The 144,179-nt window shown below is 41.3% G+C and overlaps 2 protein-coding genes across 2 annotated transcripts in view; one reads left to right on the forward strand and one right to left on the reverse strand.

Moving 5' to 3' along the window:
• The first annotated feature begins 13,223 nt into the window (after positions 1–13,223).
• Positions 13,224–86,166, forward strand: LOC126484558 (GTP-binding protein Rheb homolog). The gene is made up of 5 exons (XM_050108122.1): positions 13,224–13,465; positions 13,542–13,613; positions 18,472–18,679; positions 81,582–81,711; positions 85,627–86,166. Exons 1-5 carry the CDS (start codon positions 13,417–13,419, stop codon positions 85,714–85,716), a joined length of 549 nt encoding a protein of 182 aa, XP_049964079.1. The 5' UTR covers positions 13,224–13,416; the 3' UTR covers positions 85,717–86,166.
• A 56,276-nt stretch (positions 86,167–142,442) lies between these two features.
• LOC126484568 (uncharacterized) overlaps positions 142,443–144,179 on the reverse strand; it is a 246,590-nt gene continuing 244,853 nt past the window's right edge. Inside the window, exon 12 of the mRNA XM_050108132.1 lies at positions 142,443–142,708. Within this exon, the coding sequence (XP_049964089.1) occupies positions 142,539–142,708 (170 nt within the window). The 3' untranslated portion in view covers positions 142,443–142,538. The remainder of the gene's footprint in view (positions 142,709–144,179) is intronic.

Consider the following 144,179-nt stretch of genomic DNA (forward strand, 5'->3'; position numbering starts at 1 on the left):
TTGCAACTCTAAATTTATTGTCTTGTATAGCCATGGCTAGCCCAGTCTCTGAAGTTTCAGTGAGGCATAGTGAGAACTCGGAGGCCGTGTCGTACGGCGCGCACATCACTATCGTCAATAGAGGCCAGCAACGAGACATCTCAGCGTAACAGGAATTATGTAAGAGTATTGTATAAGGTAAAAAAAAGGTAGAGTACCATATACTAGGATAAGTTAAACTTTAGGATTTAACAATAACTAGATCCTTAATATTGTGGGGGTCTTCTACCACAAGTGTTGTTTGGCGCGCGCCTGTTGGGATGCTATTTTTCAGGTCACCAAACCACAGACCCGAGATGGAGGAACGACGGGCGAGTGAAAGTAGAATAGTTGCATGTTCTTTATAGCTCAGTAATTTATTCAAAAGACATAGAATGTAGATCCTTGGCAAATGGTAGTTAATTCTTGAGCATGTCTACTATCGATCTATATAAGTAATAGTAATATTAGTGCGGGCCCGCACATTTAGTTGTTCATCCAACACATAGCATCAGTTGTCACACACCATGTACAGTAGTGAGATCGGTCTCTACACAAATATCAAGATAAATTATTTCCATGTCTAGATTAGATACACCAAGATATTGTTATAATTATAAAATTAAAATTAGAGTGTCTGAAATGACAGACCATCAATGTATCGTTATGTAAATTTATTATAATATAGAAGGTCATGGGGAAAAGTTAGGCATAAGTTTTTTGTAAGAATTGTGCAGATGACAGGGATCGTGGCAATGCAGAGGCCAGCCGAAGCAAAAACAAGAGGTCATCGGCTACCTGCAAGAAGGGGAGCGTCAGCGCGCCATCTGACGAGAAGGACGCGAGAGCGTCCAGTCCTACAAGCTGACAGCCAGCGGGCCGCATACCTGAGGGATTAGGCGGGGGCCACTGTCGCCGGGCCACAAGTGAAAGTGAGGCTGGCCGTTGACACTGACACGCGACCAGCACGCAACAGCCAGATAGCTCTCCGGACGCGGCAGCCGTTTGGAGGGATTCCCTGCAGCAGACCGCGTTGTCGTGAGCACAGGTGTCAGAACCTGCACCTCATGTGCCTCAGGACAGAAAGGGACGCTATATAATCATCTCTTTGAGTTTTTACAATTGACAATTGAATTGTACAGCGAAAATTCCGAAATGCCACCAAAAATCGGAATTCCCACTGAAATTCGGAATTCCCGCCAATGTCATGGGTTGCGGAGAGGGAGTGGTAGCAGTGGGGTGGGGAAGAGAGGGAACTGGGACCCACTTGCAGGCTGATGAAAACACATCCTGGGGTGGGAGTGGGGGTGGTGGGGGGAATTAATTGATCAATTTAGTTGATTTGCATATCCATTTGATGTCAATTTGATTTTGAAAGTGGGATCATGCCCCGCTACCCTGTTACTTATGTAACTTCAAATGTCTAATGCAAAGGGCTGACAGAGTCTTAGAATTTTTCAGCCTTTCTTTGACATCTACATTTATTATTGGCAATAATACCAATAAAGAACCGAAAACATCAAAAAATGCTTTTTTAAGCAGTTTTAACATTCATATTAATCTGGAGCCCAAAAAAAATCTGTAGCCTAAAACCAGTTGTTTGAGCTGTATTCGCTGTCCGTATTATGAGTTGATACAAAGAAACAATTACTGTAGTGGTAAGACACGCCTAGTGATTTGTAGGAATAACTCCGGAGTAAAGAGAGGTATTTTAACTCAACTTGGCACACAAATAACTTAACAAGCAGGCCATTATTGTATAGATACGACACATCTAACATCAAACAATAGAATCTCCAGGTTGTAATACCACCAATATACGGAGTAAGAGTGATTGCTACTCGCAGTAAAGACACATCGAGTCGTAGACAGGCACAACGAAAATACTTGTCACACATTTAGCTTTCAGCCAAAGACCTCTTCAGAAAAGGATACACATATACATTCATTCATACAAGTAAGAACACCTCACCCACACCCTCACCCTCCCCAGCAGCTTAGACCGGAGCTGTCAAAAATGGAAGCAATATGTGCTTGAGGTGTACATGATTGTGTGTCAACTTTTCAAATAAGGGCTTTCGCTGAAAGCTAAATGTGTAACGATCTGCATCTCAATGTGTCGTCTTTATGGAGAGTAATAGCCATCCAACGTCCCTATTTCTGAGGAATGTGAATGTGCTCTAACTATGTAGGGTGTTTACATTTTGCGGCGTGCAATGCAGCTGTAATAACGCTAGTACTGGCAAACTTATTTGTGCACTGTTATACAGTTATTAAATTTAATAGTTTTCAGCGGCGTTTCGTGCTGTTTGTGGCGAAATAACGACTTAATAAACTTTTGTAAACGTTCGCTCGCAGTGTTTTTTAGAGTTTTCTGTGCTTGAAGTCGTTTAGTAAATTTCATTCACTGTTTTAACTTCGTTGAGTGTTCCAGTGCCTTTGAATTTTTTGTTTTAGCTAGTAATTTTGTGAAGTTTTGTTGGTATTGGTATTAGCTGTAGTGTAGTAGTATTAATACAAGTAGTTGCTTTCTTAGTTGACAGAGAATTTCGAGACCACTGTTGTTATTTGTATAAATAGTTCTGCTGGTGTAAGTGAAATTTCGTAACATAGATGCATAATTTTTTCGGTAATTGTAAAATTTTACCATGAGTGAGAAGTGGTGTCTCTGTCATAGGTTTCTGAGTAGTTGGTTACAGTGTGGGATTTGTTCAAAGTATTTTCATGGGGGGGGGAATGCAGTGGGGAAGCCAGTGGGCATTCTAGCGAGATCCTCTCTTGGGAATGCAGAATCTGTAGTAGAAATAAGTTGATAGAGGGGCAGTAACAACGCGCAAAGGAGAAACTAGCTAGGTCGAAGAGGGTGAAGGGTGGTGGGGAATGGGAACCGGCAGTTGGCAAGAGGGCACCTAGTAAGAGGAGGTATTCAGACAGTAGTACTTTGCGTATCTACAACAAATTTGACAAACTGTCAGAGTTAAGTGGAGAGGAGCCTCGTGTAGCTGTAGATGTAGGGAACATGCAGCAATCCTTAGCAGGTAGGAGGCCTAAGTCAGTTTCAAAGCCTAACAGAAAGAAGAAGGTTCTGCTGCTAGGTAGCTTACATGGTAGAGGTGTGGGCCAGCAGTTGCAGAAAGTGTTGGGGAGTGAATACCAGGTCACAAGCGTTGCAAAACCTAGTGCGGGGTTGGTTCAAGTGTCTGACAGTATAGGGGAGTTATGTAGGAATTTTATGAATGAGGATCAGGTAATGATAGTGGATGGAGCAGGGAACAATCTTTGAGTGAAGCAGGGAATATGATGTAGGTGGTGATATGGTAAAGATAGCTATTCAAACTAGTGGCACTAATGTGCATTTAGTGCAACTGTTTTGGCGTCATGATCTGCCTCATATTAATGTGGCTGTTAGGCGCATTAACGTAGGGCTGGGGAGGGCGCTGATGGCACAGGGCATGGGTCACATCTCGGTGGTGCCAGTTGAGTCTATCAGTAAATCGGATATCACTAGACATGGCCTGCACCTCAATAGGTATGGAAAGGGGAGGCTGGCGAAACTTGTAGGTGACAGTGTAGTGGGTGGTGGTGGTGGGATCACTCATGGAAAAAATCCTGTAGAAGTTGGTGTTAGAGCTGCACCTTTTTTGGGTTGAAGTCAGCTGATAGGTATACATGCTTAAAGGAAGTCCCTCTAAGGGCTCACCTTCAGAGGATGTAATGTTTCCAAGCAGAGAAGGAATTAGCATATTTCATCAAAATATAAGAGCTATTAGAGATAAAGTTAGTGAACTGCTTATAGATGTTGACTCTGAAATTACTGTTATATCAGTGCACCACTTAAATAATTTGACTACTCAGAGGCTTCCTTTACTAGGATACAGGTTAGCTGGCTGTTTTTCAAGGAGTTCCTTGCAGGGTGAGGGAGTGGCTGTGTACATAAAAAACAGTATTCCATTTGAGTCCATAGACATATTACAGCACTGCACTGAACAGATATTTGAATGTTGTGCAGGGGCAGTTGAATTTAGTGAAACTAAACTTCTAATTGTTGTTGTTTATAGGTCCCCTAACTCGGACTTCAGAGCATTGCTGTTCAAGCTAGAGAGTGTTCTTGATTCACTTTGTAGGAAGTACCAGAAATTAGTTATATGTGGTGACTTCAAAATAAATTTTGTGTATGATGTTGTAAGAAAAGGGATTTTGGTAGAACTCATAAATTCATATGATCTGATGCAGACAGTGTTTTTTCCAGCTAGGGTGCAGGGGAACAGTAGCACAGCCATAGACAATATTTTTATTCATTCTTTATTACTAGATGGGTACTCTTTTAGTAAAAGGGTGAATGGCCTTTCAGACCATGATGCACAAATTTTAACACTAAAAGGTTTTTGTGCTCAAAAAAATGTCACATTTCATTATAAACTATGTAGGAAAGGTAATCCAACAGCAATAGAGAGTTTTGTAAGCCTGTTAAGGAACAAGAGTGGCATGATGTTTATAGCGCCGATAACATAGATGATAAATATAATGCTTTCCTTAGTCCGCAGCTCGTGGTCGTGCGGTAGCGTTCTCGCTTCCCACGCCCGGGTTCCCGGGTTTGATTCCCGGTGGGGTCAGGGATTTTCTATGCCTCATGATGACTGGGTGTTGTGTGCTGTCCTTAGGTTACTTAGGTTTAAGTAGTTCTAAGTTCTAGGGGACTGATGACCATAGATGTTAAGTCCCATAGTGCTCAGAGCCATTTTTTTTATAATGCTTTCCTTAACACATTTCTCATGCTCTTTGAGAGTTTCTTTCCATTAGAACATTCTAAATGAGGTACTAGCAGTAATAGACAGCCCGAGTGGGTGACTAGTTGGATAAGGATATCATGTAGAACAAAGCAAAACTTATATCAAAATGTTAGAAGTAGTCACACTCAAGCTACAGTAGCCCATTGCAAACAGTATTGTAAGGTGCTTAAAAATGTTATTAGGAAGGCAAAGAGTATGTGGTATGCAAATAGAACAGCTAATTCACAGGGCAGAATTAAAACCATATGGTCAGTTGTGAAGGAAGTTTCTGGTCAGCAGCACAAGGTCGACGTTTTGAAGTCAGTTCATAGTAAAAATATTTCTGTTACTGATACATCAGATATATAACAATCATTTTCTGAGCATTGCTGGTGAATTAAATAAAAATTTAGTCTTTACAGGGAATCATGTTACTTCCTTGGCAAATGCCTTTCCGAAATTGGGCTGAAATACTCCTCTGTGGTAGAGACAAGGGGGATACTGAGTCAATAATTAAATCACTGAAGACTAAGGACTCTCATGGTTGCAATGGAGAGCCTAACAGAATATTAAAGCACGGTGCTGCACATGTTAGCCATGTATTTAGCCACATCTGTAATTTTTGCTTTTGGAATGGTCAGTTTCCTGAGCGATTAAAGTAGTCAGTCGTAAAGCCAGTTTATAAAAATGGAGAAAGGGACAATGTACATAATTTTAGACCTATTTCTATATCAACAGTGTTTACTAAAGTTATTGAAAAGGCTGTGTATGTAAGGATAATTGATCATTTTATATCACACAATTTGCTATCAAATTTACAATTTGGTTTCAGAAGTCGTTCAACAACTGAAAATGCTATATTCTCTTTTCTCTGTGAGGTACTGGATGGGTTAAACAAAAGGTTTCGAATGCTTAGCATATTTTTTTAAATTTAACTAAGGGATTTGATTGTGTTCATCACAAAACATTGCTCCAGAAGTTGGGCCATTACGGAATATGGGGAGTAGCTCACAATTGATTCACCTCTTACTTTAGCAACAAGCAGCAAAAGGTCATTATTCACAATGTTGATAATGGCTGTGACGTGGGGTCTGAGTGTGGTATGGTCAAGTGGGGGGTGCCCCAGGGATCAGTGTTGGGGCCATTCTGTTCTTTATTTTTATAAATGATATGCCCTCTAGTATTATGGGTAACTCTAAAATATTTCTGTTTGCTGATGACACTAGCTTGACATTAAAGGATGTTGTGTGCAACACTGGCTCGGTCTCAAATAGTGCAGTACATGACCTAAGTTCATGGCTTGTAGAAAATGAACTAGCACTAAATCACAGCAAGACTCAGTTTTTACAGTTTCTAACACACAATTTAACAAAACCTGGCGTTTTATTTCACAGAATGGGCGTATGATTAGTGAAACTGAACAGTTGAAATTTCTAGGTGTTCAGATAGATAATAAGCTGTCTTGGAAAGCCCATGTTCAGGATCTTGTTCAAAGATTTAATACTGCTATATTTACTATTCGAATGGTATCTGAAGTGAGTGATCATTCAACATTTTCATTCGCTTATGTCGTATGGTATTATATTTTTTGGTAACTCTTCCCATTCTAAAAGGACATTTTTGGCTCATAAACGGGCGATTCGGGCAATAATTTGTGTAAGGTCACAAACCTCTTGTCGACCCATGTTCACGAGTCCAGGTATTTTAACATTGGCTTCTCAATGTATGTATTCCTTACTGTCATTTTTGTTAACAATATTATCTTATTACTCAGTTAATACTCGGCAGAAATCAAACCTGCATTTCGATCAGATTTCCTTAGCTCTTGTGCAGAAAGGTGTGCAGTATACTACTGCATCCATTTTCGATAAGCTACCACTCGAATTCAAAATCTTAACAGTAATCCACGCATTTTAAAATCGAAACTGAAGAGTTTCCTCATGGGTCACTCCTTCTATTCTGTCGAGGAGTTCCTTGAAAAATTAAGTTGATTCTTGCTGTATTGTTGATTAAACTGACTTTTTCAGGTTCATAAACATTTATTTTTATCTGCTATTGCTTTTATGTTGTAATTTCATGTACTGACACTTTCCATGCCCTTGGATGTTTACTCCTCAATTGGATCTTGACGTGTAAATAAAAAAATGGAAATTCTGGAGCAATTGCAACTAAATGTGGTATATTTATGTCTTACTAACTGAAAAAGATGCTGACTTTTTTCAGGTTCATAAACATTTATTTTTATCTGTTATTGCTTTTGTGTTGTAATTTCCTTTACTGACACATTCCATGACCTTGGATATTTGCTCCTCAATTGGTCCTACGGAATTTGATATGTAAATAAAGAAAGTGGAAATTCTAGAGCAATTGCAACTAAATGTGGTATATTTATGTCTTACTAACTGAAAAAAATGCCGTTGGGATGAGGGACCCTTATCACGCTTGGGGCCAAGATGATTAGCTATAGTGCACAAAGTCTTCAAAGATAGTTCTGTGTGTGCAGAGTGTGATAGGGAAATGTGGAAGGTGTGAGGCGCCAGAGAGGAGTCAAACATCTTCAAGCCTTAAAAAGTGTTGTTTCAGACAAGCAAAGCAAAGCTCCATGTTCTGGCCTAGATGGACCAGTCGAGACCGACAGACTGCCATGTCATCCTCGGCCTGTGGGGCCATTCTGATGTGGCACAGATGGGTATGGGGTCAGCACACTGCTCTTCCAGCTGTTGTCGACTTTCTTTGACCTTGGAGTTACTACTTCTCACTCAAGAAGCTCCTCAGCTGACATCCCAAGGATGAATGTACCCCATTTCAGTCCTCTGGCCAAAGAAAAATCCTTGGCAGTGATAGGAATCGAACCAAGGTCTTCCACTTAGCAGCCAGACACGCTGATCATTGAGTTATGGAATCTGGCAGAGAGAAGTTTTCATCATACAGAGCTGTTCACGGAAAGAGATCAAGAGGAAATCTAAATCTAAATGGCTGCTGGATGTTAGCAGAGGGGAATGCGTAAAACAGTTCAAAACTGTGTTGCCTTCCAACATGATGCACTCAGTATGTATGTAGTCATTCAGTCACTCTATTCAAGACACTGCTCAGCGCTGTGCTTAAGTGCATCTGTGTGCTATGGCGTAATGCAGGTACCACCAACAAGCAGAAACTGCAGAGGGACCAAAACCTAACGCTTGAACTGGCACTGTGTGTCACAACAGTTTCTCTTCTGTAATCGCAGACTAAATGGCTGGCATTGCACACATGTGGGAACGCTTATTATGAGCCCACGTGACACTTACATACCAAGAATGCAACTGTAACAACACAGACATGCAGGTGCTTGCCAGCTTGCGAGCATTTACTGGACAACCTCAACTGTAAATGACTGGGGCATTTAACACAGCATATATTGCACACATGATCACCTAGAAGACATCCACATGAGTAGTAGAAGAAAGAAGACAACAAAATGAAAGGAGAAGGACATCGCAAGATGTATGAGGCCCAGACTTCTTTTTGATTTATAACAGTTCAGGAGTAGCGCAGCTATAGAAGTTTCGGCACAGGCTGCATTGTAGCCAGATTTCCAATTATGTGATTGATGATGTCAACATGCACTGTTCTTGGATTTCTCCTCTTATACCTCTGACATCACAGATCAATTGCTCTATGTATAAAACCGAGAGAAATTCAAAAAATGATGGGAAATTCATACAGCCTAGGATGGTGAACCTAGTCCAATTGTCCTAAGTATAAAAGCAAGGTATCAGGCGTGAGCACAACTTCTATGACAGCAGAATATACAATGACAAACTTGGTGGATACTAGCACATACTGTGCTGTTCTCAGGGTTTCCTGGGTTTTTGACATCATAATCAAAGGCTATTGATCCGAGCACAGCCTGTATGGTGCCTAATCGCTTGTGTTAACTGTAGAATTCAATATGGCGGACCTTATCTCAGCCTCCTTAGTTGTCAGATTTTTTAGACTTCCCCAACCCTATGACAAAACTCAAGATGGCAGACTCCATGGATACTGGCACAGAAGATGATTGTTGCTAGCACAATTTGCACTGCAGGCAATCCAAGATGACAGGCCTCAGCATAGCTCTCTGACATCACAGGCCATATTTCTTAAGTACAAAATCGATGAGCTCAGTTTAAAGTGATAACAGCCTAGTTGACCTAAGTTACACAGTCTGCTCCCACCCCTCTGATGTTACAGTTCATGGACATAGCTTGCATGCTTAAACAGTTTTCCCTCACCCCACATGCCACTGGTGAGAGTCCACTTGCAAGTAGCAGTTGTTTTCACTTGATTCTAGTACATGATCTGTTAAGTGAGAGGTGTAGTGTATGAACGTTCTGAAACAATATAAAGATTAACACAAGGCAAACTGTGTGCTGGTTTAAATTATTTAATATCATTGGCTTTTCACATTGATCTCTGAGATTTCTGCAGTGAAGAAATTAATATTCTGCACCCCAATTAACATTGAACTGGTGGAGAAAAGTCGTCGAAACCTATAAGGTAAGTACACACTCCAGGCATGTCATTGAACTTAACACATACTCGAAATCTACAAGTATGTTAAATGAACATTTTTAGTTAGAACCTAGTAAAAAGAGTGTGTTAGAAAGTGTGAAGGAACTGGGATTATTGGAATGTGTTGGGACATGTTGTTAATGTTAGTATGTTACAGGTACCAAAGAGGAAGTATTTTACATCAGAAAACGAGAACTGAATGTCACAGTGTGGTCAAAGGATGAGTGGACAATAACAATTAAAACAGTTTGGATCTCAGATGAAAGATAACACCAAAAGAAATTATAAAAGGACGTTTTTGGACTGGATTGGACTGGACTGTGGGCGCCGACAGCTGCCAGATAAGTAGTCCATTTTCTTTCATTTTATTATCAGTGACAGTGATTTGATGTTTTTGTAAATTGCTTGACACTGATACGCCAGTACCAGGGTCAAGTGTAATCATGAGTAGTTCACAAGCAGAATCAGGTGGAAACAAGCTCGCTATGTTGGAGGAAATGTTTGTCGAAATACACTCCAAAATCGCAAACTCACAGTTACAGTTAGGATAACAAGTGAATACCAGAACTGGAAACTTACAATCCGAATTAGGACAGAAAGTTAATACCAAAATAAAAAGTTTACAATCCCAATAAGGAAAGAAAATAGGATCACAGCTGAAAACAAAATAAGATGGCATAAAAAAGGACCTGAAAGAGGACTTTGGAAAAATAGTAAAAGGCCTTAAAAGTTAAGGGTCAGCAAACAGTGGCGGCTGTTGTGTTACAGCGCAAGAGCATATGAACACCCTAACTTTCGACACCATCCAGATTTATTGGTTATTTTTCTTTGAATGCTGTTAAACATAATGTAGATGTGGCAGTTTGAAATACATGGTACTAAGTATACTGTGCTGTGCAAAATTGCTCCTCTAGATCCAGTGAAAGTTGGCATCAGGGTCGTGAGCACACCTTTACTTGTGCATGTTTTAAGGAGCTTCTGCATATGTGAAAGTGGCGTGACATAATTGCCTTACAGGTCAAATACATATAGATTTTATAAACAATGTGCATGGTTTGTGGTGTGCACTGTTAGCCCTTATCATTTGACTACATATTTATGTCAATGCAAACAAATGGTATCTCACTGCAGCAGACTTTTATCCACATTCACTTGGAATAAATCTCACTAGGTAGTAGCACTCTCCACAGATATGCCAGTTCAAACACAATATAGTAAAATTACATCAGTTGTCAGTGTATTCTGAATTAGATATAATAGATTAAGTTTTGGATTTTATCATATAGTAATCAGTTTGAGACACTGAGAACATAAAGCACATCATCGTCGATTGTGAGACTGTAGCATTTATTCACACTTCTGATAGCTGTTGTGGGTCAGATTTGTCTGTACTGTAGGCCCACATATCTGAACATTCATGAAAGGCTGTCCCATTGGTTTCTCTGATATTCACTTAAATATGGGGGGGGCAGACGGTGTGCTTTTGATCCTTATGGCTCTCAGAGTCTTATTTGTATTCTGGTCAAGTGTCGTTATTGGTAGACTTGAATTTAATAATTTCCGCAAATGGCAGTTTGTGTTTGGAGTTGGTTGTTTACTGTGCAGGAATCGGCTTCCTGTGAAGCGTCAAAATGAACTCTGTTGAATCTGTAGTATATGCTAACAGAAAATCAAATTACCACGAAAAATTAGCTGCAAAGAAAGTAGGGCCTCCCAGACCATATCCATTGCCTGAGAAAGTGACAAAATCAAATAAATGTGACTACAAGCAAACATTTAACAAAGAAGTGTATAATAAGTGTAAGTCATTTTGTGGGTGCAACATAAGAATGCCTGATTTTCAGCCCAGTAGTTAATTCGTTAAGTAATATATGAATTAGGGACCTTGTACATTTGTCTGCAAAAATAAAAAAAGGTCAAAAAGCTCCCACTTATTCAAAAATACGAAATGGAGAGTAGCAAAAGCTTAAATATTATTTCATCCTTGCCATAAACTGTACTTAATTATGTACAAAACAACAAAATTCCACAAAAGCAATTCTTCCTTTTTTGAGACAAGTTATGAATATTACTACTATGACTACAACTACTACTACTATTATTATTATTGACAGCAGCTGAAGTTGTATAAATATATTGATAAGCATAACTGCTACATAGCGGATGCTATTGATTTCGCACTCTGATATTTATCTGAGTTTAAAACTTTGTGAACACCCAGAATATATACCTATGAGTTGCGAGTATCAGCAAACATTATGCAGATCATAGAAATGAGACAGGAATTCCACACGTTCAAAACCATGGTTGACTCTGGGCCAAAGCAGCTTGGTATTCATGTGGAAATTGCAGAAAATCGTAAAGGGAATGTAGAATCTGAAGTGAAATAACCACTTTCCAAAAATGATGAGGACTTAGAAAACATAGACTCGTTTGTTGTAAACGAAATTTCTAACTCATCCCCCTGCTTACAACAAAGGACAGCTTTCTTTCATAGAGACTTCTTGTTGAGATGTGCATGCAGTTCACTATAGAAAATTATAATCTACATTAAATAAGTACTGCCAATTTATTCTCATTTGTCTTGTCTTTTTATTTCCGGTTTTATATCACTTATGGAAAAATTTGGGCCAATTCATTAAATATTTGTAATTGTTATTAACAGCATAGCTGATCATCAGTTTTCCCTTATCAATGTTAATTACTTCAGCAGAAATCTGACTGTAAAGACATAACTGCACTTGAAAATATATAATGTTTTTGTAACATGTCACAAATCCTACACCTGAACAATACATTCGCAACATGCATCCTTGATTCCCTGGTGTAACAACCCAAAAATAAAACAGCATTCTATGTCAGGCTCAGTGTCGTGCATGTTGTCCTACCAGAGTCACTAGATGCATTTACTTTTCCTTGAGAGCTTTAATTCCAATAGTGGCACATATATCCGATATTTTGATTGCAATTGGTGTATGTAATATCTTGAGTCATAAAGAAAATATTTTGTTACACATATTCATAGCACACTAGATATGCCTGTCACAGTACAATAATGTTTTGAAGCTCTCTCAAAACGGCATGTAAAAATTCGGTAGAAGTTGAGAAACCAATCATGACCTGCAATATTGATTAAAACGGCTTATAAAAGTCACAGCTACATTAAATTGATTTATGAAATGAAAATCTAACCTTATTTTGGTGTGATTCATGCATGGAACCTTAGGGACGTTCACCTATATTCCGTTAATACACTGTTATTAGATAATCCATCCAGAGGAATATTAAGAGAATGTAACTATTTATAAAATAATCCGCCAAGCTTTTAGTGCATAGGTAAATGCCTCTATACTTCTATGTTGATTAATATGTCGAAGATAGGTAATTTTTTAGTATTGCATGTAGCCTATTATTGTTGAAGGTTTATCATAGACAATTGGTCTATAACAGCCGCTTCTTTGTATTAATTTAGCCCATGAAGCGGGAGAGACCCCGCAGGAGAGGAAAATAAGGTTGATTTTGCTTTACAACATGCCCCACGGTTAATACTAGTACTTAGCACGGAATCTTTTGAAACAATTTTCCAAAAAAAAAAAAAAAAATAATTCACTTCGTCTTTTTCTGTGTGTTCATAAGTATGTATGAGTAAATACCTTTCTAAATGTACTAACGAACTAGTTTGTTGATTATATACGCGTTCAGGCTTTTTCAACTTATGTTTTGTCCAATTAACATTAATATTATAGATTCTGAAAGCGTAGCAAACAAATGAAAATATAGACACAGAGAGCTATCTGAACTCTTTGTTTCGTAGCTTGTATGCTCCTTCTTCACTCGTTGATTTTTGTTACACTCTATGATACACTCTGATGGAGTGGCCTCGAACAATGAAGTCTAACCTCCTTGGTCTCGAATGACGCAAGTGATGTAAAGGTGATCTGTGGTGTTTGAATGATTGCTGGTACTGATGCCAGTGTCGTATTGTGTGACAGGAAGTTAAGTGCAGGTTAAACGTTTATTTCTTGGCTATATGTGTGTAAGTTTCTGTACCACACAAGTGAATGACTGTGTTTTTAACTGATATTGTGAAATAACAATGCCACCCAAGCAGAGAAAGATAGCGATTATGGGGTACAGGTCTGTTGGTGAGTAACGTTGTTGCATTGTAAAATTTGTATTTACATGCAGTGAAGTGGAGTGACATCTGCGTTTTTTCCACAGGGAAATCTTCCCTAAGCATACAGTTCGTGGAAGGGCAGTTTGTCGATTCATACGACCCTACAATTGAAAATAGTAAGTATTATTCATTATCAGCTTTTTGTACACTTAATTCATCACTCATCCGGTAAAATGAAGGCTGTTCGTAGTATCTTCGGAACTGACACCGATAGTTGTCTGCTATGCTGCCGTTCACACATTAGATTGCGACGCCTAGCTGAGCTAGTTATTGCCAGCCAGTGGAAAATGAGTTCACTACGTAGCTGTTTTTGCCCACAACACATCTGTTTTTCTGTTGCTCATTTGGGCACGTTTTTCAGAAACAACTAGAAAACGAAGGCAATTTTATGCCTAAGACGCATCATATCAGCCTTCCATTTATTTAATTTTTTCGTACTGAATTGGCATTACATGTTACAGCTAAAATTGTTGCTGTAGGATTTTCCATAATAAAATTTGTCTTATCCTGAGTGTTTTTAAGTACAGTGAACTTATGTTATCGTGGGAAAGACTGAGCTTAATATTTGTAAACTTTCAGGTGGCAGTAAATGTCAGGTGGCTTCTATTATTTTGCTGTTGCTATATTTCATATTAACTCAAGACAGACTGACTTCTTAATTTGCTAGTATTGCATGGTGTTTCTTGTTGTGGATTTGTAATTCAATATTTTCATATGAACTTGTCACAATATTGTTGCATATCCACGAAGTAGATGCAGTGCTACAGACATTTTTAAACAGATCTGTTGATGAAACATGTTTTGTTGTAGTGTTATGATTGTGCTGGATAAAGATGACAGTGAGACATGTTGACACATACACTGTGATATGAGATTTTCAAGGCTGTAAATTTTGACTAGAAGTCCAATGAAGATCTGAACTTTTTCTGGCTCCTATCACGTGCACTAGTGTGTTATGGTTCATCTGCTTGTAAGCACCCATAATGCACTTGTTTATGTAACCAGAGCTTTAATTTTATGTAGCACATGCATACCATAAGGAGGAATACTCTGTAAATATCCTGCAAAGGTACCTCGAGTAAGTTTAAATTCATTCTCAAGATGTAGGCTAGTTATGATAGTTTTTGTAGTGTTTAATGTATGATGGAGGTGCTGGTTCTGGTGTTTTATAGAAACTGCTATAGTAACCATCACATAAATAGTGACTGTTCCTCGGACTTTGGGAGGTAGATTTTAGCTGAACAAGGAAAGCTGCCTTGGAGATAGATTTGAGTAATGTGCAAACTCAAAAATTCTTGCAAAGTAGTGTTAGTGTATCAGTTGATTAATTCAGATGCTGTTGATTGACATTAGTACTACAACTGGCCATTTGAGATTGTGCTTGGAGAGATTGATTTTGAAATGCTCTTACTTCTGGTGAGGCATGGCTTCATTTAATCGGAGTACGTGAACTTGCAAAACAAACAGTGGTGTTTTCAAAATTGTTGTCAGTAACATGAAGAGTATCTCCATACTGTGAAGTGTGCTATGCATTACTGTAACACTAATTACCAGACCAATCTTTTTTCATAACTTTTGACAGCTAAGTGAACAAAATGCGGTAACTTCTGCCCCCTCCCCCTGAGAAAAGGCTTAAAATTATTTCATGAAGGACAGTGCAAGACTGCATATATTGTGTAGACACCATTATTCTGAGGGCATGTCCTATCATCAAAAACATCTCTTTTTCAGAACTCCAATATTGACTGCAAGAAAAATTTGTGTAGGTTACTGGCTACAACTGTGAGCAGCTGATGGCAAAAAAAATCTTTTCTGTAAAATAAGAGTACCTGTACCCAATGCCTGCAGCCATGCTTAATCAGAAAAAAGGAGTATTTCAGGATAGGATTCTCCATTAGGCCCTGGATACAAAAACCATTTGAAGGACTCATACCAAGTGACTGTAAGTGAATTTTGGTCAGTCGATCCACTGCCATTACTTTTTAATGCCTCATTTTGACTGATCACAGCATCTGTAAGCAGATGCTACTGAACATCAATGTAAACTGCTAAATGGAACAACAGTTTTGTCATAGTCCTTTTCTAGGCCATTCCTAACTCATTTAGTTAATCTAAAACCATTGTGCCACCTGCCAAAGTCCAGGCAGTAGGTCGTAGCATACACAGTGATTGGAACCTGCCTCCCAGTATTGGTTCACACACAATCCCAGAAACAGTACTTTTGTTGTACCCTGTACTTCAACTTATATGAAAAGCTCTCTACAAATGACAAATGGATAATATAAATATTGGAAACTCCTAATTCTAAGTTTTCATTACATTCATTTCCAAAAATTTTCCTTGAAGTGATGCTATGGCATAGTGAAGGTCTTTGTCTTTTTTACAGTGATAGAACTCGGAATTTGAAATGATACAGGATCATTACCCACTGTATTGGAATTAAGATACATTTTAAATTGTACTGTCAGATTAGAAGAATCTAGAAGCTACTATGTAATGCAAAATTGACCACAAGATGTCATGGGAGGCAGACCTGCCAGCATAAAATGAGGTGGAGGTAATGTGTAGCCAGTAGAAAAGCAGCAACAGTCAATGGGTCAGTAATTCAGGAGAGCTTATTGACTGCGAATGTGGACCAGTCATTGAATGTCACCTGAGTGATGAATCCATCAGGGACATTTCAACCCACCTAAAGCTGCCCAAGTCAACTGTTGCTGATGGGATAGTGAAGTGGAAACATGAAGGTATAGCCGCAGCTAAACCAATACCACGCAGACCTCATGTACTGATCAAATTCGACTGGGACCATCGAGTGTTGCAGAGAGTGGGTGCAAAAAATTGCTTTAAATCATCTGAAGAAGTCAGCTGGGAGTATCAAAGTGATGCCAGCAGTCCAGCTAGCACTGTGACTGTGTGTAGCGAGTTAAAAAGAATAGGGTACAGTGTTCTCACAAGCGATACGTTTTTGTAGTCGATGCCAACTGGCGTTTAGGAGGTGTAAAGTGATACCACTAGAGAGTGGATTACTGGAAATGAGTGATTTGGAGCGATGAATCGTTCTAGATCCTGTGGCAATCTGATGGAAGAATTTGGTTTTGGCAAATGTGTGTGTAGTTCGAACAGTGAAGTACAGAGGAGGGGGTATTACAGTATGGTAGTTTTTTTATGGTTGGGGTCTGATACCCCTATTACACTTCAGAAAACATTAAATGCAGGAGGAGATGAACACATTTTACAGCATTATGTACTGCCTACAGTATTATTGAATAAGCATGACAATGCATTGTACTGTAAAGAGTCTCTGAGGCAATGGTTTGAGGACAATAACATTCCTGAAATGGCCTCGTCTGCCTAGAAATTCGACCTGAACCCAGTGGAACTCCTTAGGTAAGAGTTACATTGTCACCTTTGCCCCAAATCCCAACATCCAACATCACTCCCGTCTCTGGTTTTATAACGGGCATTAAAAAAGAAATGAACTGGAGGCATAATTACAGAAACCAGTACCTGTATGTTAGAAGTATTGACTCTGGCTGTTGACACACTTGTTCCAGTGTGACACAAGGCAGTGAATGGCTGTCTCATAAAATTCCGGGGCTGCGATGTTAACCAGTTCCACACATACAGCTGGGTGTCGTTGTCCGAATCGTTTGCCCCTCAGAGAGCCTTTTTAAGGGGACCAAAAGTGGTATAATCATAGGGGGAGAGGACCAGACTGTGTGTAGCATGGCCGAGAACCTCCCATTTGAATTTCTGCAGGGGTGCCGTGACTGTTGGCTGTATGTGGCTTTGCATTGTTGTGGAGCAGAATGACCCCATGGGTGAGATTGCCTGGTCGTTTTGATTTGATTGCTTGGCGAAGGGTGGTCAAGGTTTGCGAGTAATGCTGGGCATTCATTGTTGTCCCATGCTGCAGGAAGTGGATCAGAAGGGTCCCCCTTAAAAAGGCTCTGAAGGGCAAATGGCTCACCTCGGACGACAATGTACAGCTGTACGTGCAGAAATGGTTAACATTGCAGCCCCAGGAATTTTATGAGACAACCATTTACTCACGGCCTTGTCACTGTGGGAAAAGTGCTTCAATAGCCAGGGTCAATACTTCTAACATACAGGTACTGGTTTCTGTAAGTATGCCTCCAGCTCATTTCTTTTTGAATGCCCCTTATAGCCCCTTGAGGAAGAATACACTGCAATTCTTCCAGGCATTCAGACACCTCATTGAAAGTGTCCTCAACAAAGTTCAAGCCACTATAAAGGAAAGGGGTGGACACAACCCATATCAATGTTTGCTGATAGCAGCCCAGATACTTTTGATCAAATAGTGTATTTAACATTTTAATGTTTGTTTACAGTTCCTTCATAGTGGCTACTGCTTGACATGTATATTCAAGAGACTTAAATATAGATTATTCTGAATTTAAAATACAAGTCTGTTTTTACTGAGGTGGAAATATTGTTACTTTGGTCTATTTAATTTTTAAAATCTTTATTAAAGATAAAGTAATTAACTATATTTGTTGATACCTGGTGTAGCTAATAGTCAGTTGACAACGAATTCAAGAAGCAGTGAGCAATAAACAGAATTTTGATGCAGTTGTGAAAGGGTGAAGTCAGTGGGTCAGTAAAAGTATGTAACAGCCAGACTATGTAACATGCGACAAGATGTCTTCTGCTGCCATCCTTGCCCCCCCCCCCCCCCCCCTCCCCCACCCCCTCATTTCTTTTCCTACGTTATTCTGTTCAGTGATTTGCCTGTGTATCTAATTTTTAATGAAGGTATTGTTAGTTTTGGAAAATCCAGGACAGAATGCAACAATATTATTGTTAGTTTTAAGTTTTTATACAATTATGAAATATTTGGTGTTTTAATTATATAATCCACATGTATAGTTTTCCATAGGTAATAATTAGTATTTGGTCTTCAGTGTTTACATTTTTAAGTGGACTACTTTAATTTTTCTTTCTTTTTTTCAGCTTTTACAAAATCGACTCGTGTCAACAGTCAAGAATATGAACTTAAACTAGTGGATACTGCTGGTCAAGATGAATATTCTATATTTCCAGCACAATATTCAATGGATATTCATGGTTATGTACTTGTGTATTCAATTGACTCTGCAAAATCATTTGAAGTTGTACAAATAATATATGACAAACTACTTGATATGACAGGAAAAGTCCAGTTAGTATTGCTGCACAATTGTGTGGAGAACCTTTTTACTTAATATTGTTGAAATAACTTCTAAAAAAAATGTGGCTTGTTAATTTAGAAATGTGTTTAGTATAGAGAACTTAAAACTTTAACTTATTCTAATTTCTCTTCAGATCTAATTCAGAATAGATGTTTTTGTATGGTATGTTAGGAACTAAAACATAACATTGTTCACTTTTTTACTCACATTGTAGTATATAAATATTAGCTATCATCTTGACATTCATCAGGATGACTGACAAAGGCATCTCACTTTTAGCAAGTATGGCAACAATGATGTCACAGATTCGACAGTGTGAAGTGATCAAAGACAATTACACAGTACAAAATTTATTTGTGGTAATTAAAATAAGAGCCAACAGTCTTGCTGCCGTGGTAACACTGGTTACCATCATATTACCAGGCTGGGCTAGCACTTGGAATTATCACTGTGCGGTTCTGCCAGGAGCTGTTGGCGAGTGAGGTGCACTTGGCCCTTGTGGAGCCAGTCAAGGAACTACTTGATGGAGAAGTAGTGGCACTGATAATGACTAGTCGAGCAGTGTGCTGATTACCTGCCCTTCCCTATCCCCATTCGCTGATGGCTAAGGCCTGAGGATAACACGGCAGGTGGGGTTTAGGCAGGAGCAGACAAAATAAATGACTTTCTTTTCCTACACACACACACACACACACACACACACACACACACACACACACACACACACACACACACACACACACAGAGAGAGAGAGAGAGAGAGAGAGAGAGAGAGAGAGAGAGAGAGTGTGTGTTAGGGCTAATACGTCACATGACTAAGTCCACAATACCGCCAAACCATCAGTAAACAATATTAACTATCAGACATCTGAAATGTGCAAATTCATACTTGATGTGAATTTATGTTGTTGTGGTGGTCTTCAGTCCTGAGACTGGTTTGACGCAGCTCTCCATGCTGCTCTATCCTGTGCAAGCTCCTTCATCTACCAGTACGTACTGCAGCCTACATCCTTCTGAATCTGCTTAGTGTATTCATCTCTTCGTATCCCTCTACGATTTTTACCCTCCACGCTGCCCTCCAATACTAAATTGGTGATCCCTTGATGCCTGAGAACATGTCCTACCAACCGATCCCTTCTTCTAGTCAAGTTGTGCCACAAACTCCTCTTCTCCCCAATTCTATTCAATACCTCCTCATTAGTTATGTGATCTACCCATCTAATCTTCAGCATTCTTCTGTAGCACCTCATTTTGAAAGCTTCTATTCCCTTCTTGCCTAAACTATTTATCGTCCATGCTTCACTTCCATACATGGTTACACTCCATACACACTTTCAGAAATGACTTCCTGACATTTAAATCTATACTCAATGTTAACAAATTTCTCTTCTTCAGAAACGCTTTCCTTGCCATTACCAGTCTACATTTTATATCCTCTCTATTTCGACCATCATCAGTTATTTTGCTCCCCAAATAGCAAAACTCCTTTACTACTTTTAGGTGTCTCATTTCCTAATCTAATTCCCTCAGCATCACCCGATCTAATTTGACTACATTCCATTATCCACGTTTTGCTTTTGTTGAAGTTCATCTTATATGCTCCTTTCAAGGCACTGTCAATTCCATTCAACTGCTCTTCCAAGTCCTGTCAGAGACCGCAAAGAATTACAATGTCATCGGCAAACCTCAAAGTTTTTATTTCTTCTCCATGGATTTTAATGCCTACTCTGAATTTTTCTTTTCTTTCCTTTACTGCTTGCTCAATATACAGATTGAATAACACCGGGGAGAGGCTACAACCCTGTCTCACTCCCTTCCCAACCACTGCTTCCCTTTCATGTCCCTCGACTCTTATAACTGCCATCTGGTTTCTGTACAAATTGTAAATAGCCTTTTGCTCCCTGTATTTGACCCCTGCCACCTTCCGAATTTGAAAGAGAGTATTCCAGTCAACATTGTCAAAAGCTTTCTCTAAGTCTACAAGTGCTAGAAAGGTAGGTTTGCCTTTCCTTAATCTAACTTCTAAGATAAGCCATAGGGTCAGTATTGCCTCATGTGTTCCATTTCTACGGAATCCAAAGTGGTCTTCCCCGAGGTTGGCTTTTACCAGTTTTTCCATTCGTCTGTAAAGAATTTGCGTTAGTATTTTGCAGCTGTGACGTATTAAACTGATAGTTTGGTAATTTTCACATCTGTCAACACCTGCTTTCTTTGGGATTGGAATTATTATATTCTTCTTGAAGTCTGAGGGTATTTCGCCTGTCTCATAAGTTTTGTTCACCAGATGGTAGAGCTTTGTCAGGAATGGCTCTCCCAAGGCTGTCAGTAGTTCTAATGGAATGTTGTCTACTCCCGGGGCCTTGTTTCGACTTGGGTCTTTCAGTGCTCTGTCAAACTCTTCACACAGTATCGTATCTCCCATTTCATCTTCCTCTACTTCCTCTCCCATTTCCATAATATTGCCCTCAAGTACATCGCCCTTGTATAGACCCTCTATATACTCCTTCCACCTTTCTGCTTTCCCTTCTTTGCTTAGAACTGGGTTTCCATCTGAGCTCTTGATATTCATACAAGTGGCTCTCTTTTCTGCAAAGGTATCTTTAACTTTCCTGTAGGCAGTATCTATCTTACCCCTAGTGAGATAAGCCTCTACATCCTTACATTTGTCCTCTAGCCATGCCTGCTTAGCCATTTTGCATCTCCGGTCGATCTCATTTTTGAGACGTTTGTATTCCTTTTGGCCTGCTTCATTTACTGCATTTTTATGTTTCCTCCTTTCATCAATTAAATTCAATATTTCTTCTGTTACCCAAGGATTTCTACTAGCCCTCGTCTTTTTACCTGCTTGATCCTCTCCTGCCTTCACTACTTCATCCCTCAAAGCTACCCATTCTTCTTCTACTGTATGTCTTTCCCCCATTCTTGTCAGTTGTTCCCTTATGCTCTCCCTGAAACTCTGTACAACCTCTGGTTTAGTCAGTTTACCCAGGTCCCATTTCCTTAAATTCCCACCTTTTTGCAGTTTCTTCAGTTTTAAGCTACAGTTCATAACCAATAGATTGTGGTCAGAGTCCACATCTGCCCCGGGAGATGTCCTACAATTTAAAACCTGGTTTCTAAATCTCTGTCTTACCATTATATAATCTATCTGAAACCTGTCAGTATCTCCAGGCTTCTTCCATGCATACAACCTTCTTTTCCCCCCTGCGGGTTCGGGGGTTAGAATATGCCCGCGGTATTCCTGCCTGTTGTAAGAGGCGACTAAAAGGAGTCTCAAATGTTTCGGCCTTATGTGATGGTCCCCTCTCGGGTTTGACCTCCATCTTTCTAAATTGTTCCTAAGAGCGAGCCAATTGGGGAAGGGCGCCTTACATGGTGCACTGTATCTGTCGTGCATTGAGACCTTTAGCTGGCTTTCTCGTCGTTGCAATGGTGTCCAGCTTGTTTTCCATCTCTTGGGCGAGGATACGTCCATGGGTGCGATTTCCACGCTGCACTGTGCAGTGTTGCTTTCGCTGCGACGACAACCTCATACATTTTTGCACCTAAGATCCAGCACAGTAGCCAGTCCGTTGTCGTGGGGCCGCCTTGTACCCTGTTGGTTGTAGCCCCCTGACAACACAGGGATCGCTCTACTGATGCCTGCGCCGTTTACTCCCCATGTATGCCAAGGAGTAGATGCCCATCTCCCTGGGGCATCAGGACTCCCGGCAATGGCCATCCTGCCAGGTGGCCCTTGCTGTGGCTGGGTGGCGCCCATGGGGAGGTCCCTTGGTTGGAGTAGGTGGCATCAGGGTGGATGACACGCAATGAAGCGTGGCACATCATCTGTTGCTGGTGGCCAGCCACCAGCAGTCTCTAAGTGTTCGAGGGCTCATTTGAAAGGTAACGTTTATGACCCCAAATCGTTCCCATCCCTGGCCACACCATGGGAGGAACGAAGGGCAATGAATGACAGTGACACGTATTCGCCCCGGTATCTCGTCTGTACCAGAGCTGATGGGGAATCCTTTGTATCCGTGAAGTCTCAGTTCTTTGTAGAGCATTTAGAGGACAAGTTTAGGGAGGTGGAGGGCTTGTCCAAAATGCGCTCTGGGTCAGTTTTGATAAAAACGGCATCCTCCGCCCAGTCACGCAGGTTACTTGCTTGTGACAAGTTGGGGGATGTTAACGTTACCATCACACCACATAAGAGTTTAAATATGGTCCAGGGTGTTATTTTCCATAGGGACCTACTTTTGCAGTCTGATGACGAGCTGCGCGCCAACTTAGAGTGTAGAGGTGTTCATTTTGTCCGGCGCATTCATCGGGGTCCGAGGGACAGTCAGGTTGCTACCGGTGCCTTCATCTTGGCCTTCGAGGATGATACATTACCGGAGAAGGTCAAGGTGATGTTCTACCGTTGTGACGTCAAGCCCTATATCCCTCCCCCGATGCGGTGCTTTAAGTGCTGGAAGTTCGGCCATATGTCTTCCCGCTGCACTTCCAGCCTCACATGTCGAGATTGCGGACGCCCATCTCATCCCGATACTCCATGTGCTCCGCCTCCCATCTGTGTCAACTGTGGAGAGCCTCATTCACCTTGCTCGCCAGACTGCAGGATCTTACAGAAAGAACGCAAAATCATGGAATGTAAGACCCTGGACCGACTGACTTACACTGGGGTTAAGCGGAAATTTGAACGGCTACATCCCGTGCGCATGATGGCATCTTATGCCTCAACTGTCACTCCTGCTCCAGCTCCTTTAGCTGCAACACAAACAGTCAGCTCTCAGAGTCAGAGGACCTCACCTGCCCCCTTGACGACGGGGGCCCCTTCTCTCGCTGTTGCTCCCACACCATCTACCTCGTGAGCAGCACCCACTAAACCACCGGGGACACCAGTCCCCACTTCTAAGCCGGAGAAGCGTAAGTCTTCTTTTTTTCTCTCGCTTGGAAGGGATCCCTTGGGTCACTCCCTTCCCAGGTTCCTACCAGCGGCACAGCAGACACCAACCAGTGGCTGAAGAAGCCACAGGTCGCTGGTTGTTGAGCTTCGCGATCATCTTCGGTCCCGGAGACTGACTCCAATAAGCCCTCTCAACAATGACAACCAAAGGAACAGCGACAGAAAACGACATTGAAGACCCGTAAGACCAAGGCACCTGCGGTGGCACCTACTCCACCGCTACCTACAAGCTCTGCGTCTGAGGATGCGGTGGAGATTCTTGCGTCGCTGAGGACCTCGATCTCGCCGGTCCCTCAGACGCAATGGATAGCACTTGCACGGGTGCTCCATCGGAGGCAGCAGGTGACCCAGAGGCGTAATCTGCCTTCCCAGTCCCGTCACGCCTTTCTCAGCCATGGACAATACCATCCTCCAGTGGAACTGCAGCGGTTTCTTCCACCATCTAGCTGAGCTCCGACAACTTATCAGCCTTCACCCTTTATTCTGCATTGCTCTTCAGGAAACTTGGTTTCCAGCAATGCAAACTCCCGCCCTCCGTGGCTATCGGGGTTATTATAAGAACCGAGCAGCTTATGAAAGGGTGTCTGGTGGTGTCTGCATATATGTCCTTAACTCTCTTCACAGCGAGTCTATCCCTCTACAAACAGCTTTAGAGGCTGTCGCTGTTTGGGTGTGGACGCCATAGGCTGTTACCGTCTGCAGTCTTTACCTTCCACTGGACGGTGATGTCGCGCAGCATGTCCTGGCTGCGCTGATAGCCCAATTGCCTCTACCTTTCTTATTACTGGGCGACTTCAACGCCCATAACCCTCTGTGGGGTGGGTCAGTGGCGACAGGTCGAGGCGCCACCATTGAGCATTTATTAGCACAGCTCGATCTTTCGCTGTTAAATGATGGTTCCTTCACACACTTCAGTGTGGTGCATGGCACGTACTCCGCCATTGACCTTTCGATCTGCAGCCCTAGCCTCTTACCATCTGTCCAGTGGAGAGTGCATGACAACCTGTGTGGTAGTGACCACTTTCCGATCTTTCTGTCACTGCCACAGCGCCAGTCTTCTGGGCACCCTTGCCGGTGGGCAATGAATAAGGCTGACTGGGACTTGTTTTCCTCCATTGCCACTATTGAGCCTCTCTCTAATGATGGCATTGATGCGGTGGTTCAATCGGTCACCACCAGCATTGTTACTGCCGCCGAATCTTCCATTCCCAGTTCTTCTGGGTCCCCTCGGCGGCGGACTGTGCCTTGGTGGTCGCCTGATATCGCTGAAGCGATTAAAGATCGCCGGCGGGCACTCCAGTGTCACAAGAGACATCCCTGCATTGAACACCTCATTACCTTCAAACGTCTGCGTGCGCGGGCCCGCTGCCTTATCCGCCAAAGCAAGCAGGAGTGCTGGGATCGGTATGTGTCCACCATTGGCCTTCATGTCTCTCCATCGCAGGTCTGGGCCAAGATCCGACGCCTCTATGGCTATCGGACCCCTGTCAGCGTCCCTGCGCTCTCACTGAATGGAGTAGTTTGTACAGACTCCGACGAAATTGCCAACCGCTTGGCAGAGCATTTTGCTCTGAGTTCCGCTTCTTCCAATTACCCCCTGGCCTTCCGCTCCATTAAAGAGCGGATGGAACGTCGGAGCCTTTCTTTTCGCATCCACCATTCTGAATCTTACAATGCTCCATTCAGTGAGTGGGAATTTCACAGTGCCCTTGCTGCTTGCCCTGATACCGCTCCTGGGCCAGATCGCATCCACTGTCAGATGCTGAAACACCTTTCAGTGGACTGCAAGCGACGCCTCCTCGACCTTTACAATCGTCTCTGGGTCGAGGGTGAGTTTCCGTCACAATGGCGGGAAAGCATTGTCATCCCCGTTTTGAAACCGGGCAAGAGCCCTTTGGAGGTGGACAGCTACTGCCCCATTAGCCTCACCAACGTTTTTGCAAGCTTCTCGAACGGATGGTGAGCCGGCGCTTGAATTGGGTACTGGAGTCTCGGGGCCTTCTGGCTCCGTCTCAAGGTGGGTTCCGTAAAGGCCGCTCCGCCACCGACAATCTGGTGAGTCTGGAGTCGGCCATCCGTACTGCCTTTGCCCGCCGTCAGCACCTGGTCGCTGTCTTTTTAGACATGCGGAAGGCGTACGATACGACATGGCGTCATCACATACTTTCTACACTTCATGGATGGGGTCTTTGGGGCCCTCTGCCGATCTTTATCCGAAATTTTCTGTCGTATCGTACCTTCCGTGTGCAAGTCGCGGCCTCCCATAGTTCCTCCCGAGTCCAAGAGAACGGGGTACCACAAGGATCTGTCCTCAGTGTCTGCCGGTTTTTAATCGCAATAAACGGGCTCGCTGCGGCGGTGGGATATTGTCTCCGCTTCCCTGTATGCTGACGACTTCTGCCTTTACTACCGCTCTACTGGCATTGCAGCTGTTGAACGTCAGCTACAGGGCACTATCCGCAAGGCGCAGTCTTGGGCTGTAGCACATGGTTTTCAGTTTTCGGCTGCCAAGACCCGCGTTATGCATTTCTGCTGGCGCCGAACAGTCCATCCTGAGCCACGGCATTATCTTGCCGACGAACTCCTTGCTGTGGTGGAGACCCACAGGTTTTTGGGTGTAGTTTTTGATGCCCGGCTGACTTGGCGGCACCTAAATGCTCTGAGATGCTTGAGCCACACCCGCTGGGGTGCCGACCGATCTACCCTGTTACGGCTCTACCAGGCGTTAATCCAGTCTCGTCTGGATTATGGGACCCTGGCTTGTGGCTCAGCATCCCCATCTGCGCTGCAGGTACTGGACCCAATCCTACACAGCGGAATACGCCTTGCCACTAGTGCTTTCCGGACCAGCCCAGTAGACAACATACTTGCGGAGGCAGGTGTCCCTCCATTGCGGTTCAGGCACCAAAATTTACTGGCCGCTTATGCTGCCCATGTTTTTAGCTTGCCCGGGCATCCAAACTATCGTCTCCTGTTCCCGCAATCGGTCGTCCATCTGCCAGAACGCCGGCCCCGGTCAGGTTGTACGATCGCGGTCCGCGTCAAAGAGCTTCTCTCCGGGCTTAGGGTTTTCACTGTTCCACCTCCTTTTCGGGCCACTTTGCGTACACCCCCATGGTGTGTTCCTCGCCCTTGCCTTCGGCTCGAATTGGCACAGGGCCTGAAGGACTCAGTCCCTCCAGAGGCCTTACGCCGCTGCTTTTATTCCATCCTGGCCACGTATCAGGGCTCTGATGTTGTTTACACTGACGGTTCGATGGTTACTGGTCGTGTCGGTTATGCGCTAACTCTAGGGGACCATTCCGAACAACGTTCCTTGCCGGCTGGCTGCAGCGTTCGCACTGCTGAGCTGGTCGCCATCTTTCGAGCCCTAGAGTATATCCACTCCTGCTCAGGTGAGTCCTTCATGATCTGTAGCGATTCTCTGAGTGGTTTACGAGCTCTTGACCAGTATTTCCCTCGTTCTCGTCTGGTGATGGCTATCCAGGAGTCCCTGCATACTCTTGCCCGTTGTGGCCACTCTGTGGTCTTTGTGTGGACCCCCGGTCATGTCGGTATCCTGGGCAATGAACATGTTGACCGCCTGGCGAAAGAGGCCACCAGGCAACCATCTCTGGATGTTGGCCTCCCAGAGACTGATTTGCGAGCCGTCCTCCACCGAAAAGTTTTTGCGATTAAGGAGACGACGACTGTGTGGCGGTCATCCATGCGAGCCAACCGCAGGGACTCAGTCATCCTTTGTCGGCTCCGCATTGGCCACTCCCGGCTGACACACAGTTACTTACTGCGTCGGGAGGACCCTCCTCTGTGTCGCTGTGGGGCAGCTTTGACAGTGGCCCACATTTTGTTGGCCTGCCCCCTTTTAGCTGTGGTCAGGCGGACATTTGCGCTGCCTGATACGCTCCCTGCCCTTTTAACTGATGACCCTGCTATGGCTGGCTTAGTTTTACGTTTTATTCGGGCAGGGGGTTTTTATCATTTAATATGAGTGTTTATGTTTTATTTATTGTTTTGTGTTGATTCTGGCCTTTGGCATATGGTTTTAAATTGAGTTTTTAATGTGTTCTCGGTGGTTGGCTTTTCTTTTTTTTATTCTATGGTCGGCCAACCACTGCCACACTCCGTGTGATTTTAATTTGTTATGTCTGTTCTTTGAGTTTTTCTTGTCCTGTGTTGTCTGTTTTCTCTATTATCCGATTTTTTACTCTGTGTGGTAGTTTTTAAGTTTTGGAACAAGGGACCGATGACCGTTGCAATCTGGTCCCTTTAACCCACAAACCAACCAACCAACCTTCTTTTATGATTCTTGAACCATGTGCTAGTTATGATTGGGTTATGCTCTGTGCAAAATTCTACCAGGTGGCTTCCTCTTTCATTTCTTACCCCCAATCAATATTCACCTACTACATTTCCTTCTCTTCCTTTTCCTACTATCGAATTCCAGTCACCCCTGACTATTAAATTTTCGTCTCCCTTCATTATCTGAATAATTTCTTTTATCTCCATCATACATTTCTTCGATTTCTTCGTCATCTGCAGAGTTAGTTGGCATATAAACTTGTACTACTGTGGTAATACCCACTGTATCTAACTTTAACCTATCCATTCCCTTTTTAAATTTTCTAACCTACCTACCCAATTAAGGGATCTGACGTTCCACGCTCCGATCCATAGAACGCCAGTTTTCTTTCTCCTGATAACGACGTCCTCTTGATTAGTCCCTGCCCGGAGATCCAAATGGGGGACTATTTTACCTCCAGAATATTTTACCCAAGAGGACGCCATCATCATTTAACCATACAGGAAAGCTGCATGCCCTCGGGAAAAATTACAGCTGTAGTTTCCCCTTGCTTTCAGCCGTTCGCAGTACCAGCACAGCAAGGCCGTTTTGGTTAGTGTTACAAGGCCAGATCAGTCAATCATCCAGACTGTTGCTCCTGCAACTACTGAAAAGGCAGCTGCCCCTCTTCAGGAACCACACGTTTGTCTGGCCTCTCAGTAGATACTCCTCTGTTGTGGTTGTATCTGTATCGGTGAGGCACACACGCCTCCCCACCAACGGCAAGGTCTATGGTTCATGGGGGTGTGTGAATTTCTATGTATAATTAAATATGATCCACAGAACCAAGTACACACATATAACTTAGTTCTTTAAACAAATAAATATTATAAACATATGAGGGCAAATAAGTATGAGAGCAAATTATAAAGTTTTTGCCCCTATTGTTTTTATCTAAAGTAAGGTACTTACAGCTAATGACATATGTTATACTTGCTATTCTATGTTCCTTAAACTATTTTTCCCCATAGTTCCCACATCATTTCACACATTTGTCCCATCACAGCACTAAATTTGAGATCCCGATGCTGTAGAATTTGTCTGGCTATGGAATTACCATCAGACTGCTGCCTTGGCTTCATCATTACTTGTTAATTGCTTCCTGTCAGGACCTTGTTCAGTGGTCTGAAAACATGGAAGTCACTAGGGGCGAAGTGTGGACTGTATGATGGGTGGTTCACAATCTCCCAGTGAAATACCCGGAGATTTTTGGCAGTTTTGATTGCTATATGCCGTCATTGTCCACGTAACGAATCCCAGGGCGCCTGCTCCTGGTGGCAGCCCTCAGATGTAACAGTGTGGAAATATAACTTGTTGGCATTGATGGTTGCACTATATGGCATGAAATCCAGCAGGAGCAGTCCATAGCTATCCCAGGAGGCTGTTAACATAACTTTCCCAACAGACTGTGCTGAATGGAACTGTGTCACAGGCAAACCTAGATGTTTCCACATCATGCTCTGCTGCTTGGATTCTGGCATGAAAAGTCCATGTTTCATCACCAGCAACAATGTGGCCCAGGAAACCTCCACCCTCCTTGGAGTACCTTTCCAGATGGTTCAGTGAGGACATCATTCACTTGCCTTTCATCATGTCATCCAGCTGCTTAGGCACCCACCGACATGAAACTTTCCTGTATCCTAAGGGCCCGTGAAAAATGTTATGCCAAGCTCCCAACTCCTGGGCAATGGCCACGATGTGCACACATCTATCTGCTTTCACCATTGCATCCATGTGGGAAATGTGGTTGTCGGTCAGTGATGAATGCCGCTGCCGCCCCCCCCCCCCTCCCCCTGACAGCTCATTGTCATGCTAGACTTCATGGCATTTGTCACACTACCAGCACCTCAATTCATCCCTTGCTCCGTAGAAAATGAATCGCACTTCGTTGCTCTAATGCCGTGGCCGTGTGTTGCACAACCTCCATCTTTAACAACTGACAGCAGAGCCATGTGGCGGAGCTACCAGCAGGTAGGGCTGGCACAAACCAAGAAAGGTCCAACGCTGGGAATGGATATGTTGACATGGCACCTACAGCCGTGATTTGGCTTAAAAAAAAATGTAAGGGCAAAGACTTTCTGATGTACCCTTGCACTTGTCAACCAAAATCCGCCTTCACACAAACCTATATTGGTGGAACACAGAAAAAAAGAAGCCATCATTCACTAACAAACAAAACTTGTAGAAAGAAATAAATCACCCATTATTTGCCACCCATCACCCTCCCAGACCTCAATCCCATCTGCCACTCAACTAGTACCTGTTCCCAACACTAAGTTTAAATGTAATATTACCATAAAGTAAATGTTAAACTACTTCAAAAAGAAAAAATGAAACCAAAAATACTCCCCCCACCACCACCACCACCACCACCACCACCACTTTCCTGCTCCCCACAGAAACAAACAAAACCTGTGTAACTACCTTAATACTCAAACTGAATTAAACAACCTAGTCCCAGTTAAACTCTGCCCTTACCCATCCACACCCATCACTAACTCAACTTGTAACTTTTGTCCTAAACATTTTGCCTGTAGCATTCAGCATATACTGAAACAGCTAAAATTATTGCTTAGACATCTTACTTTTAAATGAGACAGCAAGGTGAAAGAGCACCTCTTACTCTTCCCTAACACAGATTAAATGAGCCCCCAGTATCCCTTTATTTATTACACACACACACACACACACACACACACACACACACACACACACACAAATCACCTAAGAAGGCAGCTGCATGAGAGAGAGAGAGAGAGAGAGAGAGAGAGAATAATAGACATTGTTGACTGTTTACTTTCTGTCTCTCTCCCACGCATAACATTCCAGGTGTTGACTACCCTGCTCACTGGGGTGAGCACTACACTGAGCCACTATTTCTGCTTCTGACTCTTCATAGGCCAGTTTATACACTTGGGAAACTATCTGGCACTTCTCAACGCAATGCTTGTCATTTTTTCTTTGGAAGCATTAGTGGTGAGAGTGCAAACTGAGCTACCACTATTTGAACAATTATTTATCACCAGGCAGGGCACTTACGTCCCTTCAGATAAGTCTTAAACGAACAACACTCCTCACCACCCCCTACCCCTCTCCCTCCACTCTCCCAGTTTCATGGGGAAGTAACATTTTGTCTGGTAGGGGTCTTCTGATAGTGCCACCTCAGTGACGGTACTCCTACACGTTTCAGTGCCACACATGGCACCTTTTTGGCTGTCAACCTTATGATGTGTTGTCCCTACCTTTTGGCTTTGCTACATTAGTCATTCCTGCATTAGAGAGGTAGCCAGGTAAGAATAGGATATTGGAACTGCCACAATGTGGATTGCAAAATGTTTAGCACTTTGTGGTGGTCACTTCCTTGTCACCGCTTGATGGTCCAGTTACCTCTTCAAAGAGAAAACTGGCAGTTATACATGGGAGCTGATCAACAAAGACAAGCTGATTTCTTTTCACAGGTGTTTATTACTCCATTTCAATGTTTGCATGATCTTTTTCAAAGTACTCCTTTCCTGCTTGAATGCTGTTTTTACAGCATCTCTGCCAGTTCTATTGACACACAGTGAAGGCCATTCTTTTTGAGGTCCTTCAAAATTGCGTCGCATTTCTTGACCACTACTTCAGACTTCTCATATTGAATGCTGCAAAGCTTTGCCTTTAGTGATGGAAATAGGGGGGGGGGGGGGGGATATTACAGGCAGCAACATTGGGGCTATAAGGCAGATGCGCTGCATGGGTAATGTTGATGGGGCTGGAAATTGCTTGACTTGATTTACAAGATAAAGTCGTGCATTGTTGTGATTAAGTCGCCACCCTGTCCAAGAAGTCGTCCTTTGAAGTCCTTGACGAACCATCTAAACGCTGTTGCATGAGGCGGTGCACCTTCACCTTATGCTTTCTGCAGCTATTCGTTAGTTTTGGTTGCTGTATAGTTTAAATGAACACAGAATTTTATTTCGCCATACTACTACTATCACGTCACCTCCGTTGTTTATTATGCAAAGAGTGTCTACAAAATAGAGCATTACTAGCAATCTACCGCTACAGGTGTGTTGCCGCCTATGGAATTATACATAAAAGCCCGCTCTTTTCAAACATTCATGGTACATGTGGGAAACTATTATGGAAGGTACAGGAAAAAGTCATTCTGTCCCTGTTGATCAGCCCTCGTCTCTCTGCCGTCACCTTCACCATACACAATCACCTCTGCTGCTGGAACTGCTATTATTAATTCTGCTGGCAAGTTTCACTGCAAGTCAGTCCAAAGGTGGTCCAAAAACATTGCAACAGTTGTTCAGGAAAGTCTTAGGGCCCTACAACATCATAGGCCACAGTCCTAACTTTTAAGTTGATCTGCACTAAAGCTCGCTCTGTAATGAAGCACAGTAAGAAGGAATACTGGGAGCATTACATCCCATTTTTGGGAATGTATGTCACTTCTTCCCAAGTGTGGACCAAGCTCTGTTGTCTTTTGGGCCACCGAAGGTCAACAGCTGTTCCTTCTGGGTGTTCTTTGTACCAATGCGTCCAGTCTTGCTAAATATCTTGTAACTCACATTGTGGCAGCTTCAGTGTCCTGTTCTTACCAGATTACCTCTCTAACACAGGAATGATACGTTGAAGATGTCGTCCTATGTTTCAGCCACAAGCCAAATTATACACAGAACCTTTCTCTGACTAGGAACTGCTTCAAGCTCTTTCCTCATCTCACAGTATGACCCCAAGCTATGATTAAATTGATAATCAGATGATCCAACATCTGAATGTACTCATAGCCTACATCTACTCAGGGTCATCAACTGTATGTGGCTCAAAGGTGTCTACCCTTTACAAAGGCTGCCTCGTGTCACGTGATTCTTTTGCAAACACAGACCCTCAAGCTACTGCAGCACCTACTTCCTTTCATATGCTGCATTCTCTCTCTCTCTCTCTCTCTCTCTCTCTCTCTCTCTCTCTCTCTCTCTCTCTGTGGTGACAGCCTTGTCAATCTGGCTGTTCCCTAGGCTCTGCTTTCCTTTCTTGTAATATTCTTTCATTCTTCACCTTCTTGGCTGAAGTAATTTGTGGTACCCTTTTCAATTTGGCCTTCATTTTCCAAATTTTTTTGCAGTACAGACCAACTGGAGAAAAACATCTTAAATAGTGCCTACTGCTTGCAGTGTTAAAGATCTGTGCACAATATGTGCTTAAGCTCTTATTTGTGCTTCAAAGCCAATGCGGTAGCCAATACAACATGTGGGGATGTTAAGTACCCTTTCGGTTTAACCCCCCTGACAACACAGGTACCACACTTTCTGATGTTTGAGTTACTAGTTCACCACACAAACCAAGGAGTAGATTCCTGTGTTCCTGGGGCATCAGAGCTTCTGGCAATAGCCTACATTCCAGATGGCCATTGCTGCGGCTGGGGCTCCTATGGGGTGAGCCCTTGATTAGAATAGATGGCATCAGGGTGGTCATTTGATGCATGAAACACTAAACACATGAAATCAGTAGCCATTTTAATCCAGGCATGTCAGGTATAGAAACTTCAGTGCAAATAGCTATATTCCTACTACTTTCCCTACACTGGCTATTCCATGGGAAAAGGGACAAGCTAGACGTCTAGGAGCGAAACAATTTAACAGTTATTAGTAAGTAATCAAACTGATGGAGACATTTTTATTGCGACAAAGCTGTTATCTTTTGTGAAGCGTATTGAAGATAAATTTGTAGAAGTTGAGTTTTGACAAAAATGCGAAATGGATCACAATTTATTAAAACCACCTCTGCTCCACAATCACAGCTCTTCAGGCATATGCACATCTGAGTGACATACCAATGACCATTGCCCAAGGGACTGATAACCCAGCAGTTTAGATCCTTTACTCCCCAAACCAACCAGTCAATCATTGCCTCACCCAAGACTTCACTCAAGAAGTCATCTTCCACCACGCCTTTGGCTTCAAAAAGACGAGATATGGGCTAATCTTGAGCAGGGGTCTGGGTGTGGTGTACATTTTGTTGGACACATCCAAAAAGATAACAAGGATAATGAAATATATACAAGAATCTTTATCTTAGCCTTAGAAGGGAATGTCCTCTCAGAAAAAGTTAGTCATTGTATACAGGTGCGATGTGAAATCTCATGTCTCACTGTCCGCGAGGTGCTTCCAGTGCTTGTGCTTGGATAAGATGTCATCCTGCTGCATGGCAGATCCAAACTGTAATAACTGTGCGTGGTCAGTCCATGAAGATAGTTCTTGTGTGAAGAACTGACTTTGCATGTCACTTGCAAGAAACAGTGTCGTCCACCTTCACTGGTTGACCCAATCTTCTGGGAAGAAAAGAAAATACAGGAATGTAAATCTATTGACCACCTGTCTTAGGTATACTGAAGTGCATAAAAAATCTGAACTATGTACTGTTGATATAACATCCCCATTATGTGAAAGTCACAGCTATCACTCTCGCTGTCTCAGTTGTCTTTAAACCATTTCTCCCACTGCCATTTGCTCTTGTGGTTCTCCTGGCACATCTTCAGGAACCACTTCCCACACTTGGCCGGAGGAGCAGCTTCCTCCTCTGGTGTGTACCAGTAACAGAATTCCCTCTCAGGAGCTCTCTCCCTGGAAACCCACATGTCAGAGGCCCAAATCCAGACAGTGGCTGAAGGAACCGCAACCTGGTAATCCCAGGGCAGTCTGTTCTTCATCCACCCACACGTGTGTTGAGGATAGGACCTCACAAGAATCCCGGCAACCAGTGGCTGCAAAGAAGAACCAGAAGAAGAGTCATAACAAGGCTACTCCAGTGCCCCTGTAGGCACCCATGCTGTATGACTGTGAACCAATGCTCATTGGTGTGGTTCCAACTGCATCAGTGACAGGCAGTGATCCTGGGGTGTGACCAATCCTGATCCCTTCACGGCTACTAGGGACACTTGTAACATGGCCATTCAGAGAAACTTTAATGGATATTATTATTACCTGCTGGAATTAAGACACCTTATTTTCTCCTTTGCAGTTTGTATTGATCTATGAGAAATACATGTCACTGATGACCATTCACCAGTGCTCCATGGTTATTGTGCATTTTGTTGGAAGTGGCCCTGAGAGAGCAATGGAGGGGTCTGCACATTGTTTCACATAGATCTGATCAGTGAGTGGATTCCCCTTCATGTTACCATCTTTGCAACATTTTCCTGCAGGAAGGTTACTTACTTACCCAGTGTTGACCATCTGTGGGCGAGTAACTCTCCGTCTGGTAGGGGCCTTCTACTTATTCAGCTTTTTACTGGCTATGATCTCTCTCCCCCTCAATGGTGGTACTTGTACCCACTTCAAGGTCACCCGTGGCACCTTTTCAGCTATCAGTCTCTCTCTTCTCCCTCGCGACCACTTTCTGGTGATCCTGTGACTTGCTGCCACCAGGTGGACTGACTATCACATTGGGTGCTCAAAGAGCCAACTGGTGGTTGTATGCCTCTGCTTCTACCTCCGCCCTCTCTCGTCAGATTGCATCAACAAGATGTCTCTGATGCGATCATCCACACCACTAGAACCACTACTCCCCTTTCTAAAAGACCTCAGGCTGGCACCATGGTGACTCAAAGCATTGCAGCAGCTGTGCATGGTTTCCAAAGAGCCCTGCAATGTTCCAAGCAACATCCTTTGCAAACCAGCGTATCACTTAGTGCTAAGGCTCAGTAGCTAATTAAATTCAATAAGAAGGAGTACTGGAATCATTACATCTACTCCCCAAGAACAAATACCCCTCCTTTCCAGGTATGGGCCAAGCTTTTCTAGTCTTCTGGGCCACCAATGATAAACGACTTTTTGGGTCTTGGCCTTCAGGGTTTCTTTCTACTGATGTGCCAGTTCTTGTTAAATGCTTTGCAACAGTATCAGCATCCTTATCCAGCTACCTTTCTGCTGCTCCCCACAAGGGCCTTGCATCGCTTTTTGTTAGTATGTGCTTGGCCAGCATGGAGCTCTGGCCCTTGCAGCACTACTACCTTTTCTGTGATGCAAGTATGTCCTTCCATTATTCTTTTCCCTCTGCAGGTCCGGGCATTAGAATAGGCCCGAGGTATTCCTGTCTGTTGTAAGAGGTGACTAAAAGGAGTCTCTCACTTTTTGGACCTCTGAGTACGGGTCCCATTCTATAGTTTGTCCTTTCAAAATTCTACAGAAATGCGGGCCTTATGAAGAAGGATGCCTTGCATGGTGCACAAGTGCCCTTATGTTATATCTTCTGAATCTCTTGTCATGGCTTTGTGTCTCCACCTACGATTCAACTATTTGGGCGAGGACATTTTCCGGGGTGTGTCATCTTCTTCCGTTGTCTCCTGTCCCTTTCGCCCCCGTGGCAATATTGGATTTCTCTGCACCTAATATCCAGCACGGTGGCCAGTATATTGTGGTGGGGTCGTCATGTACTCATTTAGTGGTAGCCCCCTGGCAACACAAGGATCGCACTGCTGATGCCTGAGTGTAAACTCCCCACATATGCTAAGGGGTAGATGCCTGACATCCTGTGGCATCAGGACTCCCGGCATCGGCCATCATGCCAGGTGGCCTTTGCTGTGGCTGGGTGGCGCCCGTGGGGAGAGCCCCTGATTGGAGTGGGTGGCATCAGGGCGGATGACCCGCAATGAAGCAGACTAAGTCATCTCTTGCTGGTGACCTTACGGCACCAGCAGTCTCTAAGAAGGGCAAGATAGAATTTAATGCCAACAGGTACGACCCTAAATAGTTTCCCTCCATCGGTACACCATGGGAGGAACATAAAGCTACAGAACGGAGAGAACCATATTCGCCTTGGTTTTTAGTCTGTAGCAGAACTAATGGGGACTCTTTTCTACCGATGAAGCCTCAATTTTTCTTTGAACACCTTGAGGATAAGTTTGGAGAAGTGACAGCGCTCTCCAAGATGCAAAATGCCACAGTCTTGATTCAGACAGCATCCCCGGCCCAATCCCGAGCATTACTCGCCAGTGACAAGCTGGGTGATATTCCTGTTTCCATCACTCCCCATAAAAGCCTCAACATGGTCCAGGGGTTATTTTCCATTGTGACGTCCTCTTACAGTCTGACAACAAGCTCCGTGCCAATTTAGGATGGCGGGGAGTTCATTTCATCCAGCGCGTTTGTAGGGAACCCAAAGACAACAGGGTTGCTACCAGTGCCTTCATTTTGACCTTTGAGGGTGATTCATTGCCTGAAATGGTCAAGGTGGTGGTTTACTACTGTGACATTAAACCATGTGGTGTGCTGGAAGTTCGGGCACATGTTTTCCCGCTGCACTTCACCAGTTTCACATGTCGAGACTGTGGATGTCCAATGCACCCAGATACTCCATGTGCGCCACCTCCCACTTGCATCAACTGTCTAGAGCACCACTCCCCCTGCTCGCCAGACTGCCCAGTACTCCAAAAGGAGTGGAAAATTATGAAGTGCAAGACCCTGGACCAGTTGACTTACACAGCAGCTAAACGTAAATTCGAAAGATTACACCGCTTTCGGTTGACGTCAACATACACTACAGCTACATCACCATCGCTGTCCCAAGTGCCAGTGGTTCCTCACTCCATGCCACGAACAGTGGGCCCTCCAGGCTACCAGAATGCATCTGCCCCTTGGTGGTAGGGGGCAAATCTTCCTCCATTGCTCCCAAAGCACCTACTTCAATAGCAAAGTCCCCCAAACACAGGGGACATGAGTCCCCTCCTCCCTGCCAAAGAAGCAACAGCCTCCTCCAGCGCCTCTCGTGTGGAAGGGGTCCCTTGGGGCCCTCTCTTCCAAGGTTTCCACTAATGCCATGGCAGACACTCGTCAGTGGCTCAAGGAGCCAAAAGCTGCTGGACGAAGAGCTTCACGGTCTTCCTCTGTGCCTGAAGCTGCTTTGGAGAAATCTTCCCAGCAAGCTCCTAAAGAGAAGCGAGAGAGCAAGCAAACTAAAAAGAAGTCTGCTAAGAAACAGGACCCTCTGGTGGCCCCAACACCACCATTCCCTATCAATTCTGCAGATGCAGTGGGGATCTTAGCATCCCCTGCTGACCTGGATCTCACTGATGCCTCATCCTCCACAGAAATGGCTACAAATACTCAGTCACAGGCAGCACGTAACCATGAGGCATAACCTGCCTCCATATGTGCTTCGTGCCTTCCCAGCCTCACGATAACATCATCCTCCAGTGGAATTGTGGAGGTTTTTTCCACCACCTGGCTGAGCTACAGCAACAGTTAAGCTTTACACCTGCTTTCTGCATTACCATCCAGGAAACCTGGTTCCCACCATTGCGGACCCCTGCCCTCTGTGGCTATAAGGAATATTGCAGGAACTGTAGCAACTATAATAAGGTGTCAGGTGGACTTTACATCTATGTCCTGAATTCAATATGCAGTGAACCTGTGCCCCTCCAAACCCCTCTTGAAGCTGTGGCTGCGAGGATAAGGATGACACAGGAAATAACTGTCTGAAACGTATATCTTCCTCCAGATGGTGCAGTACCACTGAACGCATTGGCTGCACTGATTGATCAACTCCCTAAACCTTTCCTGCTTTTGAGATGTTAACACCCATAACCCCTTGGGCGGCACAGTGCTTACTGGCCGAGGCGGAAATGTCAAAAATTTACTGTCACAACTCTACCTCTGACTTAAATACAGGTGCCCCCACACATTTCAGTGTGGCACATGGCACATATTCGGCCATTGATTTCTCGGTTTGCAGATGTACAGCAGCACCCTCCTCTGAGGCACCTCATAGCCTTTAAGCAGCTGTGTGTCCATGTTCACCTGCTTATAAAACGACGGAACCAGAAGTGTTGGGAGAGACAAGTCTTAACCATTGGGTGCCATACGTCACCTTCCCAAGTTTGGGCAAAGAAACGAGAGTTTTTGGGTACCAGATCCCAACAGGTTTTCCTGGTATTAACATAAATGGTGTTATCTACCGACGCAAACGCAATTGCCAAGCACTTTGCTGAGCACTATGCTCGAGCATCTGCATCAGAGAGAATTACCCCCCCAGCCTTCTACACTCTCACACGGCGGCTGGAAGGGAAAGTCCTCTCGTTCACTTCACGCCACAGTGAATCCTATAATTCCCCATTTACGGAGTGGGAGGTCCTCAGTGCCCTTGCACATTGCCCCGACACAGCTCCTGGGCCTGATCGGGTCCACAGCTCGATGATTAAACATCTCTCATCTGACTACAAGCGACATCTCCTTGTGATCTTCCACTGGATCTGGTGCGATGGTGTCTTTCCATCGCACTGGTGGGAGAGCACCATCATACAGTGCTCAAGCCTGGCAAAAACCCTCTTGATGTGGATAGCTATCAGCCTCACCAACGTTCTTTGTAAGCTGGTGCGTATGGTTTGTTGGCGGTTGGGTTGGGTCCTGGAGTCACGTGGCCTACTGGCTCCGTGCCAGGGTGGTTTCTGCCGGGGTTTTCAGCCTGGGTTGCTCTACCACTGATAACCTTGTGTCCCTCGAGTCTGCCTTCCAAACAGCCTTTTCCAGACTCCAACATCTGGTTGCCGTCTTTTTTGATTTACGAAAAGCGTATTGCACAACCTGGCGACATCCTATCATTGTCACATTATATGAGTGGGGTCTCAGAGACCCACTCCAGATTTATATCCAGAATTTCCTGTCGCTTCGTACTTTCCGTGTCAAGTTGGTGCCTCCCATAGTTCCCCCTAAATCCAGTAGAATGGGGTCCTGCAGGGCTCTGTGTTGAGTGTATCTCTATTTTTAGTGGTCATTAGCGGTCTAGCAGCAGCTGTAGGGCCGTCTGTCTCACCCTCTCTGTATGCAGACGACTTCTGCATTTCGTACTGCTCCACCAGTACTGGTGGTGCTGAGTGGCGCCTACAGGGAGCCATCCACAAGGTGCAGTCATGGGCTCTAGCACACGGCTTCCAGTTTTCAGCTGCAAAGTCATGTGTTATGCACTTCTGTCAATGTTGTTTCGTTCATCCAGAACCAAAACTTTAGCTTACTGACGATCCCCTCACTTTAGTGGAGACACGTTTATTTTTAGGGTTGGTTTTTGATGCCCGATTAACTTGGCTTCCTCACCTTCGTCAGCTTAAGCGGAAGTGCTGGCAGCACGTCAATGCCCTCCGCTGCCTGAGCAACACCAACAGGGGTTCAGATTGCTCTACGCTGCTGCAGCTATACAGAGCCCTTGTTCAATCCCTCCTTGACTATGGGAGTGTGGTTTATGGTTCGGTGGCACCCTCAGTGTTGCGTTTAATCGACCCAGTGTTCACATAGTGGAGGGAGCTTTTAGGATGAGTCCTGTGACCAGCGTCCTGGTGGAGGCTGGAGTCCCTCCATTGCAGGTCAGGCATGCACAACTGCTCGCCAGTTATGTTGCACATGTTCCTAGTTCTCCTGCGCATCCGAATTACCGTCTTCTTCTCCCACCCACGGCAGTTCATCCTCCGCATCGGTGGCCCAGGTCAGGGCCTACAATTGCAGTTCACGTCCAATCCCTTCTATCTCAACTGAAGTCCTTGCCTTTACCACCTATCCTTGAGGTCCATTTGCGTACACCTCCATGGTGTACACCTAGGCCGCGTCTTCGCCTGGACTTTTCACATGGCCCAAAGGACTCAGTTCACCCCGCAGCTCTCTGCTCTCACTTCCTCTCTATTCTTGACATGTTCAGAAGTGGTTTACACTGACGGCTCGATGGCTGATGGTCACTTCGGCTTCGCGTATGTCCATGGAGGACATATTGAACAGCATTCCTTGCCCAATGGCTTCAGTGTTTTCACTTCAGAGCTGGTAGCTGTACCTCATGCTCTTGAGCACATCTGTTCAGGCCCAGGGGAGTCGTTTCTTCTGTGTACTGACTCCTTGAGCAGCCTACAAGCTATCGACTAGTGCTACCCTCATCATCCTTTGGTAGTGACCATCCAGGAGTCCATCTATGTCCTGGAATGGTCCAGCCGTTCAGTGATGTTTGTGTGGACCCCAGCACACGTCGGAATCCCAGGCAATGCCCCCTTATGTGCCCTTCTATCTTTGCACCCTTCCTTTTTGGCAAAAATAGTACACCCAATACCCAATGTGGTAGCTATCCCGTTGAGTGTGGGGGGGGAGGGGGGGAGGAGGCTATTAAATGTGTGTGTGTGTGTATGGGGGGGGGGGGGGGGGCAGACTAACAAGTACACACACAGTGATAGCCACCTGACCACTCAGGGATTGCACTATTGGGGCCTGAGCTGGAAATGCCCTGTGCGTACCAAGGAGTATGTGCCCATCATGGCTGGGGCATGGGGTATCCAGGGCAGTGGTTAACCGGCCAGATTTCTGTTGCTGTGGCTGATGGTCTTGAGAGGAGAGCCCCTATTTGGAGTGGGTGGTACAAAGGCAGATGACTTGCAGATGAAGCAGCTCAAACTGTCTTCTGCTGGTGGCCGCACGGCCCCAGCCATCTCTTCCGAAAGAGAGGTTTAATACAATGCAGGGAGATATGACCGCACTATGTTTTCTTCCCAGACTACTCTGTGGGAGGAATGTAGGGCTAAGAGACAAGGGGAGAAACACTCCCCACAATACTTAGTTTGCTGTAGGACAGACAGGTATTCCTTTTCATCAAAAAATCATAAGTATTTGTTGAACACTTTGAGGGCATGTTTGGAGAAGTGGCAGCAATTTTGAAAGTGAAAAGTGGTTCAGTTCTGATTAAAATGGCATCACCTGCTCAGTAGCAGGTGCTGCTCTCTTGATACAAGCTGGGTGGCTCTCCTGTAACTGTGACCCACCCCCCCCATAATGGTCTCAATATAATACAAGGTATCATCCACCACAGCCTGCTTTTACAGATGAGTGACGAGTTATATGCCAGTTTGGAGTGATGGGGTGTGTATTTCATCTGTCATGTCCAGCAGGCGTTAGAAAACAGTAGGGTTGATATTGGGGCCTTCATCTTGGTCTTTGGAGGTGACTCTGTGCCTGAAAAGGTCTAGGTGGTGGTGTATCAATGTGATGTGAAACTGTATGCTCCCCTCCCATGCAGTGTTTCAAATGCATGACATTTGGGCACATGTCTTTGTGTTGTAACACTAGTCCGTCTGTATGGACTGTGGGTGTCAGTTGCATGCGAAAACTTCTTGTGCCCCTCTGCCATCTGTCGCAGCTGCGGGGAGCACCATTCCCACTGTTCAGCAGACTGCACTGTCTTCCAAAGGGAAAAGAAAATCCAAGAATAGAAGACCCTTGACCGGCTCACTTACCAGGAGCCCAAGAACAATGTGATCGTTTGCATCATGTATGAATGACAATGACCTTAGCTACAGTTAAGGTGAAGTCATCTTCTCTAATGACAGCACCCTGCCCTTTGTGCCTTTTACGCCAGACCCTCGTTGCTACCTGACTACTTGCGTTCCCTGTGTGGTTATGGTCCCCCCTTATGCAGTTTCCGCCACACCCACTTAAGGAGCATTGGCTCCTCACCCACCGGTAAGATTGATCCCCATCTCAGCCAGAGAAGCAACACCCTCCTACGGCATGCCTTGCCATGTAGGAGGTTCCTCAGTATGCTCCCCTCAGGATTCTGCTTATCTGCAACTAGCTACCAGCCAGTGGCTGAAGGTACGGATTGCTGGTCATAGGGCTTCGCATTCCCGCTCTGTCCATCAAACTAGGGCAAATAGGCCCTCGCAGACATCAAAATCGTCCGAAGAAAAGGGAACTAAAAGAGGACCTTCAAGACGGAGGAGGTTCTTATTATCCCCATGCTATAGGACACCACCTTTTCCAGCTCTGTAACTGACGCAGAGTTCCTGGTGACCCCTGTTGCACCAGATCCACCCACACAACCCGCTTCATAACCAATGTGTATTGATGCCATTATTCTGCAACTGTTAGTAGCTGGCGACCCTGGAGCATGACCTGCCACCTTGATCCCTTCACGCCTACACAGGTTACCTATAATGGGATTCTCCAGTGGGACTGTAGCAGTTTTTTACATCACCTGGCTGATTTCCAATGTCTCTTATGAGTTTCCCCTACTTTCTGCAGTGCCCTCCAGGAAACTCAGTTCCCAGCTTTGCAAACCCGTATTCTCTGCAGTCATCAGGGCTATTTGAAGAATTGACCTGACTGTGACAGTGTCAGCTGGAATCTGGATGCACGTTCTGAACTCTGTGTACAGCAAACATGTGCCATTCAAAAAGACTTTAGAGGCTTTGGCTGTTTGTGTGAGGATCTCTCTGCCTTTTACTGTCTATAATGTTTATCTCCTTCTCAACAATGATGTGTATCAGACCGTGTTATCTGCACTGATTTCTCAGCTTCCCCCACCCTTCCTCTGGCTGGGTAACTTCAATGCCCACAATCCTTTGTGGAGTGGAACTATGACCATTGGCCTCAGTAACCATCAAAACGTTTCTTACAGAGCTTGATCTTTGACTCCAGAATACTGATGCCCCTACACACTTACTGTGGCATATGGCTCTTATTCATCCATTGATCTTTCCTTTTGCAACCCTGCTCTTCTTTCCTCCATTCATCGAAGAGTCCATGATGACTTATGTGGCAGTGATTGTTTTCTGATTGTCCTGTTGCTCACTGAGTGTCATCTGTCTGGGTGTCCATCCAGATGGGCCCTCCACAGTGTTGTTCGGGATGCGTTTGCCTCTGCTGTCACCCTGAACACCCTGCCACATGGAGGTATTTATGTGGGTGTCCACAGCACAACCGTAGCCATTCTATCAGCAGCAGACTTACTTATCCTCAGGATCCACCCATTGGGAACAGTACTTTTGTGCACTTCAAAAATCGCCATGGTGGTTAGAGATCACAGACGGGTGCTCTAATTCCATAAATGTCATCCATTGATTGAGCACCTCATTGCCTTTAAACAGATGCATCCACCACCTAATAAAACAACAGAAACAAGAATGGTGGGAACAGTATATTACTAACTATTGGGCCACATACCTCACTTTCACAGGTTTGAGCAAAGGTTCAAATGGCTCTGAGCACTATGGGACTTAACATATGAGGTCATCAGTCCCCTAAAACTTAGAACTACTTAAACCTAACTAACCTAAGGACATCGCACACATCCATGCCCAAGGCAGGATTTGAACCTGTGACCGTAGTGGTCGCGCGGATCCAGACTGAAACGCCTAGAACCGCTCGGCCACACCGGCCGGCAGCAAAGGTTCGACACATGTATGGACACCAGTCCCCCACAAGTGTACCTGATGTCTCCCAGAATGGTAGTGGCCATAATGACCCAGATGCTGTTGCAGAACACTTGGCTCAAGCCTCTGTGTCCGAGAATTGTCAGCCTGCATTTTGTGCCCTCAAACAGTGGGTGGAGCAAATTCACTTAACTTTTACTATACGTCTCTTAGAGCTATATGACACTTCATTCAGTGAGTGAAAATTCTTCAATTCTGCTGACCAAAGTGGCCGAACAGTTCTAGGCGCTACAGTCTGGAAGCGTGCGACCGCTACAATTGCAGGTTTGAATCCTGCCTTGGGCATGGATGTGTGTGCTGTCCTTAGGTTAGTTAGGTTTAAGTAGTTCTAAGTTCTAGGGGACTGACGACCTCAGCAGTTAAGTCCCATGGTGCTCAGAGACATTTTCTTCAATTCTGTACTGTACCTCTTTGCTGTGACATAGCTCTAGGGACAGAGCGCATCCACAGCTAAAAGCTCCAACACCAATCAGTGGATTCCTGTCATGTTCTTGCCATTTCCAATCATATCTGGAGTGAGGGTTAGTTCCCATCTCAGTGGTGAGAAAACATTATCATCCTGGAACAGTGAAACTGGATGAACACCCCACAAATGAAAAGTTATCATTGAAATAGTCTCACTCGTATCCTCTGCAAGTTGTTAAGAGTGTATGGTGAGCCGGTGGCTGTTGGTACCTTGAATGTCAGGGTCTTTTTGGCTCCGTTCCAAGGCAGTTTTGCCAACTCCATCCTACTGCTGACAGTTTGGAAGTCTGCTATCCAGTCAGCTTTTGCTCGGTATCAACATGTTATCACTGTGTTCTTTGACTTGGAAAGGACATATGACACCACAAGGCATCATCACATCCTCACTACTCTACATGAGTGGGGTCTCTAGAGCCTGCTCCCGATATTTCTCTGGAACTTTGACGTGCCATGCTTTCTGGGTTCAGGTTAGTGCTTCCCACAGTTATTCCATGCGTATACAAGAGAAAAGTGTCACCCATGACTGTATTGTGTGTGTCTCTTTGTCTAGTCACTGTCAATGGACTAGCTGGACAGTCACCCTGCCTGTATCCTGAAGATTTTTGCACTTGCTTATGCTTCTCTATTGTGTGCATTGCTGACTGCCAACTGCAAGTGTCATACGAAATGTGCAGTCGTGCTCTCACCTATGGCTTCAGATTTTCAGCCACCAAGACACACATCATGTACTTCTGTCACCATCGTACTGTCCATCCAGTCACAACTCTACATCAACTACCAATTCTCAGTGTGCTAGAGTCTTATTGCTTTCTGGGTCTGGCCTTCAATGCCCATTTGTGTGGCTTCCTCATCCTTGCGAACTTAAGCAAACATGCCGGTCACACCTTAATGTTCTTTGCTGCCTCTGTACCACCAGCTAGGGTGCAGAATTTTCTACAGTTTCACGGCTTTATAAAGCACGGATCCTGCTCCATCTTCATTACGGGAGTCTGGCATATGGCTCAGCATTGGGGATGCTGGAGCTGATACACCATTGTGGGGTTTGACTTGCAGCAGGTGCCTTTCAGACCAGCTCTCTAAACAGCTTAATTACAGAGGCTGGGGTCCATCCCTACAGCCCAGGTGCCAACAACTGCTGCTCAACTATGCAGTATACATTCTCTGCTCCACTAAGCATCTGCACTACCATGTCCTTTTTCCTTTTAGGAAGATGTATGCTCCACAAGAGTCCTATGACTGGGGTTAAGATTGCAGTTCATTGTGTCCCTGCTCTGAACTCTGATCTCACGTACTGTCACCTCTTGTCAGGTAGCAGTCTTGTATGCCCCCATGGGGTGCACCCTGTCATTGGATCTGTCTTGATCTATCCTTTGGACCAAAAGACTCTGTTGACCCCATCGTTTTTTGCTAGCATGTTTCTGATGATCCTTGATGCATTTATAGGTTTGAAAGTAGTGACACTGATGGCTCTGTGGTTGACTGATGAACCAGTTTTACCTTCACACATGCAAGGTGCAGTGAACTAAGCTCCCTGCCAAATGGGTGCAGTGTATTCACTGCAGAATTGGTGGCTAGCATTCATTCTTGCACTGGTGATACATTCTTAATCAGCAGTGACACCCATTGGTTGTGGCTATCCAGGATCTCCTCTGTGACCTCCAAGCTGGATGGTTGGTTGTCTTTGGAACCTAGGTCATGTTAGTATCCCAGCCAATGAACATGCTGATGAGTTGGCCAACTTCACTATCAGGATGCCAACTTTGAAGATGGAAATATTGGAACCAGACCTTCAGCTGTTTGTAGGGATCAATTGTTAGAGGCTTAGAATATGGCTTCATGTGCCCTGGTTTATCCAAACTGCGAGCAGTAAAGTGGCCGACCACCATGTGGCAGTCTTTGTGCTTCTTGTAGGAAATCTTCCATGCTGTTGGCTACAGTTGGCTGACACTTGACCAAATCCTGTGACATGAGGATCTGCTGTCTGTGTGGTGCCTGTCTGATGCTCCCCACAGGAGGTTCACCACACTTTGGTGAGTTCGTAGATGGATACCACATGGCCTCAGCCTTTGCCTCATCTTTGCCATTCTGTGATGCATGTCTCTCATCCTGCTATTCTTTTTCCCTCCCTTGGGGAACATGTCTAGGATATTTTTAGTAATGTGTTCTTAATTTTCAGTAATCTGACATCAGAACAGTACATCCACTGTTTTTTCTTTCTTCATTCTCCATCTCCTATCCTTTCTCCGCTTTGGCATTTTAGGTTCCTCTTTGCTTATTCTTCCTCCCTGTGTTTTTCTGAAGGCCAGCCCGTGTGTCTGGCGCGTAACAGGTGACTAAATAACATGTAATTCCCAGTCCCATGTCGATAGGCGGGGTTCACACATGCCCCCTGGTAGAGACCAAGCCTAGGGAGGAGTGATTGCCTGAGCTGTTGCCTTCCCAATAGTCAATTGATCCCTCTGTCAGGAGTTCTGGAAGTGTGTGTGTGTGAACAGTCATCAAAGGCGGGTGAGCCCCACCCCTGAGAGGGGCACTCCAGTTGGAAGAAATGCATCATCAGAGGCATTGGCTCCTCCCTGCCGTGTCAATTGCAATGGTGACCATGCATCCTCGTTTCAAGAATATCCCTTGTATTTCGATGAGTGGCCCTTCTAGAAGATCTGGGTGAAGGAAAAGTGCCTTACCCTGTCACCCACAAGTTGTTCGCTAGTGGAAAGCCCTGTGTTTTACTCTCTGGCACTTGCAGCACTGTTCTTGTTGCACCTCACTCCACGAAGACGGGGGCAGTCAGACTCGTGACCTCAAATTCAGCACCCAATGTCATGATAGCATCCCTGTCTCCTCCTTCCTCCCCCTCCTTCCTCCCCCTCCTTCCTCCCCCTCCTTCCTCCCCCTCCTTCCTCCCCCTCCTTCCTCCCCCTCCTTCCTCCCCCTCCTTCCTCCCCCTCCTTCCTCCCCCTCCTTCCTCCCCCTCCTTCCTCCCCCTCCTCCCTCCCCCTCCTCCTCCAGCTGTGCAAAATCTCCCAAATTTTTGTCTCTGGCAGCAAAATCACCTGCTAGACAACCGGCTGGCTGGAAAGAACAGAAGGAATACCCCTATGAAGACATTTTACGTCCATCCAGACAACAAACATCTAAGTCTTCATCTGTGAACCGCAAAGGCTCCAAGAAATCAAACAAAGGCAAATGGTCTTATCCTTCGCCAACTCTGGGATCCTCTTCAACAGTGTCACCGCGTGATACCCTCACCCAGCTAACCTCCATTTCACTCGTTGCACACCCCGAACTGTTTTTCTGCCCTAGAATCTGCAGGCCGACCCAGTGAGAATGCTGACGCTTCTTTAGATCTTGTGGAGCAAAATCCTCCAGCCTCTTGAGCCCAGTATTAGTGAGTCTTTGAAGGCTGGCACTTGACAGCCACCAAGGTGACAACACTTCATTTTTTCCCTCCTCCCCTTTCCCCATCATGACTCTCCTCCAATGGAATTGTTAGACCCAACAAGAAATAATTGCAGGGTCCACTTGTTTCCTGCCTCCAGGAAACATAAGTGCACCCTCGCAACTGCAGTGACCTCTCACATTTCTTTCCAGTCCATTTTGACCTTCCTCCCAAGGATGGCATTTCATCTCAAGGGGGAATTGTGCCGCTTATCTGCGATGACTTTCATAGTCATATTGTCCCACTGAATACTCAGCTGCAAGCACTCAGTCCGCATATACACATAATCCCCTTTGGGGCTCTTCCAGAACCTGTCAGAGAGGTGCCACCTTGGTTGACCTTCTCAGTCAATTCAGCCTCATCTGCCTTAACACTGGAGCACCCAAATCCCTTTTGTACTCCACACGTGCACGCACGGTCACACACACACACACACACACACACACACACACACACACACACACACACACACACACACACAACCCTCAGGGGCTCAGCATTCATTTGCTGAGTAGGGGCGTGGCGACCCAGTGGTTCCTGAGCTGGGGACTGGTAAGTGCCAGGAGTCTCTTGTCACCGTAAGCTCTGGCATGCTTCAACAACCACTGTATGGTGAGGCAGTGAAACGTTTTGTGTCACAGGGAATGGAGATCTAGGCTTGACTGTACAATTATGAAGATGGTAAAAACCTCTATAAAAAAACTCCTCAATGTCAAGATGTTCTGTGCGCTGATGAGATGCTTGGCTGTTGAGGCGGAACAGTCATTAGCAGGCAACATCTGGGGATCCTGCTGCACCTCAGTTGTATACAGCTTACTCAGGCATGTAGGACTCTGGCTGAGTGGACCCTTGTTTTCCTAGCTGCTTGTGGGATCAATGTGGAGCCCTTGAAAACATCTTCCCCTCCCAGTGGGGAGGGTGTACAGCCTGGGAGTATTCACGCCCAGTTCTCCGAACGAATGAGGGAGGCTAGCCCTAGAGGTAAGCTGCATCAGTTGAATTATAGTAACAGGGCTCAAGGAGTCATAAATCAAAATGTGTTTTCAGTCATTAAGAGGAAGACGGGACGTCTTGAAAAGTGTCCTCCTCCTATATATATTAAGGCTTGGAAGGACTTGCAGGGAACTTGGAGCCTATTAAGCAGCTGCAGAATGGTTCCCTAATGGTTGAGACTAATAGGGCAAAGCAGGTGGAACTACTTACGAAGGCTGAAAAATTCGGTGAATATTATGTAACTGTTGAATTGCATAACTCACTTAACTCTAACAAGGGTGTGGTCACATGCCATGACATTATGGATATCGACATAGCCCAACTTAAACAGGAATGTGCATTACAGGGGATAGTGGATGTAGAGGAAAGGATGTGTAGGAATAATGAAGAAATTGAGAAGACCGCCACCTTCATTGTGGCCTTTAATTCTCTAATTTTACCTGACCACATCAAGGTAGGTTTCCTCCGACTTAGGGTTAGGTCTTATGTACTTAACCCTATTTGGTGCTACAGATGCCAGCATTTTGGTCACACAACACTTGATTTGCAGGGGTGAAGCAATGTGGAAAGGTGGCCCATGAAGCTGGGACTGACTGCCCATATCCAGCATTCTGTGTTAACTGCTCTGGGAGCCACCCAGTTTGGAGCCAAGAATGCCCTGCTTTTGCAGAGGAACGAAAAATTCAAGAAATAAGTCACCAAGCAGATTCCCTATGCTGAAGCCAAAAAGGAATATAAGGTGCCGAAACCTCCCGCCTTTACCATTTCTTATGCTTCCATGGCACAGAAACCTGTTCCTAACGTCGCCGTCTTGACACGATGTCATCCAGCGCACAACCATCCACCACTAGCACCTTTACTTGCATATGTGTATGCCAAGGCAAAATGAGAAGGAAAAGCAGTCCAAGCAACCGCCACAGAAAAGATCAGCAACAGTTCCGTAGTAAGAGTCAAGAAGGCACACAACAAGCGAGAGTGCCTCTCGGCACCCCCCCCCCCCCTTCCCCCCCCCTCATCCTCGAAGGAACAAGGTGCAGGGAAAGGTTCACGACGTTTGGGTCAAAAGCTGTCCCGAGTGCCGTCATACGTCATTCTTTCATGCATGACTGATGAGGAGGACATCATGGAGTTAGATGCCTTGGATCCAGGCAGCACCTCCACTCGATGATGATGATGATGATGATGATGATGATTGTTTTGTGGGGCACTCAACTGTTCGGTCATCAGCGCCCGCCCTTCCACTCCCCGGAGGATCTAAAAGTGTTTCACCTCCATGGTGCAAAGATAGGGTTAAATTAAAACCACATTGCTGAAATGGCTCCCATCCTATAGGGGAACTAGCAGGGTTTCTGGACGCATGTGGAGGAACTCCAGCTCTTATCTCAGGATAGACTACTGTGTCTGTGTCTCAAGGAGATTAGTTTCCATCAGTCATACACCATACACCCCTGAGCTACAAGGCTATGTACTCTACAAAAAGGACACCCTGAGTGGAGAGAGAGAGAGAGAGACAGAGACAGAGACAGAGACAGGCATAGGTATTTTCATCAATACCAACTACCCCTCCTTGCCTCTCTCACTTACGATGACTTAACGAGCAGTTGCTGTATCAGTGCACATGCATCATCCATGTATGATATGTTCCCTTTACGTGCCCCCACATGATGCACTTGATGAAGAGGCCCTATCACACAGATCCCCTGCCCCCTTCATCCTCTATGGTGATTTTAATGCACCCAATTTGCTTTGCACAGCAACTCAGTTGTTGGTTTCCATTGATCTCTTGCTTTGCGCTCGAGCCGTTGCTCACACTGCTCAGTGGGTAGTGGTCTCTGACTTGCATGGATTCACCTGCCAGATGGGGTGGAACCCAAAAGGAAACCACCGTGATGGGTGCTCGTAGAGCCGATTGGACAATTTATAGCCAGTTGGCCCAGCTCGAACATCATGCAAATGTTGAGGCGTGGGTGGATCATATAATCAAAATGATCCACCACGCTGCTGCAGCACCCATTCCACAGTCCATGGGACAACAGAAGAGACAACCTGTCCCTTGGTGAAGTGCCGAATTCCGCTCTGCAATCAGGACTAGGGGTGCAGCTCTGCGTACATTAAAGTGTCGGCCAACTGCAAAGAATCTTGCAGCCTTTCGGGTGGTGAGGGCAAAGTGTTGCCAAATTATTCAAGATAGCAAGAAAAGGTCGTGGCAACAGTTCCTGAGCACCATTATTTATTCCACCAAAAGTTCCATTGAATGGGAGACCATCAGGAGAATTTTTGGGAGAGGAGGCAGGTGCCCATGGTTGCGGTAATGGGGAACGGCACTCTCCAAACCAATCAGTCAGGCGTTGCCCAGACTGTGGCGACGTATTTTTCCACAGTTACTGCAACAGCCAGTCAGGATCCAGGTTTCCAGTTGCGGTTGCTGAGCAGGAGAACAGTGTCCCTCAAATGTGACTGTCTTTGAAATAGCTGTTAATAGCACTACGTCCATGGTGAAAAGTCCTGTCTAGTGTTCTTTGTTTGTGGATGACTTCTCTGTGTTTTGCTCTTCTTCAAGCCTCACAGCGATAACACATCAGTTGCAACTAACTCTTCAATGTTTGGATGAATGGACACAGAAGAGTGGTTTTAAATTTTCCATTGAGAAGTCTATTTGCATGTTCTTTTTAACCATTCTCGTTTGATTTTAAATTTTCCTGAGTTGAGGATTAGGGGGACTGTCCGTACAAGACACAGTGAGGTTTCTGGGCCTCATATTTGACTCTGAGCTTATGTGGTTACCACCTGTTAAGGACCTGAAAAAACAGTTACTTAAGGCTTTAAGTATTTTAAAATGTCTTAGCCACATTACATGGGGAGCAGACAGGTCTTGACTGCTCTGGTTTTACATGGCATTTGTGCAATCTCGGCTCGATTATGTGTGCACAGTGTTTGGGTCTGCGGGACCCTCTTATTTAAAGATGTTGGATGTGGTGCACCATGAAGGGATTTGGTTGGACACTGGGGCATTCAGAACAAGCCCCATACCAAGCCTCTGAGCCGAGGCCACTTCACGTCAGAAGAAGGCTACTTACGTGCACCAAAACACTGTCCTCACCATACACACCTACCTACCATACCATTGCTCAGCCTCCACTGGAAAGGCTTTTTCGTAATTGGCAACAGGCAACCAGGCCCTATGGGATTCGTGCACAGGATAGCCTTGTAGAGGGGGGGTGTGGCCGGTCTTCATATTTTACATCGCGGTGGGAGCAGATTTCCACCTTGGATTCTCTAGAGACACAGTCTTATTTTAGATTTGATGAATTTTAAGAAAGATCGTATGTCAGATTTTACATTTCAATTTGTTTTTTAATATTTTAGATATACATCTCGGTTTCACAGTAGTACACACTGATAGCTCCAAACAAGGGAATTCCCTTAGCTGCTGTGTTGTGTTCCCTGACCATGTCACCAGGATTTGCCTTCCTGATGAGTATAGAGTTTTCTCAGCGGAGCTCCACACAATCCTGAAGGCACTGGAGCAAATGTGTCATATTCGAGGCAAACGGTTTCTCATTTCCTCTGATTCCCTTAGTGCCTTACAATAGTTACAGAACCTGTACCCAGCTGAGGAGCTGGTCCGGCTGATATACGTGACCTACTGTACTTGCTCTAACAGCAGGGTAGGCAGCTGTCGTTCTGCTGGGTGTCAGGTTGTGTAGGGATATGGGGAAATGAACAGGCTGATCGGGCTGTCAAGGAGGCCTACAGAGAACAGGAATCAGCACAGTGCCCTATTCCCTTGCAGGCTGTCATTTCTGCACTACACAGGAAGTGGATGCTGTTGTTGGACAAGGAATGGCTGGTAATGATGGCCAATAAGCTGCGGTTGGTGAAGTCAAAAACCCGGCCATGGCATTCCTCCTGCCAGGTTTCTCAGGCAGGATGAAATGACCCTCATGCGTCTTAGAATTGGGCACTGCCCTCTCACAAATAGCTTTTTACTACAGTGAGAGGATCCCCCATTTTGTGATGCTTGTGGTGTGCACATGTCTGTCCGCCATATTTTAAGAGGGGGCATTTTATACCGTGATGCAAGGGCAGAAGCAAATCTGCCCTCTATTTTAGCTGATGATGATGTGAGTGTGACTAAGGTTGTAAAGTTTTGTGATATGTCAGGACTCTGGCCTAAACTTTTAGGCTGGAGGTTTTAGTGTGTTGCACAGTGGCTGGCTTCTCTTTTTTTACTCTTGTGGTCAGTCAGCCGTGTCCATCTGGTGTATTGTTTTAGCTCGTTATACTACTTTCTTCCCGTGTCATTAATGTTTTTCACCTATTTCCATTTGGACCTCTTGGTCTGCAATTCCCAGCTTGCCTGTCATCTCAAGTGGTCCATTCTCTCTGAACAAACTTGACAAACCATTTCCAGTGTGCTACCTGTTTGCTAACTCCTACCCCAATGTGTAAACCCAGTTGGATGTTTGCTAAGGCCGACTGGAGGCTTTACTCCTCCCTGGTGACCTTCGGTGAACGTTTCCCAAATTGTGATGACCAGATAGAATACCTAACAAACGTTATTCTTACCACTGCAGAAAATTCCATTCCTCGCACTTCCTTTTACGTCATGTCCTTGTCCTTTGGTAAACTAAGGCGTGCTGTGGCACAATTCACTCTGCATTTTTAACAGTCATTCTATGATGGTGAACTGCATTTGTTATAAACAGTTGCGTGCACAGTGTTGTCACATTATTTGGGTTAGCAAGAAAGCTTGCTGGATTTCATTTACTAGTTTTTTCAACAGTTGCAGTGGCTTTTCCGCCGTGTGGACCAACTTCCGATGGTTCTCTGGGACCAAGGTCTAGTTTCCAATTTGTGGCCTGACCATAACAAATGATCTCATTGTGGATCCCATTGCTACATCTAACACCTTGGGCTGCTATTTTACGGAGATTTTGAGCTCCACCCATTATCACTCTACCTTCCACCATCGGAAACAAGTGGAGGATGCTTGGGTGATATCCATTTCTTCTCAGAATCGTGAACACTGCATGCAGGAGCCAGATCATTCTCTTACTTCATCCCGATCTCCTGCCCCAGGGCCAGACGATGTTCACATTCAGATTTTGGTGCACCTTTCTTTTGCAGGCAAGCACTTTCTTCTTTATACATACAATCGTGTCTGGGCGGATGGCACGTTTTGCAGATGCAAGAGTGAAGCCACTATCATACCCATAACTAAGCTTTGTAAGGACAAACACTTTCCTGCTAGCTACTGCCCTATTTCTCTCACAATCTGTGTTTTCAAGGTGATAGCACGTATGATTCTTGCTTGGCTGGTATGGTGGCTTGTCTCGCAATTTACTAACAACTGCACAATGTGGATTTCATGCAAGCCATTCTGCAGATAGCAGTCTTGTCAGTTTTTCAACTCGTGTCCTGAATGGTTTTCTGTGAAAGCACCAGATTGTGGCCATGTATTTTCTTTTGGAGAAAGCCTAAGACATATGTGTGAGTTTAGCCTTCTAGGGCAACTTTATCCAGGAAAATGGGGTGGCTCAAGGCACTGTCCTGAGCATCATCCTCTTTACTATCACCATTAACCCTATTATGGCCTGTCTCTTGCCTGGCATCTCTGCTCCCTTTTTGTTGATGATTTTGCAATCTATTGCAGTTCTCCATAGACTTGTCTTCTCGAGCAGCGTATTCAGTGATGTCTCAATCATCTTTGCTCTTGGAGAATCAACAATGGTTTTCGCTTTTCCACTTACAAAGCAATTTGTATGAATTTCTGGTAGCACAATGGGTTTCTTCCACTGTTTTTGCATTTCAGGCCTGTTGCTCTTCCATTCCCTGAAACTATGAAATTCCTGGAGCTCATATTTGATAGGAAACTTTCTTGGTCCTACCATGTGTCTTACCTGGCTGCCCGTTGTACCCAGTCCCTCAATGTCTTAAATGTCCTAAGTGGATTGGACCACCTTCCTCAATTTGTAGCTGTCCCTTATCCATTTGTAACTAGACTATGGGTGTTTCGTTTATGCATCTGCAAGTCTGTCCATCTTACGCTGTCTAAATATACTCCATTATTCTGGAATCTGTTTGGCCACTGGCACCTTTTTCACTAGGATGGTTGTGAGTCTTTAAGCAGAAGCTGCCAAACTGCTGCTGTTATACTGACATAGTGTTCCACCCATCGGATATGCCCAGCCATGCATCCTTTGCCTCCTCCTTCGAAGACTCCAGTGACTGCCAGTATGGAGAGTATTCCTCTTCTCTGATACCTCCTGGAGTTCACTTTTGGCTATTGCTCCAGCAGCTTAACTTTGCACTACCTGCCACTTTCCCGATGGGTGTGAACCCTTCACCATCTTGCCTTAGTGTGGTGGCCCATGTTCGCCTCGAACTTCATTCGCCTCCTAAGGACACTACTCCAGATTTGATCTATCCCTGTAAGTTTCACGACCTTCACATGGAACTTATTGGTAGTATCTTTGTATACACTGATGACTCTTGGACTAACCATGGTGTCGGATGTGTCTTCATCATTGGCACAAACCATTTTCAGTATCGGCTTCCAGAGCACTGCTCAGTATTTACAGCAAAGCTCTTTGGCCTACATCAGGTGACACAGTACATCTGGTGACACGGGCTCTTCAATTCTGTCATTTGCTCAGATTCTCTCTGTGCCTTGCAGAGACTTTGTGTGCTGCACACAGCCCGCCTCTTAGTGCGATGGATCCAAGAAAGCTTCCACTTGCTCACTCTTGAGGGAGCCACTGTGATATTTACGTGGATCCCTTGTCACGCTGGTCTGACAAAGTGAAGTTCTGCCAAGCCTGCAGTCCTCCTACCTCAGCCCAAAGTTTCTTCTATTCCTTCCGATGATCTCCGTGTTACTATCTGCCAGCAGGTGGTATCACTTTGGTATCACAACTGATCTTCCCATCATGGGAACAAGCTCTCGGAAATTAAACCTGTCGTGGCTGCTTGGCCAACCTCCTCTCAGCCCACACTCAGAGAGTTCATTTTAGCTAGGTTGCTTATTGGGCACTGTCGTTTTAGCCATTGCCATTTAATTGGAGATCCCCCAACCAGTTTGTGCTCATTGTCATCAATCTTTGGCAGTTCGCCATTTCCTGTCTGAATGCCCTTTTTTTTAACCACTTACTTTTGCTGTCTGAGTTAATGGCCTTTTTAGTGAACGCCACATGGGTTGTTGACTGCATTCTACTTTTTATCCCTCGTAGCAGTATGGAGGAGGACATTTAATCTTTAGTTTGGGATCTCCTTTGTCTCTATGGTGTATTTTGTGGCCCTTTCTCCAAGAGCAAATCCTTGTTCTTAGCTCCCTTTCCTTCTTTCAGTTGGGCTTAATGCGTAGGCACTTTTAACTCCTGTTTTTATTAATGTTCTAAGATTCTGACATGGGTGCATATGACCTTAGTTGTTTTTGCACCCTAAAACAAAACAAAACTGGCCTGATGTGGTGGTCCACATTCTACTGGGCTGCTCTAATTTAGCTAAGAGTACATTGGCCTCATCAGCCATTGAGGGATTGGAGGGATACCTCGCTGCTGCCCCATCCCAGGGGGCCCATTTGCTGCCCTTGCTTGGTGGTCTGGCCTGGCCCATGCCCTTCTCACCTTTTTAACTCATATTCTTTTACATCTGTTGGTTTACTGTCTTGTCACCATTGTTCTCTTTTATGAGATTTTATTAACTTGTGTGCATTGATAGTTTTCTTTTGGTAAAGGAGGATGGGGAAACACAGGTCGGTTACAGAGAAAGCATCTCTCATTGTACAGCAGGTCATGAGGGGCCTCCAGCTATTTTCTGGGCAGAGTTTACCACTCTCTCTTCTACTTACTGTTATCGGTTGGTTTTATAGTGGAGGAAATCGATATAAAGCAGGGTTCCTATGAAATAATTAAATGTCTGAAGCAACATGTGTTGAATTTACTATGAAAGTAGTAGATACATATAAGACATAGACAATCATGATGGGCTTACATAGATTCTTTCGTAACATGGGTAACAAAATAAGGTGTTTGCATTTCCTGGCTGGAAATTTGTATAAAGGCACTCAATCTAATGTTGTATTATTCCATTCAGTACTTTTCCAACCCCTGTTCTTCTGATTACCTCAGAAATTCTCTTCGCCATTGATTTTGTTAGGGTTTGTAATTCATGCGGTGAAGTTATTGCCCACTCTTCTCGTATTGCTCTTTTCAGCTCGCATACAGTCTCAAATTGCCTTCATTGTAACAAACACGCAGTGGAGTATTCCCCAAAGGTTTTCCACGGGGTTCAAATCCGGGCTATGTGCAGACCAGGGCACTGCAGCGATCTCTTTATCTTCAAATCAGTTTTTGATATAGCAGACACATCCACAGATGCATTATCTTGTTGAAACATTAGGATTTTGTCCCGTAAGTCCTCATACATTCTAATCAGTTTTGTCTCTAGCATCTCAGGATACATGTTGGAGCTCATTCTAGTGTTCAGCAAAGCAATGTGTAATTTGCTGTTAGTGCAGAAGCCTGCTCAAATCTATCCCTTCCACCACAAAATTTTCTGCTCAGCTTACCTCCTACTCTGTTCTCAGATCATGCAAATTAAATTGAGATCCATTCAGCCCATCTAAATTAAACTTCTTCTCATCACTGAAGATCATTTCATCCCATTTTGAAGTCCATAACATACATTTTTCATCAAACTTCAATCTAGTCTGTTTATGTATGGATGTTAGAGCAAGTTTCTGCTGTCATTTCTTGAATGCTAGGTAGCTGTCATATGACAATTTGTCGCACATGTCTGGCATTTACAGGCAACTGAAGATTGGCAACAAGTTTGTGGCCCTTGCTTTGTCCAAAAGTAACTGTTTCCACGTGTCAGATAATTTTCTACTGTGCCCATATTTTCCTTTTTGTCCATATTGTGTGCCCAGTCTAATGAAATTATCAATCACTGTACTTGAATAGTTCAACTTCTTGGTGATTTGATGATCAGTGTGTTCCATTTCATTGTATGTACTGGTTTTTGCTTTTTCATCATATGACAAGTGTTCCTTGCATGGCATTGTCACAGTCCTGGTTTATGTACACAATACACACTGTCATCAATAGTGTCCATATCCTATCTGCAGTAAAGGCGCGCACACACACACACACACACACACACACACACACACACACACACACACACACACACACACACACACTAACACTGCACATTGCTGAGTGTCTTTGTATACCGAGTTCCACTATCTACCACCTGTCCATAATGGACCAACAGAGGCTGAATCATTTATGTCTTGTTATATACTGTATTACCAGCATCAAATGTGATGTCATTTGACTGCATTTGTCAGTATACCGGATCTCATACTATTGCACATTCACTCTACCCAAGTATTCCAATCAATAAAGTTAATTTTCCTTCAAGTGCCCATGCCTTTATATTTATTTCTTCTACTGTATTGATTCTTGGTTACTATCAGATTTACCAGGATTGCCTTCTGTGTCCTCTTTCTGGCTAAGCATATAGGTTATTCCAGCTGAGCATATAGGTTAGAGGGAATGATGACCACGTACTTTGGTCTCTTTAAGTCTATCAGTCCAATCAGATCCTTTCTACTGCAGAAATGACAAGTTGAAGATGTCTGCCTGTGATTCACCTCTGCCAAGCCGGATCATATGATGAATCATACAGACTGCAGACTGCTTCAGACACTTTCCTTATTTCACAAGTTGGTCCCAGGCCCTGATTCAGTTCATAATCAGATGATCAAACACCTGGATGTTACTCAAATGCTGTGTCTGCTCTGGGTCTTCAACTGTATTTGGCTCAAAGGTGTCTTCCCTTTGCAATGGCAAGACAGTATCATCATCCCCATCCTTGAGGCAGGCAAAAAGCTCATGTCTCATGACAGCTAACCCCCCCTTGGGCTCACAATTGGGCTCTGCAGACTGCTTGAGGGTGGTTGCCCACAGATTTTGCTTGGTTCTTGAGTCTCAAAGCTTTTATCCACCTACTGGTATGGTTTCTTGGAGGGATGATCAACAACTGACCATCTGGTCCAGAAACAGCTATTTTCAGGCATTTTTCTAAATGTCGACACCTCAGTGCAGTCTGTTTTGACCTACATATTGCATATGACACTGCTTGACGCCATCACATTTTACTTACTCTACAGTACTGGGGTTTCAAGGCTCCCTGCCAATATTAATTTATATGTCTTTATCCCAGATATTGTTGTGGGAGTGAATTGGTATTTCATTCAGCTCTCCATGTATCCAAGAGATCGGCATCGTACAGGGTTCTGTCCTGAGTGTGACACTCTTCCTTATTGCAATCAATGGATTAGTGACATCTGTTGGGCTGCTGGTCACCTTTGCACTACATGCTGATGACCTTTACGTTTGATACAGCTCACATTCCACAGTCCCAGGTGAATACCAGCTCCTCGGTACCCAGAACTCTCTGTGGGTACAGAGGATTTGGAAGTATTTTCACAGACCCATTTTTTGAGCCTCTTTTTTTATAAGGAGCTGAGTTGGCTGCCCCATATTTGTCAAAGATTAGTTGCATGTGAACACTTAAGACTCTTTTTCTTGCCCGTTCCTTTTGTGGTGTAGATTGTGCTACTGTTCTCTGTACTTACAGGGCCCTGGTCTCATCCCGACTGGATGATGGTTGCCAGGCTGCATGGAGTTCTTTTGGCCCCTGACACATTCTGGACTAGTTCTATAGAGTGTCTCCTTGCTGAAGTTTGGATCTTGCCTCTTCAGTTCCAACAGTACCGACTCTTGGTCTCCTGTGCCATCACTGGTCAACAATTCCCTGATCATCCAATGTATCCCATTCTTTTTGGACATCTGCCGTTAGGTTAGATTACCAATTGCAGTGTGCATTGCAACCCTCTGCCAGGATCTCCACCTCTCCTCCAAGGAATGTGCAGCCCATGTTTTGTCACACACCCCTCCTTGGTTGGTGCCCAAGCCATGAATTAGGACCAGTCTGTTTCAACGTCCTAAGGTCTGCTGTCTCCTTGGTGTACTTAGCGTCTGTTACATTCAGTTCTTCAGGAGTTTCGGGGTGCTATCATCTTTTACAGTGACAGCTCTAAAACTGTGGGTAAGACAGGATATGCTTTTACATCCCCTGCCAGTGAGAAACATCATTCGTTGCCAGGAACATGTAGTGTTTTTACAGCTGAGCTGATAACCGTTAATAGGGCCCTCCATTTTCTTAAATATGCTCACTTGATCACATTGTAATGTGTAGTGACTCAATGAGCAGTCTTCAGATCATTGGCCGATGTTACTTGTCACCCAATGATTTCTGTTATTCATGACCTCGCTGAACTTAGTCATATGATTGCTCAGTTATCTTTCTTTGGTTCCGAAGTCTTTTGGTTGTGAGTATCCCAGAGAATGATCTGGCCAGCAGGTTGGCTAGATGAGTGATTTTTGCCCCCCTATTCACTTTGCCAATTACAGGTGCTGATATGTGGGTGCAAATAAGATCTCTGCTCACTCAGAGATGGAATGACATCTGATTGGCTACTAAGTCCTCTAATAAACCCCATACCATCAAGGAGTCTGTTGCTGCATGGCACTGTTCTTTCCATTCCTTCCAGAGGGAATGCACCGTTCTGTGTTGCCTCCACATTGGTAATACCAGGCTACAACAGTTTTATTTCACACAATAAACCACCATCACGTAGTAGTTGTGGAGCCTTACTTGTACAAACAATAGCTCATAGTGTTGTGGAAGGCCTCCTTGTTCTGGCCCTCCATGCTGAGCATGGCCCTCGAAAATTCTGTGCCTCAAATTTTGGCAGATGAATCACATACAGTTGAACTAGGTCTCTTTTCTCTGTGAAAGTGGCTTTTATTTTCAGATACAAGGTTTTGAGCTACCTTGAGGGCAAGGGCAAAAGTGGCTATGGTTGGAACATGCTGGTTCTGGGTAGGCCCTGATCCTTGTGTCTTGACCAACTCACTCTTTCATCCACCTTTTACTCTGTTTTAATTGCTTAGAGATGTTATTTGGCTCCTTTTCAGCTGCACCCCATTTTCTGTTTTATAGGCAGCACTCCGTTAAATACTGGGAGCTCTTTAACACTTTCACTACACAGGAGCAACCAAACAACCCTTTGCAATGACGAGATAGTATCATTGTCCCCATTCTTAAGCCAGGCAAAAACCCAACGTCTACAAAAAGCTACTAAAAAATTAGCCTCGTGAGTGTACCCTGGTTACTGCTGGGAAGGATGATTGCACACAAATTACTCTGGGTTCTTGAAACTTGGGGTGTTTTGTTCCCTTATCAGTGTGATTTCCCAGAGAGACAATCTACAACTGACCATGTGGTTATGTTGGAAATAGCAACTGAAATGTTTTTTTCTAAATGTTGATACCTTGTTGCAGTCTCCTTCGATCTACAAAAGGCATATAACAATGTTTGGCAATCACACTTTAGTTATCCTCTATGATAGGGACTTTCTAGTTCCCTACAAATGTGTATTTGTTTTTATCTCACTAGTTCCCCCCAGTGGGCTCGCCACACTTTGGCAGGTTCGTGCTTGGCTACCACAGGGCCCGAACCTTTGCAGCATTTTTTGCCTTCCGTGGTGCATGTCTCTTGTTCTCCTTTTTCCCCTCCCTTGGGGAACATGTCTGGGGTGTTTTTTGGAATGTTCCTCATTGTCTGTAGCTGACAAAAAGACAGTCTCACTACTGTTTTTCGTTCCCTTTTCCTTTTTTTGTTCTCTTTCTCCTGTCCTTCCTCAACTTCGGCATTTGAGGCTTTTTTCTTCTTCCTTCCTGTGCGCTCCTGAAGGCCGGGCCATGTGACTGACACATAACAGGTGACTCGGCAACGCATAATTCCCAGCCCTAGGTCGACAGGTAGGGTTCACACGTACTTCCTAGTACAGGCCAGGCCCAGGGAGGGGTGATTGCCGGAGCTGCCACCTTCCCAAATTGCCAATTGGTCCTTCTGTCAGGTGTTTGGGAGGTGTGAACAATCACCTAAAGAAGCAGGTGCGTCCCCTTGTGAAGAGGGCCCCCCTCCTCGTTGGAAGGAGTGCACCTTCGGAGACGCTGACGATTGTGGGAGATTTTCTTGCAGTGAGCCAATCGTCATCTTCACAGTCAATTTCTACTAAAGGTAAACGGAATGAAGCTAACGATTCAAAGACCCTACCAGCTACACCACCTCATGATTTCATGTACTGAAGACTGTAAGTCCTTTGCTACGATAAACCCGTTTATTATCCAGGAAGGTGTTGGCCCTGTGAAATCCTGCTCTCATTTACACAATGGCATTTTACTTTTGGAGACTGCTTCTGATTCTCAAGCACAACAACAGCTTGGAGCTTTGCTCCTCCACAGCTATTCTGTTCGTGTCGACACCCATCAAACACTGTATTCTTCCCGTAGTGCTATTTACACTAGGTGTTCGATGGTCTGACCGAGGCAGAAATTCAAACATACCTCTCTGATCAAGGTGTCATTGCCGTCCATCAGGTGATGCCCCCTTAGTGCCCTCACGCACTCTTTTTCTCATCTTTGACAGAGTGGTTCTTCTGTCCAAGATCAAAGCAAACTATGAAGTTATCCCAGTCCGACCATACATTCCTAACCAAATGCGCTGCTACCAGTGTCATCGTTTCAACCACTCTCGAATGTCTTGTTGATACCCAGCCAAATGTGTAACCTGTGGTATGGGTGCGCAGAAGGGCGATTGTCCCCGCCTCCTTCTCTCACGTTGTATCAACTGCAATGGCGATCATGCCGCCTTCTCTCAAGATTTTCCTTGTATCTTGATGAGCAGATTGTCCAGGAGATCAGGGTAAAGCAAAACGTTCCTCACCCGGTCACTCACAAGTTATTGGCAAGTCGCAAACCCTGCTTTCTACCGTCTGGCTCTTATAGTACTGTTCTTGCTACATCTCGCTCCATGAAGAACATGGCCTCGCAGACATGTGACCTCAAACTCAGCTCTGAGGCTTAGTGTCATGGTAGCATTGCCACCGCCCCCCCTCCCCAAAGATCCGCTTCGACAGTGTTGCCATGTGATACCTTTGCCCTGCGCTGGGCTTCACAGGCTGACAGCACAAAACAGCCTATGCTTCTGTGGACATCATGGAGCAGGATCCTTCTGTCTCTGTGCCCTGTAGCAGTGAGTCTTCATAACCTGGCTGTCAGCAGCTGCCTTCTCCACATCCCTGTTTTCAGCTGTCTTCTCTTACATCAATTGGGATTGATGTATAATCATTTTTAAACTCCTCTCTGTCTTCGTGTTTAGTTTTAACATGGGCACCTATGACCTCAGTTTTTGGGCTTGTAGCCCCTGTCAGGCCACAATCACTTATGTGCTGTAGGTTGATAATTTTTTAGTTGTAAGGGTGTCTGCTTTTCCCTTTCACATGGTTTCCAATTATCTTCAGTAAAAATGCGCACCGTGCGTTTCTGTTGTTATACTGTGGTCCATAGTGATCCAAAACTCTGCTTGGATATCCAGCGTTTGGACATTGATACAGTCCTGTTTTTTCAGCTGCCTCTTTGATAAAAAGCTGAGTTAGCCTCTGCATATTTGTCAACTACAGACCAGTTGCGTGCGCAGCCATAATGCTCTACACTTCCTTGCCCACACCTCTTGGGCTGTGGATCATGCTACTCTTCTGTGTTTACTGGGTACTGGTCTTGTCCCAGTTGGACTGTTATTGGCGGGTTTATGGCTTGGCAACACCTTCAGCTTTTAAATTGTTTGACCCAGTCCATCATTGTGACATTTGACTGGACTATTCCCAGTAGCATTCTCCTTGCTGAAGCAGGAATCTTCATCTTCTGTTCCACTGGTACCAACTGTTGCTCACTTAAACGATTACCACCTGACAGTTTACTCGTCATTCAACATACCATATTCTTTTTGCTTATGAGGGGCATCGACCCCAACACCCACCCTTGAGTGGGATTACTATTTTGGAAAGTACCTAGCAGCCCTGTGCCAGGACTCCCATTAACCTCCAGAGAATGTACTCCCCATTTTTTATGCGCACACCCTCCCCGCCTCTGCCCCCTCCCCGCCTCTGCCCCCTCCCCGCCTCTGCCCCCTCCCCGCCTCTGCCCCCTCCCCGCCTCTGCCCCCTCCCCGCCTCTGCCCCCTCCCCGCCTCTGCCCCCTCCCCGCCTCTGCCCCCTCCCCGCCTCTGCCCCCTCCCCGCCTCTGCCCCCTCCCCGCCTCTGCCCCCTCCCCGCCTCTGCCCCCTCCCCGCCTCTGCCCCCTCCCCGCCTCTGCCCCCTCCCCGCCTCTGCCCCCTCCCCGCCTCTGCCCCCTCCCCGCCTCTGCCCCCTCCCCGCCTCTGCCCCCTCCCCGCCTCTGCCCCCTCCCCGCCTCTGCCCCCTCCCCGCCTCTGCCCCCTCCCCGCCTCTGCCCCCTCCCCGCCTCTGCCCCCTCCCCGCCTCTGCCCCCTCCCCGCCTCTGCCCCCTCCCCGCCTCTGCCCCCTCCCCGCCTCTGCCCCCTCCCCGCCTCTGCCCCCTCCCCGCCTCTGCCCCCTCCCCGCCTCTGCCCCCTCCCCGCCTCTGCCCCCTCCCCGCCTCTGCCCCCTCCCCGCCTCTGCCCCCTCCCCGCCTCTGCCCCCTCCCCGCCTCTGCCCCCTCCCCGCCTCTGCCCCCTCCCCGCCTCTGCCCCCTCCCCGCCTCTGCCCCCTCCCCGCCTCTGCCCCCTCCCCGCCTCTGCCCCCTCCCCGCCTCTGCCCCCTCCCCGCCTCTGCCCCCTCCCCGCCTCTGCCCCCTCCCCGCCTCTGCCCCCTCCCCGCCTCTGCCCCCTCCCCGCCTCTGCCCCCTCCCCGCCTCTGCCCCCTCCCCGCCTCTGCCCCCTCCCCGCCTCTGCCCCCTCCCCGCCTCTGCCCCCTCCCCGCCTCTGCCCCCTCCCCGCCTCTGCCCCCTCCCCGCCTCTGCCCCCTCCCCGCCTCACCTCACGACCTCCACCACCTTTGTCTTCACCCCCTCCCCTCCCCTCCCCTCCTCTACTTCCTCCCCCTCCCCTCCCATCCACTCACTCTTGCCTTCACTCCCTCCCCTCCCCTCCCCTCCTCTACTTCCTCCCCCTCCCCTCCCATCCACTCACTCTTGCCTTCACTTGGTATCCAGGCAGGAATTAGGAACAATCTGTCCTATGGTACTCAACTTTGTCATCCTCGTGACCTTTTAGCATCTGTTCCTTTCACTTCTCCAAGAGTATCAGGGTGCTGCTATCATCTACTGGTGGGTCTAAACTACGGATATGAAAGGATACGCTTTACATCTCGCACCAGTTAGGAGTGAGATTTCTTGCTGGGAACACCTTATGTTTTCCAGTGGAACTTATACCGTTTAAACCCTTTAACATGTTGATTTTTTTCAAATCATGTTCCAAAAAATTATTTTTTTATCAATGAAAAACCTCCTATTTTGAATGTAGATGTATAAAGATAGCTTTTGAAGCCCAAAATAAGTGTTACAAAATCTTGAAGACCAGCAGTAAAAAAATCCTGAGTATATTCGTGCACTGGACTTGGACTAAAATATCCTGAAACTTGAAGTCAATTTTTAGTTTCTGTGTAGCCATAAAGTCTAACCATGCCCATCACAATAGTTTGGAGGGGCTGGCTGGAGTGCAGAGGATGTATTTATTTCATACTTCTGGCAAGTGCTTGTCACTCAGCTAACGAACTGTCATCGGTTTGTGTCTAATGAAGTAACATCCATCTTCCTCACTTTCTAAGCAGCTAATTTCAGGATCACTATGGCCATCCTTTTTCTGAAAACATTGCCTAAATAGCAATACAGGAGAGAGGCTGAAAGCACACATTTTGTTGTAGAGTATCCAATGTAGACAGTGTGGGTGATATCTAGTGCCAACCATCTCAACCAAAACACAACAGCCAGCCTACAAATGTAGTACCAGATGCCACCCTAGCAGCCCAACACTTAACTATTTGTGCTGAAACAGATATAAGTGTGGTTAAAATTTTTTTAAAAAAAAAAGGTGTCTTCATAAGTTGCCTGTGTATACTCAGGATTTTAAGTTTCTGTCAATAATAATAAAAATGATAACTCGGAGTTTTTATGTTAAGGAATTAAAAGAACCCTTTATTTTGTTAAACTGGCCTCGTGTGAATGTGTTATAACTTGAAGTTAGTCAGTGAGCAGTTCATCTTGCAATGCTCTGTCACATGTGTGACCTGGTGCCAGAGGCAAACTTCTGTCTTTTTTGTAGTCAGATCTGCCTTAATAGACAGCATCCCATGACTTGAAGGCAATGTCAATTCAATTATGGAAACCAGGCAAGGATTGTACTGATCCTAACAGTTACTGCAGTGTAGCCCTGAACAGTTGTATGGATAACACTCTAAGAGTGTGTGGTCATTCATTGCTTTGTCTGGCTCCTGGAGATGGCAACACAGGGCTCCTTATGCTGAAACCATTTGGTTGATGTGTTTCTTCACCTCAAAAAAAGCATACACACAAGTACAAAATCCTTACGATAGTGTGTTGGTGATGCCTTGTCTGATTGCTGTATTCAGGAGATGGGGTTCCCCGATGCAATCACTATCAATAGCATCTCCTCCACAGTCAGGAGTCCTGTTAAATGTAAGTTTTGGGATGACTCTGCAGCCTCATACTGTTTCTCTGATCGTTCATGGGCAGTGAAGCAACTACAGGTGACCATCAGGAGGCTGGAAGCTTGGGCCAGTAAAACTGGTTTTAAGTTCTCACTAGAGAAGACTGTACATTAGTTTTAACCACGCTAATTGAAGTTTTAACCAACCAGAGCTCACAATGAGGGACAGTATTTTACATTTTAAGGACACTGCATATTTTGTGCCTGCAGTTTGACTCGAAATTAACCTTGGATTCTACACCTGAAGGAACTACAAACAAAGAGCTTCAAATCATTGAATATTTTGAAATGCCTTGGCAAAAAAGTGTGTGGAGCTGACAGGTCGTGCCTCCTGCAGTTTCATATGGCATTTGTCGCATCACTGTTAGATTATGATACCATAGGTTATGCATCAGCCCGTATTTCGTGCTTCAAGGTGTTAGGTACTGTCTATCATGAGCGCATTCGGATATTGACTGGAGCCTTTTGGACCAGCCCACTTCAAAGTCTGTACACAGATGCAGGTGAACCATGACTCCAGATTTGGAAGCGCCTCCTTCTGGCTCAACAGACCATAAAAATCTTAGCACTGCCCCAGTCATTGGCATTTAGTGTGGCGGTCCTTCCAACTTTCAAGCATCTGTTCAGGAATCAGCCCCATGTGACCAAGCCATTAGGGATATGCGCCACTGACTGTTTCAAGACTATAGGGTTATATCAGACTTCCGAATACACAGCCAGGGTGGAAGCCTTGGTCTCTTCAAATCTGCAAAATGATTTTAAGTTTGACTCACTATAAGAAAACTTTACACCAGATTACATTCTTATAACACTGTTTTCCTCAAATTTAATTACGTACCACAGTTTTATCATCATCAAGTAAATAAAAAAAATTAAATTTGCAGCTTTGGCATTTCCTGGTGCGTGCTAGGTCTGGGGAACCCTCCATCGTAACTCCTTCACCAGCTGTCTCTTCCCATCCATTTTAATTGTTTTTAGATGTGTTTTGACTCTCTCTGCTGCACCTTATATCCATTTTAAGGGTAGCACTCTGTTTAATGCTCTTTAATGTCTTGACTGTAATGGCTCAGGTGTGGGATAACTGTGGATGGGACGGTTTCCGTCACTTGCAGAGGCCCAGTGGCACATGCGTGCTGCCTTAACCTATTTCTCTGATTTTGTTTTTATTATTGGCAGTTCAACTTGTGTCCATTATGTTTTTAGTCTTATCGCTATTACTATTGTGAATCTCCCAATTAGGAGGCATCATTTGCTCTGTAACTGTCTTCGCCTGTAATTGAGTTGCCGGAGGTTGGATGCAGGTGGAATTTCTATTGCGCTTAGTGAGCCCTGGGAGACCCTGAGTCTGCTCTGATCTACAGATGTTAAAAAATATTGAAACACAGTGCGAAATGTGTGTTTGAACATACACGGAAGTACTAGCAAAACCTGCAGGTTGCGCTGTTGTATTTGACCATGAGCGACACCTATGCAATATCCTCAATACATTACAAGTGTCAGCCATAGTCAGAACATTGTTCTGTGTGGTTGTGAATGCATTACGTCAGAGCTAAGCGAATTTGAACATGGGCGAATTCTTGATGCTTCTATGGTTTGTTCTTCCGTGACCGAGGGAGCTGAAGTGTGTGGTGTTTTAAAGAAGAGGATTGTGACGAAAGAAAAGATAATGAAAACTGCAAAAGTCACTAGACAACTGAAGGTCCCATGGTCAAACACTATCAGCATCAGAACAGCACGAAGGGAGTTCCACTAGCAGAGAATGGCAGGGCAAACTGGAATTCCAAAACTATTCATCAGTGATGATGCAAATGCCCATAACAGGAAAATGTGCTGCTGAAGCCATGAAACCTGGACTATGGAGAAATGGAACAGTCATTTGATCAGATGAGTCTTGCTTCATGCTGTTTCCAACTTACGACTGACTTTACTCACCAACAGTAAACCAAGCCAGAGGTTCAATTAATTCTTGGGCAGCCATATCGTGGTATTCAATGAACCGTTCAGGTCCATCCCATGGTACAACATTTGTTCCCCAATGGTGACGCCGTGTTCCAAGAGAAGGGTCTCTGTTCATACAGCTCACATCATCCAGGGCTGTTTTTGCATGAGGATGAACTGTCCCGTCTCCCTTAGTCACCACTCATTGTCCATGCCCTGTATGTACCAGGCCAATCCATATAATTCTCCAGGAACTGCTTCTCAGTCCTGACATCACTATTGCCTTCAGTGCCTTGATTTTACCACTCATACATATTTTTGTCATCAGAACATGTTTCAGGCAGACATCACTGACTCCAAAGAACTACCTCTGAACCGAGGGACTCAGTAACACCTTTATTTTGGTCCTCAACACACCAAACAGTCAACCTAAAATCAATCCCACCCTCCCCTATCTTATCAGTCTCCAGTACATGATAAATTCTCAGCAAACTTCATTACATAAATAAAATTATTTTGGTGTGGTAAAGTCATTAATATCCATTCTGTCTCTCATGAGCACAAAACCTGACAGACTAGTGATGACAAAAATAAGAAGTCAGGAAACAAATATCTCAGATCACCGTACTAGATTTCTCGAACCAGGTACCGCAACGAATATGCTGCCAAAAGGCGTTTTCACTATGTCGTTTCGTATATTCGTCTCTGTTTCTAAAAGTGGCAGGTATCATTAATTTCATATATGTGGCACTAATTAGGCCATACTGTTATAAAAACTTAATGGTGTTACCCATGTAACACACCGAGCGAGGTGGCGCAGTGGTTAGACACTAGACTCGCATTTGGGAGGACGATGGTTCAATCCCACGTCCGGCCATCCTGATTTAGGTTTTCCGTGCTTTCCCTAAATCGCTCCAAGCAAATGCCGGGATGGTTCCTTTGAAAGGGCACGGCCGACTTCCTTCCCCGTCCTTCTCTAATCCGATGACCTCGCTGTCTGGTCTCCTTCCCCAAACAACAACAACAACAACAACCCACGTAACAGTAAAAAATGTCGTTCAACAAGTAATGATTAAATTTGTTATATCCATGTTGGCAACTACTGATAATCATAATCCAAAAACTAAATGGTCTCACTACTATCTATCTTCAGGTACTCACTAATAATAGTATAATAAATTACAAGAACTCTATATTAAACTTTATAGAGCCCCATCACAGGCTACCAAATGGCCACTTCATACACACGAATCATTTCAAATACACCGTCCGTGCACGACATCAAATAACACAACATTGTTAGGGGGGGGACATTGATGAAAAACACACACTATTTCAAAAATGCACCAAATCCACAGTTTTGGAGATATGGCAATGAAATTTTGTACCACACTTTACATGAAAGTAACACATTTACATATAAAATCCTTTGATTATATATATTCAACTTTTTTTTAATGAAATTTGAAGTTTTATTTTCAAAAAATAATGTATGTTCCTTTTTTCAGAAAGTATTCAAGAAATTTCTACAAAAATTTCTCTGTTTCATCTCTCTATATGTTGTGAGCTTCTCTCGTGAGGTTTTTGAAATAGGTCAAATAGGAGAATTTTCATAATTTTTTAATTATAATTCCACAAGTACAATTTTAAATTCATGCAAAATTCCAAGCACATTGCCCCATATCTCAGCTTGCAATCAGAATTTCAAAATTTTCTCTTGAGACAACGTTTATAGGTTTACAGAAACGTGTATAAAATTTTATAATTCTAGAATTCATAGACTCTGAGGAAAAGGTACATAATCTTTTCAGGAAATGCAATTTAAAGTTCAACCTAAATTTTTTCCTTATGTCACTTCTTCAGAAGGCATCTTTGTACTCTGGGTTGTCTTTCCCTTCAAGGCTTCTCGTCTGTTTCTTGTTGTCTGTCTTCTTACCTTTACCAGATCTTAAACTGAATTTTCAGCTGCAGAGACGCGCTGTAAATCTATTTCTCTCAGGATTTCTTGAGTAAAATTTTCTATCTTGAAGCCCATTCTTTCTAATACCTTCATCCTCCCGACGTTCCCATCACTAAATACAGTAACTGCATCATAAGCTGCACTTCTGACAACTGCAGCAGATGCAAATTTGTTTTTAGGGCATCGTTTCCATGTGAGTGAATTTAGAGTGTCATTTGGATTTAGCCATGAACACACTTTTTGAGAAGTGCAGGATCAGCCAAAGATGATCAATAAAACCAAAGAGTGTGTATCACGGCTTTCTAGATGTATCCCGCACATGTTGGGTTGAAAGTAATACACAGAATCGTTGTTCACTGAGCTGGTATTGAAGTGCTGCTTCAAAATGTGGGCTTGGCAGGTAGGGCGCGTCACACTTTTAATTAATTTTCAGGCACTTCGGATGCAATTTCAACATTGAAACTTTGTTGTCCATGAGTTGTACTAACAAATAAAAAATAAATCAAAAATGGACATTTTTGGTCAATTTCATCAACGTCCCCCCTTAAGTCAAGAAAAAACTGAAGCCTGGTACTACACAGTTCGGTTGGCCCTGCACCCATAAATCATTTGAATTAGTGGAGGAGAAAACATAGGGAGAACAGTATGCAAACCAATCAGTTTAGAGTTAGCATAAGTGTAAATATATTTTGTTAGTTATTTTAGTTGATATCTTAACTGTGAACTTAGTGAGAAGTGTTACCAATTAATTAGTAACTTGGAAAATGTCAGTGCCCTTAAAAATAAACTCCTAAAAGCGACCCATACTTGCCATCAACAGTATTAAGACATGCTGGTGAGCCAAAACATTATGACCACTTGCTTCATAGCAAGATGGTCCACCTTCAGAATGCAATACAACACTGGTTCTGCATGGCTTTGACAAGTCCTTGGTAGGTTTACAGAGGTATGTGATACCAGAGGTCTATGCAAAGATCACACAATCCCAGTAAATTACAAGCCACTAATTAGACAGAGTGGATCTGATAGAATTCTAGATATGTTCTATCAACTTCAGGTCAGGCAAATTTGGTAACCAAGACATCGATTTAAGTTAACTATCATGTTCCTCAAATAACAGTTGCACGATTCTGGCGTTGTGACATGGACAGTTACCCTGCTGGAAGATGCAGTCACGGTTGGGCAAGACCTCTAGCATGAAGGGGTGCAGTTAGTACTCTATAATCTTCATGTAGTCAACAGCTGTTGTGTTGCCTTGTCTTAAAATAACAAGTCCCATGGGAGCCCATGTGAATGTCCCTCATAGCATAATACTATCTCCACCAACCAGGGTCTGTGGTGCAATGTGTGTTTTGAGCAGCCATTCACATGGATAATGTTGTATCTGGACACAACCATTAACTTGATGTAACAAGAAACATGATTCATCTGTGCGGGTGATAAATTTCCATTGATCCGTGGTCCAGTCTTGATGATCCTGTGCCCACTGCAGTTGTAATTTGGCATGTTGTTGCGTTAATGTATGAACATGTGGGAGTCATCCGCTTTGGATCCCCTTGTTCAACAGTGTACCCTAAATTGTTTGATCTGAAACTCATGTACTTGCAAAGTTGTATTCGTTGTGGGATCACACTTCCGAATAATTTTTTAAATGACCCTATATTCACCATTGACTGTATTATTTATTGTAATATCGACTACTGCAATTTCAACCTTCGGTCATTTTCCAAGTGGTAACAGGCAATTGAAAAGTACTGCTTTGTTTTCAGCACCCGTAACCACTGGCATTCCATGGATCGGAGCGTGGAATGTCAGATCCCTTAATCGGGCAGGTAGGTTAGAAAATTTAAAAAGGGAAATGTATAGGTTAAAGTTAGATATAGTGGGAATTTGTGAAGTTCGGTCGCAGGAGGAACAAGACTTCTGGTCAGGTGAATACAGGGTTATAAATACAAAATCAAATAGGGCTAATGCAGGAGTAGGTTTAATAATGAATAAAAAAATAGGAGTGCAGGTAAGCTACTACAAACAGCATAGTAAACATATTATAGTGGCCAAGATAGACACAGAGCCCATGCCTACTACAGTAGTACAAGTTTATATGCCAACTAGATCTGCAGATGATGAAGAAATTGAAGGAATGTATGATGAGATAAAAGAAATTATTCGTGTAGTGAAGGGAGATGAAAATTTAATCATCATGCGTGACTGGAATTCGACAGTGGGAAAAGGCAGAGAAGGAAAAGTAGTAGGTGAGTATGGATTGGGGCTAAGAAATGAAAGAGGAAGCCGCCTGGTAGAATTTTGCACAGAGCATAACTTAATCATAGCTAACACTTGGTTCAAGAATCATAAAAGAAGGTTGTATACATGGAAGAATCCTGGAGATACTAAAAGGTATCAGATAGATTATATAATGGTAAGACAGATTTAGAAACCAGGTTTTAAATTGTAGGACATCTCCCGGGGCAGATGTGGACTCTGACCACAATCTATTGGTTATGAACTGTAGATTAAAACTGAAGAAATTGCAAAAAGGTGGGAATTTAAGGAGATGGGACTTGGATAAACTGACTAAACCAGAGGTTGTACAGAGTTTCAGGGACAGCATAAGGGAACAATTGACAGGAATGGGGGAAAGAAATACAGTAGAAGAAGAATGGGTAGCTCTGAGGGATGAAGTAGTGAAGGCAGCAGAGGATCAAGTAGGTAAAAAGACGAGGGCTAGTAGAAACCCTTGGGTAACAGAAGAAATATTGAATTTAATTGATGAAAGGAGAAAATATAAAAACGCAGTAAATGAAGCAGGCAAAAAGGAATACAAGCGTCTCAAAAATGAGATCGACAGGAAGTGCAAAATGGCTAAGCAGGCATGGCTAGAGGACAAATGTAAGGATGTAGAGGCTTATCTCACTAGGGGTAAGATAGATACTGCCTACAGGAAAGTTAAAGATACCTTTGCAGAAAAGAGAGCCACTTGTATGAATATCAAGAGCTCAGATGGAAACCCAGTTCTAAGCAAAGAAGGGAAAGCAGAAAGGTGGAAGGAGTATGTAGAGGGTCTATACAAGGGCGATGTACTTGAGGACAATATTATGGAAATGGAAGAGGATGAAGATGAAATGGGAGATACGATACTGCGTGAAGAGTTTGACAGAGCACTGAATGACCTGAGCCGAAACAAGGCCCCGGGAGTAGACAACATTCCATTAGAACTACTGACGACCTTGGGATAGCCAGCCCTGACAAAACTCTACCATCTGTTGACCAAGATGTCTGAGACTTGTTAAATACTCTCAGACTTCAAGAATAATATAATAATACCAATCCCAAAGAAAACAGGTGTTGACAGGTGTGAAAATTACCGAACGATTAGCTTAATAAGTCACGGCTGCAAAACACTAACATGAATTCTTTGCAGACGAATGGAAAAACTGGTAGAAGCCGACCTTGGGGAAGATCTGTTCGGATTCCACAGAAATGTTGGAAGACTTGGGGCAAGACTGACCCTACGAATTATCTTAGAAGAAAGATTAAGGAAAGGCAAACCTACGTTTCTAGCATTTGTAGACTTAGAGAAAGCTTTTGACAATGTTGACTGGAATACTCTCTTTCAAATTCTAAAGGTGGCAGTGGTAAAATACAGGGAGCGAAAGGCTATTTACAATTTGTACAGAAACCAGATGGCAGTTATAAGAGCCGAGGGGCATGGAAGGGAAGCAGCGGTTGGGAAGGGAGTGAGACAGGGTTGTAGCCTGTCCCCGATGTTATTCAATCTGTATATTGAGCAATCAGTAAAGGAAACAAAAGAAAAATTTGGAGTAGGTATTAAAATTCATGGAGAAGAAATAAAAACTTTGAGGTTCGCCGATGACATTGTAATTCTGTCAGAAACAGCAAAGGACTTGGAAGAGCAGTTGAACGGAATGGACAGTGTCTTGAAAGGAGGATATAATATGAACATCAACAAAAGCAAAACAAGGATAATGGAATGTAGTCAAATTAGATCGGGTGATGCTCAGGGAATTAGATTAGGAAATGAGACACTTAAAGTAAAGGAGTTTTGCTATTTGGGGAGCAAAATAACTGATGATGGTCGAAGTAGAGAGGATATAAAATGTGGACTGGCAATGGCATGGAAACTGTTTCTGAAGAAGAGAAATTTGTTAACATCGAGTATAGATTTAAGTGTCAGGAAGTCGTTTCTGAAAGTATTTATATGGAGTGTAGCCATGTACGGAAGTGAAACATGGACAATAAATAGTTTGGACAAGAAGAGAATAGAAGCTTTCGAAATGTGATGCTACAGAAGAATGTTGAAGATTAGGTGCGTACATCACATAACTAATGACGATGTATTGAATAGGATTGGGGAGAAGAGAAGTTTGTGGCACAACTTGACTAGAAGAAGGGATTGGTTGGTAGGACATGTCCTTAGGCATCAAGGGATCACAAATTTAGCATTGGAGGGCAGTGTGGAGGGTAAAAATCGTAAAGGGACACCAAGAGATGAATACACTAAGCAGTTTCGGAAGGATGTAGGTTTCAGTAGGTACTGGATAGGCACAGGATAGATTAACATGGAGAGCTGCATCAAACCAGTCTCAGGACTGAAGACCACAACAACAATCACCATTGGAAATTGCAGTAGTTGATATTGTAGTAAACAGCACAGTTGATGATCAATATGAAGTCATTTAAAAAAGTTGTGCGTGCACCAACATTGTACTCCGTCATCCGATCTGCCTCAAATTGTGCATATCCTGCTTTAGTGGGGAAATCTTTGAGCTTCTCATTTTATGATGAGATATGGATGCCCATGTACTTGTCACCCTCTAATGCTTTTACTGTCCTTCAGCCACTTCCTATAGATATTGAAGACAGTAGTATGTGAACAGCTGAACAGCTTCGCTGTTTTTGCGATGCTCATTCCCAGGCACTGGGCTATAACAATCTACCCTTTGTCACTTGAGTGAGTGCATTATTCTACGAGGGCAGTTCAATAAGTAATGCAACACATTTTTTTTCTCGGCCAGTTTTGGTTGAAAAAACCGGAAATTTCTTGTGGAATATTTTCGAACATTCCCGCTTCGTCTCGTATAGTTTCATTGACTTCCGACAGGTGGCAGCGCTGTACGGAGCTGTTAAAATGGCGTCTGTAATGAATGTGCGTTGCAAACAACGGGCAGTGATCGAATTTCTTTTGGCGGAAAACCAGGGCATCTGATATTCATAGGCGCTTACAGAATGTCTACGGTGATCTGGCAGTGGACAAAAGCACGGTGAGTCGTTGGGCAAAGCGTGTGTCATCATCGCCGCAAGGTCAAGCAAGACTGTCTGATCTCCCGCGTGCGGGCCGGCCGTGCACAGCTGTGACTCCTGCAATGGCGGAGCGTGCGAATACACTCATTCGAGATGATCGACGGATCACCATCAAACAACTCGGTGCTCAACTTGACACCACTGTTGGTAGTGCTGTCACAATTGTTCACCAGTTGGGATATTCAAAGGTTTGTTCCCGCTGGGTCCCTCGTTGTCTAACCGAACACCATAAAGAGCAAAGGAGAACCATCTGTGCGGAATTGCTTGCTCGTCATGTGGCTGAGGGTGACAATTTCTTGTCAAAGATTGTTACAGGCGATGAAACATGGGTTCATCACTTCGAACCTGAAACAAAACGGCAATCAATGGAGTGGCGCCACACCCACTCCCCTACCAAGAAAAAGTTTAAAGCCATACCCTCAGCCGGTAAAGTCATGGTTACAGTCTTCTGGGACGCTGAAGGGGTTATTCTGTTCGATGTCCTTCCCCATGGTCAAACGATCAACTCTGAAGTGTATTGTGCTACTCTTCAGAAATTGAAGAAACGACTTCAGCGTGTTCGTAGGCACAAAAATCTGAACGAACTTCTCCTTCTTCATGACAACGCAAGACCTAACACAAGTCTTCGCACCCGAGAGGAGCTCACAAAACTTCAGTGGACTGTTCTTCCTCATGCACCCTACAGACCCGATCTCGCACCGTCGGATTTCCATATGTTTGGCCCAATGAAGGACGCAATCCGTGGGAGGCACTACGCAGATTATGAAGAAGTTATTGATGCAGTACGACGTTGGCTCCGACATCGACCAGTGGAATGGTACCTTGCAGGCATACAGGCCCTCATTTCAAGGTGGCGTAAGGCCGTAGCATTGAATGGAGAATACGTTGAAAAATGGTGTTGTGTAGCTAAAAGATTGGGGAATAACCTGGTGTATTTCAATGCTGAATAAAACAACCCCTGTTTCAGAAAAAAAAAAATGTGTTGCATTACTTATTGAACTGCCCTCGTATTTGCAGCCCATATCACTCAAGTGATTCCCCATTTGTCTCTGCTCTGTTTGCAGTGGGCAGTGGAATAATGTTTCGGCTCATCAGTGTATATTATCTAAAGCTTTTTGGCCTTATTTTCGTAAAAACTATTATTTATATTTCTCTTCCAAATCGTGAATTGAATTCAGTAGTTACCTGTTGCAGCATTGGTGGGCAATATTTCTGGGTAGTTGCTGTTTCACTAGTATCTCTATTGCTCTGGGGATTTTTGGAATCTCTCTCTCTCTCTCTCTCTCTCTCTCTCTCTCTCTCTCTCTCTCTCTCTCTCTCACTCACACACACACACACACACACACACACACACACACACACACACACACACACAAAATTGCTATTGGTATATTGCTATTGTATCCGTAACAAGAATCTTAGTTTTCTGTGTTTTAGGAGATTGTGTCTTAAGAAGCATAAGTGCCATTTTCTTTGTTAGAAAATGGGAAGGATTTCAGATGTGCAAAAACACTCTTGATAGTGCTTTTCTTAGGTGTGTTTGCACACCTTGTCATACATCTTGTAGGTCAGTTTGTTTTCTATCAGTGTTTCCTGTAGCATTAAATTCTGTTTGTGCCTTGTGTTGGATTTATGGTGTAATCTTAGGTTTGGAAATATGTTGCTAGACATGGATTCAAAACAGATATTACTTTTTGATCATCATATTTCAGTGGTATTGCCTGATCCTTGAATCTGGTTCTTCAGGTTTATGTATGAAGAGCATTCAGTAAGTAATGCAACACTTTTTTGCTCGGCCGATTTCAGTTGAAAAATCGCAGAATTTGTTGCGTGATATCGTGGAATATTCCTGCTTCAGCTCCTATAGTTTCATGAACTTCTGATGGGTGATAGTGCTGTTCATGGTCTCCAAAAAGGCATCTGTAATGGAGATGTGTTCCAAGAAGAGAGCTGTCAATGAGTTTCTTTTGGCAGAAAATCGGAGCTTTGCAAATATTCACAGATGCTTTCAGAATGCGTGGGGAGACCCATTAGTGAACAAAAGTATGGTGAGTCATTGGGCGAGGTGTCTGTCATTGCAACAAGGTTGTGCAAACCTGTCCGATCTCCCATGTTCTGACCCACTGCACGCAGCTGTGACCCTGCAGTGTTCGAACATGTGGACACTCATTAGAGTCATTCGAGGTGACTGACGGATCACAATCAAACATCTCGTTGCACAACTGTATGTCTCTGTTAGTGGTACTTACACACTTGTCCACCAGTTGGGTCACTCAGAGGTGTGTGCCTGCTCCTTTCCTTGCAGCCTATTATAAGACAATAAAGAGCAAAGAGGGACCATCTGTGTGAAATTGCTTGCGGATTACGAGGCTGATCGTGACAAGTTTTTGTCAATCATCATCCTATGCTATGAAACGTGAGTTCATCAATTCATACTCGAAACAAAACAGCAATCCACCTCTCCTTTGTAGAAAAGTTCAAAGCAGCATCCTCAGCTGGTTAAGTCATGGCGACAGCTTCTTGTACTCTGAAGGGGTTATTGTGTTTGATGTCCTCCCTCATGGTGCAATTATCAACTGTTGATTGTATTGTGCTACCATCATGAAACTGAATAGATTAAATTCAGCTTTCATTCCATAGATCTAAAAAATGAGATGATTCTTGTGGGTGTGTAACTTGTCAGAAAGTATAACATAAAAAATACGAATATAATACTTACTACCCTGATCATTTGTCAGGGATTGTCAAATAGGTGAATACAGTGCAGTAAACTGGAACAGCTAATATTTACAGAATGAAACACTGACATGCACTATTGAAGAAACAACTACAGTGTGGTTGTTGCAACAAAAATGAAAATGAACTTATCCTTTTCCGTGACAATGCAAGGCCTCACACAGGTCTGTCCACCCAAGAGCAGCTCACATAAAGGTGGGGAATAATATGTTGTATTGGAATCTTGAATAAAACCAAACCACTTTCAGAAAAAAATGTGTTGCATTAGTTGCTGAACTTCCCTCATATATTCTCCATAACTTTTATCTTTTATATGGTGGCTCTTTATATAGCACATGGACTACTGTCATTTTTGAGTAATACTATGAGACAGTCATCTCAAATTGCTGCCAACTGAACCTTAATCAACCAACAAAAAAATACGAGGTGTAAGTGAGACTTTTTCAGTGTGTCTTAGGATAACTCGTGAATTTTTTTCCACATTCTTACTCATCAGTGTGTTCCCCCTTAGTGGCATGGATAATGTCTAGTTGTAATTCCGTTTCTCACCACATACAATTCAAGATCTCTACAGGGACACGTTCAAATGCATTGTGAATGCGTGCTTTCAAGTCCTGTAGGTCTCTGTGATTTGGTACATCGGATCCTTTACAAAACCCCACGGGAAGAAGTCTATGGTGTAAGATCAGGGGATTGTGGCAGCCATCAAATTGGACCATCTTGGCCAATCCACCTATCTGGAAACTTCTCATCTAGAAATTGGCAGACATCTAGGGACCAGTGGGGTGGTCCTCCATCCTGCAGGAATATGACATCAGGTTCCGGGTGTTCCAGTTGTGGCACAGCAACCTCTTGTAACATGTCCAGGTAAACATTACTGTTGATGACAGACTTGATGGAAAAGAATGGATCAATAATGCAACTGTGCATTAGTCCGCACCAAACATTGACCATGGGACACTTTCCATTCATGCATAACACAAAGATGCTGTGAACTCCATATATGAAGGTTATGATGATTTAATTTCCTAGATACATGAAATGTTACCTCATCGGAAAACAAATCTTTTCCAACAAGCTTAGCATATCCACTGCAAACCATTCAGGTTGAGGTTTGTTCGTAAGCTTTAATGCCCCAAGCAGCTGCACCTTTTAGGGATATAGCCGTAACCTCTCGTGCAAGACATTGTGCACTGTTGATCATCTCATTTCAACTCTCTGTTCCCCAGCCACTGTATGCACTGATTTTGTTGGACTCCTTGAAAACATCTGTTGTACCTAGTCCATGTTGGTGTGTGAAATAGATGGGTGATCCATGTCTTGTTTATGGGGAACACTACCTGCCTCCTTAAATGAAATACGACATGCCAAGTCCAAGTAGTTGCCATCCATAGTGTTCGAAAGTTTCATTGCATTTGGGTATTGGATGTTGCCTGTATGAACCAGACCACGCACTGAGCTTTCTCCTGTAGCATCCACATTTTATCAGGTTTTGAAGTTCAATTTTGCATAAAAATTGTGTTACCTGGAAGGTAAAAAACTCTATCACATGTGCAAACCATTTGTTAATATCTAGTATAGTCTGAAAGTTATTAAAGTCTTAAATTGTAAAGATAATTTATGGGCACCCTGTATTTGTCAGTAGAGTGTCTTAAGTTAGTAGTTTTGCAATGTTATTATGTTTGACTTGAGAATCAGTCATATAACTGAGATTGAGATGGTGACTGAATTGTTTCAAAATAGTTTGAACAAGTGGTGCTGTGCAGCTTACAAGTATTATATGTATGATGAGTATTATATGTATGTTGATGTAAGCTGCTTATTATGAATACATTTTAAAATTGTGTAAATTTGTTGAAACATTAAAGTGCATCATATTGATGGTGCATTTTCTGTGGGATGAACATCATTTATAAGACTGAACGCCACAGACATTTAACATCCAGTTTTTAGAGACCAGTAGAAACATCCATGAATCTTGACACAGCAGTTAAATATTATGCACTGCACATAGTATAGTGTTATACAAAAAATTTGAACTTTAGGGAACAGAGTTTACAATACACTGATTAACTTACCATCTAAATGAGCCAATGCAAATGACACACATTAAATCACGTAATGCATTGTACTGAAAAATGTTCATTCCCTATGGAAAAGGGGGCAAGTTTTTGTGTCATTGCTATGTATCTGAAATAAAGCAATAATTTTTCGGATTCAAAATATCGAAATGTATCTGTACAAAAAAGGAGAGGTGTAAATTGCAGAATCAGAGTGTCTTAGTGGATGTTTTGAGGTACCATACTTGAAAAATGTTGCATCTTGAGGTGCTGGTAAAATAGTTTATTTGTACAACCAGTTTATTGTTTGACCATCCAGTTCATAAAGTATTCACAGCATCATGTTAGGCAAAATATAAAATTGTATTTCTCCTAACATGATGTTGTGAATACTTTTATGAACCTGGTGATGGTCAGATAACTGAAACTGCTTGTATAACTGAAGTATTTCACCAGCAAAGGTGATAACGTGAGATTTTTCAAATAAGTAAGTTGTGGAGCGCCACCTCCTAAAAATATGTTTTGAGGTATAGTTGTGTCATTCTGTTGCTGTTGTGCATTACGTTTCACATCCAAACATTGATCTGTGAACACAGTATTTTTTAATTTGAGGTCACAATGGAAATGACTTGATACAGAAATTACAGCAAAAAGAAAAGAATAGTGTGCAGTTGTAGATTGTATATTTTCACCAATCATTAAATTCTACAAATGGCAAATGGAGAAAACTGAGAGAATTTTAATCCTCTTGGCTTTTGTGATGTATGATGAGTAAAATGGTTGTGCCACTGGTATTTAGTAAAATTGTTTTACAGTGTTCCAATTGTTTTGGTTGGAAATAAAACTGATCTGCACATGGACCGAATTGTAAGCAGTGAGGAAGGAAAGAGGTTGGCTGATTCCTGGAAAGCTGCATTCCTTGAGGCGTCAGCAAAACAGAATGAGGTAACAAAAATTATTACATGAGATTCTGAAAGCTTTATCCTGAAGTAGAAATTACATTTTAATGGTCTACGTGTTCCTGGTATCGTGCATCTACTGCTGCCATTTGTGCTTTAGGCCACAGTGCCATCTGCTCCTGATATTTTGTATAATTATGCAGTCATTAATTTCCCCCAGTTTCCTAATATCTCAAATATAAATATGAGGATAATTTTATTGAATGCAACTAGAAAATTTATCATAAATGTACATGGAATTTATATGTCTAGAGTATCTGTGTTTATGAACATAATGTCAGTTCACTCAGAAGAGTCATTGGATTTAATGCATAGGGTACTGGATACAAATTATGGATAAATGCCAAACAGTATGCCCTGACAATTTGATTAAAGTTTGCTCTTAAATAATTCTCTTTTCACTATGCCCCATGCCAGCCTCCTTCATATTGACCTCCATCTTGCTGATGGCTAACTTCTTGTGTTGATACATTCAAACTCGACAACAACAAAAAATTCTTGCACTTGGGCAATTAACATCCTAACCATGTCACTTATGCTCTCTACTACAGCCCTGTCTTTTGTCGGAAACATAGCTTTTCCTTTTCTGGCTGAATCATTGCATAATAAATAATTCACCATTGTTTTTGCCTTCATAATAATGCCACCTGTCTGGGTTGAAAGCAGATTTACTGCCTGATTTAAGCTGGCACCTAAATTATTGCTTATCACTAACAGCAAAAGAGTGTACCTTTTGTGAAACAGTGATTGCTTAACATGTGTGTGTCAGTAAAAACACTCTAGAGCTTTGATTTTATTAAACTCTTAGTTTATGCTGAGATCAACATAACCACTATTTGCCCTATTCCCCCCTCCCCCTCTCCCCCTTCCCCTCCCCCAAACCATTGCAAAATTATGGTCAAAACCGGATGTCCTTGTATGCCAATTCCTGTTGCTCCATAATCACTCCTCATTTCCCTTGAGCATGTTCCAAGTGGAAGATTTATCCTCTAATAACCTCCTTTCACATCCAGTAGTAGCCCACCTGAAAGAGGAGGTTGAGAGGATTTCACTGTCTGTAGCATTTTCTGGCATACACCTGGCACCTACATTGTACTAAATTTTGAGTACCTCAAGGCATTCTTTCAGCTCTGGCTTGTCAGGTGAGTCCAGTGACAGTTGCAGCCAGGCTCCAGGGCCTGGAGACAGTGGTCTTGTATATATGTGTGTGTGTGTGTGTGTGTGTGTGTGTGTGTGTGTGTGTGTGTGTGTGTGTGATATTTTAGCAGTCATTTTCATTCGACCTGTGACTCAGTGCCTCATCTATGAGGTGAGTAGCAATCTATCCTTTCCATATTGTTGTTATTCCATTCAGGGCTTTCATTATTTGACATATTACATTTTTATGGATGGCAATTTCACAAATAAAATTCCATGCTCTCTGGTGCTGATATGAAGGGGGGGGGGGGGAGAATCTTGACCTGCAAAATTCTGTTCATTAATCCATATGCATTCTATTTTATCATTATGATGTAACAAGTAATGAAAACTATCTACAAAGGACAGGAAATCAGTGACAGCACTTTTTTTTTTCCTGTCTAATTGAATGTGAAAAGTCTGACTCAATAATATAAACTATTGCCTCTACTGAACACATCCTTCATCCTTGTAATACATCAGTAAATGGACATAATCCTTCTTCATAATCATAACATTTACTTATCTTCATAATGAATCCTCAATACTTCATAATAATTCTGAATATTTGAACTCACAACTTCCTCTCATTCCAAGAGTATGTAAGTTGTGCAGTTGCCCTGTTTCGTAAGCTCTCAAATATCCCACAGACTTACTTTCCAGCTATCGTACTCCGCAAGTAATACCCTTTTGAAAAACTTCATAAAACTTCCTTCAGTAACCTGAAATTTTCCCCTACAACATCTCTAGAGATATCATTGGCTTATTCTCTGCTACCCTGCACCGTGTCCTGGTGGACCTGGGGCAGTTTGACACCATGAGGACAAATGAATTGTCTTATATCCATGTGGTGCCTCAGTGTATAGATTGTTTGGGTCAGTATCACATAATGTAAATACAGGAAAAAGTCTCTACCATCCTATTTTGTTGTGACACTTAGACCATGCTATACTAGGTCACTGCTGAACTGCCACTGATTACATCTACCTTTACTAAGTGTGCCCAGTTCCAGTTATTCACATAGTTCACGTAATATAAGTCTAATCTAAAAGTTCCTCAAATCTGTTACCTAAACTTAATATGTACTGTATTCACTCTACCTTATAAAATTCCTGTTTGCAACAAAAACTTATGGCTATTTTGGTCTTCTCAAAAGTCCTCTCAGTACCCATGGTGTCCCATATCAAAGCCAAACATGATCTTGTTACTGGCATGTGTAATGACCTTTTTGATGGCATATCCAAAAAATTACATTGTACAACTTGGTACTTGGGGCTGAGAGACCTGGTAATTACAGTCTGTGTATGTTACCTGAGATACTGGGTCAGTTCTCGGGCCTTCACCAAATACAACAGAATTTAAACTCGAAATAGTGATGAACAAGGCAGTGTAAAGTTACGATGATACGAGAAAACAATAATTCAAAGATACAAGAATGTACGCATTCCACAAGTGGAAAAAAAGTCTGTGCTGCTGCTCCCATATGTTGTTTTCCCACTTCAGTCACCACTGTCATTTGAATGAAGCATACCTTCTACAAACCATCCCACTTCTGACTCCTGAATTAAGTGTTGCAGCAAGATGGGCTGTAGTATCGATTCCCCATGTGGATGTCAATGTGTAGCAGGTTGGTGATGTGGTACACACTACAGATCCCTGGAAGAGACCTTGTGGTCAGGATGTAGGTCTCTCCCACCCTGGGTATCAAGGGTTCCTTTACAGCTTGAGAGAGAGGAATTACTTTATGGGTAGCTGCAAACAAACAGTCTATAAACATAAACAGTTATTTATTAATCCATTAAATTTGAGCAGTCATTTGGTTGTGCCCTCATCTCTGACAGGGTTTGGAATGGCTTTGAATTATTTCTACTCAGCATGACTAACGAGCCAGGTTGCCAGCTGTGCTTCCCACTCAGCTGCTTACACAGGAATGTGCAGACTCAGAGGGCCCCCGTTCTGATGCCATCCCTCCTGAAATGTTCCTCACCCTGTCCTTCCACTCTGCCCTGCCTCATTGCACCCCCAACTATGGCCAACTCCCTGCTCCCCACCCTCCTGTGATGGCTCCTTTTTTCTTTCTCGTTCCCTCTGGCAACGTCCCGACTCCTTCGGTGCCTCTCATAACATCTCCATCTTTGGCTACACACTGCTTAACAAGTCTCTTCTGACTTGTAGCTTCAAACCATTCACTTTCCTGAAGAAATAATTTGCTGTTAATTATTTTTTAGTTTCTGCTCAAATGTTTCTTTTTTAACTCATACTCTTGTTCAGTTTCCACGTTGAACTGTTACTTCCCTAAATGACTGTCTTTCTGGTCATTGGTAGGCAAGATTTACCACGTACAAAAGACAACTATTCTGTGGTTGTTCATTCTTTATGGTGTAGGGCAACAGTACTTTGTTGGTAATTGCTGAAAGAGGGGAAACAGGACAGAAAATAACCCACTGAGTGGATGCTGAATCTTTATGTTTTATAGTAAGAATTGAAGTGACAGTTTGTTACATTGTTGTTTCTTGGGATTTCACCTTTGTTGCTGCTTAAGAGAAACTAGGGGCCCTCTGCAGCTCCCCACAATTTTTTTTCCTTCTTTTGCGTGCATATCTTGTGTTTGCAATAATTGAAGATTTTGAATATACACACAATTCTTTAAATTTGTTTAATTTGTTTTGAATTTATAGACTAATCATGTCTACATTACTTAATCTCCCTACCTTTCCTTTGCTAGTCTGTTGCAGATATTTTTCACACGGCATTGTTGGAAATAGAAAAAGCCAATGGCAATGTACAAGAAAAATCGAGTTGCACCATTTCTTGAAAGAAGATTATTTTAGCTGAAGTTGCACATATAATATACAAATGTTATTTTTTGTTTCTTTTGAATAACATTTTTATTGTAATATTGTGTTTTATAGGATTTATTTGTACCAATTTATCAATTATAATCATGTGATTATAACCTCTCAATATGATATGTATCTAATGTGTATATTTTGTATTTAGGGATGGTATATGTTGATTTAATGTGTTGTACACTGAAATTATTTTAGAGAAATTTGTATAAAAGTTCAGTTTTAATAGTAATTTGGAAAATAATCTGTTAAATATTTTGCTTGTGTACATATGTGTAAAGGTTGATCACTTACACAGAACTGACAGGTTAGCAATATCTTTAAGATTTTGAATGACACGTCCAGTGTTACTGTGTGAATGAAACCATTTAAACCATGTAGTGCTACAGAATTCTGAATAAACTGTCATAATGGTTTATTATTTGTTTTGCATATAAACCACATTTCCTCAGGAAACATTTTAAATTGATATAGGTTTGACTCTTTTGCTGTGTGTGTGCTATGAGAAAGATAGATTTCAGAATGTCACTGTCTCTTGAATGGAAAATATACTCTCATTTGCAAGAGAACATAGACTGATTACTAAATAATTTACAGTTAATACTTAGCAACCAATTCTCTGAAAAATAATTAATTTTCATGAATGTGAAAATTATTGACTCTGGAAGTATATATGTTAACTGTATTTTTAATTTTGTTTGACAAATTGAGACAGAATCAAGAATGTTTATCACAGTAAAAACCTTTCCTTAACCTGAAAGAACTGGAGAGCTGGGTGGTGGTAAAAATGTCGGTATCCCCTGTCCTAGTTCCCACCCATTCCCTCTGCCTCTTGCACATTTATTCGATATACATTACAAATTTGCCTGCAGCCATTTAGTTTGAGAATTTAATGACTGTACAACTGTGTAAAAACAGTATGCTAAAGACAGAAGCAACACTATTTTGAACAAGCAGATGCCTCGCCAGAGGAATTTCCAAAGGCTTGCCACAAGGAACCGTAGGTGATCCAGTTGTCTGGGATTTTATGTTGCATTCACTCCTTGCAAAGCTTAGAAAATAAAGAATAGTCTGATGGTGTGTAGTTGTTTTCATGACCCTTGTCAAGGGAAACTAAAGAAACGATCTGGAAAAAGAAAGAGGTTTTTCTTTTAGTTCATATAGAAAGACATAAATTGTGTGAAGGAATAAAGTTATCTTTAGCATTAGGAATTTCTCTTGCTTGAAGTTCTCAAGATAAGCCAAATTCTTTTCTTTTCAACATGTTAGAAATACTCACTCAAAGTGCAGCAGGCAGATTGTTTTAGCTGATCAAGTATTCTGTTTACCTGCTGCGACACATGTGAAACATTTTTGTACCTGAGATGTTGCACCTTGTCCCGTTTGCCAAGACAACATACCCTGAGATTGGAGGTATTTGTCCTGTAATTAGAGATAGTAGAACAAAACAATTAAAGCTGATTTCTTTTTATTTATACAACACAACTTTTCCATGCAGGTAATAGTATTAACAAACTCGGATCACTCCATACAGTGTTGTCTGCAGCCGTTGTACTAGTTTCATAATTTCTTTATTTTACACAGTGAAATTATTAAAGTAACATGAAGGTAGGAGCAGAGTTAATGTGAGGAAAAGTTAGCATATTTAAAAATACAAGCTAATAGGCTACACACAGTCAAAAAGGACTTCACAAATTTGGAATTATGCAGATTTTTATTAAGATAACTTAAAGAAGTACTAGATGTATCATTTTGTAGCAAACCACCTCAAATTTGGTTCACGTATTGCATCAGACACTCATCCTGCCACCAGGAGTGCCAGTGTAGTGCACAGTTAAAATGGCTACTTTCACAGGTGCAGAGCATGCTCCATGTGTATTTTGGTTTCATGAAACAAACTCTGCAACAACTGCTCGGTGTACGTTTTGCACTGAATACACTAGAGTCTCCAAGTGGGCTTTAAATTTACTCTTCGCACAAGAACTGTGTTGAGACATTGTTCCCTAAAATGTGTCACATCACAAGGTCACCCACATGTTGATGATTATGTCAAACAGGTTAGAGAGAACTCTGCCCGCAGTCCACAAAAATCAACATGGCATGCATCACGCGAGACTGGCATTCCACAAACGACCATTTGGTGAGTATTGTGTAGACATTTAGCTTGAAACCATACAGATTCACAATGGCACAGCACGTTAGCAATGCTGATAAGGTTGCTTTTGGGGAATTCTGTGTGGAAATATTGCATCAGAAAGAGGGCGACAAGATATTCTTGAATACAATAATCTTAAATGATAACCAACATTTCATATCAGTGGCATGGTGAATGCATGGAACAGTGGAAATCCAGATGCAATCCTGGAACATGTCCGTGACAGACCGAAAGTCATTGTGTTTCATGCTCTTAGCAAACTGAAAGTGTACGGCCCTTTCTTCTTCATGGAGACCAGTCACTGGTTTTGTATATCTGGAGGAAATGCTTGAAAACTTTTTAATTCCACAGATCGATGAAGATGACAAAGATGGGATGGTTTGCCACCAGCAAGACAGTGCACCACCTCATTTCCTCATGGAAGTTAGAGCTTTCCTCGATAATCAGTTCCCTGGTTGGTGAACTGGCCATGGAAGACCAGTTGCATGGCCACCTTGCTTCCCAGACTTGACGCTCACTGAATTTCTTTCTCTGGGGTTTCATTAAAGACCTTTTATGCATTTGTCCCATACCAAACAATTTAGCTGACCTGAAAAATAGAATCTGTGCTGCCATTGCACAAGTTACCCCCAATTTGCTGCAATGAGCATGGGAAGAAATTTATTACTTGTAGGATGTTTGCCGCGTCACAAATGGTAGTCATGTCGAACCAAAATGATACTTGACGCTTTTGTGTGAAACCTGGGTTGGTTTGCTCAAAAATGACACATCTACTGATCTTGTAAGTTATCTCAATACATTTTTGTACCATTTCAAAGATGTGAAGTCCATTTTGATTCACCCTGTACTGTGGATTAAAGCAATTGTTTACTGTATATTGTAGTGAACCTTAGAAGGGATGAAGATTCAGGGAATGCTATTATTATTTGTGAAGTAGTGCCAGAGCACAGAAAATTTTCTCAGTTTTAGACAATGAGTTATCACAACGCTTTCATTGATAGAAAATGGGTGTTTCATTAAATACCTTAAATGAAAGTATTGTTACTTTACTGAAGGTTAATGAAAGATTTAAAGATTAAGACTGGTTCACCTCATTTGATGTGAGCTATTATAGTAGCTGTAGATATTGAGGTCAGTATCCTGTAAATCTGCCAATTTTTCTTGTCTCTGACATCTATAGTTCCAACATGTTCCTTCAGTGTACACATGCCTCAACCATTTCTGTACCAAGAATTATCATGTATCCTTTGGTTATTCTTCAGCCAGTGACAAGTAGTTTACAGCTGCATTCACTTCCACACTTTACATTTTAAATGAATAATCTGTTTGTGAAGTTCGTTTTTATAAAAATAAAATTGGAGTGATAATAGGTAACACTTCCCAACTGATAGTGAAGGATCACCCTAACTTTTCAAAATTTGAAGTTTTGCTTAACACAGTTTTAACTAATATGTTAAATTTAAAATTTAGTAGGAAAGTTTTGATAGAGTGTAAATGCTTTAGGACAAAAGGAGGCCACTCACCAAAAAGCAGTAGCTCAGGAGGAGGCAGCCAGTTAGCCAATTAGGAATCCATCAGGGAGAGGTGGCAGGTGCATACGATAGGCATGTGTTCAACAGTTCTTAGAGACCGTGGGGAATGGCACATACTGAAGTTGATGTGAGGATGTGATTGACAGGTCAGAGGAAGGGGAGCTGTTGGGTGGATGGTGCGAGGACTTTCACTTACGGAAGACTGAGGGCAGGATGATTACAATAGTGAAGGATATGTTACAGAGATAACTCCCATTTGCATAGCTTAGAGAAGCTGGTGTTGTGGGGAAGAATTCAGGTGGACCGGGTTGCAAAGCAGGTATTGAAATTGAGCATATTATGTTCATCTGCATGTTTTGCCACTGGCTGGTCAACTTTGTTCTTGGCAACGGTTTGACAGTGGCCATTCATCCTAGTGGACAGCTGGTTGGTAGTCACACTGACATAGGAAGCAGTGCAATGTTTGCATCATCAGAGTTGGTATATGACATGGCTCCTTTCACAGGCGGCCAGGCCTCTGATGATGAGGTATGATATGCCTGTGGCAGGACCAGAGCAGGAAGTCTGCGTTGATGGACTTTGCAGGTCTTTCACAGGAATATGATCCCTTTGGCAAGAGGTTGGGAATGGGAGTGGTGTTTGGATGGACAAGAATATTGTGTAGGTTGGGTGGGCAAGAAACACAACGTTAGAAGTGAGAAGGTTCTTGACACAGGGATTATACACTGTGGAAGACAAAGGTGCAGTACATGCCCAGTCCCTCCACCCAGCACTTCCTGCTCCAGTCCTGTCACAAGCCTGTCCTATCACATCAGAGTTTACCCATAACCTGCATAAAGTGTTAGTAGCAGGTGACCTGATTCTGTTTTATTTGAATACCTTTAAGCCATTTAATCCATCTAGTCAGTGTTACGTATGACATTTTTCATACAGAAATAAAATTGTAGTACAGTCACTAGTTGTCTTTTTTAGATTAGATTAGATTTACTTTCATTCCAATTGATCCCTAGTGAGGAGGTCCTCCAGGATGTAGAACATGACAGAAAAATGACAATACATGACAAATATTAACAACTCAAACAAATAAGCTAATGTACCATTCCACAGGTTCCAAGTAGAATGATTGTAATTTTTTAATGAACACTATACGAAAAAATCATTTTACAAATACTAATGCACTGAATTTAAAATAAAAAAGTTTTATTTATTTATTTATAAGGTAATAAATGTGTAATACAACTACTATAATACTTATTTACAATAAACACATTACTGCACTGAAATTGTGCAGAAGTTATATTGTACTTACATATATACACACACAAATCAGTTGGTTCTGCTGAGAAATTCATCAATGAAGTAGGAGGAGTTGGCCACCAATAAATCCTTTAGGCTTCTCTTAAACTGAATTTCATTAGTTGTTAAGCTTTTTATGGCTGCTGGCAGGTTATTGAAAATGTGTGTTCCTGAATAATGCACACCTTTTTGTACAAGACTAGTGACTTTAAATCCTTGTGAAGATTATTCTTTTTTCTAGTATTCATTCCATGAATTGAGCTGTTGGTTTGAAAAAGTGATATATTTTAATGACAAATTTCATTAAAGAATAAATATATTGGGAAGCAGTAGTTAGTATCCCTAGTTCCCAAACAGGCTTCTGCAGGATGTTCTTGAGTTCACAGCACACATAACTCTTACTGCACGTTTATGTGCCCAGAAAACTTTAGCTTGGCTTGATGAATTACCCCAAAAAATAATCCCATATGACATTATGTAATGAAAGTAAGCATAGTATGCCAGCTTTTTCATTTTTATATCCCCTATGTCTGACACAATTCGCATTACAAATAGAGATTTGTTAAGACGTTTCAGCTGTTCTGTGGTGTGCTTTTCCCAGCTGAATGTATTATAAAGCTGTAATCCCAAGAATTGAACACTGTCCTCTTCTTCTATCTGCTTGTCGTCATACGTTAGGCATATACTTGTAGGACACCCCTTACAAGCTCTGAACTGCATGTAATGTGTTTTTTCAAAGTTTGGTGACAAGGAATTGGCTAGGGACCAGTGATTAATGTCCACAAATATTTTATTAGCTGATCTTTCTAAGACTACATTTGATTTGCTATTTATTGCAATGTTTGTACCATCGGCAAACAAAATGAACTTGGTATCTGGTAATGTTACTGATGAAAGGTCATTGATATACACAAGAAAAGGTAAGGGCCCTAAAATGGAACCTTGTGGGGACCCCACATGTAATTAGTTCCCAGGTGGATGATGCCTGATAGCTTGATACATGTCTCTTTCCTAATAATACCCTTTGTTTCCTGCCAGAGATATAAGATTTGAACCATTTTGCAGCATTTCCTGTTACACTATAATATTCTAATTTTCTTAAAAGGATATTGTGATTTACACAGTCAAATGCCTTTGACAGATCACAAAATATACCAGTTGCCTGCAATTATTTATCTAATGAATTAAGCTCATTTTCACTGTAACTGTAGATAGACTTCTCAATATCAGAACCCTTTAGAAATCTGAACTGTGACTTTGACAGTATGTTATTTGAGATAAGATGGTAATAAAGCTGATTGTACATTACTTTTTCTAAAATTTTTGAGAATGCTGGCGAAAGTGGTGTAAAGAGTATACAGAAATAAAACAAATTTTATGAACATAATGATATTTGTAACGAATTGTAGCCCCATCTATCCCTCTTCCTTTTTGTATAATTGGTATTTAAGTTGTAGCCGGCCGCGGTGGTCTAGCGGTTCTAGGCGCTCAGTTCGGAACTGCGCGACCGCTACGGTCGCAGGTTCGAATCCTGCCTTGGGCATGGATGTGTGTGATGTCCTTAGGTTAGTTAGGTTTAAGTAGTTCTAAGTTCTAGGGGACTGATGACCACAGATGTTAAGTCCCATAGTGCTCAGAGCCATTTGAACCATTTGAGCCATTTAAGTTGTAATACTTACTAAAATCTCTGATAAATTGTTTTCAGACTACAAATTATGCAGAAGTGAATGTGTCTTTCTCAAACTGCCACTTGTACAATATCCCTTAATCACATTTTGTGTAATGTGTTGTAGCAATACAGCTTGCCTTCACGTAAAAATACGTGCAATAAACTCGTGCTTATTGATAGATAACAAAATGAATATTGGACATAACAATGTTACATGGATCTTGTAAGAAATAAATTGCATTATAGTGATAAACACAATAATTGTTATTTATATATCAGCTGCATTTTGATGTAAATTACGTAGAATTAGTCTTTGTTTCTTCTAAATACAAACTCCATATTCAGGCATAGACACCATTCAATGCCAATAGACCACCATGCCATCCTTTGCAAGTATCATCATTTGTGTAAATTATGGAGGTGCATGAGGTCAGCAGACCACTCTTCTGCCCTGTATCAGATTTCCACGACTTGTAGCTGCAACTTCTCATTCAAGTAGCTCCTCAGTTGGCATCACAGGGATGGGTACAGCTTTTAGTCATCCTTCCACAAAATAAATATCCCTATCTGTACCAGGAATACCCTCCGTGAACCATGGACCTTGCAGTTGATGGGGAGGCTTGCATGCATCAGCAATACAGATAGCTGTGCTGTAGGTACAACTACAACAGAGGGGTATCTGTTGAGAGGCCAGAGAAAGGTGTGATTCCTGAAGGGGGCAGCAGCCTTTTCAGTAGTTGCAGGGGCAACAGTCTTAATGATTGACTGCTCTGGCCTTGTAACAATAACCAAAACGGCCTTGCTGTGCTGATACTACGAATGACTGAAAGCAAGGGGAAACAACAGCCATAATTTTTCCCGAGGGCATGCAGCTTTACCGTATGGTTAAATGATGATGACATCCTTTTGGGTAAAATATTCCAGAGGTAAATTAGCCCCCATTCGGATCCCCAGGCAGGGACTACTCAGGAGGACATCGTTATCAGGAGAAACAAAACTGGTGTTCTACAGATTGGAGCATGGAATGTCAGATCCCTTAATTGGGTAGGTAGGTTAGAAAATTTAAAAAGGGAAATGGATGGGTTAAAGTTAGATATAGTGGGAATTAGTGAAGTTTGGTGACAAGAGGAACAAGACTTCTGGTCAGGTGACTACAGGGTTATAACTACATAATCAAATAGGGTTAATGCAGGAGTAGGTTTAATAATCAATAAAAAAAAAAATGGGGCCCAGGTAAGCTACTATGAACAGCATAGTGAATGCATTATTGTAGCCAAGATAGACATGAAGCCCACGCCTACCACAGTGGTACAAGTGTATATGCCAACTAGCTCTGCAGATGACAAAGAGATTGAAGAAATGTATGATGAGATAAAAGAAATTATTCAGATTGTGAAGGGAGATGAAAATTTAACAGTCATGGGGGACTGGAATTCAATAATAGGAAAAGGAAGAGAAGGAAAAGTAGTAGGTGAATATGGAATGGGGGTAAGGAATGAAAGAGGAAGCTGCCTAGTAGAATTTTGCACAGAGAATAACTCAGTCATAGCTAACGCTTGGTTTAAGAAGCGTGACAGAAGGTTGTATATGTGTAAGCGGCCTGGAGACACTGGAAGGTTTCAGATAGATTATTTAATGGTAAGACAGATTTAGGAACAAGGTTTCAAATTGTAAGACATTTCCAGTGGCAGATGTAGACTCTGATCACAATCTATTGGTTATGAACTGTAGATTAAAACTGAATAAACTGCGAAAAGGTGGTAAGTTAAAGAGATGGGATCTCGATAAACTGAAAGAATCAGAGGTTGTAGAGAGTTTCAGAGACATCATTAGGAAACAATAGACAAGAACAGGGGAAAGAAATACAGTAGAAGAAGAATGGGTAGCTTTAAGAGATGAAATAGTCAAAGCAGCAGAGGATGAAGTAGGTTAAAAGGCAAGGTCTAGTAGAAATCCTTGGGTAACAGAAGAAATATTGAATTTAATTGAAGAAAGGAGAAAATATAAAAACGCAGTGAATGAAGCAGGCAAAAAGGAATACAAACGTCTCAAAAAAGAGATCGACAGGAATTGCAAAATAACTAAGCATGGATGGGTAGAAGACAAGTGTAAAGATGTAGAGGCATACCTCACTTGAGGTAAGATAGTTACTGCGTACAAGAAAATTAAATAGACCATTGGAGAGAAGAGAACCACTTGTATGAATATCAAGATCTCAGATGGAAAACCAGTTCTAATCAAAGAAGGGAAAGGAGAAAGGTGGAAGGAGTATATAGGCGATCTATACAAGGGTGATGTACTTGAGGGCAATATTATGGAAATGGAAGAGGACGTAGATGGAGATGAAATGGGAGATATGATACTGCACGAAGAATTTGACAGTGCACTAAAAGACCTAAGTCAAAACAAGGCCCTGGGAGTAGACAACATTCCCTTAGAACTACTGATAGCCTTGGGAGAGCCAGCCCTGACAGAACTCTACCATCTGGTGACCAAGATGTATGAGACAGGTTAAATACCCTCAGACTTCAAGAAGAATATAATAATTCCGATCCCAAAGAAAGCAGGCATTGACAGGTGTGAAAATTATTGAAGTATCAGTTTAATAAGTCATGGCTGCAAAATACTAACATGAATTCTTTACAGACAAATGGAAAAACTGGTAGAAACCGACCTCGGGAAAGATCAATTTGGATTCCGTAAAAATGTTGGAACATGTGAGGCAGTACTGACCCTAAGAATCATTGTATAAGATAGATTAAGGAAAGGCAAACCTATGTTTCCAGCATTTGTAGACTTAGAGAAAGCTTTTGACAATGTTGGCTAGAATACTCTTTTTCAAATTCTGAAGGTGGCAGGGGTAAAATACAGAGAGTGAAAGACTATTTACAATTTGTACAGAAACTAGATGGCAGTTATAAGAACCGAGGAGCATGGAAGGGAAGCAGTGTTTGGGAGGGGAGTGAGACAGGATTGTAGCCTATCCCTGATGATCTTCAATCTGTATATTGAACAAGCAGTAAAGGAAACAAAAGAAATATTTGGAGTAGGAATTAAAATCCAGGGAGAAGAAATAAAAACTTTGAGGTTTGCCGATGACATTGTAATTCTGTCAGAAACAGCAAAGGACTTGGAAGAGCAGTTGAACGGAATGGACAGTGTCTTGAAAGGAGGATATAAGATGAACATCAACAAAAGTAAAACGAGGATAATGGAATGTAGTCAAATTAAATCAGGTGACACGGAGGGAATTAGATTATAAAATGAGACACTTAAAGCAGTAAATGAGTTTTGCTATTTGGGAATCAAAATAACTGATGATGGCCGAAGCAGAGAGGATATAAAATGTAGACTAGCAATGGCAAGGAAAGCACTTCTGAAGAAGAGAAATTTGTTAACATCGAGTGTGATATTATGGAAGAATGCTGAAGATAAGATGGGTAGGTCGTGTAACTAATGAGGAGGTACTGAACAGAATTGGGGAGAAGAGGAATTTGTGGCACAACTTGATTAGAAGAAGGGATCCGTTGGTAGGACATGTTCTGAGGCATCAAGGGATCTCCAATTTAGTATTGGAGGACAGTGTGGGGGGTAAAAATCACAGAGGGAGATGAAGAGATGAATACACTAAGCAGATTCAGATGGATGGAGGTTGCTGTAGTTACTAGGAGATGAAGAGGCTTGCACAGGATAGAGTAATGTGAAGAGATGCATCAAACCAGTCTCTGGACTTAAGACCACAACAACAACCAGAAATCCCCTCTTCCTCCCTCCCTCTCCCTCTCTCTCTCCCCTCCTCCCCCTCTCTCCCTCTCCATCTCTGAAGCCTTCTCTTTCATCATTTCCTACACTCATCCCTACTACAGCTGATCCCTCTCGTCCTGGAGTTTTAATTTTAACATTTCCCATTCTCTTCCCCAAGGAAGGAACTAATAGTTCTGAGACCTAGGATGATGTCAACATTTTTATTTTTCTGTCTCTTTTTTGGTAGTACTAAACATTTTGCATTCTGAAAATAAGTACAGGCCAAGAATTCTGTCTCATGAGTACACTTTTAATGCTCTGTGTTTTTAAATTAGTACCCTTACTGTGTCGAATAGTAAAACAAATTTGAGGTAACTTGAGATACAAACTGTTATAAGAACCATTTACTCCTCTACATAGGTACTTTAATTCCCTGTCAAAGTTCATAAAAGGGTCCATACAAAGGCAGGACAATCTGTATTACCAAGCAACTATTCCAGAACCAGTTCAGGTTACCTGACACCTTCCAGATCCAAAGAACTTTGATTTTCAATCATTCGTGTAATTATTGACTGAATTTAAAAATTGAAAATGCTGTCAATCTATGGAAAGTTTACTGCAATAGGGCAAGTATTACCGTTGCAAACTGTGTGTGTGTTTGTATTGAGGCAGTGTAATTGATGGATCACAAATCAGTCTTTCAATCAGTATATGAGGATGGGAGCACTTAGTGACTTCCAACAAATTTTACACATAATAGACATACACACAGAATGATTAAAGAAAAATGTATTTATCATTTAGTACATTTTTGCTGTTCATGCAGTAAAACTTAAGCATCAGACATGATGTTTTAATTTATTACTTATTGCTACCAACATTATTTGGGACGCAGTTTGCAGACAGTATCCTCATATACTACTGAGTGTACATGCAAATACGTATGATTGTATGACACACTTAGATATTTAGATGTGTGAAAACTAGTTTTGGTTAAATTGCAGCACAAATTACACACACTATATTCATTCAGCATTTCATAATTAGAGCATTTTGCAACTGCCGAGCTTCAAGCAATATTACAAACTTTTTCAAAACTTTATCTTGCTTACTTACTTTACTTTTTTGTTACCAGAGCTGTCAATTTTTTGGCTCAATTCGGGGCTAAGTCAGAAGCTTCAGGCTTGCTTAGGCAGAGGCCGTCTAGGGAGCAACATGCAGGATAATTTTGGCATGTTAAATGATGCGCCATGTCTTATATTTCTCCATAGCTGTATTTAGCGTCATCAGGTTGTAATAGGCTACGTTTTACCAGGCTGATTTTTACAGGGGCTGTACCAGTTATGGTAAAGTTCAACATTTTCCATGAGTTGTAGTTTAATTCAGCACCATTTAGTGGATGTTCTTAAACAGAGTAGCCAACAGGGGTTCATCTAAGGAGTAATTGAGGAACCAATATCTTGATTTTAGTCTTTTTAAGCCATTAAGACTACCTTATAATTAATTGTGCTCATCAAATGTTGCTTTGAACTGCTCGTTATGTTCATGAGCTGCCCTACAAGACTTAGAACTGCTGAAATCTAAAGCTTGGTAGAGCTTTTCCAGTGGAGTGGGCTTCATGCATGCTGTGACTGGCCTTACAAGTTTCGTTAAGGCTTATATTGATTTTCTTTGCTTGTGCCGTTCTAGGCCAGGCATGACGTGTACTCAGCTGCAAAAAAGCCAAGTACTAAAGTAGTGGTTCTAAGCACAGTAGACTTGGTGCCCCACTTATGCCAGTGATCGTTCTAAGGACATTATTTCTTGTAGCTACCTTATTTCAGTTTTCTTCACTTGATGTTTGTACAAAAGGGATCTCACTTACATGCTTAATGTCAAATATTTAACTTTGTAACTCATTTGTAAAATAATCAGACCTCTGAAAGTGTTTTGTATATGAGCTTGATTCTTTAAAGACTCTGGGGTTTACTGGTCTTTACGAAGATGCCAGGATAGAAAGTAGTGGAACAACATGAAATTTAAAACTGAGTTAAAGGTTGCCAAATTTATCTCTATTGAATCAGATAGTTCCAGATGCCTGCTAATGCCCTCTGCTAGATTATTCTCAGTATTATAAAAAGTCTGTGTCCCCCTCCAAAAGGAGATATGTATTATTGTTATTTATCAGCTGCTAGTACTGGATAAATAACATCTGAGAGAAAAGAATCTAGAGCAAACCAGTTTATTGGAAAGTAGCTGCTTCTCTCTCCACAAGATGCAATATGGAGTGACTCAAAATGTTATCCCAATTTCAACAGTAATTATACAGGTATATGGTAAAATATAATAGTAATAGTGATATTGGAGCCTTGGTTCTTTTTGCAGTACAAGACCATAGTACGCCACTTGTCACATATCAGATGTAAAGAAGAAATAAACACTCTTCGTTGAACAGTTGTAATTATTATTTATTTGCCAATGATGTGTTTTTCCTGCTTCAGGTATCTTCAGACTGGCTGATATTAGATGGTGTTAGGCATGTGGGGTGCCAAGCATACAGACCGTCCCAGCAAATAATTGCCCTTTTCAAATATTCAGAAACATTGCATGATTTGTCGCTATTGCATGCAACATAGTCCAGTGAATACAAAACAGGATCAAAGTTACATAGATTGGTCACCATATAAACATGTTGGAGGTGTGTTGCTCATCTTCGGGCTACACAAATAATTTTTGTGTTCACTGGACTATGTTGCCTGCCTCAACAAGGACACCATGCAAAGTTTGCAAATATTTGATGAGTTATTTGCTGGGAAATTTTGTATCATTGGTATACAAGTGTCTAATACCTCCTAATATCAGTCAATCTGAAAATCCCTGAATCAGGCGAAAGATGCCATTGGTAAATTAGCAATTATTGCAACCAAGGCTGTTTGTTTCTTCATCGTATATTACTGGTTGCTGGCACTAAGAGCTGGAAAAAGTTTTTTTGCATACCAGGTATTAAGCTGATAATCAGGCCTGTCCCAGTGGAGATTGCATTATAATCTACCATAGCCTAGGCTGATTTGCAACTACTGGGAGGAAGTGGAATGCCATGTCCATTCCAATGAATCGTCCTTTTTCTGGAATGATAAGCAATTTCCATAAGTAACAACAAGTTATCATAGTCAACAGAGAAAATTGTAGTTACAGTAATACAAAGGTTTTGTGTCAAAGAGGTTTGTGATTTTTTTTTAAAACAAATATTATTTTTAAGTGTGAAATTTCCTGTTTGCTTTAACACTGAAGACAAACTTTTGCATAGCTACTCCAGTAAAAGTATTAAAGCTCTCTGTCATTAGAATATTAAGGACCTGCTGGGTGAAAGTTTTTTATGTTATTCTTTAGTTACAGGTGTAAATGTTTAAAATTATATATTTTCAGGGTGAACTGGAACATGCTGCAAGTGCACAAAAAGAAGACTGGGCCAGATGACTATTAAAAGTATAGTGAGAGAAGCCTCCAGAAAGGTGTTATGGCAGTCAAGGCATGTAAAATCTCTCTCAGAAATGTATCTAAAAAAATATAGAATATCTACTAGTACACTCTCTAGGAAGTTAAACAAAAAAATCTTTTGAAAAAAGGTGTACAAACTATCTTTATGGTAGAAGACTTTAATCAGTGTTTTATTTAAATGTGTAGAATGGGATCAGCTAATAAAACAATTAAGGTTAGGTATGTTGCGAAGTGTTACTCAGACCAAAGCAGAAGAATATAGAAGAGGTTTCAAGGCAGTAGATGTGGATACGAGTGGGTGAAAATCTGTTCTCACTTTATAAGGATCATTCTGTACATTTCAGTGAAGATACAGCGTGTTCGGAGATTCCTGTTACAAACTTCTATGACTTGTAGAGGGGACTGAGTGACTAATATTTTAAATAAAACAAACTCAAATTATGGAAAGTCTAGGATGGAATGTATCAATATTATGAAAAGGATTGTTGCTACTCACCGTACAGTGGAAGATGATGAGTTGCAGACAGACACAACAAAAAGACTGTCAAGAAATGAACTTTCGACCAACAAGGCCTTCATTGAAAATAGACAATATACACTTACACTCATGCAAACATAACTCACAAGGCCCTTGTCAAAAATAGACAACATACATTTATGCATATGTGAGTTGCGTTTGTGTGAGTGTGTGTGTATGTATGTTGTCTATTTTCGATGAAGGTCTTGTCCGTCGAAAGCTTGCTTTCTGACAGTCTTTTCGTTGTGCCTATCTACATCTCAGCACCTCCGCTATATGGTGAATAGCAATTATCCTTTTCATAATATTGTAATATTTTAAATAGGAACCCATGTCCAGAAATGTACCATTTCCATGGTACATCTATTTTGAAACCATGCTTGCAAGGTAGGTTTGCAACTGTGTAATGCTTATGTTGGATTGGCTGATGTCATTTGACTTCTGCACTACCTTTCTGACCAAGTCTGAGGCTCATTCATATGTCTGTGAGTGTTAGGACAACATGATTGAGTACATGTTTGCAGAATATACTGACATGATCCTTCTGTAAGCCAAAGTCATGGTAATGGAAGAGCTGCTCATTGTTTTTATCAAGATTGTTATGCACAATGTCTGTCTCTGTTGCATTCCCTTTTTGCCACAATTATGCAACAGCTTCAAGAAAGGGGTACCTTCACCATCAGCAGCTGTGACTGTGGTGTTCCAGGGAGACACTGCACACCCGAATTGGAAGAGGCCATACTGCATCGTGCTGAAGAGAACACATCAAGGAGCACATGAGCGATTGCACACGCAGTGGATATTTCGACCAGCACCATCTGGTGTATTGTGGATGACCAGCTACTACATCCACACCATCTCCAATGTACCATAGCACCTCAAAACTGACAGGCGTGAATGAGACTCGAACTGGGTGAGGGAAGTAGGATAGAAGTGAACTGTCATCAGCTAATCTGACGTAAGTACCCCCACTATAACTGCCCTGTTGCAAACCTACCTGGCAAATATGTTTTCTAATGGCTATTGCGTGGAAACAGTAGGTTTCCAGACATGAGTTCCTATTCAAAATATTTTGTAGTCAGTGCTCTCTACTAGTCCTAGAAGTTTGTAATGGGAATTTCCGAACACCCTGTAAAAAGAGAGCTAGATCTGAAGTGACAAGAGAAGTTATAGCAAACTACTTTAAAAATTAGGAGTAAACTGTGCATTGTGTCCAGCCTAGTCATATAATCAACTGTGATGAGACAATGGACTCTGGTGCTGTCCAAGTGTGGGTCAAGAGAGGATGTAAACATCCACATAGAATAATAGACTTGTTTTAAACAAGTGAGCCTTTGATGATAGCTGCTGCAAGAGATGGACATCTGCTGTCTTATGCAGTTTATAAGGCCACTCGTCTCTAACCAGCTTGGACAGAAGGTCAAGTGAATGGTGGAGCCTACAATAGAAACCAATGTGGGCCAATTTATCTGAAGCCTGGTTTCATACAGTAGCTTTGCTGTACCTTAAGCAGCCAGAAGAGGTCTCGGTTCAGATAGGGGACAACCTCTAAAGCTACAGTTTCATGTCTTTAATCTCCCAATATGAGGAGAACAATATTAAATTAGTCTTGCTCCCCTCAGTTGTAACACACATCTGCCAGGCTCTAGATGCAACTTTCTTTTGCCCAAAGAAAATAGCTGAGTGGAAAGCACAGACTGATTGGATGAAAGGCAGTAGCGGTGTTTGTCCAAAAATTACCATCATTACAATGTTGAGGGCGATGTTTGAAAACATGGGTGTGAAAATTCCAGACACCATTCTTGCAGGATTTTGTGCTTCTGGCATCATACCCATTAAAGAAGTTTGCAAAGTGAAACAGGTGGCTGACAGCAGATGTTGTCTGACAGCTTTGTGGAAAACCTGAAAGAAGTTCGTCATAGCTATGTAAATTCTCAACCCAAAAAAGTTGTGTAGAAAACTGAGTGTTCTTGAGAGGACACCAAGGAAGAGGAAGATGTCTATCCCCTAGTTTAGGAGCAAGAAACTGTAATATCTGATACTACCAGTATTGTAGAGGAACATGAAGCTGGAACTTCTGAGACTACTGTAATGTCATTGGCCAAAAATGATTTTGTCTTGGTTCAGTTGTCTCTTACAGGTACTAACCATTCAAAATTGGATGTAGAAAGGAATGAGGCTATGGAACAACATAATGCAGTTCAAGTTAATATTATGAGGAAGAAAATTAGTGAGACGCAGCTACCTTAATCTGTGACTCACTGTGAGTTCAGCTCCCAACAATGAATAGTAGTGATCCCTGCTCAGACCAATTGGCAACGGGTGCCAAATGGGAGCTGGCCTCCTCTGCGATGGGTGGTGGTGCAGCCATTTTTGATTGCCAGTCTCTGCTCGTATTCCAACAGCTGACACTGGATGGCAGTGGGAATTTGACTTACTGTGGCAGTGTGTGCAGGTTTTTGTTTGGACATCCCAGTTGTCCAAGCACTACCCACAGTGCTGGTCACTATGGCAGTTTGCACATGCAGACCCACACTTTTCAATGCTATGGTCATTCAGCCCTGACCCATAGTATTGGTATCTGTGACATTGCCTGTCTCCCCACCTACAGCTTTGGCAGCAGCCTTTCCTCTATTTTCAATGAACACTTGCCAGTACCAGGCTGTGTCTCAGTCCACAACCTGTTCATTGTTCAGGTGAAACAGCACTGCTGCCATCTCCCACTGTTTCCGTACTTCCTCAAACAGCTTGAAGTAGCGTTGTGGTGCCATGGCCAGCACCTCTGCATCACATCCACTGCATATATATCCAGATCCATGTTCACAGGATATGCCATCATACATTGGGTGCTATAAGGGAAGCACCAATGGAAAAGGCTCCACCAGAAGGCAATGCGCCACACCCTTCACTGCATCTCTCCTGTCTGCTCAGCTCAGTATCTCAGTTCAACAATTGACAGTTGACGACCAGCTCATTCTGTATTCCTGAAGATTCTCTTTCTTGATGTGATCTACAGAACACAATGAATGAATGAATGAATAAACTAACTAATTAACTGATTTCTGAATATTTCATTAGATTTCTTTTCACTAATGGGACTGGTACTACATTTTGCTTGTACGTGCATATCTGCAAAATGAAAAAAAATTGCATCTTCTGAAACTGCAAGTATATCTGAAACAATAGAGGACACAAGGTGGAACCTTGTGATAACCACGTCTGATTTCTTTAAATTCGAATCCCTACTGATATACGATCAACACTGAACTGACATGCCATGCTTTCTGATATATAAATTAAAAACCATGAACCTTCTGATTGTGCTAGTCCATAATATTTTTAACTTTTGTATGAGAATATCATCTCTACATAATCAAAAACCTTGGCCATGTCACAAAAATTCAGAATTTTTTAGTGCTTTATTGTCCTAAAGTGTTGGAAAATGCTGCTTGGGTGCAGTAACACAGTACCATAATTTGCAGCTGAGTTAGCCCATCTTCTGACCGTACTGTAGTAGATCTCTCAAACAAAAACTGTGCCCAATAACTGGAAAAAAGCGCAGGTCACTCCCATCTACAAGAAAGATAGCTGAAGTGATCCATAAATGTATCATCTAATATCTTGACACCCATTTGATACAGAATCTTCAAATCTATTCTCAGTTCAAATTTCCGAAACTATATCATGTGAAACCTAACTTGCACTTTTCACACATGACATTCTGAAAGCTACGGATCAAGGCAGTCAGTTAGATGATGTTTTTCTCGATTCCGAAAAATCATTTGACTCATTACTGCACCTACACTTATCAGGAGTATATGGATACATTAATACAATAAATTTTACTCATTTGAAATTGCTGAATAAGAAAAAAATTATTTTGTAGCTTGAAAACAGTACACAACATTAATTCACATTTAGAAAATCAACAAATCCCAGAGGTAGTACAACCTAAATGAACTTGTACCACTTAGCACGAACGATGATCCACTGTGTCTGCCAGTGAGTAGTTGATGCAACGATGTGTTCTCTGATGGCAGTGCGGAGGTTGGTTGGCTGGTTTGAGGAAGGAGAACAATCAGCGAGGTCATTGGTCAGCAGTGCAGAGGCCGAGTAACACTAGCAGTAATGGGCATAAATTAGTTTATTGCTGCCTACAAGATAATTATTAGCATCTTCGTAATCTACTAGAGCACTCGACATGCTACTTATCATAAGTGAGTTTACTGTTGCTTAGTCCCATTTCTGTGTGGATGGTAACTGGTGGTATGATGGTGGCTGTGTGGCATGCCAAAAAATGATTTACTCAGTGACTAATTCTTTTTTCATACTTGGCCAACTGAACCTGTCCTTTATAAACTTAATTGTGCTGTTTGCTTTGGGATGTGTGAAGTTGTGCACTGAGTCAAACACTTGCTTCCACAAAAAAACGGGTACAGAATGGCCAAGGATTATGCCCAAAGACATTGCACCACAGTAAATTTTTGATCCTGCTAGAGGTACTTTTATGAACTGAGTCCCTTTTCTCCATTTGCCATGAGTTCTTGTAGCTATGCATTGGCTGCTTGTGCTGCATTGAATGTATTAAAGCAAAATAGTTGGCAACTATGTTATCTGCCCTCTAATGTTTCTCAAATCTGTAGTAAAACAATGAATAAGTTCTAATTGCTAAAATTACTTTGGGAGGAGAAAGTCTCCTTAGTCCTTTTGAAAGCAAAAGTATTTGATCTGTGGTCTGAGCATATTGCCAACAGCTGTGCTTCCATGTATGGGTGGAAGTGCTGGATGATTTGGGATATTATGAGCTACTCCCAATCATAAGCTCTCCACCTGGTCTGAGTGTCAATCAGCTTATGGAAAAAAAACTGGGGGTTGCCAGGCCCTGTTAACTTTCTAATGGAGTGCCATGTGCCAGCCAATTGCCAGCTCACTAGTGTCAACACTCACAGCAAGGAGATCCGCTTGTACCGGGTGTAACAAGAGGAATTTTGCATAGGCTAGCTTTTACCTGTGTTAAAGCACACTGCAGTTCATGTTTTTTATGACATTGATTTTCTTGTTAAGGAGACAGATGCCTGATGCATTAGTCATTTCCAGAGCATGACTTACCATCATAAAGAATCAAACTGTAACCTGCCAGGGTATTAAATAAATTCATAAATGTTCCAATTCATAAATGTTCTTCATCTTCCACTGCTATTTGTGAAAAGACCAGTACCGTCATCCAGAGGAGTGAAACAAAACAATAATTCATGCAGCACTTTTGTCTAAAAAACGTTGCCAGGATTGCAAAGCGTTTTTTGCCTAAAGGATGTTCATAGATATTTGAGCAGGCCACAAGGTGTTGTTACCACTGTCTTTGGAATATCATGTGGCACCACCAGCACTTGGTGGTAAGTTTTGTTGAATTCTATTAAAACTGAATATGGTTGCACCAGCTAGTGCACTCATTAAAACTTTAATATTGGGAATGAGGTAGTGACACATTTTGGAGAGATGTTTTATGCAGTGTGTCACTGAAACCACATATTTTAATCATATGCAAGTATGAATACAAAGACCAGTGAAAACAGCATTCTAACTTTGCAAACACCTTAAATCGATGTGGCAGCTGTTGGCCATTCATCCTGCAGGACATGTGACCTCAAGGAAACATCAGTATTTTGTCACATGAGCACACAAAAGTCAAAACGACGCAGCACAAATACAACAGAGTAGTACATGTCTGAGGTTAATATGCGAATAGTACTGTATTATGCAAAGCCATGCCTTCACATACCTTGAATAGAATGGAGAATAAAGTGGCTGGATTTCTTGAAATTTTTTCACCAAAAATGGTACAGAAAAACTGCAAGCATGGAATTGTAGCTGCCATTCATGCCTGCAATATTTTATGAAAGAACTATTCCACTGCAGTTCACCCAGACAGGTAAAGTTTACCCACCTAAAAAAAAAAAAAAAAAAAGTTATGTAACGATTGTTTCTAGTGATAAGCTCTGAGGAACGTATGCGCAGTTATACAACTCAAAAAAGACTGGTATTTTTGCCAACTCATGAAAATGGAATGACCTGTCAGATCCACAAAGTTCACACTATGGTTCAATTGTAAGTTCCTAATACCTTCAGAACCTAGTGTGTCAAATGATTTCCAGCAGTCACTTATGATTGTTATCCCAGGGAGGATCTCTTCCTTGAGCTATCAAGACATCCTCAGACCGTACTTCCACAGGCAGAAGGAAGATTTTTGTAGAGCCTTGTTGAATTCCACCATACACTGACTGTCCAAGGATTTTATGGCCTTATTGTGTTTCCTTTTACTAAATTCCTTCTCATCTAGTTCAATGGTGACACTTTGTCTACCCTAACTGTTGTGAATTGTTAATCACATACTTGATAGACATTTCACAACAGAAAGAAGATGAGTTAGTCACCATACATGTGGAGAAGACAAAATGTGAGATAAGTCTCTCAATCTTCAGATAAGTCATGAACATCCACATGGTGCAGAAGTCAGACATTTTTCTGTCTGTGATATGTGAGTTACCAAATCAAGTAACAGTATCAGTAATCATAAATAAATAAATAAATAAGAATAATGAATAAGGTCGATCTTTTATTATACTTATTTTATTCAATAAACTTAACTTATAATATTTAGTGTGTTGGTATGAGAAGAATTGCACTAACATTTCCTTTGGCCCAGTGTCACAGAAGTAAAGGTACGTGAACACATTGCCGAGTACTGAGTTGTGATTAATTATCATTCATAACATTCATGTGGCTTGTAAGAGTATTAAATCATCCTGTCATTCACTTGTCACAACACAGTGTCCTGTGTTATGGGTGACTGACAAAAGCCAGCTGAGGTATTTATCATATTGAGTTAAGTGTTTGCGAAGCTAACATGCTTTATTTGGTAGTTTTCATATATAAACTTCGCAAATTATGAAAATATGCAGTTTATTGGTACATCACATGAAAGAACTCTCCAAAATGCATCATTTTTAGTATGGTTTGTTGTGCTGAACTGTCAGGAAGTGTGACATCGACAGATTACCATAGTACCCAATTTATGCCCTTTAAAGATATGAAAAACAAAATTATGAAAAATACATGTTCCATTTCGATTCTCCATAAACCTTTCATTCCAGTTCCATCACTCATACACCTTCTTCCTCCATCTTGACAGTCCACTCATTATCGACCTGTTGGTGGCTCCCAACCAACAGCTTTCACTTGCCGTACATGCTGTTCTTGTGTGACTTACAAATGTCTCATTCAGTTTTAAGTTGCCGTAGATTTTACCTGTAAACAACATTTCTGCACTGACCACCTACTACGTGAGCATGTAGAACACCTTGGACTTGGAGACTAAAGGGTTAAGACAATATTCTTGTTCCGTACAATAGAAAAATTTTCATCATTTCTCCGATTGGTGGCAAATGAAGCATGCTTAGTGTTTATGGTACTGGAGGACTGGTTGTTGTGCTGACCAGCTGACCTCAAAAACCAACAATGTCACCAAACCTAAACCAAGCCAAGATAGTCCAAGTTTTCTGAGGGCTCAAGTGCACATGTGGCTCAATGAGTGCCATGAATTAGATGAGTTATATTCTATAGTTCATTTTCAGTTAAAGGTTTCACAAGAACATAAACATTAGCTTCCTTACATTGTTAGATAGTATAGAACTGCAAATAAATTAAATGGAAAATATACCATTTTTTTATGTGTTCAACTTATTAGATTTAAAAAGTCAGTTAAAAGTTATACTCTTAGTCCAAAATTTTTTTCAGTAAGATAAGAACTCTAACAAAAATTAAAAATGCTTTCGACACTTTCCAGTCATTGCTTAAAATAAAGGGCAAATCCCCATTCAAACCATGAATTGTGCAGTCTATCAGTATATGGTGAACTGGTACCTGTAGGTCTACATGACAAGCACTGCACATTAGTGGCTCTTCCCACTGGAGAAGAAATCCATGTATCAAGGGACAGTGCCCACACTGGTGATGTGTTAGGACTTTGTCTTGCCTCACTGTCTAGAAACAGCTATGCCACCACTGGATGGTCAGTTTTATGTCACATGTTATTGTTCCTCACCTGCAGCCAAATTTCTCCCAGTGTTCATAACAGTGAGCTGGTATTAAGCACAGTTCTGTTACTATATTATGAGAAGGAAAGTTGCTACTCACTATATAGCAGAGATGCTGAGTCCCAGAAAAGCACAAGAAAAAGACACTCACAATTAAAGCTTCCAACCATTAAGGCCTTCATCAACAATAGACAAACACACACACACACACACACACACACACACACACACACATGACTGCAGTCTCAGGAAACTGAAACCACTGGTGTGTGCGTGTGTGTCTATTGTTGATGAAGACCTTAATGCTCGAAAGTGTTAATTATGAGAGTCTTTTTGTTGTGCCTATCTGCGACTCAGCATTCCCGCTATATGGTGAGTAGCAACTTTCCTTTTCATAGTATTGTTACATTTCATCCTGGGTATTCCTTTGTTTTGTTACTGGCATCCTTAGCTGTCAAATTTGTTAACTGATTTCCCTGAATTTGCACATGCCCTTGTACCCAATGGAATGATACCACAAGCTTCCCATTTTTCAAAGATGAGGGAATCCCCTATTATAGATTTGTTTTCATCCTTGGTACATTTGCTAAAGAGTCTTGAATGGCATTCGGGAAAGCAAAACAGACAAGGAATTGTATGGTGGAGTGTCATCTCATTGATTCAGTGCTACGGTGATCATGCCAATTTTGAATGGTAAATTCTTTTGGTAAGGAAAGACAACTGAACATCCAAAGTTATGCCCCTGATATGATTCAGCTATTTATCCTATGAGATGGTTTCCTCATCATTTAAAAATTTAGGTGAACAGAGATATAAAAATATATTCTGAAGTACTTTTATTTTAGTGCTCTCATAAATCTAACACAAGTGTGGCCTCCTAAACAATGAAGGTAGTGCATGGTTCCTCTCTGGCATTTCATCCACATTTGAAGAGTAGAAGCGGAAAACTTTCTAAGCGCCACATCTCACGTGTCAGGAGCATCGAAAAACAATTTATCTCTTTTTGTACATAACTTATTTGCACCCAGACAACTGCAAAGGAAGAAAAAAGGAAGACAGAATTTAAAGTCCCATTGACATTGAGGCCATTAGAAATGGAGCACAAGCTCACGTTACTTTAAGGATGGGGAAGGAAATGTAAATCTGGATGGCTGGATTTGAAGCATCATCTTCCTGAATACGAGCCCACCGTGCTAACCACTGAAACAATAGAGAAGGTACTCTGATACCATAGAATTACGCTGCCTTCCTCACCAATGCAAAAAATAATAAGTTTCATGTGACAGAAATTTTGAATAAAGAATTATGAAAGTTTCTGTTCCAAGTCTCATTAATACAGAGGCACTACATTTTTTTGTGATAATACAACTAAAGAAATACTGCAGTAATATTTTAACTTGTAGAATTTTAGTCAATTAAAACCATTTCTCATTTTTTTTACAAGAGCATAACGGAATGAAATTCATAAAAAAATCCCTGTGCATTGATTTCTGTTTATTTCATTTTTTTATGGAACTCTATTCTTGGGATCAGATGTTGCAAATTTTACTGTATAATTTCCTGTGTTGATCAGGAAGAAATGGGCACATTGTCAACAGATCTTTGTTTTTCAACTGATAAAAATGGCTAGTATTTCTGACGAAGTAAGGCATGGCATACATCAACCATGCTCTTTACTCTTTTGCATGCATTGACATTTTTCCATTATTCTGTTTCAGAGTAAGAATTTTTAATGGCCTTAATCTTACATGCCTGCATTGACAACAATGTTTCACCAAAACCTTTAAAATCCAAGAAGTTATTTGTTTGTATTGGCATTACTTGGAATGGGTTCATAGCTTTTTGGCACAAAGACCATGCACCTTCTAGAAATGAAAGTTTGAAACATTTTCTCCACTTGGAATGAGTCAAGGGGCATGCAGCAGAGTAAGATGAACACATCATCACTGAAAACGGGGTTTTAAAAACAATGGCACTTGGAATATTTTCCATTTCCACTCTTCATTTAATGCCACTGAGTGAGCTTTGGCCAACTCTCAAGCTGATCCAATAGAGGGCAAGTAACATTAAGGGAGGATGCAACAGGAAGCCACACGTTTTACACACTTTAGGCAAGAAGAATTCTTCATCCAGGAGGTCCATTCCACTTAAAATCTGTGGAAGGGACATAACATTTGTTTTCTTGTAAATATGTACTATGTATTCTTGTTTTAAGGCACATTCTACAGCCTTTATGATCCCCTCACTATGGGATGAAATGTATAGGAAATCTCAAAGAAAGAATAAGACTTAACAGTGAATTGACAACAATGCCATTGTGAGACTGTGCACAAGCTGAGAATGGGAAGAAAATAGACCACATCCCTCTGAAGGGAAACATCTTTGTGTTTCTTTTATTTATTATTATTATTATTTATTTTATGGCCTTCATTGGACCACTGTAGTCAAAAATACAAAGTTCTAAACAAGTTATTACACATGGATACAATTTTGTTCGACAATAACTTAATATATTTAGGTAATATAATTATTAGAGGCTATTCTTATATGAAAGGTGTTTTGCTCTTCTGTCTGCCCAATATTTCTTCATTCTTTCAGATATTTTCTTTCTTTCTTCATCTGAGACAACTCTTCCTGTACTCCTCTTATTGATTTTCATCTGTAGTCTGGTTTGCGGGTCTTGCAGTATTCTGGTTTTCTCTGTCTTGTTTTTTAGGTCATCTACTGTAATTTGAAGTTCTTTTATATCTTCCTTAATTTCTGTGATCCATTTAATGTCGCTCTTGCTATTCCACAATTTTTGTATTATTTTTTTACTAATTCTGTTTTCTGGAGTTCTCATCAGATGTCCAAAGAATGAGATGCGTTTCTTCCTGATTGTGCTCATGACTGGTTCTATTTTCTTATATACTGTTTCATTTGATGCTATTCTCCAATGTCCATTTATTTTATACTGTTTATTTATACATGTCCTAATTATTCTTCTTTCTATTTTTAGTATTCTGTCAATTTCTGCTGTATTAGTTGTTTTGAAGATAGTTTCAGCGGCATACATTATTTCTGGTTGTGTAACTGTTTTATAGTGTTTTAATTTTGCATCTATAGATAGGCTTTTTTTGTTGTATGTAGTTTTGGTAATTTAATTTGCTTACTTCAGTTTTTTTATTCTATTTTGCCATGATGGCTTCTCATTTAGATTGTATGTTATTATTTCGCCTAAATATTTAAATTTATCAACAATTTTGATTTCCTGTTCTCCTATTGTAATTTTGTTTCCAAGTGGTGGATCAGTTAGCATAATTCCCGTTTTTTCAAATGATATTCTAAGGCCTACTTTCTCTGCTATTTCTTGTAGTGATTTCACTTGTTGCCTGGCTTCTTGAACGGTGTTGGCTAGGAGAGCAAGATCATCAGTGAATCCCAAGCAGTTTAAGCTAATATCATCTTTTGCACTTCCAATTCTTATCCTCTTTGGGTTGTCCTTGTACCATTCTCTCATTATGTATTCCAGTGCACAGTTGAAAAGTAATGGTGATAGGCAGTCACCTTGTCTTAAGCCTGTTTTTATGAGGAATGGTTCCGAAATTTCTCCTCTAAACTTCACTTTTGATTTGGTGTTGGTTAGAGTGAGTTGTATTATTTTAATTAGTTTTGGATGGAGTCCTAGATTTCTTAAAATTATTAATACTGAAGGTCTGTGGAGACAGTCATATGCCTTCTTAAAATCTACAAATGTTATTGCCAGAGGTTTGTTCCGTTTCTTGTAGTATGCCATAATCAATTTTAAACTAATTATCTGCTCTGCACAGCTTCTCCACGGTCTGAAACCTCCCTGATATTCCCCTAACTCCTGTTCTAATTGCTCCTTGATTCTTTCATATAGGATCTTGGATAGAATTTTATATGTGCAATCTAGGAGAGAGATTCCTCTGTAGTTATCTGGGTTGCTCTTATCTCCCTTTTTGTGTAGTGGGTGGATGATAGCTGTGGTCCAATGTTCGGGAAATTGTTCTGTTACCCAAATTTTTGTTAGAGCCATGTGTAAGGAGGTCTTGACTGTGTCACTTGCATATTTCCACATTTCAACAAAAACCTGATCTTCTCCACATGCCTTATAATTTTTTTTGTTCTTTAAGAATTTCTTCTACTTCTTGGAAAGTTGGAGGGTCTAGTTTGTTAGGTTTGGTTTTTATTGGGGTCTTTATGTTGATTTGTAAGGGTTCTTTGGGTTCCTCCCAATTCAGAAGTTTGTAAAATGCTTTTGCCATGATTTCTGCATTTTCCTTGTTACTGTGTGTCATTCTTCCATCTTCATCTTTCAGTATTAGTGTAGGGGCCTCATATTGTTGTAGTTGTTTCCCAAAGATTTGGTAGTAGTTCCTGGAGTTGGTTTTATGATAATTACCTTCTATAGACTTTATAATATCTTTATGAAATCCTCTCTTGATTCTTCTAATATTTTGAGTGAATTTTTTTCTTTCATTTTTTAGGTTTATGGCATTTTCTTCAGTTTTATGTGTTTGAAACTTTAACCATGCTTGGTGTCTATCTTCATGGAATTTGTCACATTCTGATGTCCACCATGCATGTTTCCTTCGTGGGTTCAAGGGAGCTAGATTCTCTGCTTCTTTCTTAAGATTAGGCACTAGTTGTTCTAGATCATCCGTTAATTTGATGGTTTGTGTTATTTGTTGGTATTTATTATTTTTAATTAACTGATGTGGGTCAAACTTTCTTTTTATTTTATTAGTTTTTCCGGTCCTCTTCTTTAATGGAGTGAATTTGATTTTAACTTTAACTATATAATGGTCTGAGCCTGTGTCTACTCCTCTCAGTACTTTAACATTGTGGATCTCCTTATGAAAATTTTTGTCCATACAGACATGGTCTAGCTGCCACTCTCCCTTCCTCCAGTCTGGATGTTTCCATGTTTTAAGTTTACTTGGCTTCCTCTTAAAGTATGTTGATTTAGATATAAGGTTGTGTTCTCTGCAGAGTTCTACAAGTCTTTGACCGTTTTTGTTTGTAAATTTATGTGGACTCCATTTTCCAATTATATCTTTATATTTCCTTTCTTTTCCCAACTGAGCATTGAAATCTCCCAATAAGATTTTTACATTCTTTTTATTTACTCTGTTCACAGTTTGTTCTAGAAGGTCCCAAAATTTATCTACCTCTTCCTTTGTTTTTGTTAGACAATTTTTTTCATTTGTTGGGGCATGAGCATTTATTATTGTATAGGTTTTATTCATTGTTTTAAAGCTTAGAGTCGCAATTCGTGGTGATACTGCTTGGAAATCCGTTACTGAATCTATTATTTTTATGTTTACTAAAAACCCTGTTCCAAACTGGGGACATTGTTTCATTGCCCTCGGTCCTGGTTTCCCATTATAAATTCTGTATCCTTGTGATTCGAATGGGTCCTCTGTGGTGTTTCTCATTTCTTGGATCCCTGTTATTAAAATTTTTTGTTTATTTAGTTCATCTGTGAGCTCCTTGAGTTTTCCGGTCTGAAGTAGTGAGTTTATGTTGTGTGTTGCTATATAATTTATTTGCTCATGTTTAATCTTCTTTTTGTGTTTTAGTGTGCATTTGGATGGTTGCAAACACTCCGATTCGTTGCTGTCTTCTAGTTGACTGCCCACCGAATCCGATGTAGCCTTTTCCTGCCTTTTTGAGCAGGACGGTGTAATTTTTTTCCTAAAAGACCTTTCCATTTTTGACTGTCGAAAGTTGTCAACCTTAGTTGGAGCAAGCTCCGATTTACAACTCAGGTTGTTAACTGCAGAGGGTGTGTTTGGTCCGCGAGAGCTATTTTATTTCACTCAAGTCCGCCAGTAAACCGGTGAGGACTTCCCTATCCGCCACCTGGGATGTGCCACGTAGGAGTATCACCTCTCCTCCTAATATGACAGCATAGTAGGTTCGTGTGTTTACCATAAATGATCTAGGGAAAATATGGAAAACCTTAATTTGGGAGCTGGACTGCCGTTTAAATCTTACTCTTTGCAAATGTCAGTCCGGTGAGTTAATGACTGTGCAACCTCACTCATGCACCACAAGATGATGCCACCTGGTGGCAAGTGGCAGTTTACCAGCTCAGCATGAAGACTATAGGGCTGATCCTAAAAGCTCCTTTTGCCAGCCTGAATCCCATTGTGGTGAACAAAGCTGAATTACATATTTATCTATTTATTCTTCACATTACAGCCTATTACCTACAAATCTAGTATAGGTCATACATTCAAATTTTTGTGGATGGTAATAAATATAAGTATTAATTACTTGTTTCTCAATTAAGATAATCAGTTTCTGAAAATATAATGTGACTGGATAGATAAAAAATCTACTCACCAAGTGGTGGCAGGAGAACACACATATAAAGGTATTAAAGTTTGCAAGCTTATGGAGCCAGTGGCTCCTTCCCCTGGCAGAAGGATAGAAGGGGAAGGAAGAGAGGTGAATGAAAAGGACTGGTGAGGTTTAGGAAAAGGGGCAGCATGAAGGAAAGTCACTCAGACTGTAGATGAGTCCGTTGTTATTTACGAATTTGCATATAACAGTTTGTTTACAGTTCACTACACTCCAGAGCCTTTTCCCAATCGTCCTTTGCTGATTTATTTCCCAATTTGACAGCAACTTTATTTCCAAATCTCCACTTACCTTGCTTATACGCAATCCTTTCACATTTCTGTGCGTTTGTTTCTTGTCAGACCACTCTGATCAACTTTGACTGCCATCTCCTACATTAATGTATACACCAAACACAATAGGTTACATTTTCTCCAGTGACTTCCTCTTTCTGTTGACCAGGTTTTTAAAAATTTGTCTATTTTCATGACTTTCCCAATCAATTTTTTTTCTTTTCCAATCATAATATTTTATATCATATGGACCACTTTTCTGGTGAGAAATTCTTGCCGACTCATTACTTCTTGTTAACCCCTGCCTGTTCTCACAATTTTTGTATGAGCTTTTTCAATTTTTTCCTTGTTTTTATTCTGTTTTTCTGTCTTTCTCCATTTTCTGCTTCTCCTTTTTGCCATCCCCACTGTCTCTAATACTCCAAACCTTCCTTTTTTGCCATGATGAATCCCATCATGTATTACATCTTTTCCTTCTGAAAACATTCTTTCGCACTATTAAAACTGAGGTCCCACATTCTGTTTCTTGAAACATGCTTGTCCCTTTGAGTTACTCTCAAAGGCTGAACATTGAAAATCCCGGTTTCTGGATGTATTCCTGCTCTATACCAGCCTCTTTTACAGCAATCTCTTGCACTTACCCAGGTAATCTGTGACCTATATGCTTCATTTGCCAATTCCCACTCTCCTTCTACAAGAATTTGTCTTTCCTTCTCATCCCATATGGTAAGTCTCTTGGCCCAAGGTTCTGGATGACTTTTCTGAACTCTACCCTTTTTCCTTCATTCCTCTTCATTCCCCTTCAACCTTTCTGCCAGAGGAAGGAGAAGGAACCACTGGCTCTCAAAACTTGCAAACTTTAATAACCGCTTGGTTATTTGTTATGGCACTTATAAATATTTTAAAAAATGATAATTCTACAAAAGTTCTACAGCTACGATTATTCTCTACCACTACAAAACTACAATAAAAAACTTAACCAATTACCCAGCTATTAATACTACATTAACTTATTATCATGCATCTAAACTGTTCATGTTTGTTTCCAATGCTGGTTCTGCCCTCATACTGTCCTGGTCGACAGCCATTAGCTGCTGGATTCCTTGGGATTAAGGTTAGAACATCAGCAGTGTTTCCACTTAACAAGTGATTCCATGTTTCACTGTAATGTCTTAGAATTCACTCGTCTGTGATCACTTGTACCAAAGCAATGTAGATTCTTGAAAAACCATGCCATTCTGTGGTTGCCGATCTCAGTTGTCTTCTCTCCAACTGATAGTATCTCATCTAGCTGGGATGACAGCATACTGCTGTGCAGTTGAGTGCCTCATAAAGTTTTCCTTGGCCTTCCTCGATACTGCAGCTGCAGTATCATCTAAGATGTGCCAGACTGACTCATTCCTCAATGCTGCTCTGGGATCCAGCATCCTCTATGCATGATGATCATTACCTACCCCATTTTCACGGACTGCACAGTCTCATAATGTATGGCCTGGAGTGCCCACATTGTTGCAGGTGCAACTATCATTAATCTGCTTCTTGATTTTATACAGGTAAGTAGCATACCCGCCATGACCTGTCAGGTAATGTATCAGCCCATTCGACAGCTGAAGAAGTCTCTGTTTCTCTCTCTCCCTGATGATAGAGAGAAATTTGCATGTCGACTTTGAGTGCCTGAAGACTTCCATTCATTTTTCCACAGCTGCAATATGTGAACTTTTATTAACTTTTTTGTTCTGGCCTCAGTTCCAAGTATGCTTTGTACTTCCATTTCATTGCCTTTCTTTAACCAATAAAGTGATCACCTTTTCCTAACTCCAAATCCAGTGAGCCTATTCCAAGATTTATTAACAATGCATCATTCAGGGTAATGTAGTAGGTGCCTGTTAATCTTAGCAGCACTCCTCACTGAACTCTTCGGGATAATGAAGCTATCTGCCTACACAAGTTCCAATCTATGAGCCCATCACTTGTCTCATATCCTACAACTGATGCTAATATAGATTCATGGTATGCTCTGACAGTGTTCAAGGGAGGTCAAAATTTCCTATTTGTGAAGGTTATATAATTTTGTTCATTATGTTAGTAGCTTTTCTGCCTGCCTCCTGTATACAATGTGCAATGTCATGGCATTTGTGCTGCTTCTAATAGTTACATCATTTAATTATATCTTAGGATTTCTTGCTTGATTGTGGCCTAAGTTACCAGAGTTCGCGGTCATGTGTGTCTGAGGTGTGCTTGCTTATGTGAATGATTGGCATGTGTTTCTCTTTTTCTGATGAAGACTGAGGCCAGAAGTTTATGTGTAAGTGTCTTTTAATTGTGCCTGTCTGCAAGTTAGTGTGTTATTTTTATGGTAAGTAGCAATCTAGATTTTTCTACTATGTGGATATTTCTACCTGGAGTTTCCATCGTTAGATTCCCTTTCAGCAAGAGATACATGGTTTTGTAATGTGCCAGTAACAATTTGACACTTGTACACCATCCTTCAAGCTCGTGGAGTGTTGCATTACATTTATCATATATAATTCTTCTGGAGTCACCACTTACAATGAACAGCACTTTTTTTAATGACACTACCACCATTTGACTGTAATAATTTTTATTTTATTGTTATATGATCCATGTTTCAGCCTTAGGACTTGTATTTCATACCACTTGGATGTCTTTTGACATATAAGGTTTTGTACTTGACAATTGCCTAAGACCAAAATTTAGAACATATAACAATAAAATTAAAATTATTACAATCAAATGGCAGCAGCACCACTCAAAAAATTTACCATGACTGTGGCTTCAGTCAAAACAAAAATTATGAAATGAACAGCATGTCATCTGCGAATGCTATCAGTCCACTTACATCACTGCTATCATGCAACTTCCATAGTATGGGTTCCAATGTCATATCCCAAAACTCTGGGCCACATTGTGGTCCCTACAAACAGCCTTTTGTTATGGTCTACTTCCTAGGCATATTAAAGTTGCATACCTCCTGTGGTAATAGCATCTTAGACAGTTATAAAGTGCCTCTGGACACTCCAACTCCTAAGGTGACCAAAGAAAGATGGCCCACAGGTTACTGAATCCGCCAGTAATATCACTCATCATTGCTTAAGTGTATGTAAAGCCAGTATCTGTCACTAATGAGATTGCCTTATTAATTGTGTCTACAGTTGACTTGCCTCTTCTAACCCATACTGATGAGGGCTCATCTCTTGTAGTAGTCTATGATCTTGTGATCTTTTGCATAATAGTTTTCCAAACTGTTGAATCATATAATGTGTACCCATAGTCCAGATCATATAGATCATAGTCCAGACAATATCACACAAAAGCCATGCTGAACTGTAGCAGACATGCTCTTCCACACCCCCAAATCCTATGGCCAAGGCACTTTAGGGCCTGGGTCTTGTATCTTTTAGGCCTTTTACTCCGGCTTTCATGTGTCTGATAACTATGTCTGTTTCTCATTGAGTGATGCAAGTAACTCACTGAATTTTGAAAATGGTAGGAGCTGGTCTTGTACATAGTTCAGATGAATTGAAGTGTGACATGAGAGCAATGGTCAATACGAAGTCTTTCTCTGATGAGAACTTGAAACCACAACACTTGGCACATTCCTCCAATATGTTAACTGTCAACCAAGGAGTCAAGTCTCAATTTCAAGAACCAATGCTAGCAGGAGTTCACCATGTGTTTAAGGTCCTTTTGTATGGCTAATAAGAGGGATGCTACTTGAACACATACAGCCTTTCCCATGCTTAAGGAGAAGAACTGAGATTTCCTTCTTCCATGAAACTGAATATTGACCTCTCTGCCTGTTTGCTACCTAATTATTGCAAACCATTGCGAAGGGCATTAGACAGAGCAGATTCCATCTCTGACTAGAACAGACAGTTGAATTCATCTTTGTGGTTGGAAATGAAATCCCACATGTTAATAATTTTTCTGATGAGACAAAATCTGGGTCCTAGCTAGATGAGGCTGAAACTAGTGTAATGCTCTTTCATTGCTACTGTGACCATACTTATGAATTTAAAATTGTTCTAACAGCTTCCCATACTTCAGTGTAGCTGGTGATGCACTTAATTCTCTCCTAGAACTATCACCCTGCATTTGTTTTGTTCTTCCTAATAATGTGATTGAGAAAAGTGGTGGAGTGGTTAGCATACTGGACTCACATTCAGAATGATGGCATTTCACATCCACATCCAGATTAAGATTTAGTTTCCTGTGATTTCCCTAAACTGTTTCAGACAAATGCCAAGATGGTTCCTTTGAAAGGGCACAGCCAATTTCCTTCTCCATCCTCAACAAAAGCAAGTGGAGCTTGTGCTGTCTCTAATGACCTCGTTGATGATGTGACGTAAAACCCTTTTCTTCTTTCCTAATAATGCATGAGGCTTTTGGCCTCTGTTACCAAAAATTCAAGAGATTCTTTGTAGTCATTTGGTATCTGAACAGGATTTAAATTACGATTGACGATGAGATTATTATAAATTAAACATGCAGCCACAGTCACAGATGGGATAGAACTCCAGCATGTACTTTTAAAATAATTCATTGTAGGACTTGCATTAATCCACTTTTGGGGAACCACAGGAAACTTAAATCTAAATGGCTGACAAGGATTTAAATCCTGCACCTTCAAATTATGGGTACAGTGCTTTAACCACTACACCATCTCGCTCAATAACCCTTGCAGAACCAAATGCTCTGATTCTAGAATAGTACTCCTCACTTCACCAAAGGACAGGCTATCACCACAGATGGCCTAAATAGACACAGCAACAGCTTGATATATCAGTGTCATAATGTGATCCATAAATTCCTATATTCTGCCACAAAGTTGAAAAACAGACAGTGGCTGTGTACCATCCAATTTACTTAGTTGAACATCTGTTTCAGCAACTCCTTTGGACACTGCTTGATTTGGTACGTGTATTCAAATCTGAAAGTGATCACTGGTGTTCAAATCATTTACCACTTTGAGCAGTTTCGATGAGGGTAGGGGAGCACATTGAGACTGATGATGGAGAATGATCCTGTAACAGTGTTGAAACGCATGCTTTCCCCTGTTTTCAGGATGGTGATGGGTCTATTAGTATGAATTTCTGAAGAGTTTGGCCCTGGAAGATACGAGGGTAGAAGTCACACAGCATGATGTGTGGGCTAGAGTCTCCAAATAAAAAAATGGTTGAAATTGTTGTGTGACAACTGTCTAGGACCTTATGCAAAGGAAAGTAATGCATGCATTGTTACAGCTATTACTTGCAAGATTGCATTGATGGGGAGATGCTATGAGTGGTTTTCATCACTGACAACTATTAAAATGCCACATGCTGCTGCAGCCATTTTTCTTGGTATTTGATTCTGATGTCTTGTGAGTGGTAGTTTGCTAACAATAACATGCTGATACAGTTGGGTCATAATCATACAGAGTGCTCAGTAGGACAACAAGCACACTTGTTGAAGAGAAAGTTGCTGTGCAGGAGCCATACTGGTTTAAAATATTTGGGTTTGAACTGTGACCTTTGAAGTAATTTGCTTGACATGGGTCATAAGAGTAATTCCTGTGATGGAGATGTCAGTGTCTGGAAGCCTGCCAACTTTAATTGCTTTTATTCCCTAATGTTCTAATCTGATCCAGCATTATTCACTCATTAAGTGTGCAAAATATGTGTATATTGTTTTGTCTCCACGAATCATGGATCTTGCCGAGGTGGGGTGACTTGAGTACCCCCGTGCTACAGATAACTATCCCATGGTTGCAAATACATTGGAGGGAAATCTGTAGACAGACCAAATAAACACACGATTCCTGAAAAGGGGCAGCAGTGTTTTCAGTAGTTGCAGGGCCAACGATCTTGATAACTGACTAATCTGGTTTTGGACCATTAGCCAACCTGATTTTGCTGTTAGTATTGCCTATGGCTGAAAGTAAGGGGAAACTACAGCTGTTATATTTCCCCATGACATGCAGCTCTACTGTAAGGGTAAATGATGATGGCATCCTCATGAGTAAAATATTCCGGAGGTAAAACAGTCCTCCAATCAGCTCTCCAGGTGGTGACTACTCCGGAGAATGTTTCTATTAGGAGAAATAAAGCTGATATACTACAGGTCAGTTGTGTGAAATGCCTAGATTCCTTAATCAGTCAGGAACATTAGAGAATTTATAAAGGGACATGGATAGGTTGAAGTTAGGTATAGTGAGAAATAGTGAAGTACTGTGATAGGAAGAACAGAGCTTCTGGTAAGGTTTGTATGGTGTTATCAACACACAATCAAATATCGGAATTGCAAGAGTAGGACTAATAATGAATAAGATTGTGAGTAAGGTACTGTGAATAGCAAAGTGGACTCTACTATAATCCACATTTGCATGACAACTAGCTCCACATATGATCTCAGTGTAGCATCTTTGACTAGTAATCAAAATTTTCTGGGCCCCAGGTTCAAACATCATCACTGCTTGAATTTCGAGTAAAAATCATTAGCAAAGGCGGCCAAAGACTTATGGCAAAAGAAGTCACCATTGTTCTGCCAACGACCATTGTTCTGCCAACGGCCTTGTTAAAGAGGGCGGAGGAGCAGACAGAGGTTCAGAGCACTCTCTTGCCCTTGGGGTGGGAAACTGCCCCTAAAAGGTGGTAGGAACAGTAATAGTCAACAGCATGAGGATGCAGAAGGCAATGGAAACCACAGCATTAAAGACACATTATGTGTATTCACAGGACATGTGGTCTGTAATTGAAAAGTGTCATGATGATCTCTCCATTGGCAAAAGATTCCAAACTAGACCCCCACTCGGATCTGCAGTAGGGGACTGCCAAGGGGGAGGTGACCATGAGAAAAAGATTGAATAAACAACGAAGGGGTAACATTATACGAGTCAAGGCATGGAATTTCAGAATTTTGAATGCAGTAGGGAAGCTACAATATCTGAAAAAGGAAATGACAAGACTCAGTCTAGATATAGTGGGAGGCAATGGAGTGAAATGGAAAGAAGACAAGAATTTCTGGTCAGACGAGTATAGGGTAATATCAACAACAGCAAAAAATGATGTAATGGGAGCAGAATTCATTATGAATAGGAAGGTAGGGCAGAGAGTGGGTTGCGTTGAATAGTTCAGTGACATGACTGTTCTCATCAGAATCAATAGCAAGCCAACACCACCAACAACAGTTCAGGTGTTCATGCCAATGTCACAAGAAGAAGATGAAGAGATAGGGAAAGTACATGATACTGAAATGGTAATTAATTACATAAAGGGAGATTCCTAACAGTCATCAGAGATTGGAATGTGGTTTAGGAGAAGGGGTAGACAAAAGGGTTGCGGGAAAATATGGGCTTGATAGTGGGAATGAGAGAGGAGAAAGACTAATGGAGTTCTGCAATAAATTTCAGCTAGTAATTGTGAAAATGGATGGGAGATGCAAATACATCATGGTCAGACAGAAAAATCAGATACTGGATTATAGGGCATACCAAGAAGCAGATATACACTCAGATCACAATTTAGTAATGATGAGGAGTGGGCTGAAGTTAAGAGAGACTAGTCAGGAGGAATCAATGTACAAAGAAGTGGGGTATGAAAGTATTACAAAATAAGAGATATGACTGAAGTACTCTGAGGCTATAGGTACTGCAGTAATGAATAGCTCAGCAGGCAGTTACGTTGAAGAGAAATGGATATTTCTAAAAACGGCAATCACAGACATTAGAAAGATAAACATAAGAACAAGGAATGTAACTCCGAAGAAACCTTGGCTAACATAAGAAATACTTCAGTTGATCAACAAAAGAAGGATGTACAAAAATGTTTAGGCAAATTCAGGAATACAAGTCACTTAGGAACAGAGTAAATAGGAAGAGTAGGGAAGCTAAGGCGAGATGGCTGCATGAGACATATGAGGAAATTGAAAAAGAAATGACTGCTGAAAGGACTAATTCAGCATATAGAAAAGTCAAAACAGCCTTTGGTGAAATTAAAAGCAAGGGCAGTAACATTAAGTGAGTAATGGGAATTCCACTCATGAATGCGGAAGAGAGACCAGACATGTGGAAAGAGTACACTGAAGGCCTCTGTCAGGAGGAGGACTTGTCTGATGACATAACAGACGAAAAAATGTGTGTGAAATCTTATGGGACTTAACTGCTAAGGTCATCAGTCCCTAAGCTTACACACTACTGAACCTAAATTATCCTAAGGCAAACACACACACCCATGCCCGAGGGAGGACTGAAACCTCCGCCAGGACCAGCCGCACAGTCCATGACTGCAGTGCCTTAGACCTCTAGGCTAATTCCGCGCAGCCTAACAGATGAAGAAACAGGAGTCAACAGGGAGGATATAGGGCATCCAGTATTAGAATCAGAATTTAAAAGAGCTTTGGACACATTAAGATCAAATACGGCAGAAGGGATAGATAACATTCCATCAGAATTTCTAAAATCAATGGAGGAAGTGGCAACAAAACGACTATTCATGTTGGTCAACACTAGTGATCTACCATCATACTTTCAGAAAAACATCATCCACACAATTCTGAAGATAGCAAGAATTATTACACAATCAGCTTAACAGCTCATGCATTGAAGTTCTGATGTTGCAGTTGATGCTGGAAGCAAGACTGAAAAAAAATTAAGATGTGTTCATAAGAGTTGTTGACCTGAAAAAAGTGTACATGATGTCAAATTCTGAGAAAAATAAGGGTAAACTATAGGGAAAGCTAGGAAATATGCAATATGTACAAGGAAAAGAATAAGACTGGAGGACCAAGAACAAAGTGTGAAAATGATGTATGATATCGGTGTAGTCTTCCACCCCTACTGTTCGATCTATATGTCGAAGAAGCTAATGATAGCAATATAAGAAAGGTTCAAGAGTGGGATTAAAATTCAAAGTGAATAGATATCAACGATAAGATTCACTGATGACATTGCTATCCTCAGTGAGAGTGAAGAAGTAAGCACAAATGAGAACAGTGAGAAACTTAACATCAAAACTGAGTATCACCAAGTAGACAAAGTTAAGGAATTGTGTTGCCTAGACAGCAAAATAACCCATGATGGATGGAGCAAGGAGGACAATAAATCAGGCTAGCACTGGCAAAGAGGGCATTCTCAGCCAGGAGAAGTCTACTAGTACCAAATGTAGGCCTTAATTTGTGAAAGAAATTTCTGAGAATGTACATCTGGAGTACAGCACTGTAAGGTAGTGAAACATAGACTGTGGGAAAACTGGAACACAAGAGAATCAAAGCATTTGAGATGTGGTATACTGAGGAGTGTTAAAAATTAGGTGGACTGATAAGGTCATAAATAAGGAGGGTCTCTGGAGAATCTAAGAGGGAAGGAATATATGGAAAACCCTGACAAGAAGATGGGAAGGATGACAGATCATCTGTTAAGATCTCAGGGAATAACCTCTATGGTACTAGAGGGAGATGTACTGTGTAAAAACAGTTGAAGAAGACAAAGATTGGAATACATCCAGCATACAACTGAGGACACAAGGTGCAAATGCTATCCTGAGATGAAAAAGTTGGCACAGGAGAGGTATTTGTGATGCGCTGCATCATACCAGTCAGAAGATTGATGAGTCAAAAAGCTTCACACATGACGAAGGGATTCAAGGAATGTATGAAGAGGTAAAAGATTTATTCAGACAGTCAAGAGAAACAAAAATTAATTGTGACAGGGCTGGAATTTGATAGTAGGAAAAAAGATGAGGAGGGAAAGTAGTACAACATGAACCAGGTGAAAGGAATGAAAGGGGAAGGCATGCAGGCCCGGATTTAGGGCGGCGGGGAGGGCATGGGGGCAAACCAGGATATCTGTCCCAGCAGCAATTTCATGGGACGCCAAATTAATATTCTTGAAGAAAAAAAACCTTGTTTCATAATCGCTTAGCATCCAGCACATGTTGGACTATTGATTATTCATATGATTTTGAAATGCGTCCCAGCTGGTTTTTTGAACACATTCTAAGATGATTTCTGAACAAATCATAAGTTGATTTTTGAAAGTGTGCATAGTGTACGTGATGTCTCTGCCAGGGGAAACCCCATTGCATCTAGAAATGAAAAAATTCCCCGCAGACAAAAGGGGGCGTTGCTATATGAGCTGAGTGGAATAAACCCAAATGGGTAAGTGCCAATCATTGTTTGTTTATATAGTTGAATGGGTGTGCGAATGATCAGCATTTTAGTGAAATCCCTGGATTCAGATCACCTGAGTGTAAATAAACGACCAACAGGAATAACGGGTAAGAAAGAGTACATATTATCTTCTTGGTGTATCTAAGAAAATGAAATTTTGACATAAAATTTTTGTCAGATCGCTACACTACCAGTTGTAGAGTCCCTGGTTAACACAGTTCTACTCTTGGAATAATGCGAAGAATGCCTTGTACAAACACGTAATAACACCCAGCTGGAGAATAAATGCAGGATAACTGAACTATTGATTCTGGCAGGATTAGTGAAGTAAACCAGAGAATAAGTTTTGACAATGGCAGAAATAGTTATAGAATTAGTGATGACAAGATTATTTGTTAGAATGAGGAAGGAGAAGAAAAGGGGATGTCACACAAACTACATGAAAGAATAGGAAGATTCCAAATTTATATAAAAATTTTTGTACTACTACCTTTTGATCTCATGCTTGAGAAACTGGAGCATATGAATGAAATGTGAAACTATTTCCTAACATAAAACTTTCTGCTTGTACTAGACCTAATATGCATTTGATATTGGTACTTGGTGAATTATGTTCTGTCTGTTATTTCGGTAAATGAGGAACATAAAAATGACCATTAGTGCCAAAAGTCTTGCTTATTTAGTGTGTGTTACAATTGCCACAATATCTGAACAGTCTATTTTGTTTTATCTAGCAGACAGTGACAAAATAGATGTAATCAAATTGAGAAACTACACCCGTCTTGGATACTATTCATATTAACAGCTTTTTCAGTATTGGACGACGACAATTGGATTTTTCATGTAGCAAAATATTTCATGAACTTTGATGAAGTAATAGATTCTTTCGCAGAAAGGAAAGCATGCCATGTAAAGCTGTAGCAAGATGAGAGGGAACAAAAATGCTGAGACCTAAGGATTGAAGAAACATGTACTGTCCTGCTTGTGTCTTGTCTTCACTGTTTTTATGTTTCCTATATTTAAATTTATAGCACATAAAAGAGAAAGTTATTAGCTAATAGGCAATAAAGAGTGCAAATTTTCTGAAGAGTTCTTATTCTCCTGATCACAAATAATCTCACCCACTATTAACTGTGAGTTTTTTTAAGGGGTGTAGGATGTCAAGCAGGCTGACTGGGAGCAGGAGAGGCACCACAGGGCATTTTAATTTGCACTGTCCTGAATATAGGGTTGATGGCTTCCATTAAAAAATATACAGGTTTGAATTCCACAGAGCGAAATACAGTGACATGTGATAGAAGAATGCTGTGTCAAGGGGCATGGCACTGCACTTTGGTATACTAAGTATACTAAAGACTGAATAAAATGTCTTACAGTTCCTCAACCTCTTCAGAAAGAAGTGCATTACACAGTGAATATATTTTTGAAAAATCGATTTTTTTTAAATTTTTGATGTCTTATCTCAAACACTCAAGGGGCAGGGGAGGGGGTTGCCACTATCAAGTTTTTGCCCCAGTTTGGAAAGTTCATAAGTCCGGGGCTGAAGGCATGTGGTAGAATTTTGCACAGGGTACAATTTAATCATTGTTAACACTTTGTTTAAGAATCATGAAAGAAATTTGTGCATACATGGAGGAAACCAGGAGACATGAGGTTTTGATGGATTATGTAATGGTAAGACAGATATTTGATACCAGTTTAAAATGGCAAAACATTTCAAAGACCAGCTGTAGACTCTGGCCATAATTTATTCATTATCAACTGCCGATTAAAACAAGAATTTGCAGTATGGCAGGAAATTAAGGAGATTGGGCTCGGACAAATCAAAGAACATTATAGATGAGATGAGAAATGGGATACCACGAGAGCAATTTGACCAAGCACTAAAAGGCATAAGTCGAAACAAGGGCCATGGTGTAGACAACATTCTCTCAGAATTATTGAAATGACTAGGAGAGCGAGCCATGACAAATTTATTACACCAGCTATACAAAATACATATGACGGGTGAAACACCTTCAGGCTTCAAAAAGGTTATTTCCGATGAAGGCAAGTGCTGACATGTGCGAATATTAACAGGACTGTGATATTACCAAACCATTAGTTTGATAACTCATGACTGTTAAATACCGACGTGAATTATCTAGAGAAGAATGAATAAACTGATTGTAGCTGACCTTGGGGAAAATCGGTTTGAGTTTCAGGGTAATGTATGTACACATGAGACAATTCTGACCCTATAAATTATCTTAGATGAGAGACTGAAGAAAGGAAAACACACCTTTGTAACACTTGTTAATTTTTTTTAAGGAAAAGGCACAGCTTTTGATAATTTTGCCTGGAAATTCTGAAGGCAGCAGACATAAAATACCAGTATGGAGAACAAAAACATAACTACAGAAACCATAGTGCAGTTGAGAAGGGAAGGCTGTAGCCTCTCCCCTATGTTAATTAATTAATCTGTACATTGAGCAAGCAGTAAAGGATATCTGGAAAGAGAATTAAAGTTTAGGGCGAAGACAGAAAAACTGTGACATCTGTTGGTGACATTGTAATTCTGTCAGAGATGCAAGGGATTTGGAAGAGCAGTTGAATGGAAAGGATAACATCTTGAAAAAAGGTTATAAGACAAACAACAACTAAAAAATTGGCACATTAAAAGTAGTAAAACGATGATCGTTTATGAAAAAACAATATTTGTAAACATTGAATATAACTTTATACATTAGGAAATCTTTTCTGAAGGTATTTATATGGTGTGTAGCATGCATGGAAGTGAAACACATATAATAAAGTCTAGAAAAGAAAAGAATAATACTGAAGATTAGATAGGTTAATTGAATAACTAATGAGAGGGTACTGAATCAATTAGGAAAAAAATTTATTCATTCATTTCTTTCAAGTGTAACTGGCCTGAATATAAACAATTGCAGTTTTACATACTTACTTAATTATTCGTTCTTTCTTTTTGTATTCATTCTTTCATATGAAAACACTTTAATATTTTAATTTACTGAGCTGTCCACCCATTTTTTGAGTGAAAACTGTCTGCTTGTTTGAAACAGAGTTGTGGTATACTACTGGGACAACTGGGGAATTTATACCAACCAGAAGACACCTCCACGAGGGTCACCGCTGTTAAAATAAACATTATTCATGTTCATTTAATTATGCACTGCTTAGATTAATTCTTTTCATTTTCATAATTTAAAACTGATTTAACATATTTCTTGGATTGTTACAGGTGCAAGTATCATGTAACTAATGAAGATGTTGTATCTATTGTTGGAGGTACAAAGTTGACCAAAAATGTTCCCTCAGACTTACATGAAGAAGAAAAGAGCATTGCCAAATTGTAGTGACTGTTTACATTCAGTTTTATTGAAAAGATGTAGTGATGTCCAACAACCCTCTCAGATTGCACAAGCATCCTGCGCATTCCTGGCTGCCAAATGTGAAGGCTGCTGGCAGCGAGTAAGTGAAATCACTCAAACCCACAGACAGTAAAAACATTCATAAGACAGAAGTAACTACGAGAGACTTGTGTCAGTCGATTGTCTCCCACCAAGTGAAATCACTCAAACCTGGAGAGTGAGTGAAAGGCATTCATATTGCTGACGTGACCATAGACACTAGTTTAGTTTCATTCAACTGAAAAAGCTGACTGAATGAAAAAGCAATTGACTTGTTAAAACTGGTCAGTCACCTCATCACTACTAAAGCATTAAGGAATAGTCAGTTTGATAATGGAAGAAAGTTTGGGGGGAGGAGGGGGGGGGGGGGGGGTTAAAACTGTAGAAGACCACAGCTTGAGTAAAATAAACAGGTTTACATAGACGTAAGTTGCTGCAGTTGTGCACAGATGTTAGCAGCTTATGGTTAGCACAGATGACTCTCAATAACAGGGACCCACATTTGATTTCCACTTGGGTCAGCGATTTTCTTCACTTGGAGCTCAGTTTATGTGTTGCTGTCATCGTCATCACCATCGTCAAGGGGCAAGTCTGTGGAGGAGGAGGAGGAGATTAGTGTTTAACGTCCCGTAGACAACGAGGTCATTACAGACGGACCACAAGCTCGGATTAGGGAAGGATGGGGAAGGAAATTGGCCGTGCCCTTTTGAAGGAACCATCCCGGCATTTGCCTTAAGTGACCTAGGGAAATCACGGAAAACCTAAATCAGGATGGCCGGACGCGGGATTGAACCGTCGTCCTCCCAAATGCAAGTCCAGTGTGCTAACCACTGCGCCACCTCGCTTGGTGGCAAGTCTGTGAAGTAGTGTCAAATAGAAGACTTGTACCAGGCGGCCGAACTCCCCGACAGAAGATGAAGAGCCTTGCCCAGAACAGACTAGCGTAGAGGGCTGCATGAACTGAAGACTACCACTGTCACAGAATTTACTAATCTTAATTTGTAACTACTATTTCAGCTCACCCAATAGCTCCTGAAAATACACCCATCTATCTCAAGATAAAGTAACAAACCATATTCTGCCTCGTTTGACAGAATAAGTTCTTGGATTTGGTGATGGCTGTTATTTTCACCCACTATTGAGTGAGAGAATTTTGTATACAATTATTCCAAGGTTGTGAACGATTTGATATCAATGTAAACCTGAAACTTAAGTTTGTATTGTTGCTGTTCTACAGTCTGAAGACTGATCTGTTGCAGCTCTCCACACTATAGGAAAATTGAAGTCCCTTTCTATGACTTATACCCCTCCCCCTTCCCACTAATGCCAAGTCAACACTTCCTTGATGCCTCACAATGTTTTGTATCAGTGATCCCCTTCTTTTACTCAGGTTGTGCCATAAATTCCTTTCCTCCCCAGTTTCATACAGAACTTCCTCATTTCTTATCTGTTTCAACATCTAATCTCCAGGATTCTTCTGTAGCACCATATGTCAAAAGTTTCTAGTCGAAAGTTTTCAAATTACAGAAAAGAGCAATTCGTATAATAACCAAGAGTCACAGTAGGGCTCACTGCCTTGAACATTTCCAAAAGCTGGGAATCCCAACTGTCCCCTGTGAATACATTTTTCAAAGTATTATGAATGTAAAAAAAAATATTGACTGCTATGTTAAAAATTCTTTAGTACACAGCTATGAAACTAGAAACCAATACATTCTGCATCTAGAGAGGAAAAATAAAGTTAAAACTCAGCAGAGCTTGTCGTAAAATGCTGTTAAATTATATAATAAATTACCCCAAAATATAAAAGATATTGACACAACTGGATAGTTCAAAACAAAACTAAAAAAAATTTATTAAATAAAAGTTATTACGCAGTAACGGACTATCTGAATTAAAACATGTAGTGTAATTAAAGTAGCCTGTAATTTGAACACACCAGATACGTGTAATTCACGTTGTCCTACATTAGCATGACCACTAATGTTGTTTATTCTTTGATCTTCCCTGATTGTTATGTGTATCCAGAGATAACCACTCACTCATGATTTTCTGTGTGCTACATTTGTTAAATGTTGGAAATAAATATCTTGTTATGAGACCCACAATTTATTGGTAACATCAATGTGACCATAAAATAGCTACACTAGATACATTTGTTAAGTGTTAGAAATAAATATCTTGTTGTAAGACCCACAATTTATTGGTAACATTAATGTGACTGTAAGATAGCTGCACAAGATACAAGGTGATTAGTAAGAAACAACCAAGCTGCATGACATGGTTAAGACTCAACCATACCACAACTTGAATCGTATTTCCTATGTGATTTACATAACATACTAGACTTTACCAATGGCAGCACCAATAGCTGCAGATGAGGTGCCAGCGAGAATGGTAGTCAGCCTCATTACAGTGAAGCCACCACCATTCTGGCAACAAAATCTGATGCTTTGGTTTGTGCAGCTGAAGAGCCAGTTTGTGCTGCCACACATTATTACCGACAAGACCGAATACAGTTTGTTGTCACTGCATTAAATGAAGAGATGGCCACTGAAGTGCAGGGCATTCTAGCCACACCTTCAGGGAGAAGAGCAGTAAACAGAGCTTACAAATATACTGATCAACTGCATGTCGCAGTCTGAAACTAAGAGATTAGTGAAGTTCTTGCTGACTGAAGAACTAGGTGATAGAACATCATCACAGTTGTTAGGTTGTCTGCGGACATTGGCAAAAAGCACATTCAATGACGACATTCTGAGAAATAGTTGGTTGTCACACCTGCTATCAGATGCACCAAAGCTACTCACAGTGTGTACTGGAGAATTTGATACACCTGAACAGTAGGCTGGCTGCACTGTCGAAATGATCCATATGTGAATGTGGCACCTGTGGCCCACAACCTGTTAATACCACCACAGTGACAATTGTCTTCAAACACAGAACTTTCTACACAAGTCACAGGTTTGCAGGTGAGTACCAGCCAACAATGATGCTATTGCTCAACAAGAGTCACAGTTGCTCACCATAAGCTACGATGCCGTACAGAAGACTACGTCGTCGTTCTAAACAGACAATCTACAAAACAATTGAGAACATCGAATTCACAACATCTGCTGCAGACAAGAAGAAGAATACTGCCGCCACTGCACTTGTCGACGGACCATGTGTTTTCTGTGGATGTAGACTTAATTTTAGCATTGACATTAACGATTCATTTACTCATGGTAACGGTTAGCTTACTGTAGCAATTGTACGAGGTGGTACTGGAGTTCCTAACGTGCCTGGCCTTGAAAGTTTTGTAGACAGAGACATTATTGCCTACCGTACCTATCATATTGGAGAACTTGCAAATAAAGACTTTGGTAAATCTGTATATATGTCACCTTCTCCATTGTCTTTGTATACCCGTAGTAAGAGAAAAATATCTGTAAACGAATCTGTATTCATTTGGGTTAAAGGCAAAGGTGTATGTGAATATGTAAAATTTGTTGGAGACTGTACTGTGTATTTCCATAAATAAAGTGATCTGTAGCGTAGCTGAGAACCGGACAAGGGTACATCACGAACCGGGGGCTCAAGGAGGCAACAGCATGTTCCATGTTAAAGTTCTTATCCCTTGACCTTTGACCCCGCCATTGCCGACTACAGGGTTACGCAACGTGGCGGCGCGCCAGCAGCTGATACCACAGATAATTTGGTACATAAGCAAGGAAGTGCAAGCTGCCATGCAAAATGGGAAATGCGATGGGAAGTCGTTAATGACAATTGACTCTCTGGCTAACAGCTGTCAGCTTTTTGTAGCTGAATAATACACAAAACAACTATTCTAGGTGGACACAGGAGTAGACATGTCAGTTTACCCAGCCACCAGCTTGCCTCACCATAGTCGTGACATTTAAAATCTGCTGCCAACAACTCCATCATTCAGATGGGCCTCCAGCATAGATTTGGCTGAAAGTTCATAATCACTGATATTGTGCGCCTAATACTAGGAGCAGACTTCTTGTCATTTTTCGGGCTGCTCACAGATCTTCGACACCATCGTTCTTCTGGATATGACGACCAACTGAAGCAGCCTGGGTCAATTTTGTCAGTGACTGTGCTGGTGTATGAATAACAACACGAAATTTGCCATATATTACACTTTTTAGGTGGTTTTCAGAAATTATGCGACATTCACTCACGCTTGCGCTTCAACACACTACAGTGCACCAAATGCTGACAAATCAAGGTCCACCGACTCACGTATGACTACTAAATTAGAAACCCAAATGTTCATGGCAGCGAAACAAGAGACCAGCTTCATGTTGACATAGGGAATCTGCTAACCATTCTAGCAGCAGCTGAGTTTTGCCTCTATGTAGTGCCAAACAAAACTAATGGATGGTGCACCTGTGTCAATATTTGTCAACTTAACAGTTGGACTATACATGACTAGTAATGTGTGTTGCACATTGAGGACTTCACACATAATAGGCATGGTAAATGTGCCTTCTCTATGATCAATCTAGTGCTCACATGCTACAAAGTACCAGTCATGCCACAAAATGGACATGTGTACACTATTTGGACTTTTTGTTTACACTTACAATACGTTATTAATGACCAGTTCAGAGGCACAATATTTTGAACACTTACATCAGCTTTCCAACAGTCTTCGCACCACAGTTTGCTCATTAATTTGTTTTCAGAACAACAGATGTGCAATTTCTGAGCTACATCATTAATGCCCTTGGAATATAGCATCCACAGGAGAGGATCGAGGCAAATTACTCATAGCCGGCCACAATATGCAAAGTTATGCCGATTTCTGGGAGTCACGAATTTTTATCATTGCTTCATTCAGAACCATGCCCTCTTTGTGGTACTACTACACAATTTCCTAATTGTACATGTAAATCTGGTGACGAAGTAGAGTAAGCTGATGAAGTACTACCAACTTTTGTTAAACCGAAATCTGCTATTGCGGACACCACACTGTTGGCACATCCAATTCCGCAAGCACCTCTTGCCCTCATGGTCGACACTTCTGCGATAGTTGTGGGTGCAGTGCTGCAGCAGCAGACAAATCAATGCTGGCAGCCATAAGCATTCTTTAGCAAGAAGCTTTCTCTAGCACAACAAATATGGCCCACTTATGATCAAACTATACATTGTGTATGCTGCCATTAAAATGTTTTGACACATGATGGAGGGGCAACCATTCACCCTTCTCACTGGCCATAAGCCTCGCATGGACGCATTTCGACAAAGACCTGAGAAAGCTTTGCCATGCCAGTTCCATCAGTTACATTACATTGGGCAACCTATGACCAACATCATACACATCGACGAGGAAAGGAACTTGCAGCCAATGCCCTATCTCACATTCAAGAGTGCAATGGATTATGAAGCACTTGCAGCTGCACAACAACTTGATCTGGAGTTACAAGAGATTTTAGTACAATGTTCCAGCCTACAGTTACAGCACATCCAGCTACCGACAATAAACACATGGATACAATGCGACATATCAGCTTCAAGAGTACACCCTTTCATGACAATTGGTTTCCGCCAACAAGCCATCACTTCATTACATCAACTGTTGCCTGTAGGGGGTCGGTGTCATGTCTTACCACAGTTTATTGATTTACATGTTGGCCAAAGTTTTCCCCTACAGCAGATATCACAGCTGAGAGAGTAGCTATCACCTTTTTCCACGGGTGGATCGTCCTTTTCGCAGTTGCTTTATGTATCACCACGAATCAGAGCAGACAATCTGACTCATACCTTTTGAAAGCTCTCCCTGTATTGGTGGGCACAAAGAGGACTGGACCTACAATGTACCACCCAGTGTCAAATAGACTAATAGAATGACTTCATTGGAAAATGAAGGCGACATCATTTCATTGTCACAATGGACAGTGTTTGACAGAAACCCTACCCATCGTTCTACTGGGCACCCTTGCATCTATAATGGATGATTTAGGAACTATGATGGCCAAGCTGGTATAAGGACAATCAAGCCTTTGGCAGCACTCCAAAGTGACGTAGTCGAAGCATCAGACTTTGTTACTAAGCTGCAGCTGCACATAAGGCAGCTGCCGTCCATTTTTCAGAGAGTTGTCAAAACGCAAGCAGTTTTGCATTCGATACAACAATGTGCATAAACCTTTACAGTCACCATATGATGGATCTGGCAACATGTTCAGCAAACGTCATAAGCAGTTTAAGACATTGGAGGAATTTCAACCACAATTTCAGTTGTAGGTTAAAGTCCACTTACTGCAAGACCTACACCAGCTGGGACAAAGCACCTGGACAATTCAATGCCAAACACCCTTCCGCATTCCACATCCTAGCATAGGAGCACTTCCAACCACCATCAAGCAATGATGCCAGTGAAACCAAGCAAGTTGTTATAAGGTTGGGGTACCATGTATGATTCAATCAATGATATCATTGACAGGGGGGGGGGGGGGGGAGGCATGTAAGCTGTAGGGAGAGTGAACATAGTGAAAATTATCGTGACACAAAAGGGTTCCAAGTCAGAGATGTGTAATGCATGTTGTTCGGTGTTAGTATGACCACTAATGTTCATTCTTTGATTTGATTTGGTTGCTGTGTGTATCCTGAGATATCACTCACTCACTCACCATTAGGCTATGTTTGTTATCTACTGGAAATAAATATATTGGTATAAGATCCAACACAACCCAACACTACTGCCTGTCTGTTTTATGTCACACGACTGAAATAATGTAAATAGAAACAGTTCTTCTGGCTGAAGCAATTGGTCAGGAAATAATGTGTCAGTTATAATAAATAAATCAACAAAAAACAAATTTAAATTGATAATTTATTTTAAATTCTCACACGAAAAGGACACTTTAAACCATTGCACAAAAATGTAAGCAAATTCTTGCCTACTAATTTAGTTCACTTTATCTCAAGATCAATCACAATCACTTCAAATGCTGTTTTGTAAGCCCATAACACATACAAAATAACTTTGTTAAAATCACTAAATCTCTGTAGTTTCATTTTTAAATAAGTAAGCCAATTTTAAAATATATTGATTATAGTATTTAATAACATACATTAGCTGAAAATGTAATACACTTGTATTTCTTTAACTCATTAACATGGTATGGTTTGAAAATTGCATGGCAACTAAATGAATAATGCAGCAGTTCAATTGGACCCATGAAAATGCATTTTCAACAATGATACTTAAAAATCAATACAACATTTTGTATTAACATATATTTCAGAAATAAAATGATATAATGATTCTTTACTGTCCAACAACATGACAGGCTTTTCATATACTGAGAAGGCTAATTAGTTAACACCACATTAAATATATTGTTTGAGATTAATTAAGTAGAAGCTCTTTGTCAATATACAATTTATTCAACTGTTTCTGCCTTGTCAGTTTCTATTCCCTTTAATCAGATTGTTGTCATCAAAGACAAAACTAAATCATCCAGTTTCTTACAGGACAATATCTGATATTACGATAAAAAGCTGTATCAAGACCGAAACAGTTTCACAAAAGTTAACGTACATTCTTTGTTTTCAACATCAGATAATGATGAAACAAATATCAAAGGACAAATATGTTACTTATATCTCACAATAACATCACATTTTCAGTCTTTAGGGTATAATAAATTCATTTTTCATTTTTAACTACAGAGCTACCTGTAGTACTGATAAAGCATCATAAGACACAGCAGGAAGACAAGGAACAAAACATTTTAATATTTATATTGTGTAGTAGTCGCAGAGATAGGTATCAAAAGTACTAAATTCTGAGACTAGATTGTACTGCACTAATAACACTCCATTTTCAAAAGAATTTTCTGTCTGGTTTGTGAGAATAAAAGAAAATCGAAGTGCCTGTTTTATTCCCTTTCTTGCTGGTATTCGTTCTATTACATACTGGAAGTGTTTAACATGGGGCTCCTTTGAAGAAGTGAGTAGTGTGTTCACTGTTTTTAATAACCTATTGTATGTAATCACTAAAACATGAAAAAAAGAATTATTTAATGTAGTTTACGAGATAGTACCAAGTCATTTTTAGGCATAGTGTATTTTAAAGCCCATATTGCCCATCAAATAGATCCATATCGATTATGCCATAATAAGCAACTGACACAGAGAATAAACTGCGACCAGAAAAAAAAGATGAGTATTACTGTTGTATCCAAGAAAGCACACTGATAGCCATGGACACATTAACAATATGCAATATAAATAACAACTTATTTAACAAACTGCATAATAAAGAGAATATGTATGAAAATAAAATCTGCAAAATATATTAAAAATCTGATGTTATTAACAAAGAATGTTACAATTAAAACTTCATAAATAGGTTAAGCTCAGACGGAATTCAACATCACGAATCTAACATTTATTTTGACATTTACAGAAGTTCAAGACCCACGAACAACTGATATGATGTAGGAAGTCTGACAGCTTGAGTACAGCAACTAACATCATAGCTCAAAGCTGTCATTAAATATTGTGATCTCTATTTCCAACTACACACTCTAGACTTTCTAAAGAATCAAAACACTCTCACAATATTCCTGCTTCGTTTTACAAATGACTAAGATATGCCTATGTCACAGGAATTACAGAAGTCCACAGGTGCATACGTTATGATAATATACAAGTCTGAAATGCAAGTAGGAAACTATGATATCTCACAATTAAAAACATTTCCAACATTATATAATGTGCTATTTTAACATTATATAATGTGCTATTTTAAACTTGTTATATTCAGCCTTGCTTTGTGTTTGATCTGTAGTATAAATTTTAACATAAGACACAACATGTGGGGAAATGAACACTTTAACATGGCAGTAGGTGAATTTAAATGATGGATCTGGATAAATGATTACAGCCCAGGAAAAAATGCTCATTTTAACAAATACATTAGTACCAATGTTCCAGAATATATAAGAGGAAAAATATTCTTGCTATTCCGTGACTTATGGCTACTACAATAAATTTCCTGCCATTGATTCTCTGTCTCTTTGTACTCTGCAAAATTCAAACACGACTGTTTTACTTATTTTGCAAGTACTCAGTGATCACCTATTATCCCTTGTAACTTTCTTAAGATGATGGAGAATATTTGGCACTACATGTCAATCACAAATCTTTATTTTGGTTTTTCCTGAATACATAACACCATAGGATAGCATTTCAGACAGTTACATTATCATAAATATGACAAAAATTTTCATTAAGGGGAGTGGCAAGCTAAATAACAAAAAAAAGGATCAGATCCCAAATATCCAAGTGCTTTTTCACAGCACTAATATTAGCTTAAACTTGTTCAAAAACTGAAATAACTGCAAAATGCAATATATTATCAACACCAACATCTATAAATTAATGTTTTAAGATTTTATCACATGGTATAACTGTTTTAAATATATGAGACTAACGTGTTATACAAAATCTGCAGGTTCTATTAATGGTTACACTTGTGCAAGTCAATACAATAAATTTTAATAGCTATACAGTCTGTTGATACATCAATTCTTATAAATATTATTTATATGGAACAGCAACATTCTGATAACAGAATGAACAACGCCATCAATGAATCAAAAATTCCACTCCCCTTGCTAACATATACTATCATTTTAAAGATAATTAACTAGTCACATTTTGTACTCTAAAAGTATTCTACACACACAAAAGATTCAAGCAGATTAATCCTGCATACTAGCATATCTGCCAACATTATTCTTTTTGGAAATGCAAGAATTCTAAGGTTACAAGCTCTTGAAACCCTGATATGTTCAGGAGGTTTTAGTAAAATAAATAAACAATAAATTAAACACAAAAAATAAACATTAGAATGTCATCCAGTATATCTTTTAAAAATCAGGTTTATATTACGCTTTATCCCATTTAACAACAATCAACTAACAACACTACAGTTCCAGTACATGTATTGTCACCAACAAGTGCCACAGTACCTTTAATACAGATATGCAAGAAACACGTAAACAACAGCATTACACATCATATAATGATATCAATATGTCTCATAAAACCCAAATTCTCATTAACACACCTGAAGTAAAGACACCGTGAAACAGTAGAGTCTTCAGTTAGAATATTAGAAAGTGACCAGTAGCAAATATTATTCATCAATTACATTGATGCAGCAAGACGACATTTACTGTAGTAATCACATCACTACCTATGTTACCTACTGTTACGCATTTACAGCTTTAAGTAACATGAGCACCTCTTACTAACTACTGGTCCAGCCCAAAACAACATGGCACTAATCTACTCATTCATTACTAATCTAAAATATCTTATTCAATATCTGTGAATCAAATACTCTCCTAGAAATTGTGTTATCACCCACATTTAATATATTAAACTACCACAGCCCATTTAATTAGTATTTAAATAACTGTAAGGTAATGAGATTGTGCGAGTGCAGAAGGGAATATGTAACACATCACGAAAAGGATTCATGGACAATGTGGGAGGATTTAGACAAGCGTATCAATGAGTACCCAAACACATACAACTGCACACCGACATTAAGATTTCAACAAAATACACAGTGTATGTTTCTAGAGGAGGCACAATGAACTTAGCCTAATGGCAGTTTCAACATCAATAGGAAATTCTATTCAAGTTTTTAGCAAGCTCCAAAACATTCTGAATGCTCTAAACTTGCTATTATTCAGATACAGTAAGCTTGGCACCACTACCATATTTCTCAATAATTAATCACAACCGTAAGTCAGTGAAGAAAACACTCCTAAGAGTCAAACAAATGAAAGATTACCATGGAACGACAGCATTTATATAAATGATACGGTAACTATATATTACAAAAAAGGGGACATCTTAGCATCAACATTAAAAAAAATTACTCTCTTAATTACACAGAGATTATGGACGAATATTATAAAACTGGATTTTTCATCCTCTATTCCCAATCTGAGGTACATTAACACAAGGATTAGATCTAGTCGATCAAAACTATTTGAAGTGTAGTGAACTATGGAATCCCATGGAAGGTTGCTTGTTAAAAATATAATAGCACATCTATACCCACTATACAAAGGAATGATCACAAAATTTGCCTTTATGCTTAATATCAAAAACCAAATTCCACTAGTTTTGCAAAAAGGGGACTGGCACATTTAACATTTGGAGGTCATTTTTATAAAACTGCTGACAAAAATAACTTCATTAACTGAATATTACACTCATCTCTTTCTTTAAATACTATTGCAAGCATTTGCAACTTGAACCTTTGGTCATGGAGGCGGAGGAAACAAACAATACACTAACGTAACAAGCAGTGGCACTTGGAAAATCATCACTACACAACAAAAAAATTTAATGTTAGCTTTGTACATTTTTATGTGTATAAAATACATAAAGAATACTGATTAACAACACAAACAAGTTAGGCCAAAAATAGCATTACATATATAACTGGAAGCACCTCAGGAAAAATAAAAATAAAAAGTGAGAGACTACTGGAGTTAAACATTGCTTAATTCGCACATATTACATAATGTTTAACTTCATGAGTGTGTTTTCAAAATGCAGTGTTCAACATGTAAGGTTACATGTGCAACCTTCAAAAATTAGTAGGCCTGCTTTACAAAAGAAAAAGGACACAAAAATAGAGTATAATGTTTCAGGCCAGGATCTTTGACTGATGTATAACACACTATATTAAATTTGTTTATGTTCTGACATTGCTTTAAAATTATTTTCACATAAGTCAGGCAAGCTTCTTCATTTAAAATCTTATAAATAATCATAAAATAAAATCACTGCCATGCCCAATGGTTCACTTGAAACAAATCTGAAAGTTAAAAGTATACAATAGTGTCTTGGAAATAGCTACGAGAGAAGGCAGAGGCAATCACTAAGTCTTCTAACAGATCACCTGTTTTAGAATAACATGACATTGTTACAAAGTTTATTACAATTTGGATCATTTCTTTTCTCCTCTTTACTGCAAAGCTTATACCTGTATTTGAAATTGATATGGTGCAGTAATAACAAGGCTATATGAAGTAATACATATAAAACATCTGAAAGAATATTTAAAACAATGTTAAAATACACCTTACAAAGACAAGAAGCATACATGCACTTCTTAAAAAAAATACACTTTTGCTACTCTAAATTGTCTGGTAAGTTTGGTCTCATTAAGTCATAGTTTATCACATGCATTATATTAGGATTGTCCTCTAGCTTATTCACATCTAATTTCCATCTATACATACTGAGATACATAATTTTGGTATTGTGAAGTGAATGACAAAAGATTTACACTTTTAAAGTGAATCATTATTGGCATTTTAAATATATCACAGTTCAGAAAGTTAGCAATGTCTGAGAGAAGCACCAAAAATGAATGGAAAAATTGAATGATGCATGTAACTTTTTCTCAGCCTTTCTATGAAGTGTCCTCCAATGCATGAAGTGCAAGAGTGAAGATTATTCCTTAATGCATAATACTGAAGTGCAACATCCCTGGCTTGGTCTACAGAAATATATATATATATATATTATATGTATATGTTTATATTTATATAATTACACACAGAAACTGCACCATTGGTTATAAATTGACAAGTTTGTTTCTTAGGAAATCACTGGCAAGACAAATATATTGAGCACATAAATTAACACAGAAACCTTTTTGTGCTAAACATATACTTTCTGCATTACCATTCTGTTCAAGTGATTGTCTAAATATGCAATAATAAATCAAATGCAAAATACTTTTTATAAAGAAAAGATATGGACATTTAGTCATCAAACTGTACTATAACTGTCAGTTACCTTCACATGAAAACATTAATCACAGAATGGGCTGCAGGTTTGTAATTTTATATGATAATGCAAAGTTGTAAATGGGAGATTCAGTCTTTCAGCAATATGACTGCAGAAGCTACCACAGCAAAAAGTGCATTCGTAAAATATTCATAGACAAAGCATTATTACAATAATCATTAGTAGTATTACTTTGTTATTCTTCTTAAAGGAAACAGATCACATCAAATCAGTCAACCACTGTGAATTCCCTGATTACTCTGCCACTGCTGCCACTTCAATACCACCAGTTTTAAAACAGCATGTATTCTACGAGAAAACACTATACGAAACTGCAGTTAATGGAAAACTATGAATCCAGAGAGCTACACACTTTGGTAAAAAGAAACATTTTCCATCAAAACACTTATTTCAATCTAAGAGCCATTTCTCTTTCACATTTTGATACAGCGCTCTATACAGTCAAAAACTTCTCTAAAAGTCTGCCCAGCAATAAGTAAGTACTCAGTCATCCAATGCACACTTTTTGAAATGCTTTAAAGGTTTTGGCCTTTCAATAGTACCAATAGATAATACATGTACAATACATACTCCTATGTTGGATTTTGAGTGGGTCTAGGTCTTACTGATAAATTTTAGCACAGGACAAAAAATAATACAAAGTGACCATACAACAACTACTTACACCTACTGCCGGGCAGTTCAGTATTGCGAATGTTCAAGCATTTCATGCTTTTATAAACTACCACAGTTGACTAGTTACCCAAAGTACTTATGTCATTTTGAGAATGATATACACATAAAATATATACATGTGTAGATCAACAGTTGAATGATAACAAAAAAACGTAACTTTCTTGCAATGTACACTCTTGTGCAGTCTGTCACATTTATGACAGAATAATAAGGAAAGGATTACACTGACAGCCACAATAGGCAATAGAAGACAATTACATCAAAAATCCAAGGAAAACTGTGTGTCACTACATTAAAAGTGCATTATGACAACACAGTAGACCAAATGCTACTGCAAATTTACTTAAAATTATATATTCTGACAGTGACTTTCCTTGGCTGTCAGGAGTATTTCAGATTATACAGTTTAAAAGAAACCATGAAAAGATTGTCTGTAGAATGTGCACATTAATAAATAATTACATAACTTAGAACAGACTTCAAGAAGAATCATATCCAGATACAAAATCAGACTGATTAAAGCAGTGTAGACAAACTTTATATTACTTCTTCATATCGGTATTTGGTGGATTATTATCTGTATCTTGCAGAGCCTCATCACTTTTCTCGCCCTGGCTAAGAAGTGTTGTTTCTAGGGCACACCACATACCAGTACGAGCTTTCTTGGAAGCAATGCTTAACTCTTGAATGCTGGCTGCCAATGCCAAAATATCTGAGGAGAAAAAATGTAAATACAATAACAATGAGATAAAAATCTGACCAATGGAACTTGAAAGTAAATCAAGTGTTCATGATACATTAATATAAACTAAGCTTATTGGATAAATGATTCAGGGACCACAACATTGTAAGAACACTGACACACCATTGAGACAAGCCAAGACAAATATAAAACTCTCAAAGCAAATAAGAAGGAGTCAGTTGGACAACACAGCCAAAACGCAATGAGATAAGACTTTCCAAACTATTTGCCAATGGGGGATAGGAGAAAATGGGAATGCACGTGGCTAAAATGTCTTAAAATTTATGAGTCAAGGGATATTTTAAACCTTCAAAGCAACAGTTTTTAGCAATTCTGTTCCAGGGGAAAGATTGGAATTTAAATGTGCATCTGCCTCTGCTTTTTTAAATGGCTTGATGAACAATAGCTACAGTGTTCTAGAATATTTAGCTGCCTTCTAAATACATTCATGCACCACTATGCACATTTTTTTAAAATTTTTTTCCACAAAGACAGTTTGTAGTTCCCGGTATCTTCTAAATCACTCACTTCTAGCCAGATTTATATGCAAAGCCATAACTGAACAGAATATACCCATTGGAATGCAAATACGATGAACAATCAAGTGCACAGTAACAACGACTGTACATGCCACCTCAAGTACCATAACAACACAAAAGCAACAATACTGCTTACATTATTATAGCCCAAATACAATAATTGCATGACTGACAAATTGCAGGAGCAGTGCTGCCAGTGTCCAGCCAACCCTGCTTGGCAAAACTCTGCACAAACTTGCAAAACAAATAACACTGTGAGCACATGATGCTGAAGATAAACTACAACTGACTTGTAGCTTGCCCTTACCACTTGACTCACTGAGAAAGGTATTTCAATCAGAATATTGAGGATCATTTACCATGGAATACTAGTGAATGATTTCCCCCCCCCCCCCCTCCTCCTCCCTTGAACTGTCCTTATGCTGCATTACGTTTCATCAAAATATATCAGCACAGCCGCAGTGGACATGATGTTGGAATACACATACAAGATGTTGAACAATGGAAAATTCAGGATGGAATGTAACAATACGAGAGAAGGAAAGTTGCTACTCACCATACAGCAGAAATGCTGAGTCGCAACAGGCACAATAAAAAGATTCACACAATCATAGCTTTCGGCCATTAAGGCCTTTGTCAGCAGTAGACACATATTCACACACACACATTCATGTACACACACACTCACGCAAGCGCAACTTGCACACACATCTGCATTCTCAGAGAGCTGAAACTAGCTGGCCGAAAGCTATGATTGTGTGAATCTTTTTATTGTGCCTATCGCAACTCAGCATCTCCACTATATGGTGAGTAGCAACTTTCCTTCTCTCATATTGTTACATACAAGATGTTGAATACAAGTATGTCTTGGACTTTAGCACAAAGCAAAAATGGCAGGGATT

The sequence above is a fragment of the Schistocerca serialis genome, chromosome 1 (genome assembly GCF_023864345.2).
Source record: "Schistocerca serialis cubense isolate TAMUIC-IGC-003099 chromosome 1, iqSchSeri2.2, whole genome shotgun sequence".
Lineage (NCBI taxonomy): Eukaryota > Metazoa > Arthropoda > Insecta > Orthoptera > Acrididae > Schistocerca > Schistocerca serialis.

Coding starts and splice junctions, on each gene's coding strand:
- LOC126484558 (XM_050108122.1), top strand. CDS start 13,417: ATGCCACCCAAGCAGAGAAAGATAGCGATTATGGGGTACAGGTCTGTT. Junction 13,614..18,471: donor CGACCCTACAATTGAAAATA/GTAAGTATTATT, acceptor TCTTTTTTTCAG/CTTTTACAAAATCGACTCGT. Junction 18,680..81,581: donor GATATGACAGGAAAAGTCCA/GTTAGTATTGCT, acceptor ATTGTTTTACAG/TGTTCCAATTGTTTTGGTTG.